General features: G+C 42.8%; 1 protein-coding gene and 1 pseudogene across 1 annotated transcript; both read left to right on the top strand.

Moving 5' to 3' along the window:
• Positions 1-26,398: 26,398 nt before the first annotated feature.
• LOC120029689 lies at positions 26,399-45,251 on the top strand (annotated as a pseudogene).
• A 3,710-nt stretch (positions 45,252-48,961) lies between these two features.
• Positions 48,962-129,297, top strand: LOC120029304 (ras-related protein Rab-26-like). Its single transcript, XM_038974524.1, has 9 exons — positions 48,962-49,147; positions 53,897-54,007; positions 79,393-79,434; positions 91,533-91,599; positions 101,628-101,680; positions 127,427-127,492; positions 128,441-128,497; positions 128,941-129,017; positions 129,195-129,297. The coding sequence occupies exons 1-9, from the start codon at positions 48,962-48,964 to the stop codon at positions 129,295-129,297; spliced, it is 762 nt and encodes a 253-aa protein (XP_038830452.1).
• Positions 129,298-144,179: the final 14,882 nt, after the last annotated feature.

Raw genomic sequence — 144,179 nt, 5'->3', positions numbered from 1 at the left:
TGTCTGGCGGAAGGCTCTAGCGGCTCCTGTCTGGCGGACGGCTCTGAAGGCTCATGGCAGACGGGCGGCTTTGCAGGCTCAGTACAGACGGGCGGCTTTGAATACTCAGTACAGACGGGCAGTTCATGCGGCGCTTGGCAGACGGACAGTTCAGACGGCGTTGGGCAGACAGGCAGTTCAGGCGCCGTTGGGCAGACGGGCAGTTCAGGCGCCGTTGGGCAGACGGGCAGTTCAAGCGCCGTTGGGCAGACGGGCAGTTCAAGCGCCGTTGGGCAGACTGGCAGTTCAGGCGCTGTTGGGCAGACGGCAGACTCTGGCCGGCTGAGACGCACTGTAGGCCTGGTGCGTGGTGCCGGAACTGGAGGTACCGGGCTGAGGACACGCATCTCAGGGCTAGTGCGGGGAGAAGGAACAGGGCATGCTGGACCCTGGGGACGCACATTAGGCCTAGTGCGTGGTGCCGGAACTGGTGGTACCGGGCTGAGGACACGCATCTCAGGGCTAGTGCGGGGAGCAGCAACAGGACGCACAGGACTCTGGGGACACACAGGAGGCTTGGTGCGTGGTGTAGGCACTGGTGGTAAAGGGCTGGAGACACGCACCATAGAGCTAGTGCGTGGAGGAGGCACAGGGCTCTGAAGACGCACAGGAAGCCTGGTGCGTGGTGTAGGCACTGGTGGTACTGGGCTGGAGCGGGAAGGTGGCGCCGGAAATACCGGACCGTGCAGGCGTACTGGCTCCCTTGAGCACTGAGCCTGTCCAACCTTACCTGGTTGTATGCTCCCCGTCGCCCGACCAGTGCGGGGAGGTGGAATAACCCGCACCGGGCTATGTAGGCGAACCGGGGACACCATGCGTAAGGCTGGTGCCATGTAAGCCGGCCCGAGGAGACGCACTGGTGGCCAGATGCGTTGGACCGGCTTCATGACATCCGGCTCAACGCTCAATCTAGCCCGGCCGATACGTGGAGCTGGAATGTACCGAACCGGGCTATGCACGCGTACAGGAGACACCATGCGCTCTACTGCGTAACACGGTGTCTGCCCGTACTCTCGCTCTCCACGGTAAGTACAGGGAGTAGGCGCAGGTCTCCTACCTGACTTCGCCACACTCCCTTTAAGGCCCCCCCCCAAGAAATTTTTGGGTTGTACTCACGGGCTTCCAGCCTTGCTTCCGTGCTGCCTCCTCATATCGCCTCCTCTCGGCTTTAGCTGCCTCCAGCTCTTCACGAGGGAGGCGATATTCTCCCGGTTGTGCCCAAGGTCCCTTACCATCCAGTATCTCCTCCCATGTCCATGAATCCTGTGTAGGTGGGTCCTGTTGCCGCTTGACACGCCGCTTGGTCCTAGGTTGGTGGGTAATTCTGTCACGATCGTCTTCTGGATAGACAGTGGACCAAGGCGCAGCGTGTGCAAAATACATCTTCTTTATTTAAAGAAGAGAGAAAACAAACAAGAAACGAACAACTATACACGAACTAACAAAATAACAAAACTGACGACCGTGAAGCTATAAATACAGATAGTGCTGACACAAACACTACACATAGACAATTACCCACAAACAGCTAAAGCCTATGGCTGCCTTAAATATGGCTCCCAATCAGAGACAACAATAACCAGCTGTCTCTGATTGAGAACCAATTCAGGCAACCATAGACTTTCCTAGACACCTATACTAAACACTAACCCATCTACTCTATATAACCCCCTAAACCATACAACACCCTAGACAATACAAAAACACACAAAGACAACACACCCCAACTCACGCCCTGACCAACTAAATAAATAAAAGAAAAAGGAACAATAGGTCAGGAACGTGACAGAATATCTACATAGGCGTAAAGAGGCCCATTATCAGCAACCATCCTGTGTTCCAATGGCACGTTGTGTTAGCTAATCCAAGGTTATCATTTTTAAAGGCTAATTGATCATTAGAAAGCCCTTTTGCAATTATGTTAGCACAACTGAAAACTGCAAAACACCAGTCTCAACGTCAACAGTGAAGAGGCGACTTCGGGATTCTGGCCTTCTAGGCAGAGTTGCAAAGAAAAAGCCATATCTCTGTCCAGTGTCTGTGTTCTTTTGCCCATCTATTCTTTTTATTGGCCAGTCTGAGATATGGCTTTTTCTTTGCAACTCTGCCAAGAAGGCCAGCATCCCGGGGGTCACCTCTTCACTGTTGACTTTGAGACTGGTGTTTTGCGGGTACTATTTAATGAAGCTGCCAGTTGAGGACTTGTGGGGCATCTGTTTCTCAAACTAGACACTCTAAGGTACTTGTCCTCTTGCTCAGTTGTGCACCGGGGCCTCCCACTCCTCTTTCTATTCTGGTTAGAGCCAGTTTACACTGTTCTGTGAAGGGAGTAGTACACTGCGTTGTACGAGATCTTCAGTTTCTTGGCAATTTCTCGCATGGAATAGACTTGATTTCTCAGAACAAGAATAGACTGACGAGATTCAAAAGAAAGGACTTTGTTTCCGGCCATTTTGAGCCTGTAATCAAACCCACAAATGCTGATGCTCCAGATACTCAACTAGTCTAAAGAATTTTATTCAGCTTTCAATTGTATTCATACTATAAAATAATGCCACGGAATTTTAAGCAAATCTTGTCTGGCAAATCTTTTCTGCTAAATGAACTAGCGTAGCCCACAGCCATTTGGATAGCCAGATCAGGGCCTAACATTAGACAACTCGGAGTATGCTATTCTGTTCTTCTGAAAGACTACATTGTTTTTAGACCTGTCTAAAATAAATAATGGATTTATTGTGAAGGTGTAGCATATATTACATGGATTTATTAGACTTTTTAAAATGTAGATGTTCCAAAGGTCTGCATCAGTGGCTTGTAGGCTGTGTGGAAGCCAGGAGATGCTAAATGTGTTTGTCAATTAATGTCAATTACCGTGAGATGACAGTTATTTGCTTGACAATCTCCGGCTGACAACATTTTGTGACTGTCACAGCCCTATATATGATATACATTTTACATGCGTTTGGTGATGGGCTTACATAGTTTTACGTGGCTCAGTGCAGCTACTGCGACAATTTCAGGAATGTAACAGGCTGTTACTCTAATTTCTGGTAAACTCAATATAACGAGTCTCAAACACAATGTCTAAGGAAAATGTAAAGAATTTCAGCTGTTTCAAAAACATTTCTCTGCTATTACCATTTATACTGTAGGAGTGTTGGCTCACGAGACAATTCTGTTTACACTGACGTAGCAAGGACGCAAGTTTACGTGTGTTACTGAAGGTATTTCTACAAAAAGTGTAGTAAGTGTGAAGAGGCTCTTAGTTAGGAGGGGTGAACAGGCTGGATTTAGCTGAAGGGAGAAGGTAAACCTTCCACTAGAGCACTCTGTTGCTTTCACATCAGGCCAGTCTGTGGAATTAGACTTTTATACATGTGTGCATCCTCACACACACGCTGTCACATGTGCACCAGTCATATACACTATATATACAAACGTATGTGGACACCCCATCAAATTAGTGGATTCGGTTATTTCAGCCACACCTGTTGCTGATAGGTGTATAAAATCGAGCACACAGCCATGCAATCTCCATAGACAAACATTGGCAGTAGAATGGCCTTACTGAAGAGCTCAATGACTTTCAACGTGGCACCGTCATAGAATGCCACCTTTTCAACAATTCAGTTCGTAAAATCTCTGCCCTGCTAGAGCTGCCCCGTCACCTCTAAGTGCTGTTATTGTGAAGTGGAAATGTCTAGGAGCAACAACGGCTCAGCCGCGAAGTGGTAGGCCACACAGGCTCACAGAACGGGACCGCCGAATGCTGAAGCATAGCGCATAAAAATCATCTGTCCTCAGGTGCAACCCTCACTACAGAGTTCCAAACTGCCTCTGGAAGCAATGTCAGCACAAGAACTGTTTGTCGGGAGCTTCTTGAAATGGGTTTCCATGGCCGATCAGCCTCACACAAGCCTAAGATCAACATGTGCAATGCCAAGGGTCGGCTGGAGTGGTGTAAAGCCCGCCGCCATTGGACTCTGGAGCAGGGGAAACTCGTTCTCTGGATTGATGAATCACTCTCACCATTGGCAGTCTGACGGACGAATCTGGGTTGGGCGGATGCCAGGAGATCGCTACCTGCCCCAATGCATAGAGCCAACTGTTAAGTTTGGAGTAGGAATAATGGTCTGGGGCTGTTTTTCATGGTTCGGTCTAGTCCCCGTAGATCCAGTGAAGGGAAATCTTAACGCTACAGCATACAATGGCATTCTAGACGATTCTGCGCTTCCAACTTTTGGGCAAACGTCTGGAAGGCCTCTTCCTGTTTCAGCATGACAATGCCGCGGGGGGAAAACGAGGTCCATACAGAAATGGTTTGAGATCGGTGTGGAAGAATTTTACTGGCCTGCACAGAGCTCTGACGTCAACCCCATCTAACAACTTTGGGATGAATTGGAACGCTGACTTGTGGCTGAATGGAAGCAAGTCCCGCAGCAATGTTCCAACATCTAGTGGAAAGCCTTCCCAGAAGAGTGGAGGCTGTTATAGCAGCAATGTTCCAACATCTAGTGGAAAGCCTTCCCAGAAGAGTGGAGGCTGTTATAGCAGCAAAGGGGGGACCAACTCCATATCAATGCCCATGATTTTGGAATGAGATTTTCGAGCAGGTGTCCACATACTTTTGGTCATGTGTGTGTGTGTGTGTGTGTGTGTGTGTGTGTGTGTGTGTGTGTGTGTTTTTTTGAGGGTTTTAGGCTGGGTTTTTGTATAGCACTTTGAGATATCAGCTGATGTCAGAAGGGCTTTAAAAATACATTTGATTTGATTTGATTTTGATTTGATGTTACAATACGAGAGTGCATCCAGTTCCCTATGAAATGATTCCCTGTAAACAAGCAAAACAGATCAGCGCCGCTAAAGGCATTTTTATTGATTAACATTCGGGATCATACGTCATGTGTAGCCAAGTCTGTACCCTCTGGTGTGGACAAATTGCGTATCTGCTTTCACTGGACATCTTCATTGGTTTTAAACTATCAGAAAGAAAAAGCACAGTGCGGAAGTGTTAGTTATCACTTAGCAGTGGCTGTGGAGGGGAACAGCGCTCTCGGGAACTTTCAGACATATCGCATTGGCCCAACTCTCTATGTACACTAAGTGTACAAAACATTAGGAACACCTGCTCTTTCCATGACATAGATTGACCTGGTTAAAACTATGATCCCTTATTGAAGTGCCTTTGAACGGGGTGTGGTAGTAGGTGCCAGGCGCACCGGTTTGAGTGTGTCAAGAACTGCAACGCTGCTGGGTTTTTCACACTCTACAGTTTCCCGTGGGTATCAAGAATGGTCCACCAGCCAAAGGACATCCAGCCAACTTGGCCCAACTGTGGGTAGCGTTGGAGTCAACATGGGCTAGCATACCTTTGGAACGCTTTTGTCACCTTGTAGAGTCCATGCCCCAACAAATTGAGGCTGTTCTGAAGGCAAAAGGGGGTACAACTCAATATTAGGAATGTATTCCTCATGTTTTGTACATTCTCTGATATGCACTACCTCTGAACCTTTTCACTTGACATTTATGAACAAGCCTGCTGTGTATGCCACTCAAGACATATATATACACACACACATACTTATACACATAGCCAGAGGAGGTTCTGGGTTCATCACTGCAGAATTAAGCAATAAGGCCCGAGGGGGATGTGGTATTATATGGCCTATATATCACAAACTCCCGAGGTGCTTTATTGCTATTATAAACTGGTTACGAAGGTAAAAGTAAAACTAATTGTTTTGTCATACCTGTGTTATACGGTCTGAAAAACCAGGGCTTTCAGCATTCGGGGCTCGAACCACCCAGTTTATAATGACTGATAGAGATCGTTCCAGAACAGTGATTTTTGCATATACAGCAGGTTAACTGACCCTATGTCACTTCTCCCAGTACAGCTGGCCATATTTGGTTATTTAAAGCATCCCCGCCTGCTCTCATTGCTTTAACTGTGAACAAAGTTCAGAACCGTGAGGTCAGCTCAGATGCTGTTGCTGTTGTTTTTTTATGCAAAAGGGAATTAGCATTTTTTGTTGCCCCCTTTTTAACTCTCCCCTTTATAGCTACTTCGTCACAGATGTCGTAACTGAGTAACTTCCCGAACGTATCAACGCCTTATTTCACTTGCTGAGAAATGTGTTCACTTTTTACCTTTGTCACACTTGTCCTTTAGCAATACCATCTGTCCTTTTCTCTCATATCCCATTTCTTCATCTCTCATGCCCCTTAGTCATCTCATCCCATATCTTGGTCAATCTCATTCTCCTTCCTTACACACACATGCACTGCCACACTATATTCCCCCCAACATCTGCTTGACCACTAGTCATTCCCCTGTCCTTTTTCTGTAATCCCTCTCTCCTGAACTCTCTTCCTGTTGTACTTACTCTGACTGTTCTCTCTCTTCTCTCTCTCCCTCTCTGTCTCTTCGCCTTCCCCCCCAGGTTGGGAGAGTCAGTTGTTGGAGACAGGCTTCCTGGGGATATTCCTGTGTGGTGTCTGCCCCTGCCCCCTCGCTCATCTCCATCTGGACCTTCCGCTGGCGCATCGTCCACATAATTCTGGGCGCTGGGATTGATAAACACACACACACACACACACACACACACACACACACACACACACACACACACACACACACACACACACACACACACACACACACACACACACACACACACACACACACACACACACACACACACACACAGGCAAACAGGAAGACTCACACAGGCACAGACTCATACGCACACATGTACACATCTATTACACTGACACACATATATTGCCAGTCCTTCACATTTGTAAGGGCAAAGTGGGGCAAATGGACACTCACCTGAATTCACCTCATAGTCTGTGGAAAAACACAGAATTTCTAGTGATTTGTCATTCACTGTGTTTATATTAAAAGTGTACTCGGCTTAGACACTTCCCTTTGGAAAAAAACACCACCTCTTAGAAAAACTGTAAATGCAAATATGGAACCAGTCAGGCAACTTTTCTGACTCTTATGGTTTCCATAGTGGAGAGATGGAACACCAAAGCCAGACTAACCCAGCACAGTTGTCTGTCAGAACTTGGGGGTTGAAACTTGCCACAATGCTCAGTGTTTTTTCAATTAGACCCATAAAGAGGACAGAGCAACGGGGGGACTATATGTTCATTCAGCTAACCTCAGTTTCAAGAGTATGATTGACTTAAAATGCTTACTTTAAGTCATTTCCCCTAGACACAAAGTTATTACAACACATTTATTAAAAACAAAGCACTTTAGGTCCCCTTAGACACAGCTGAGGCCTAACCAATAAACAGCCTATTCATTGTGGGATAATACTTTTTATTGTGGTTGGGGAAGGATACAAATGTTTTTTTTTTATATAATTGAAAGCATATAGTTTTGATCTTTAGATGACATGAGGTTAAAGCTTAAACCTTTTTGGAAATGATAGACAAAGTCTGAAGTTCATTAGATTGACACTGGCAGTGTAAATACAGTGTCGTACAGTTCAAAGCCCATGCTACAGTCACTCAGTGTTGGTTCTGTAAGTGTTGGTTAGACTAGGTCAGGGTAATCTATCCCTTGGTCTGTGTTGACCTCTGTTAGACTGCTGTTGAGAACCCCTAAGTGAAGGGGGTGTAACCAGTAAACTTCAAAGGAACCCTAAGTAAGAAACTCGATCCAGAGCGGTTTCATGTTTGGATTTCGAACGCATCAGATCATAACCCAGTTCATATATTTTGATTTGTCTTATTTCTCAATGTCTAATATCTCTCAGTTTTATCCAAACTGCTCCGTATGCTGTCAAGTGATTTAGAATTTAATAATTGCGCTATTGAGGACATAACAAAAATATATTTGATCATTTCCTTCAGCAGATTCATCTAAACAGATTCTATATTTTTAATGACTTTAGACATAAGGCCCTCCCTCACATGCTTAAAATATCCTTCCTGACAACACACTACTTTCTCTTCCCCTGTTCCTTAATGGTTCCACTTTTGCTTTCACGTCCTTAGCTAAGTTTGTGCGTGCGTGTAAACCAAAACAACATACGCACGTGCGTGTATGTGCGTAAGCATCTCCTTCAATTTGCTATCCAGGCAGTTAGCTAAGTGGTGTTGATGGGATCTGATGCACAGGGCAGTGTCTGTTTAAGCTGTGAAATATAATCCTAGTAATCAGGGTTCCAGTGGGCCGGTGTGATGCCCAATGACTGGGTGTGATATAGTTTGGACCTGGCCAGCTAACTAGCTGTCTCACAGCCACACCATGACGTGTCACATCTCACACTCTTGCAGGAGGAATGTTAGGAAGAGTGCACCAGGCAATGATGGAGAGCATTTGCACATAAATGATCTCCAGCCAACAGAAAACAGCTTACATTCTTCCTCTCTGTAGCTTGTTTCTACATTATATTGTGCATCTCCCCTCAGGCTCATGTTGATTTGAAGAAGTCCAGTAAAGTGCATGTCTGGTTGGACCGTGCCATTCTACTTAGGGGTGATCACTTTGCAAAGAAGTGTCTCCTGCAGGCTGTTTGTTGGTTTGGTCCATATCTATGCGTCCATGTTGTAGATGTAGTTGGCCTCTGCGCTGTTTATTGTTTTAGACTGTTGATAGGAATTGTTGGTAGGGAGAGCTAGGTATAAAACAATTATTGGTTCCCAGTATTGGGAATTACAGATGTTGTATAGGTCAAAATAGCATAACGTTGACATGGAATAAAAGGCTCACAGTAATGTAGTTGATTGCATCCTGCGGAGAAACGTATCGTTCCTGTTTGAGGGTTTCTGGGAGTGTTTAATGTCTTGTTTAGGTGGTTGGCAGGGGTATCGAGGCATACCTTAAGTCAGTTGGCAGGGGTGTTCAGGTGTACCTTTAGGATGTCCCTTTGTCTCTCTTATTTACCGAAGCATGTCAGAACGAACCCAGGCGCCAAATGAAAGATGTATCTTTTTTGGAGGAGAGAAGACTATGCTACGTAAATGTATTATAGGCTTTTTTCCTTTGTAGGGAAACGGATGCTGGCTTGATCCAGAGTACAGCTGCCAATGGGAGAGCGCAGGGTCATTGGCTGTTGGTCATTGGGTGTTGAAGATTGGTTATTACCGAGTGAATTCCGTGTTTAGGAAGTATCAGCACTGTAGGAAGCATAGGAAAAATATATATTTAAAGTGGCAATATTTAACTTTTTGGGTGACCCCACCAAATTCACATAGAAATGTGAGTTATAGATCTATCATTCTATTTGAAAGCAAGCGTTATCTATTCTGTGTGCTATTTCTATGCTTCCCATTCTTAAGTTTTGTTTTTGCGTCTTTTACTTTCTGTTTTGCACCACCAGCTGAAACAATATTTGGGGTTATGGAAAATATATTTCACAGTGTTTTAGATGGTACAATAATTATCTGCACTATACTAACTTATTTTGTCACATAAACTGAAATTAGGCGAGCTATTAGTTTTAGCAATTAGGAAATGGCGGAGTGATTTCTGCATAGTGCAACTTCAAAACATATTCTTAGATATTTTTATTAGGACACAGTGCCTTCAAAGTATTCACACCCCTTGACCTTTTTTCACATTTTGTTGGTATCCTTTAAAATTCCCACCTAAAATGACACCCTCACTAACTGCCTGTAGCTCAGGACCTGAAGCAAGGATACGCATATTCTTGATACCATTTGGAAGGATACACTTTGAAGTTTGTTGAAATGTGAAATTAATGTAGGATAATTTAATCTGGTAAAAGATAATACAAACAACAATATGTTTTTTTTTTTAGTCTTTGAAATGCTAGAAAGGCTATACGTTCAGATAGGAGTCTAGGAGTAATTTCGATTTTGGTCACCAGATGGCAGCAGTGTATGGTGCAACGTTTCAGACTGATCCAGTGATGAATTACCTTACTGCACAATATTTTGTATCAAGTCTGTCAGGAGTTTGCACAAATGTTCCGAATTGGTCAATTGATACATTTTCAAGTACACACAAAAATGCTATGGTAAAAACAAATGTAAGTTTACACACTCCCAGGAATGTCATACATGATGGATCATTAGCTTATACACTAACTTTCACACGTCTAGATGGCTGGGCGGGGTGGGTGTGGGGCCAGAGACAGCAGTGGGGTCAAACTGTGGACCCCAGTTCCTACCTTTGAACATAAAAATGGATTTTATTAAACAAAACTATGCTACATTTTATCTCTCGGGCCCTCAGGATGACAAATCAGAGCAAGATTACTGAATGTAAGTACATTATTTACCTTGAGGTGAATGTATCAAACCAGTTGCCGTGATAAAAGTTTTTTGTTAATGTGCACTCTCCTCAAGCAATAGCATGGTATTCTTTTCACTGTAATTAATTGGACACTGCAGTTAGATTAACAAGAATTTAAGCCGTCTACCCATAGAAGACATGTCTATGTCCCAGAAAGTTGGCTGTTGTATACAGTCATTCTAGTCACATTAGCGCAAGTTAGCAACAACCATCCCAGTTTCGGGACACCCATCCCATAGAGGTTAAACTCTTTGGCCTGGAGGAAACCTGGCACCATCCCTACGGTGAAGCATGGTGGTGGCAGCATCATGCTGTGGGGATGTTGTTCAGCGGCAGGGACTGGGAGACTAGTCAGGATCGAGGGAAAGATGGATGGAGCAAAGTACAGAGAGGTCCTTGATGAAAAAGAGCACTCAGGACCTCAGACTGGGGCGAAGGTTCACCTTCCAACAAGACAACGACCCTAAGCACACAGCCAAGACAACGCATGAGTGACTTCAGGACAAGTCTCTGAATATCCTTGAGTGGCCCAGCCAGAGCCCAGACTTGAACCCGATCGAACATCTGTGAAGAGACCTGAAAATAGCTGTACAGCGATGCTCCCCATCCAACCTGACAGACTTTTATTTACAAAGCCATTTTGGGTTTACTCCCTTTTAATTTGGGCATTTTTATTGTTCAGAAATGTGGTGGGTACTCTCTTCGTTCGCTGGACTTTACTCTGCTAACTGTTCCAAATGTCCGAACTGGCTTTTATGTACGCTGCACCATCGTCTTGGAACGCCTTACAAAATACTTTTAAACTGGAAGAACTTGTCCCGATTGGTATTTTTAAATCACTGATGAATGATCTTGAGACTAATTCCCTGACCTGTCAATGTTTTTAATTTGCTGTTTTTGATTTTGTTAAACTCTTGTGAATTCTATGGTTTTTACTAGATTACTTGTAGTTTTTCATGTTGTTTGTCTGTAATTTTTGTAATGACTTGGTGCTGCCTATCTTGGCCAGGACGCTTTTGAAAAATAGATTTTAAATCTCAATGAGCCCTTCCTGGTTAAATAAAGGTTAAATAAATCAAATAAATAAATTGTTTTAATTTATCCATTTTAGAATAAGGCTTTAACGTAACAAAAAAAAGTCAAGGGGTCTGAATACTTTACAAATGCACTGTATATTGTGATATACATTTAACGTACATTACGCAATATACGTTGGAATGTATTTAAATTGTATTCAATACATTTGGCCAATTCAATATTTCACATGTACAGTGCAGTGAGAAAGTATTCACAACCTTGACATTTCAAAATGTTTTGTGTTACAGCTTGAATTTAAAATGGATTAAATTGAGATTGTGTCACTGATCTAAACACAATACCCCATAATGTCAAAGTGGAATTATGTTTTTAGAAATGTTTACAAATTAATAAAAATGGAAAGCCTAAATAACTTAATCTTGGTTTCATCAAATCAAATTTTATTTGTCACATGCGCCGAATACAACAGGTGTAGACCTTACTGTGAAATGCTTATTTACAAGCCATTAACCAACAATGCAGTTCAAGAAATAGAGTTAAGAAAATATTTACAAAATAATCGAAAGTAAAAAATAAAATAAAAAGTAACACAATAAAATAACAATAACGAGGCTATATTAAGGAGGTTGACCACGTCAATGTGCGGGGTATGGGTTAGTTGAGGTAATTTGTACATGTAGGTAGGGGTAAAGTCACTATGCATAGATAATAAACAGCAAGTTGGGGGGGTCAATATAAATATAAATGAGGAGCCATTTGATTAATTGTTCAGCAGTCGTATTGCTTGGGGGTAGTGTAACGTCCTGACCAGAGTTCTTATGTGTTTTGCTTGTTTAGTGTTGGTCAGGACGTGAGTTGGGTGGGAATTCTATGTTGTGTGTCTAGTTCGTCTGTTTCTGTGTCCAGCCTAATATGGTTCTCAATCAGAGGCAGCTGTCAATCGTTGTCCCTGATTGAGAATCATATATAGGTGGCTTGTTTTGTGTTGGGGATTGTGAGTGGTTGTTTCCTGTCTCTGTGTTTGTGTTCTGCACCAGATAGGACTGTCTCGGTTTTCACGTTTGTTGTTTTGTATTGTTGTAAGTGTTCACAGTTCGTTATATTAAACATGTTGAACACTAACTGCGCTGCATTTTGGTCCTCTCCTTCATCCCAGGAAGAAAGCCGTTACAGGTAGAAGCTGTTAAGGAGCCTTTTGGACCTAGACTTGGCACTCCGGTACTGCTTGCCATGCGGTAGCAGAGAACAGTCTATGACTTGGGTGACTGGAGTCCTTGACAATTGTTTGGGGGCCTCCTTCTGACACCACCTAGTACTGTATATAGGTCCTAGATGGCAGGAAGCTTGGCCCCTGTGGTGTACTGGTCCGTACGCACTATCCTCTGTAGCGCCTTACGGTCAGATACCGAGCAGTTGCTGTACCAGGTGGTGATACAACCGGCCAGGATGCTCTCGATGGTGCAGCCGTAGAACTTTTTGAGGATCTGGGGACCCATGCCAAATCTTTTCAGTCTCCTGAGGGGGAAAAGGGGTTGTCGTGCCCTGTTCACGACTGTCTTAGTGTGTTTGGACCGTGATAGTTTGTTGGTGACGTGCACACCAAAGAACTTGAAACTCTCAACCCACTCCACTACAGCCTTCTCGATGTTAATGGGGACCTGTTCGGCTCTCCTTTTCAGATAGTCCTCGATCAGCTCCTTTGTCTTGCACACATTAAGGGAGAGGTTGTTGTCCTGGCACCACACTCATCTCATCAATGTCAGTGATTAGGCCTACCACTGTTGTGTCGTCAGCAAACTTAATGATTGGCGTTGGAGTTGTGGGTGAACACGTAGTACAGGAGGGGACAAAGCACGCCCCTCTGAGGGGCCCCCGTCTTGAGGATCAGCGTGGTGGATGTGTTGTTGCCTACCCTTACAACCTGTGGGTGGTCCGTCAGGAAGTCCAGGATTCAGTTGCAGAGGGAGGTGTTTAGTCCCAGGGTCATTAGCTTAGTGATGAGCTTTGTGGGCACTATGGTGTTGAACACTGAGCTGTAGTCAATGAACAGCATTCTCACATAGGGGTTCCTTTTGTCCAGGTGGGAAAGGGCGGTGTGGAGTGCGATGGAGATTGTGTCATCTGTTGGGGCGGTATGTGAATTGGAGTGGGTCAAGGGTTTGCTGGATGATGGCATTGATGTGAGCCATGATAGCCTTTCAAAGCACTTCATGGCTACCGACATGAGCGCTACAAGGCGGTAGTCATTTAGGCAGGTTACCTTTGCACTTTTAGTCTGCTTGAAACATGTAGGTATTACAGACTGGGTCAGGGACAGGTTAAAAATGTCAGTTAAGACAATTGCTTGTTGGTCCACGCGTGCTCTTAGTACAAGTCCTGGTAATCCGTCTGGCCCCGCGGCCTTGTGAATGTTTACCCGTTTAAAGGTCTTGCTCACATCAGCTACGGAGAGCGTGATCACACAGACATCCGGAACAGCTGGTGCTCTCATTGCATGCTTCAGTGTTGCTTGCCTCAGAGCATAAAAAGCATTTAGCTTGTCTGGTAGGCTCATGTTACTCGGCAGCTCGCGGCTGGGTTTCCCTTTTGTTGTTAGACCAGAGAATCTTGTTTATCATTGTCCGAGTCCTTTCAGTGCCATTTGGCCACTCTACCACAAAGGCCTGATTGGTGGAGTGCTGCAGAGATGGTTGTCCTTCTGGAAGGTTATCCCATCTCCACAGAGGAACTCTGGAGGTCTGTCAGTGACCATCAGGTTTTCAATATGCTATCATGAGAATGATTATTGAAAGACCTCTTAATAACTAAATATCTTCACTGTTAATAAATGTAACCATACTTTATAAGTCACATATCATCAACAATACTATTTAGGCCTGTATAGCATTTGCAAAGTCGTCAACAGCAATTGTTTCAATTCAACCTGGGATTCAACTAAAAATACACAATAAATATAGGCATTTGGTTTCAAGCTTTGTTTGATTTTTAATATGCAATATTTATGTTGGAATCACATCTCCATCTCAACCAAAAATCTAAGTTTAAGAATAGGACTAAATCAAACTTTATTTGAAGTGCATTTACAGTTTTGATTGTATTCGATTTAGTGCTATTCATTAACTTTGAATTTTGGTTTAGATGGAGACGTGAATCCAACATATAAATTATTAATTTGTAGACAAACTGGAATTTGTTGACAATTCAATACCACTTTTAATACAATAAATGGACTATTAACTTGTTGACAAGTTAACAAATAATGTTGGATTCACGTCGCCAACTAAATCAAAAATAAAAGTTAAAGAATAGGATTTAGCTAGTGGCTCGGATAAAACTATCCAAGCATTAGATATTCTTTATATGGTGATATTTGGTTGTGTTGTCAACCAAACACAATTCAGTAATATTTTGGTAATACAGCAAATGCGTAAAATTAAGGCTCTTACAAACTAATATAACAGTATTTATTCAACCTTAAAACGATCCGGACCTTTTTTTCAAATTTTTGCCTGAAATTACATACCCAAATCTAACTTCCTGTAGCTCAGGCCCTGAAGCAAGGATATGCATATTCTTGGTAACATTTGAAAGGACACACTTTGAAGTTTGTGGAAATGTGAAATGAATGTAGGAGAATATAACACAATAGATCTGGTAAAAGATAATACAAAGAAAAAATCTACAATTCTTTTGTATTTTTTTGTACCATCATCTTTGAAATGCAAGAGAAAGGCCATAATGTATTATTCCAGCCCAGGTGCAATATACATTTTGGCCACTAGATGGCAGCAGTTCATGTGCAAAGCTTTAGACTGATCCAAGAACCATTACATTTCTGTAAACATTTTTTAATAAGACTGCCCAAATATAACTAATTTGTTTATTAATAACTTTTTAAGTTCAAAATTGTGCACTCTCCTCAAACAATAGCATGGTATTATTTCACTGTAATAGACACTGTAAATTGGACAGTGCAGTTAGATTAACAAGAATTTAAGCTATGTCCTGGGAAATTTTCTTGTTACTTACAACCTCATGCTAATCACATTAGCCTACGTTAGCTCAACCGTCCCATGGAAGGGACACCGATCCCGAAGAAGTTTTAAATGGTAACACATCCATGGAAATGTTTTGAGGTTAGCCTACTGTGACTATAAATGTATTATGTAATCATAAAGTATGCATGTTCAAGATAGCATGCAAAGGTCTCAGGGTTGTAAAGCTCTTCACAATTGCTGTAATCTGCTGGAGTCTAGAACAGCATTGATCACTTACTCTATGTACTTTGAATGTAATCTCAAATGCAATCCAGGTCATTTAGTTGTGCTATTAGACGAAGCACAGTGCTAACACTAAGTTGTTTAAATGAAAAATATCTGACATTGTATTCCCGTTTGACCTTTGTTGTGCTTTTAAATGGTTGAAAGTGCTGGGATAACACATTGGGAATTCAACAAACTTCTGTCTGTCTTTCTGAGTTGGTGAATAAAGGTTGAAATCTCATTGGTCAATGTCTCAACCAAATGTTACCTGCATTTCCACATTGAAATGACGGGTTGTGCCCTGTGGGAAGTTACTAAGTCTTTGACCACACTGTTCTTACTTTGGTGAGTAAAGACTCATGTTTCCTGACCTTTCAAATATTGGCCAAATCATATTGGAAAGAAATGTGGATTGTCTTAACAATGTAACTCTTTGGCATCACATGCACTTATGTCAGTCTCATTAATACTGCAGAACTGGCAGTGTACAAGCTTAACCTATAATCACAGAACAAACCATAACATTAACTGGCATGACAATATGTGTTATGTGAGCCAAATAAGCACTATTACAAAGCCACAACCTCAACAAGCCATGCCTCCAAGTTTTCTAATAGTCTGCCGCTGCTACAGTATATATATTTTTTCAAATGCATTTTTATTGTACTTGACACATAACAAAAGCACACTAAAAACCCTAACATGCATTAAAATGACTGTAAATGTCTTTCATGTGTGTATGACAAATAAACAGACAAATTTGATGAGAGCATTAGAAGAAATGTCCAACGGACAGAACTTGTACTAGGTAGTTTCACGAAATGAACGCTTTTTGCACCCCATTATTTTACCCTTTGTGTGTGTACTTTACTGTATGTATACTTTGGATATTGCTTTTCAACAGTAAAAGTTAAACAATTGCTGGTGGACGTCTTTAAGTGGAAATGATGCACCAATATTGCATTTTAAAATCCTGTTTGAAGTGCCCTTTATACACTGCTCAAAAAAATAAAGGGAACACTTAAACAACACAATGTAACTCCAAGTCAATCACACTTCTGTGAAATCAAACTGTCCACTTAGGAAGCAACACTGATTGACAATAAATTTCACATGCTGTTGTGCAAATGGAATAGACAAAAGGTGGAAATTATAGGCAATTAGCAAGACACCCCCAATAAAGGAGTGGTTCTGCAGGTGGTGACCACAGACCACTTCTCAGTTCCTATGCTTCCTGGCTGATGTTTTGGTCACTTTTGAATGCTGGCGGTGCTTTCACTCTAGTGGTAGCATGAGACGGAGTCTACAACCCACACAAGTGGCTCAGGTAGTGCAGCTCATCCAGGATGGCACATCAATGCGAGCTGTGGCAAGAAGGTTTGCTGTGTCTGTCAGCGTAGTGTCCAGAGCATGGAGGCGCTACCAGGAGACAGGCCAGTACATCAGGAGACGTGGAGGAGGCCGTAGGAGGGCAACAACCCAGCAGCAGGACCGCTACCTCCGCCTTTGTGCAAGGAGGAGCACTGCCAGGGCCCTGCAAAATGACCTCCAGCAGGCCACAAATGTGCATTTGCACATTTAGTATTTTTAATGACCACAGTCAGGACAACCGTTTTAACGTCCCATCTGAAAGACAGAACCCTATGCAGGGCAATGTCCCCTTCACTGCCCTGGGGATCTCCTTAGACCAGAGGGAAGAGGGCCCTCTACTGGCCCTCTAACACCACTTCCAGCAGCATCTGGTCTTCCATCCAGGGACCAACCCTGCTTAGCGTCAGAGGCAAGCCAGCAGTGGGATGCAGAGTGGTATGCTGCTGGCAAAAGAAACAATGTCCCTTCGTGCACCCGGAAGATTTTAACCCACTAACCCCCCAAAATACTCCCACGTTTTCACCATCCTTGTAAAGCCCTAGTTATTTTGTTGCTTTGACAAAGTTATTTCTGAAGATCATTATTTAATGCGATTCATTTACGAATGTCCCTCATTTTAAGGTCAACCCTGTTACTTGAACTGAACTCTTGTTTTAATATTGTGAAACTATTCCTTTTAAAATATTTATTTCTAAAGAAAGATTGAACGTCTAATAGTCAAATCATAGTTTAAAAGTAGGTGAGCTGGTTCTACATTTTTTGGCAATTTTCTGGTGTTTTGTGGTGTAACGCCTCAACCCTGTTACTCATAGATAGACAGGCTAGGAATGTTTTTGAATCTTTTGTGAATTCATTCAATTTACCTTCCCTGTTGCACACAAGCTTCCATCGCCCCTGTCACAAGCGGATTCATGGCTGATTTTAACTAGTAATTACCAGTTGGAGGTCTGTTCAAGTGGATTTTTCCCAGATGTGGTAAATTCCCGCTTTCCACATGGTTATGAACACACCATAATTCCGCTAACCATCCACGGTAGAGCCGTATAATACCACTCATTGGAAGCACAAGACCTAGACCTACACTTTTACATATTGTGGAGCGTTGTACGATGTAAAGTTTCTGTTTTAAATCGATAAAAATACATATAAAAACCGCCTGGTGCCTGATATCGGGCACTATTTTCCCCCCGTTATTTATTTAAGCCGAAGAGGCACTTATATAGCCAAAACTGAGAGTGATTTAAATTTCCAATGTGATGGTGAGTAAAAAAAAATACATATACATATTTATGTTTTTTTTTACTCACCATCACATTGGAAATTTAAATCACTCTCAGTTTTGGCTTGGTGGCCCCAAAAAATGTCTCCATTGATGGTCTCCAATGTCTCCTTTGGCCACCCTGTAGACTACACACTTTCCCCCCTAATAAATAATAAATAAATCATTTTTTGAAGGTTCAATAAAGAACCATGCTCATGAGGTTCTTAATGGAACCTCTACGGTGCATAAGGTTCTATAAAGAACATTTAAAGGTTCTATATAGCACCAAAAAAGGGTTCCACTATGGTTCCAACCCTGGCTACAAGGCTATGTAGAACCCTTGTTTATGGTTCTTTATAGAAACTTCGTGGAGAATGGTTCTTTATACAACTGACTAGGTATCTCCCTTTATAGATCTTTGTTTTTGTTCTGGTCAGCCGTATTATATTGTTAAAATTCCATAGGTATGACTGGAATACGTGAGTCTTTCACAAGACACTGCCACTGGCCATTGTCATAATATGTGACGGCATAACACTACACACCCAAACAGAAAATGGAGGGACTTGCTCGCTGTCGTTTGCGCATTTGTGAAGGGCTCCAACCAATGTACACCCGGAGGGCAAGCGTTCTGTTGTTCGGTGTGGATGGATGGAGCCCAGCACTGTGGAATAAAACACTCCAAAAGGTGTTTTATTGCTTCGACTCAATTTGTCATGACCGGGATATTTTTTTATGGTGACATATTCGTGGGATAATGGCTGCGGCACCCGCTCTCTCTTTTATGCCTGTTCAAGAAGTATAACTGTTCTCATATTCTCACTTGTGGTGTTAACAACGCAAAGCAGTGCCACAGCGACAACCCCATCATATAAAAGAAGGAAACGTTTGATGGCTTCAAATCGTTTTGTAATGCTCAATATTTTATAAACCTGTTTACACTTCAATCTTCAGAATTCTAATATCATTAAAGGCCATTCCATTAAACAGTTTTTCAAAAATAACGTTGCAGTAGAGCCTCCAAGGTTCTCTGGGGAACTGTTTATCTCCATGTTTAGAGTATGGCAATTGATAATACTCAGATCCTCACAACTGAATTGGATGTTGGGCATGTCAACAGTCAACACCCAATGAGTTATGAACAAAATCCAATGTCCTGATAATTCCAATTTGGCCTAACGAAATTCAACTGAGTTATTGCGCAATCCGTGCCCCATGACAGGCAGATGTGTCAATGTTGACAATCGCATCACTGCTTATTTGGAAAAAAATTACATTTTTTGAAGGACAGAAGTTTGCTTGTATCCCTGCTGCTTCCAGAGTTTTCTGGAGTCTCAGTACCTTTCATTGACTGCCCACTGGGCCCACCGAAAGTACATGGCGCAACTGATCAATGTCGTTTGAGATTCTGCACAGATTATTACAGCAATTGTGAAGATCTCCACAGACCTGCAATGACCTATGCTTGCAGTCTTGAACATGCATGCTTCATATGATTACTTATTAAGAAGACATTTTTTTTTTTTTTTACAGGAACCTCAAAGTGGCCATGGATGTGTTACTCATTTTAAGGTTTGTTACATTAGTTTGTAGTTGAAGAATAGGACTAAATCAAATCATACTTTAAATGCACTTCAAATAAAGTTTGATTTGATTTGGTCCTATTCTTTAACATAGATTTTTGGTTGAGATGGAGTGAATCTATTTAGTTTTAAAGTAGAGATCTCTCAACAGTCATTCTCACGACAGCACATTGGTAATAGTCTGAAAGGACAAATATATAGTAATGCTGGGCTTGGTTAAAACCCTGGATGGAAGTCCAAATAGTAGCTGTAGATCAATTCTCCAGCAGCAGGTGCTGCCTAGAAGTTTTTTTTTTATGATAGTGGATATCACGTTAAAGATCTGATGTTGTTTCAAAGGAACAAATTCAACATTTTATACAAGGTTTTTCTATGTTGAAATTTGGTTACCATGATGACCTAATCCTGTGCTTGAAATTTCACCCGCAAAACAATGCACTTTCCTTGTAGATTCCTGAGACAATACGTTGACAAATGACGTTGAAACAATGTTGATTCAACCAGTTCGTGCCCAGTGGGTGTAGTCGTCTCGGTCGAAATAAGACTTTTAAGCGCTTGACCTCCAAGGGCTGTCGGCAGTTGTAGTCGACTATGCATTGCCAAGACAGACTAGTGCTTCAAACAGTCGTATGGTATACATTTTGATCCTGGGGTTTTCCCTCTACAACTGTGCCATATGAAGTTTATTTCACATGCTCTTTCATTTCATAGGGACATTTTTGATATAATTTCCTGCAGATATCATAATGTCTTATATCAAACACTGCGGTTTGCCATTCCAAGGCCGTCTTTCAGTCAGTGCCATTCAACCCCTCACTTTGACTAGGACTGCTCTCTCTTCAGGCTTTATTCTGGGGCTTAAATTGCAGTTGTTGCACAACAGTGAGTTATTACCCCATAAGAACTGTTGTTTAGATTTGTCATGGTCCTCCAAGCCTTTCATTCATCTTCTCTTTTGGCTTTGTGTGTCGGAGCAGAACACAATAGAACAACACTATTATTGAAGTACACCATAGCACATTGTTAGCACGGGTCACATCTGCTAACGTTTAAATAGAACAGTCATGATGGCCCTCTGTTGCTGTAGCTAGAAAACAATCCTGTTTAAAATGGCATTAGGACAGCAGGCAGATGGCAGAAGCAGACAACTAAATGTGTCCTCGTTAGGTTTATAGCCCAGCTGAGAGGTGGAGGGGACTAGAAGAGGGGGTGACAGTCATTTTCAAATGAGTGGAATCACATTTTTTCCCTGAGAGAAAATACATTGCCGGCTCCTTTATTCAATTATCTGTAATGTCATAGATGCAAGAATGCTCGCTGATGAATAGCAAAGGTAACCCATGAATTAGGCCCCCACCGTCAGTGAGGGGCCGCATCTACCCTGCTAACCCTCTATCCCTGCTCCCCCCAGGGGTATATCAGCTTGCAATATGCAGCCTGATTACACTAATCAGCCTCTATTGCATTAGTGGAGAGGGAGAGGGATGCATTTGGGACTGGTCTGTGGTGCATGAGACCATTTGAGGAGAATGTTACTGTGGGGGAGCTAACCTTTGCATGAGCTCTGACTGAGCCATGTGTGTGGCTGAAAGCACTGGTGGTTCATAGGTTTCTGCAAAGAGGAGATTGAGTTGTGCCTTTTTGAGTTCTCTGAGGAGGAAACACAAGTCAGACAACAAGTAAAGACTACTTTATCCCCCTTTACTTTCTTCTGAGTCAGTCGTAAATGCTCTGGTCTTTTGATGGACCACCGAAGTGAACTAGAACTAACTTTTTTATTTTATTTCCATGTATTTCTTTTCCCTTGCTGTCTCTTTTAGTGCTGTTTTTTATGTCCTATAATTGGAGATTAAATCAGAGCCAAATAGCTTAAAGGTTGCACGATGTACACTAAACATACAAAACATTAAGAACACCTGCTCTTTCCATTACAGACTGACCAGGTGAATCCAGGTGAAAGCTATGATCCCTTATTGACGTCACTTGTTAAATCCACTTCAGTGTAAATTAAGGGGAGGAGACAGGTTAAAGAAGGATTTTTTGAGACATGGATTGTGTATGTGTGCCATTCAGAGGGTGAATGTGCAAGGCAAAAGATTGAAGTGCGTTTGAATGGGATATGGTAGTAGAGCCAGGTGCACCAGTTTGTCAAGATCTGCAACGCTCCTGGGTTTTTCCACGCTCAACAGTTTCCCGTGTCTATCGAGAATGTTCAACCACCCAATGGACATCCAGCCAACAACTCTGGGAAACATTGGAGTCAACATCGGCCAGCATCCCTGTGGAACGCTTTCGACACCTTTAGAGTCTATGACCTGACGAATTCAGGCTGTTTTGATGGCGGGGGGGGGGGGGGGGGGGGGGGGGGGGGGGGGGGGGTTGCATGTTATGTTGCCAGTAGACAACAAAGATCTAAGTGCACCGATCCATGCAAAACGAACTGGCACACTCAGATCTAGCATGGTGTGGGGATGGAATAAGCTACAACCCCTCCATTAACACTAAGTGATAATATTTTATATAATATTTTTCGCTGAGACAGAATAAAAAAATCACAGGATATGGTCAGATAATAAATTACCTTCATTCAGAGTGACACATATTTTTTAGGTCTCTATATGATGTTGGTCTTTACTGTCTTTTGTGGACAGTGGATTCACTCCTGCTGTGTGTAACTCACGCGTGCGTTCATCTCTTGACGTCACATTTCCGAACTTCGATCAAATTCGGAAAAAATATACATTTCTCCCAAAATGCAAATGTAAAGTGATACAGTATGTCGTATTGGGACTTTTAGTTGGGAGGATGACACCAATCAGAATGTTTAACAGCAACCTAATTTTGCAATCTTCCCGTTAATCACACAAGTCAGCTCTTTTTGCTCATTTACCTCACTTGTCCTTCCTTGTCTTTCCTGTTAATTTAATTTGTTGATTTATTTAATGTGATTATGCACATTAAATCCAGCTTCATATCTATCAATGCATAGGCAGAAATCCCCCTCTCTCTCGGCTCATTAAACTGCTTTAGTAATTGAGAGGATGGCTTTAGGACTCAAAATTGTCTGCGCACTCTCTGGACATGCAGTTTGACAGCTTGTCTCAGGTCTTCCTATCTAAAAGTCCCTTGTTTTGTTAGTGTATATTGTAATATATTGTAACATATATTATTCATTTTGATTGATATGCAGGGCCAACTACAGGGTGTGCCTTAATACCAGTCTTAGATCTAAGCAAAGCATATTATTAACAACTAGATACCAACAAAGTTTGAAATTAAGGACTTGGTGGACTGTATATTCTTAGGTTTGGTATTGCTTAATGTTCGCTCCCAGGTGCTGATCCGAACACAGATGAGACAGGTAAATTACAGTTGAGGTGGGTTTAATGAAGACGAGGATTCACACATTATAGGGCACGATGGCATAGGCACAGGACCGTGTAGGATGTAGGCACTTCAATGATAGGGCTTGATTGACGACTTGTATTAACCAACTTGTTTGAGTGTAGTTCTGAACGTAAAGGGTACAATAGTGAATGACAAATATAAGCTACAGTGCCTTCAGAAAGTATTCACACCTAGGGCTGTTGTGGTGACCGTATTACCGCCACACCGCCGGTCACGAGTCATGAAGGCAGTCAAATTCCACATGACCGTTTAGTCATGGTAATTAGACTTCTCCAAGCTGTTGCGCAACAATTCTTTAGGCTATGCAATTGCGTGAGGAAAACAGTGATAGCCTCTATTAGAAAGAGAAGGGTCCCATCAGCTTTCTATAGGTTAGGCCTACAATATTTATTTCTCAACTTTCCTAATATTAAGCACATTGGTTATCTTTACAACAGGAGTATTGCCTACCTGGCTGGCATGAAAAGGAACCACGGGAAAAGTGTCCTCCATTCGTTATTTAAGTGCAAAGATGTGTATATATATATAGTGGCGTACAGCAGGTCAGCCACCAGGGGGAGACTCGTTGAGGCCTGGTGACAGACGGAGTCCACATCACGGGGCGATGGCTCCCTCTGCTGGACGTGCCAGGTCTAGACAGGCTCTCCGGCCAGTACTAATTGGGGCTGATTGTGGTTGGTGAGTAATCAAGGGGCTGATTGCTCACCAGCTGGACGAGGCCCATAAAACTGCCAGAAGGGCAGCTCACGGGAGATGGGACTGGGGGAAGAGAGGTTACTCCCATACAGTCGTGCTCAGTCCCAGGGATAATGGAGAGAGCTTAGTTTTGTTCCCCACAGGATACAGCAAGATCCGGAGCCCAGAAGACGGTATCCCAGAGAAGGTTTCCTGGTGGAGACCTATTTTTAAAAATTTTTGTTTGTTATTTAAATAAACACCCTTGAAACCGAGCTAATCCAACTCTGTCCGTGTCTGATCTATGTGAACGTCTTGACCAAACCCCCTGGTCTGCCACAAGTGGTGGAGAATGCGGTAAATCTGATAACGTGGTCGGATCAGGGTTGACGTTTACGCAGCATCAGCATGGATGAGTTGATACTGTAGCTCAGTTTGTCCATGCCCAACAAGCACAACTGGCGGTTCAGGAACGAACGCTGGAGGAACAGCGGCTACAAAATGTCCACCTCGTTGAGGAAATCAGGAAGCTACAAGGAGGAGCGCCTACTGAATCGCATCCAAACCAGTTTTTAATCAAGCTAATGGAAGACGACCACATCAAAACATACCTCTACACATTTGAACGGACACCACTACGGGAAGGATGGCCAAGGCCAAAGTGGGCAAGTCTGCTGGCCCCGTTCCTCTACGGGAACACCCAAAAGGCGTATTGGGACCTTAACGACGAACAGGCGGCTAACTACGACGGACTCAAACTGGAGATACTCAGCCGCTATGGGTACAGCCTGGCCCATCGGGCCCAACTGTTCCACAACTGGAGGTTTGTGGCCGACGCATCCCCCCCGAGCCCAGATGAGCATTCTACTGTGCGTCACCAGGTCATGGCTCCTAACCAACGTATCCACCCTCTCCATTCTAGACAAAGTGGTCCTGGATAGCTTCTTATGGGTGCTACCCCACGACATGAAGAGCGCAGCGAGTCTATGCACGCCCCAGACATTGGAAGGCCTCCTGGGAGCAGTGGAGACGCATCAGAACACTGAGGCCCTGCTGAGAGAGAGCCGGGCCGAGTCGGGGATCCGTCCAAGGGGACGGAAGGAGAGCCCCACTGCTGTGTACCCCGAAACGACAGTCGGCAGGGCCAGAGTGCTGCAGACCCATGGACAGATGGCTGGGGGAGAGGCGACCAGCCAACGACGACCCCAGGTTGATGGAGACCAAAGGAGGTGTTTCGAGTGTGGCGCCCGGGGGAACCTTGCCTGGATTAGCCCGGCTTGAGAGGAGTTGATGCCATTAGCAAGCCCCGGAGGCAAGGTGGGCCACGCAGTGAACTACGTCGCCTCCTGTTAGGCGCAACATGAACCAATGGCACCCATGGTCCTGGTGAAGGTTGACAGACACGACACAGAAGCTCTATTAGACTCCGGAAGTATAGTTACGCTCGTAACCACGAGCTACCTGAACTAGGGGATTTCCTGTGTCCACGGTGACACAAAGCAGTATCCAACCGTACGGGCTAATATCGTGATGCCACAAGGATTTGCCGGTACCCCTCTTCGTGGGATGAGATTGTCCGCTGTTTGCGGCACTGTGGAGGCACGAGCTGAGGAAAAAGGTACGAGCTGTCCGAAGACGAGAGCGAGGACGACCCGTCGCCTGTGCGGCCCGGAAGAAAGCGGTTGACAAACCCGTATATATGGGTCCGGAGTCGGAGGGGGGTGTCAGAACCCGACCCCCAGGTGAACTACTGGAGGAGGAGCCCATCCCCCCCCTCGATTTCAAGGGACCAGTAGAGACACCCACTGGGGGCCAACTGAGGGGACAATTTGGGACTGCCCAGTGAGAGGATCCGAACTTCAAAGCCGCCACAGCCCAAGTGATAGCTGTGGACGGACAGCTTCTTCCAGGGGTGAGTGACTGGCGATACCCCCATTTCCAAATCAAGAATAACCTTTTGTATCAGGTTTCGTGCCAACAGGGGGAACTTTGAGAGGTACTGTTGCTGCCCCAACGGTACGTGGGAACCATTCTTCAGCTGGCCCACACCCACCTGTTGGGGGTGCACCTGGGAATGGAGAAGATCCGGGAACGGATCGCCGCCCGGTTCCACTGGCCCAGAATGAGGAGGGCCGTGGAAGGCTATTGTCGCAGCTGCCCAGAGTGCCAAATCACTGCCCCAAAAGCACACTTCCGAAACCCTGCTGGTCCCCCAACCGATCATCGGGATGCCCTTTGAACGCATCGCCATGGACATAGTGGGACCCCTGGTAAAAACAGCACGAGGACACCGGTACATCCTGGCAACGGGCCGTTCGGGGTGATAGAGAAGCTGGGACCGTCAATTACCGAGTATGGCAGCAGGGGATTTGGAAACCCCAACAGATTTACCACGTGAACCTGTTGAAGAAGTGACACGGGAGGACAGCCTTGGCTGTGTTATGGTCAGGACCCAGGACGCCAATGGTGGTCCCGAGCAATGAGGACCTCAACCCGGCCCAGAAGCAAGCGCTCAGGGAGCTCGTTGATCGGAACACGGCGCCTGTTCTCCGAGAAGCCGGGCCTCACAACCCTCATTGAACACCACGTCTGCACCCGGTCTGGGGAAACAGTACGAAAGAGGCCACATTGGATTCCAGAGGCGCGAAGGTAGGCCGTAAAGCAAGAAGTGGAGGCTATGCTGAGGATGGTAGTCGTCGAAGATTCCTACAGCGCATGGTGCAGCCCCATCGTGTTGGTGCCCAAACAGGACGGTAGCCTACGCTTCTGTAATGATTTCCAGGGTGTGGACGACATCAGCTTATTCGACGCCTACCCCCATGCTGAGGGTGAACGAGCTCATCGACCGATTGGGAAAGGCCAGGTACATCAGCACCCTCGACTTGACCAAAGGATATTGGCAGATACCTTTGGCAGCCTCCTCCCGGGAGAAGACAGCATTTTCGACACTGGATGGATTATATTAGTACCGGATGGTCAGTAACAGTCAAACGTTTGGACACCTACTCATTCCAGGGTTTCTTTATCTTAACTTTTTTTCTACATTGGAGAATAATATAAGCCATCAAAACTATGAAATAACACATATGGAATCATGTCGTAACCAAAAAAGTGTTAAACAAATCAAAATATATTTAATATTTGAGATTTTTCAAAATAGCCACCCTTTGCCTTGATGACAGCTTTGCACACTCTTGGCATTCTCTCAACCAGCTTCATGAGGTAGTCACCAGGAATACATTTAAATTAACAGGTGTGCCTTGTTAAAAGTTAATTTGTGCAATTTTTTTCCTTCTTAGTGCGTTTGAGCCAATTATTTGTTGTGAGGAGGTAGGGGTGGAATAACGAAGATAGCCCTATTTATTAAAAGACCAAGTCCAGTTCGATTCCCGGGACCATCATTACATAAAATGTCAGCTACATTAAATATTATTATCACCTTATCAAGTCATTCACAGTGCTTTATTAAAAAGTGGAATAGATTGCTGAGATGGTATTAAATAAATAAGTTGTTTCATCTTTTCCTATTGTGATTCAAAATATTGTAATGTTCAACCTAATCCAGCTATTTTCATGCATTTTGGATCCACAAAATTTGGCTCTAGAATTTTCAGATTTTTTTTGTTCAATAGAGATGAATCTGCCTGAATCTTTATGTGCTCTAATATCATAGGCTAATTTATTTGGGGCTAATTCACCACCTGATTAAGTGGAAACTCAAAACACATTAGCTAGATCGCTAGCACTAAATATAATACCCACTGCTAGTAGCCACGTATTAACCTAACGCTAAATGCAATTTCCCAAAATATGTTGCAGCCTACCGCCCAAAGAGGGCCTATGCACTCACAATGGCCAATGTGCATTTTGCATGCTCCATATCTCAAAGCCATATCAAATATCTTGTTTGTAAAATAGTTGCTATTGAACTCAAATTGAGAGTTTAGAAATAAAAAAGTATACCTACAGAAAGCTGAGAACCTCCTCCCTCCAACTGTGATAACAGCATAGCTGTATTTTCCCCAATTGGATTTTAAAATGTTATAAAATCCAAATAAATATTTGCCCCTGGGAAAGTAGATCATTAGTGGCTTACTTGACACAGCAGCAGTCCCCAGCAAAGCAGGCACAGGAGTGGCAGGCAGACACTTTCATGAGGATAATGTACTTTACTGTTTGACCAAATCATGGTTTTAGCCTCCTAAAAAATACATTTTGAGGTAACCATGTAGAATGCGACCAATACATTTGTAAAAAAGGTCGCAAAAGGTTGCAAAATGCGACTAAATGGTCGGATTCAGGAGCCCTGTGATGAACTTCTACTTAATGACATGATAACTACTATTTCTTCACTGCCTTTCATACAAAGTTGCTACTAGCTGCTGTTCAAGTTGATTAGACACAGCACAACAGTTTTCATTCTCAGTATGGTTACCATAGATGGACTGAACTCATTTCTATAGCCCTGCGTTTTCATCTAGCCAGCCACACACACACACACACACACACACACACACACTGTGATGGTGTGGTGTGATCTGTGATGTAAAGTGTTGTTGTACCTCAACAGATGGATAGCGGGATAAAAATGAGAGGGAGTGGGAATTACATTTGTGCAGGATAATCTTGCTTTCCTCTCATCTTTTCAATCCAATAAACCTTCTCTTCAAGTACACAGACAATACTGCCATTTATAAAAGGCTTGGAAAGAGACTGTATATTCAAACATGGCAAATGGTTTTTTGTCAGAGCTGTATACAGATGTTTATTCTGCCAGAAATGACGAGCAGAAATAACCTTTATGGAACAGGTTGTTTTCCATATCACTGTTCTTCTGACATTGTTTTGAGGGCTTCTGTGTGAGTAGCCATGCGCTGACTATTAGCGCTCCAGAGTTAGCTGCTTGCTAGCTGCTAGTGATGGCTAGTTACCAGCACAAGTAAGCTGCAGCTTTGGCCAGCATGAGGGAGATTGGTTGAATATGAAGTCCCTCTTGTCTAATAAACACAAACTATAATGCCAGCCCATTGACGTATATCTTGCAATCGTTCAGAACTGTTTCCATGTTAAATTGATTTGGTTGTGATTGACAGCACACCCTTCTGCTGGCATGGGTTCCTATTGAATGATCACTGAAAACACTAGGCTTGATTATATAGTTTATTGACATGCTACTAGGCCTGAAGTTCTGGTTTCATGGTAATTTATAGGATGATAAATTACACTGACCAAAAATATAAATGTAAATTCTTGGTCTCGTGTTTCATGAGCTGAAATAATAGATCCCAGAAATGTTCCATATGCACAAAAATGTGACCTGTCAATCATTGAGTTCAACTCAAGTTGACATTTTAAAGGTGCAGAAAAAAACAGTACTTAAAATGGGACCCTGCATCTTTATCTGGCCGGTGGTTCTGTCCAGGTGTGTTAGTTTGATGTGTTAGTTAGCATATCATTGGGACATACTGAGCATTTCACCTTTGCCAAGATAATCCATCCACCTTACAGGTGTGGCATATCCAGAAGCTGATTAATCAGCATGATCATTAAACAGGTGCATCTTGTGCTGGGAACAATAAAAGGCCATTCTAAAATGTGCAGTTTTGTCACAACACAATGACACAGATGTCTCAAGTTTTGAGGGAGCATGTAATTGGCATGCTGACTGCAGGAATGTTCACCAAAGCTGTTGCCAGATAATTGAATGTTAATTATTTCTCTACCATAAGTCTCATCCAATGTCGCTTTGGAGAATTTGTCAGTACGTCCAACCGGCATCACAACCGCAAACCATGTGCATGGCGATGTGTGGATGAGTGGTTTGCTGATGTCAACGTTGTGAACAGAGTGCCCAGTGGTGTCTTTGGAGTTATGGCATAGGCAGGCATAAGCTACGGACAATAATAGCAATTTGAATGCCCCAAAATAATGCAACGAGATCCTGAGGCCCATTGTGAGGCCCATATTTTTTTAAAGGTATATGTGACCAACAAATACATATCTGTATTCCCAGTCATGTGAAATCCATAGATTAGGACCTAATGAATGTACTTCAATTGATTGATTTCTTTATGACCTGTAACTCAGTCAAATCTTTGAAATTGTTGCATGTTGCGTTTTTATAGTTCTGTTCAGTGTAGATAAAGACCGATCCAATACAGAAAATCTACGGATTCTTTACAGACTCTAGATCAATTGGAGCAGGAAATGTTATTACAGTATGTCCCAATGATATGCTACCCACAAACTAACACACCTGGACAGAACCATCGGCCAGGTAAAGATGGTGTCCCATTTTAAGTACTGTTTTTTTCTGCACCTTTAAAATGTCACCTCGAGTTGAGCTCAATAGTTGACAGGTCTTCCTCTTCTCTGCAGGGGATAATCAAGATGCTGGAGGGACCTGACGTGCATGGACTACCACTACGAGGTGTGTGCTTGGGGTTCTTGAGTCTGTATGCGTGTGTTTGTGTGGGCTCAGTGCAATACAGTTACCGCAATGCTTGTGGGCAGTGCTTGTCCTTGGCGTCCTGTCGTCAGGGCTTTCCCATGGCCTGTCCTGTGCTGGGTCGTCCTGAGAGATCAGGCCAAGGCTGATGACCTTTATCAATCGCCTGCCATCCTTAACTGGATTAAACAAATTACTTTATTATCTATCTTCCCTTACCTCCTGTGCCACGCCATTGGATCGACTGCTCCTGTCTGGCTGGCTGTGGACAGACCAGTGCTTCCTTAAGCTAGATATTCTCCTTAGACGGGGCGCCCCAGGACAAACAATAAGCTACACACACCTAAACGTTCAATTGAAACCAATTGAGGTCATGGTTTAAGACGTAGTCCTGGCTAAGAAATATTGCTTCTGTTAACTTAGTGGGTGCCAAGACATTTCTTAAAGCATATGATGGGACACAGCTCTGAAAATCGTACTGTATTGGGAACCACAGTCTGCCTCGATGTTTGAATAAATCATCCCTATAGGAGAGGACACCACAATACTGTGTCATCTCTAGACTAACCCACACAGCTTGGAGTATCTCGTCTAATGACAGAGACCAGGAATACACAATGTCTCTCTGGAGACTGAATGGTCTGGCTGACTGTGGCTTTTTATTGCCTTGGAAAAAGTCCCTGAACGGTCGGTCTGTAGTTGGGCTTAACAAACTCTACTGATGCGTGCATACTTACTTGACTGACATGCTCTTGGTAGAACTTACCCCCATACACAGATCAAGGATCAGCTTCCCCTCACCAAATACTAACCTTAACCATCAAGGGGAGGACACAGTAAGCTGACATTGGATCAGTGTCTAGGGGCTACTTCCTCGTACACCACTCTAACAAACGACAAAGAATTTTCCGAGACTAAATATTGAAACTAGGAACCTCACTACCTTGGACAGTAGTACAGTAGTACAGTACAGTAGGTTCACTTCACTGCACTATACAGGTTTTGGCATATGACAAACCCATTCTCCATCTGTTAGCCCTGGCCTTCAGTACTCTGCTTTGGGCTGTTCGCCTGCTGGGTGGATTACCCATGAAATGGGAAACATGTTTATTTTCTTTGGTCAACATGACTTTTAAGACGCTGCTGTAGCAAGTTATAGGCCATAGAGTCATGATATAAGACACAGACCAGCTGAACTGCTACAGTTGATTTGAGTTAACTTTGTTTTTTTAAGTGGATAAGTGTGTCCATGTACATTTGTGTTACTGCTCTACCCTATCAGTATTGTCATAATAGTCCATGACCCAGACCCCCAAACTTGGGCCGTCGGGCTCACCTGGAAGGTCTATGTCCCTAGAGTTGGAAAATATGTGATAGCAGTGCTTCATTTGAAGATTCCTCTGGTTATCAGAGGCCTGGCACCTCACAATACCCCCTTACCAGCCCCCTGTCTATGCCCTATTAACTCAAAGGAACCTCTGTCTGTGGACCCTCACACCTATCTGAAAGAGTCTGATGTCGGGGACAAACAGGGGTCTATTTCAGGCCCATTGAGCCCCTGGGGCAAGCCCCCGTTATAGATTCACCAGCCTACATTATGTAAACTTTGTCAGGGCTTCACTTGGAGGCTAATGGGTTTCTGGTAATAGGGGTCAGCCAAGTGAACCTGTATGGATCAGAGACCGTAAATGAACGCCTTTTACAAAAAGTGTTCAAAAAAGAAAGGAAATATTCCAATAGTATTTGTGTTTAAACTGGATTTCCATGTTTAACATGGGTTTATGGAAAATCATATATGGGAGCCTGAGGACTCCATGCAGGCAGTCAGACTCATATCCCCATCTAAACATTGACCTGCCAGCTCCAAACTTGTCAACACCCCCAGGGGTAAAGCAGATGTACATTTCAACCCCCTCCACCCCCTCCTACCGGACTCTGATACACTGCTCCCTTTCAGCCTCCAAACTCATGGCAGGGCCACCCAGCGCAATGCATCCTGGATAGGAAGACTGCGGAGGCTAGAGGCTGGCTGAGTGGGTTGGTGGGTGGTGTGTTTGTTTTTGTTGGTTTGTTTGCTGTGTACACGCTGGGGTATGTTTGGTTATCTGAGGTTGCAGGCCAGGTACACTAGGCTGTCTGGGGGTGTGCTGGAACACACACACACACACACACACACACACACACACACACACACACACACACACACACACACACACACACACACAGACAGACACTCCAGTCTGACCCTGCACTGAAACAGCCCTCTCAGGACATTTCTAAAAGAGGCACCAAATTGACTTAGCCCAGGAAACCACCCTGAAGGTGTGGTATTATAATAACATACCATGTTGTTTCCATTCTGTCCCATGGTTTTATGCCAAACAACTTTTGAGCTATTTTGCATTTATGCTCAGATACATTTTATGTTTGTCACGCAGGTTGGCATTTATTGTCATGAGGTCTGCAGAGTGGTCACTAGCTGGCCACAAAGTCATACAATCAGATTTGAATCTTAACCCTAACCTTAACCACACTGCTAACCCTAATGCCTAACCCTAACTTTAAATTAAGACCAAAAATATAATTTAGGTTTTTATAAATGTTTACATATACAGTGGTTCCTCCTTTCAAAGTTGTGAGCTTACACCACGGGACTTAGAGGTATCCAGCGTCATGGCGTCATTGCTCCAGACCACCACAAGGGGGAGTTAGAGCATTCATTATGCATTTCGGTCCCCAGGTTTTTATATGACCAATCATATCGAGTGGTTCCAATGACGAATACACTACCGTCACTGGTGACTTTCTTCAGTAAAGATGACTGACAAAACATTACGGTGGAAGCAAATGTAAGTAGTTATAACGTCATAACGAGTCAAGCAAAAAATGTACAATTGAGAGGAATATGTTAGTTAATGTAGAGACAAACGATTGTGCATATTTTTTTGTCATAAAGTTAATTTAACTTCTCTAGGATAGGGGGCAGCATTCGGAATTTTGGATGAAAAGCATGCCCAAATTAAACTACTCATGCCCAGAAGCTAAGATATGCATATTATTAGTAGATTTTGATGGAAAACACTCTGAAGTTTCTAAAACAGTTTGAATCATGTCTGTGACTATAACAGAACTTATTTGGCAGGCGAAATCCCGAGGACAAACCATTCAGATTATTTTTTTTGAGGTCACTCTCTTTTCAATGAGGTTTCATTGGGAATCCAGATTTCTAAGGGACCTTCTTGCAGTTTCTATCGCTTCCACTGGATGTCAACAATCTTTAGAAATTGGTTGAGGTTTTTCCTTTGAAAAAAGCATTTTTAGATCTACCGGTATGCATACCGAAGGTGTTGTAGGTCTTTACATAAAGGTCTACTTACTCTGCTGGCATCTTGACCCAGTTTATGCCCTCATTTGCAATGCAAACCCGAGCGTCAGTTCTGATAATAAAAAAATAAATATATACAGTGGGGAGAACAAGTATTTGATACACTGCCGATTTTGCACATTGTATGATTTTTAAGTAATTAATTTGCATTTTATTGCATGACATAAGTATTTGATACATCAGAAAAGCAGAACTTGGTTCATATTTGGTACAGAAACCTTTGTTTGCAATTACAGAGATCATACTGTAGTTCTTGACCAGGTTTGCACACACTGCAGCAGGGATTTTGGCCCACTCCTCCATACAGACCTTCTCCAGATCCTTCAGGTTTCGGGGCTGTCGCTGGGCAATACGGACTTTCAGCTCCCTCCAAAGATTTTCTATTGGGTTCAGGTCTGGAGACTGGCTAGGCCACTCCAGGACCTTGAGATGCTTCTCACGGAGCCACTCCTTAGTTGCCCTGGCTGTGTGTTTCGGGTTGTTGTCATGCTGGAAGACCCAGCCACGACCCATCTTCAATGCTCTTACTGAGGGAAGGAGGTTGTTGGCCAAGATCGTGCGATACATGGCCCCATCCATCCTCCCCTCAATACGGTGCAGTCGTCCTGTCCCCTTTGCAGAAAAGCATCCCCAAAGAATGATGTTTCCACCTCCATGCTTCACGGTTGGGATGGTGTTCTTGGGGTTGTACTCATGCTTCTTCTTCCTCCAAACACAGCGAGTGGAGTTTAGACCAAAAAGCTTTATTTTTGTCTCATCAGACCACATGACCTTCTCCCATTCCTCCTCTGGATCATCCAGATGGTCATTGGCAAACTTCAGACGGGCCTGGACATGCGCTGGCTTGAGCAGGGGGACCTTGCGTGCGCTGCAGGATTTTAATCCATGACGGCGTAGTGTGTTACTAATGGTTTTCTTTGAGACTGTGGTCCCAGCTCTCTTCAGGTCATTGACCAGGTCCTGCCGTGTAGTTCTAGGCTGATCCCTCACCTTCCTCATGATTATTGATGCCCCTCGAGGTGAGATCTTGCATGGAGCCCCAGACCGAGGGTGATTGACCGTCATCTTGAACTTCTTCCATTTTCTAATAATTGCGCCAACAGTTCTTTCCTTCTCACCAAGCTGCTTTCCTATTGTCCTGTAACTCATCCCAGCCTTGTGCAGGTCTACAATTTTATCCCTGATGTCCTTACACAGCTCTCTGGTCTTGGCCATTGTGGAGAGTATGGAGTCTGTTTGATTGAGTGTGTGGACAGGTGTCTTTTATACAGGTAACGAGTTCAAACAGGTGCAGTTAATACAGGTAATGAGTGGAGAACAGGAGGGCTTCTTAAAGAAAAACCAACATTTCTTACCGAGCATTTCCATAAGTCCACTCAAGTTTCTTCAACTGTCTTCTGACTGCATTTAGAGCGATGTTGTCGTGCCATGATGCCAGCAGATTACAGATTGCCTTTGCCAATCACTCATCATCTTCATGAATATAAGCAAGTAATGTGTGCTAAATAATCAATTTAGGTTTCTCCAGAAATAAATAATTCTAAATAACAAACGGCCTTTATTTACAAATAAGTGAGAATGTCTCACCCCATGTTCAAGAATTGCCTTTATCTCGCTCACTCTAGGTTAACTTGTTATGGATAGGGGGCAGCATTTTCACGTTTGGATGAAAAGCATGCCCAGAGTAAACTGCCTGCTACAGTCCCAGTTGCTAATATATGCATATTATTAGTAGAGTTGGATAGAAAACACTCTGAAGTTTCTAAAACTGTTTGAATGATGTCTGTCAGTATAAAAGAACTCATATGGCAGGCGAAAACCTGAGAAAAATCCAACCAGGAAGTGGGAAATCTGAGGTTTGTAGGTTTTCAACTCTTGGCCTATCGAATACACAGTGTCTATGGGGTCATTTTGCACTTCCTAAGGCTTTGTTTGATGCTTCTACTGTTATGTCGGGTCGAATGAGAGGGGAGAATGCCAGGAGCTCGTGACGCTCGTTCACGTGAGAGCGAGCTCTGTTACATTGCTTTTCTGAAGACAAAGAAATTCTCCGGTTGGAACATTATTGAAGATTTATGTTAAAAACATCCTAAAGATTGATTCTATACTTCGTTTTATAAAAAATTAAAAAATTATAAAAAAGCCACTTAGATATTCTCACAGATCCTAACGGAAAATTCTCACAGATCCTAACGGAATATTAATTTAGAGTTCTCCAATTCTCTAAATGTAATTATTGGCGGAGAGTCACGTCATTGGATTTTTTGATGTTGTTGATATACTGTAGGCCTATCATAGGCGAAATGAGTCTCACTAGTTTTGAGTAATGTGCTGTTAAAAATGGTGTAGTCTTATTTATTTAAAGAGCATATTGAAGTTAGATGCTAAAGCCTGCAACTATTTTTCCACCGTTTCGCGCTGCTCTGAGGCAAGCATGGGGGACTGGTCTTGATAAGTCAATGATATTTTTAGTTTCACTTAATCTCCGTTTGGGTATTGGTTAGACAAGAATGAGAAAATTAGGGTGCAGAAATGTTATGCTCTTAGTCTAACCATTATTTAACTAGGCAAGTCAGTTAAAAACAAATTCTTATTTACAAGGATAGCCTACTCCTTCCTCGTGCCCTGCGGAGAATCTTTAGTTAAACAGCCCAGTACTGTACTGCCGACCGTCACGTTGTACAGCGCCATATTTTCCATTCCATCCTTATGAAAACCCAGAGGGTTTTTCATTTTTCTTGGAATAGAAAAAACATATTAATCAAATTAATTAAGCAAGTACCAGTCAAAGTTTGGACAAACCTACTCATTCCAGGTTTTTTCATTATTTGTACTATTTTCTACATTGTAGAATAATAGTGAAGACATCACAACTATGAAATAACACCAGTGTCCCGCGTGCAACGCATTCTGTAGTACAGACATGGCCTGCTCTCCCTTATGTAAGGAATTAGGCACTTTCCCATGTTTACTACAGTATGTATTGTAGACTGCACAGTAGCCTACTAAACAAACAAACACATTTTGTTAATAAATGATATAAAATACTCTTTCAAAATGCATATCAAATTACTAAGGGCATAAATATCACTTATTTATAGAAATATTGGAACAAAGTTGTCTAAATGTCAGTAACATCACTCCAATGGGAGTCAATTGTTTGGTCCCCACAAGGAAAGTAAAACAAACATATAAGTGATAGGGGACACCCTTTACCTTGTGCTCCTCTTCTACCCTGCTGGCTGCCCCGAAACAGCTCTAAACTGGTGCTGTATGGTAATCTCTTTCGTTTGCCTCTTTCCATCCCTCTGTCATTGCTCATATTTGAGTATCGATATGGAGGCAAATGTCTTTTTCCTTGAGCTGGATGTACTCATGTTTGAAACCTCTGTGAACCCTGCGGTTGTGCACTCCCTGGGGTGTCAATCTGTGGTCCTCTTTGGCTCGTCCCAGTTCTGTGGTTGAGACTGGAAGGATGTGGTGGGTTACATAGCCCCTCTCTTCAGGCCCCAAAATGAGGAGTGATGTTACTGACTCCCCACTCCCCTCTCTGTCATCTCTAGAGATGTTCTGGAGAGTACTGTCTCTAACCACACAGTGCCATTCTGTGGTGTGTGTGTGTGTGGGGGGGGGGATCTTTCTGATTCTCTTTCTCCCTCCCTCCCTCCCTCCAAACTCAGCCGGTGCCAAACTCCATGTCGTACTATATTCACCAATTTCCATGGTGGTTCCATCTCTTTGAGGTTCTGTCCAATCACTTTGTTGAGCTCATCGTCCTTCTCTTCGCCTTCCTGGGGCGACCTATGGTCAACGGAACGCTGCAGATAGTGTTCCAGGTGAGTTGACAGTAAAACTGATATCACTTTTGTTTTTCCCTATCGTGGTTGAGACTAGGATTTTGAAAGGGTAATTTATCCTAGATCTGTGCCCAAGAATGTCTACCTCGAGTGGCTCTGACATCACATTGCCACCTAGTGGATCCATTGGGGCTCTACAGTGGTTTTATGGCAACTGTCGTCTTCAGTTTAATTAATCAGTCATCAGTTAAATACAGGAAATCAGGACTTTCCCTGCTGTTATGACCTCATTTTTTACAAAGCAGATAATCCTCATCAATCATCATGCTATTTTGTCTGCCAGTACCTGGAGGAATCTTATCACTCCCGCTTGTCCTTTCTCCCCATCGACCCTCTGTGTCTCCTCCTCGACCCTCTGTCTTAACTCATCTACCCTCTCCTCTAGGTGACTCTGATAGTGAGTGGGAACCTAAGCTTTCTCAACTGGCTGACAATAGTTCCCAGTCAGTTTTGACGATGGATCTCTGGGGTTCCTGTTCGAGGGGCCAAGCAAGCCGTACCGGACCTGCAGGCTTCGGAGGCTGCAGGACAGACCCCCAAACCCACCAGAGGTACCCCCTCAACAGCCATGAAATCTCCTAAATGAGCCTAACCTCTTGCCCACACCGTAGAAATATAATTATCTCTTCTATTTATCTAATTCCCTCACAACCCATACCTCTGCCTCAGCCCAGACACATCTTTGCAAAGAAAGAAATCGATACAGACAGGGTTAAGGTATTTTGGGGATTATCCTGGAATTCTGGGTATTTATTTTCAGACAGTAAGGATAGCCAGGGCTGCTGTAACACTGTCTGGGTGTTTTATGATTGGGACTAATGATGACAGTCAGAGAGAGGGAGAGGAGGTATTAGACCAGCCTTCCACCTGGCTCCACTGAGTTGGCCTGACTGATGTCTCTACCAGACGTGCTGTGTGTGTCTGCGTGCGTGCATGTTTGTGTGTGTATGGACTCCCCCTCCCCACATGCCTGGCTAAGCTGTGTGTTTGAGTTTACAACCCCTAAGAGTGAGCAATGAGTGGGTCCACATGGGCCTCTCCACTCCCGATCTCCAACACCTACACCTGGCTGTATGCACATCTGGAGCAGGCTAGCAGGCTATTGGGCCTTGACAGATGGTAGACACTCAGCACCAGACATTACCAATGTGCCTGACAGTTGGCCCAGAAACATAAAGGAAGAAGTTAACGATTTGGACATGATGGGAGGAGTATGGATTAGTGCTGGGACAGCTGAGGAGAGGGAGGAGGGAATGGAATGAAAGAGCGAGAGAGAGACAGATTGAGATGGCGTGGAAGATAGTGATGAATGTACATGTACAGGTAACTGCCAAAATAAAGGAAACGCCAACATAAAGTGTCTTAAAATGGCATTGGGCCACCACGAGCCACCGGAACAGCTTCAATGGCATGCTGTACATTCTACAAGTGTCTGGATCTCTATTGGAGGGATGGGACATCATTCATCCACATTTATACATGACCCTAACACTTCAGCTCCACCATAACGTTGAGTAGCTTTGCCATCAGCGTCGTGTCAATGTGACGTTCTACCTGCTACACAGAGCTTGTTTTGAGAGCAGCACAGGGGAGGAGCATCTTTATTCTATTTTCTCCAAATGTACTGGTTCATATTCATAGATTATGCATAAGTATAATAGCTTTGGTCCAGTTTTTCACAAGTACTCATTCAATTGTTGCTAGCGGCTGTACCAAATGATCCTCAAACTACACAAGTTGCTTTTGTTTACGTTGTGAAGATAGTCAAAGCCAGCTACCTAGAGTTTCGGCTAGCTAGTAGCTTCTTGACTTCATACATCTTAGTACAATAACCAGTGGTGTATAGTTGAGGCCATATGCAACCAATATCAACTTTAATTCAATTCACAAGATAGAATGAACGTGTGCGTCAGCCATCGAGAATTGAACCTCTGCGATTCTCGAGCTTGCACCTTGCCATTGGACGTGATGCAACACGAGCACAACACGAGCAGTATAGCAGCTTTCATTGATTTCAAAGGAAGCATTTCCTCAATGGCTGATGGCTGATTGCAATACATTGTATCCCTCATTTACTCAAGTGTTTCCTTTATTTTGGCAGTTACATGTATATATTTTTTTACATCGAAGTGCAGTGAATGCCCGTGTTGTGTATAAAAACAGGAATAGGCTCCAGCTAATTGGTCTCCCAAGACTCGAATGGCTTTAGTTCTATGTTGGGTAATATGTCATTTAAGTGGGCCTAACATTCTGTACTACCTCCACTAGGGCTGTTTTTTATCAATTTTTAGGTATAAAAGTACATTCTTTAAGTCAAACAACAGGTATGGTTCTGATGCATGGTTTTAACATGGATGGGTTGACGGGTTGCCATCTCAATCCGAGACAGGTAGTGGGGATTTGAGCTGTCTACTACTCCAGTTGTCTGTGACTAAATGCCCCATGACCACATTGGCAGTAGCCAGAGAAAGGGGCTTAGCCTAAGGGATCTTGTGTTCCTAGATACAAACGCACGCACGCACGCACGCACACACGCACGCGCACACACACACACACACACACACACACACACACACACACACACACACACACACACACACACACACACACACACACACACACACACACACACACACACACACACACACACACACACACATATATATATAAACTCAGCAGAAACAGAAAAGTCCTCAATGTCAACTGCGTTTATTTTCAGCAAAATTAACATTTGTAAATATTTGTATGAACATAACAAGATTCAACAACTGAGACATAAACTGAACAAGTTCCACAGACATGTGACAAGCAGAAATTGAATAATGTGTCCCTGAACAAAGTCAAAATCAAAAGTAACAGTCAGTATCTGGTGTGGCCACCAACTGCATTAAGTACTGCAGTGCATCTCCTCCTCATGGACTGCACCAGATTTGCCAGTTCTTGCTGTGAGATATTACCCCACTCTTCCACCAAGGAACCTGCAATTTCCCGAACATTTCTGGGGGGAATGGCCCTAGCCCTCACCCTCCGATCCAACAGGTCCTAGATGTGCTCAATGGGCTCAACGGGCTCTTCGCTGGCCATGGCAGAGAACTGACTTTCCTGTCTTGCAGGAAATCCCGCACAGAACGAGCTGTATGGCTGGTGGCATTGTCATGCTGAAGGGTCATGTCAGGATGAGCCTGCAGGAAGGGCACCACATGAGGGAGTAGGATGTCTTCCCTGTAACGCACAGCGTTGAGATTGCCTGCAATGACAACAAGCTCAGTCTGATGATGCTGTGACACACCGCCCCAGACCATGATGGACCCTGCACCTCCAAATCGATCCCGCTCCAGAGTACAGTCCTCGGTGTAACGCTCATTCCTTCGACAATAAACGCGAATCCGACCATCACCCTCGGTGAGACAAAACTGCACCTCGTCAGTGAAGAGCACTTTTTGCCAGTCCTGTCTGGTCCAGCGACGTGGGTTTATGCCCATAGGCAACGTTGTTGCCGGTGATGTCTGGTGAGGACCTGCCTTACAACAGGCCTACAAGCCTTCAGTATAGCCTCTCTCAGCCTATTGCGGACAGTCTGAGCACTGATGGAGGGATTGTGCATTCCTGGTGTAACTCGGGCAGTTGTTGTTGCCACCCTGTACCTGTTCCGCAGGTGTGATGTTCGGATGTACTGATCCTGTGCAGGTGTTGTTACACGTGGTCTGATACTGTGAGCACGATCAGCTGTCCGTCCTGTCTCCCTGTAGCGCTGTCTTAGGCGTCTCACAGTACGGACATTGCAATTTATTGCCCTGGCTACATCTGCAGTCCTCATGCCTCCTTGCAGCATGCCTAAGGCACATTCACACAGATGAGCAGAGACCCTGGTCATCTTTCTTTTGGTGTTTTTCAGAGTCAGTAGAAAGGCCTCTTTAGTGTCCTAAGTTGTCATAACTGTGACCTTAATTGCCTACCGTCTGTAAGCTGTTAGTGTCTTAACGACCGTTCCACAGGTGATTCTGCAAGGTACTTTGAGCACGGACCAGAAGGACCCAGAGGCTTTGTGGGAGGACTACCAGTTCCTGTGTAAGCCAGGGGACCTGATCCAACGGCCCTGCTTTATCTTCCCCATACGGGCTCCACTGGCGCATGTGGCTCGCCACCTTCCAGGTGCAGTCAGTCTGGCACTTGGCAGACCTTTGGACTACACAGCTCTAACTTGACATGCAAGAATCAGGAATTTTGTTTATTTTATTTATTGTTAGTTAGTTTTGGATTTGTTAGCCTTGGATTTGTTTCCCCATCCCTGTCCAAAATTCCACCACCCCACTTACAATTATCACAATGGAGAATGTCCATAACCATGGCAGAATTCAGATACAGTATGATGTCATTGTTCTAGCACTGAGTTTGTCAACTACGGCACGCAACATGGACCCAGACCTACCTGCCCTGATTTATTTCTTCTGTCAGGGCTAGCAGCCCACACGATTCTCAACTTCCGCTGTTCAACCTGCTTTCTACTAGCAGCTATGTCAGGTGAAGTTCTTCCCGGAGACTTGATTGTGTGGCACCCTGTTTTTAATGCTCCCTTCTCAAGGCATAGGGTTTCCTGCTGGTTTACCCCCAATCCTAGAACCAAGAAAATCCCAGTCAGACATTTTGGCAAGAGGGGGGAAGGTTGATGTCACACATTGGCTAAATATTCGCATAATAGTTTGGTGGAGAAGACTGCTTTGGATTGAGATATTTGTTTGAAGTGACAGTTGATCTTTCACTCACCTTTTCCACCCCTTTTCCTCAAAAATGTCCTCCCTCTTTCTCTATCTGTCCCTCTGTTCTCCCTCCCCCCCTCACTTTCTCTCAACCAAACCTACAGTATGTGCAGAGTCAGTGGGAAGACTGTTGGCCAACGACATATCTTTTCTCTCCCTGATGGAACACAACCTCTTCCAGGGCAGAGACAGTCCCAGTTACACTAACACTGGGCAGTGGAGGGGAGAACCTCTGCCGTTATCCACAACAGAGTTGTCCATGATAAAGAGAAGAGGGTGAAAAGCAGTTTGATACGACGCGTGTTTCTGTAGTATGCACATTTCATTTAAAAATGGCCAGCTGTTGCCGTTGGCGACAGCTGCGTTGAAGGCCTAACTGATCTCAGCTGTGTGTGTGCGTGTACGAGTGTGTGTGTGTGTGACTGTTATACAGTCTTTTTCTGAATGCTTAAACACAAACAGTGATTCTTGAAGCACTTTCTCTGAAACCATTAACACTTGCAGCCAATGCATTTACCAAGTGTGCCAAACTGAATGCACGTGCTCTGCTTTACGCTCAGTTTGTAATTTTATGACACACTTATTGCAAAACTGTAAACACAACTCACTGCTTTACACTCAGGTTGCAATTTAATAACACACTTCTAGCAAAACTGTAAACATTGGTCTCTACATTGCTACACAATTTCACCAATTGCCTTTCCACATTGACACATGTGAAAACACTTTTAGATAATGAGTTCACTTACAAATCAGAGCTTGAGCACTATAAATAGGCCACGGGTAAACATTTGGTTTGGACAACATTGGAGGCCAATAGGACGGGGTTGAAGGAGAGGACGGGGAAGAGGAAGGGGAGTCAGGAACACAATAACGGATGAAATCAGAACGACTGTGGTTGACCATGTTGTCAACCATGGGATGAGCATGAGGAAGGCTGGGCAACGGGTTCAACCAAATCTGAGCCGCTATACTGTTGCAGGTATCATCCGGATATTTCGAAATGAGAACCGGTAAGTAACTATAAGTGCTGTAGTCTTACTGGTACAGTAATATGTACTGTACGTTCATAATGAGAAGGATCAGTCACTAAAACCATTCAAATGTTTTTACACAACTGCAAGAAAACTGGTGGAAGAGATTGACTGTTCACCCCAGAGCAGGAGACCCACATTGTAAATATGGTCATTGCAATTAACTGCATCAGACTCAGAGAACTGCAGGACCACATAATGGCAGATAACACCATATTACAAAATGTCAACAGAGTGAGTCTCTGCACTGTCTCGTCTACTGAAATGCAATAGAATTAGGACAAAGCAGCTGTACAGAGTCCCTTTCGAAAGAAACTCAGACCGTGTAAAACAACTGAGATATGAATACTGGAAGTGTATGGTGCTACATCATATTGACTGATCCCTGTCTTTTCCTACTGTGCTACATTGTTTGTCTTGTCTCTTTCAGAGAGTCATGGAGCTAGAAGCAGATGCAGTGCATCATGAGCTAATATATGTGGACGAGGGAGGTTTCAACCTTGCAAAAACAAGGGGCCGCTGCAGAAATATCACTGGACACCGTGCCATCATCAACGTCCCGGGACAATGTGGTGGCAACATAACAATGTGTGCGGCTATTAGTCAAAACGGCGTCCTTCACCATCATGCAATCCTAGGCCCATACAACACTGCACACATTATCACATTTCTGGACACCCTCCATAACAGACTAATCCCTGATGACCAGGGGCCAGAGCAGCCCAGGTACGTTATCATCTGGGACAATGTTAGTTTCCACCGGGGCTGCTGTGGTCCGCAATTGGTTCACAGGTCACCCACTTTTCATCGCACTCAATCTCCCCCCATACTCTCCGTTCTTGAATCCTATTGAATAATTCTTCTCTGCATGGTGTTGGAAGGTGTATGATCGCCAGTCCCACCAACGCGTAGACCTTCTACAGGCAATGGTGGAGGCTTGTGGAGACACTCCAGGCCATACTTTCCACGCTGCCTAGCTCAAGACAACATCGCATGTGATGTGGGTGAAGTCTTATGGCCAGACCCACAAAGAAGGCGAGATGTAGCCTCATTTTTTCAGTTATTTTTCTTCTAGCAATTTTTTTTGTTGTTTTCTCTTACTGCGCTTTTGTTGTTTGAGGAGTGTTAGAACATTTAGAGATTTTTTTAAACTTTTCCCCCTTATTTGTATTGATAGTGTGTTATGTTCGGAATCCACATCCATACTTTACACATTTGGATACCTGTGTGTATGTGTTTACTACATGTATGACAACTTTACTGCAAACTGCTATGCCCTGCACACAGAAAAGCAAAAGCCACAAGTGTTTTTAATTTATACTATCAGTGCGTAGTTGGTGCTTCATGTGCATATTCAAATGATGGTTTGTGTGTACTGTATTGACGCAAAAACACAATTTAAAAAAAAAAGAGTTTGAAGAGTTTTGCAAGAATTGTTTGCTTTTGCAAGAGATGTATAATGTTTTGGTGTAAGGTTTTGTGGTTAGTGTGTAGAGTTTTGCAAAAATAGCCTATAGTTGCAAAGATAGTACCTAAGCAATCAGAAAAAACTGTAATAATTGCAAGACTCACATTCTCTTTGCAGAAACTCAAATGCCTTGTCCTCTAGCCCCCTCTAGTGGAATGTTTCCTCTAGATATAAAACGTGTCCTTGTATTCTCTCGACCAGTTACACTAACCATTCCGGTCCCTCCTTTTATCCGTCTCCCTGCTTCCCCAGGTGGGTCCGAGGAGAACACAAGTTCATCCCTCCTGGCAGTGAAACGTATCGAAGCGTTCTTCCCCGCTGTGGACCTGGCCACTCTCGGGGGTTACTTTAAGTCCCGGAACTGGCCCCATCCTGACCTTTGACCTACTGTATGACTAATCACACTGACGTATTCAATGAGCGATGGGTGCACGAGACACTGAGGTATTGCTCCTTGCTTATAATTCTGGATCAAATACACTATGAAAACAAACATGTTGACATAATGTGGTCACCCTGATATTGGGGAATTCGTGACACCCTGTAAAAATGACCTTTAATTGTATTAATCTGTTTTGCTTGTCAACAGCATGCACTGTTGCCATCTACTGTATGCAATAAATAATGACCAATCCTTCCCATGATTAGGGATATGTCACTGTGCTAAAGATGTTTTGTTACAATAGGAGAGTTGAGGGGATGACACACCGTACTTTGTTGGGCTCACATGGCAAGACAGTTAAACTGTACCACCATTGTGTGTCTTTTGATAATAAAAGGTACATTTTAGGACAAAAATAGACATTCCATGTATTATTGCAATTCATTTCGTACGCCTAGCAAGTTGTCCATCAACTAACCTAGTGGTTTAAATCATCCAACGTGAGATGTCCTTCCCATTAAATCATCTTACTAGAGTGACATTGCAGTGTTGTACTACATACACATTCCCCTAATTGTTGTGTGTCTTTGTGTTACAGGGATCTGATAGGATCCAATGCATAAAAAAGGAGAGCTAATCAGTGGAAGAGGTATCTTTCTTCTTGCAGTTGGGTGTGTGAACCGCTTACAGAGTTGTGATAACAGTAACGGACGAGAACCCTGAGGGGACAATGCTCCCTCCTGTCCTTACATCCCACAATGCATATTTCTCCCAGCATGGCCAATTTTAATTGTGTTCACCTCATCACAAATACCTGAGCCACCTGCACTGTTTGTACAGGTACACTAAATATGATGGAAAACAGAATTGATGCCTACCTACAGTCAATTTATCTGATTCAATCTGCTGATTTTGCTATTTGTAGGTCAAAACAACATTTGGTGGCAGCGGGAGGATGTGACTGCACCTGTGTGCCAGAAGATGCACTGACCATTTATGACCACTTCTGTGATAAGTTACCACTTTGAACAACTTGATAAGTCGCCACTGTGAAAAATGCCCTTGTTTTTCTACGTAGTTGTGGAGGTGAGTGAGTGTGTTGTCTGTCTGTACAGGTAGAAGGTAGAGCCATCCAGATGGATGTAACGCTACATAGAAGTGTGAAGGTCCAGACTGTGGGCATCTGCTGCCTCTAATGAGGACTAATAGCCATGCCAGCGGGACCGGACAGCCTCATGTCCCTCACAGTCCAAATAAGAAACACAAGGAAGTTACAAAACATTTTATACTGTCTCAGCACAAGACTATATTAGAACATGATTGTGCCAATGGGCAATTTTCATATAAGAGATTCAAATACAATTTTAATTGTCACATGCTTGGTAAACAACTGGTGTAGACTAACAGTGAAATGCTTACTTACGGGCCCTTCCCAACAATGCATAAACCAATAGAAAATGATTAGAATAATAGAAAAACAATTGTAACACAAGGAAGAAACACATTCACAATGAGCAATGATAGCTTGGCTATATACATGGGGTACCAGTGCCGAGTCGATGTGCAGGGGTACAAAGTAATTGAGGTAGATATGTACATATAGGTAGGGGTAAAGTGACTAGGCAACAGGATAGGTAATAGACAGTAGCAGCAGCATATGTGGTGAGTGTGGAGGTGTTTAAGTGTGTGTGTGTGTGATGAATGTGTGTGTGTGTGTGTGTGTGTGTGTGTGTGTGTGTGTGTGTGTGTGTGTGTGTGTGTGTGTGTGTGTGTGTGTGTGTGTGTGTGTGTGTGTGTGTGTGTTGGAGTGTCAGTATAAGTATGTGTGAGTGTGTGGATAGAGTCCAGTGTGTGTGTGTGTGTGTGTGTGTGTGTGTGTGTGTGTGTGTGTGTGTGTGTGTGTGTGTGTGTGTGTGTGTGTGTGTGTGTGTGTGTGTGTGTGTGTTGGAGTGTCAGTATAATTATGTGTGAGTGTGTGGATAGAGTCCAGTGTGTGCATAGAGTCAAAAAAGAATTAGTGCACATGGACTCACTAGTCACATACAAATGAACAGGACAGGTGAATAGTCTATATGAAAACTCACAGTGTTGTGACCATAATCCCGTAATGTTTCACAGGCATTACGCCATTCATATGACGTTGACATGTTGTCATAACCATAGTAGCCTTTGTTGTTATGGTAGATTGTGTCCCATCTTACCCAAACCTCCAGGACAAGCAATGCCTTTCTACTGGTATTATTGGAATAGAACCTTAAGCTATAGCAGGTTTAAATGAAAAGATGACTGTGGAATAAATTATTATCTGTCGGTCTCTGTGAATCACTCATGAGGTGGATAGGCCACTTGCGGTTATATAAAGTACTTGATATTCATCACTAGAAATAAACGGTAAGGACAGAACATTATACTCTAAATGTAATGTCCACTTGAAATAAAGGGGACCCAGTGAATCATGTTTGACTTTACTGTAAACTGGCGTGGGTTGTGTGCGATTTAAACTACTTCATTTCAACTAGTCTGACACAGTAAAGTGTGAGTTCAAGTAGGCAACTGGCTGGGAAATGCAACCATCCAGTTTTTCTTCACCTTTACATAACTGTCTATAGAAGATGTAGATATACACTTAGTATACAACACATTAAGAACACCTGCACTTGCCATGACATCGACTGACTAAGTGAATCCAGGTGAAAGCTATGATCCCTTATTGATGTCACTTGTTAAATCCATTTCAGTCAGTGTAGATGAACGGGAGGAGACAGGTTAAAGAAGGATTTTTAAGCCTTGAGACAATTGATTGTGTATGTATGCCACTGAGAGGGTGAATGGACAAAACAAAATACTCAAGTGCCTTTGAACAGGGTAAGTGCCAGGCGCCCTAGTTTGTGTCGAGAACTGCAATACTGCTGGGGTTTTTCCACGCTCAACAGTTTCCCAATGTGTGGTCGAGAATGGTCCAACACCCCAAACATCCAGCCAACGTGACACAACTGTGGAAAGCATTGGAGTAAACATGGGCCAGCATCCCTGTGGAACGCTTTGAACACCTTGTAGTTGTAGATGCCACATGCCCAGACGAATTGAGGCTGTTCTGAGGGCAAAATGGTGGGGTGCAACTCAATATTCGGAAGGTATTCCCAATGTTTGATATACTCAGTGTTTGTGGTCACCAAACATGTGCATTTTTGCATATGTGAATACTTTTTGCATCACTGACTACTGTACACCACAAAAACAACCCGCTGTACCTTAAACGCACAAACGCTCTCAACCAGTAGTAGCGATGCTTCCCTGCTCTGCAAGATGCGCGCACTAAACACCATATTGTGCTTACCTTCCGTTATTGGTGTGAACTGTGCGCCATATAGGGGAGGGTAGAGAGAGCGGGCGAGCGAGCGATAGAGAGAGAGCTGTCAAATCTGTTTAGATTACTGCATAAACACTGTTTGAACTGGCAGGAGATGTATTCACCAATGGTAATTGCGCTCAGCGGACAAGGAAAGCTATACACTTGCATGTGCACTTAAAACGACGCGGATATGTCTACAGTCATGATTTTTACGCACCGGTGAAACGTATTTTTTTTTCATATCATAGATTATTCAAAGGAACAAAGGATATTGTCAGATCAGTGAACACCATATTTATAGTCTAGTTATTGCACAAATAATTATATACAACAGGCGGGAATTCCGTTAAAAGTGAAACATGTCCAGGAAAAAGACAGTGAAAGGCAAGGGGACCTCCAAAAGCCCGACTGCATCCCCGAACAAGAGCAAAGACAGCGGGAAAAGTGGTAAAGGGATCGGAGCCGGGGCTCCATCCAACGGATTGGTCTATCCGAGCCGCCCCTCACTCAGCAACAGTAGGGAGTTTTATGATATCACTTTTAAGGTAAGACTTTTTACGCACACATATTGTCAATATTCTCCAATCTCCAGTTGGCCATATCAGTCACTCAAATAGGCTACTTCAATGTTGATGTGCCCCTCAGGGTATAGTGACAGACAGTGTGACTCGAGCCTTTTGGCGTCCCTAAGCGACATTTGGTTCTGTCCAGTGTAGATAGCTAGGCCTTTAACTATGAAAGACACATGAGATACATTTATTTCCTTATTTTATTTTATTATTTCCATCATTGACCGGCTGGTGTTTCAGCCCTAAATCTTTGATAGCAAATATTTTGTTTTAACATCCCACAAACCAGCTTGTAAAAAATGTAATGAAAGAAACTTAAACACAACAACACAGTCAAAAAGTGGCATGATGTAATTTGGAGTTCCATTCTGATGCATGCTCCAAAACATATATAAAAGCGCGGCATCGCCGATTGTCTTCATAGCGTTGAATTCGGAAGTTTACATACACTTAGGTTGGAGTCATTAATTAAAACTTGTTTTTCAACCACTCCACAGATTTCTTGATAACAAACTATCGATTTGGCAAGTCGGTTAGGACATCTACTTTGTGCATGACACAAGTAATGTTTCCAACAATTGTTTACAGACAGATTATTTCACTTATAATTCACTGTATCACAATTCCAGTGGGTCAGAAGTTTACATACACTAAGTTGACTGTGCCTTTAAACAGCTTGGAAAATTACATTAAATTATGTTATGGCTTTAGAAGCTTCTGATAGGCTAATTGACATCATTTGAGTCAATTGGAGGTGTACCTGTGGATGTATTTCAAGACCTCAGAAAAAAAATTGTAGACCTCCACAAGTCTGGTTCATCCTTGGGAGCAATTTCCAAACGCCTGAAGGTACCACGTTCATCTGTACAAACAATAATACTCAAGTATAAACACCATTGGACCACACAGCCGTCATACCGCTCAGGAAGGAGACGCGTTCTGTCTCCTAGAGATGAACGTACTTTGTTGCGAAAAGTGCAAATCAATCCCAGAACAACAGCAACCATGTGAAGATGCTTGAGGAAACGGGTACAAAAGTATCTATATCCACAGTAAAACGAGTCCTATATCGACATAACCTGAAAGGCCGCTCAGCAAGGAAGAAGCCACTGCTCCAAAACCGCCATAAAAAAGCCGCTACGGTTTGCAACTGCACATGGGGACAAAAATCTTACTTTTTGGAGAAAACTGCTACAGTTGAAGTCAGAAGTTTACATTTTCATTTTTTAATTTAACTAGCCAAGTCAGTTAAGATCAAATTCTTATTTACAATGACGGCCTACAAACAGTGGGTTAACTACCTAGTTCAGGGGTAGAACAACAGATTTTTACTTTGTCAGCTCGGGGATTCGAACTAGAAACCTTTCAGTTACTGGCCCAATGCTCGAACCACTAGGCTACCTGCCGCCTACATACATGTTAGCCAAATACATTTAAACTCAGTTTTTCACAATTTCTGACATTTAATCCGAGTAAAAATTCCCTCTCTTAGGTCCGTTAGGATCACCACTTTATTTGAAGAATGTGAAATGTCAGAATAATAGTTGAGAGAATGATTTATTTCAGCTTTTATTTCTTTCATCACATTCCCAGTGGGTCAGAAGTTTACATACACTCAATTAGTATTCGGTAGCATTGCCTTTAAATTGTTTAACTTGGGTCAAACATTTCGGGTAGCCTTCAACAAGCTTCCCACAATAAGTTGGGTGAATTTTGGCCCATTCCTCCTGACAGAGCTGGTGTAACTGAGTCAGGTTTGTAGGCCTCCTTGCTCGCACACGCTTTTTCCTTTCTGCCCACAAATTTTCTATAGCATTGAGGTCAGGGCTTTGTGATGGCCACTCCAATACCTTGACTTTGTTGTCCTTAAGCCATTATGCCACAAGTTTGGAAGTATGCTTGTGGTCATTGTTCATTTGGAAGACCCATTTGCGACCAACCTTTAACTTCCTGATGTCTTGAGATGTTGCTTCAATATATCCACATAATTTTCATTTCTCATGATGCCATATATTTTGTGAAGTGCACCAGACCCTCCTGCAGCAAAGCACCCCCACAACATGATGCTGCCACCCCCGTGCTTCACGGTTGGGATGGTGTTCTTCGGCTTGCAAGCCTCCCCCTTTTTCCTCCAAACATAACGATGGTCATTATGGCCAAACAGTTCAATTTTTGTTTCATCAGACCAGATTTTTGGCCCCATGTGCAGTTGCAAACCGTAGTCTGTCTTTTTTATGGCGGTTTTGGAGCAGTGGCTTCTTCCTTGCTGAGCGGCCTTTCAGGTTATGTCGATATAGGACTTGTTTTACTGTGGATATATGCTGGAGGAAACAGGTACAAAAGTATCTATTGTTTGTACAGATGAATGTGGTACCTTCAGGCATTTGGAAATTTCTCCCAAGAATGAACCAGACTTGTGGAGGCCTATAATTTTTTTCTGAGGTCTTGGCTGATTTCTTTTGATTTTCCCATGATGTCAAGCAAAGGGGCACTGAGTTTGAAGGTAGGCCTTGAAATACATCCATAGGTACACCTCCAATTGACTCAAATGATGTCAATTAGCCGATCAGAAGCTTCTAAGGCCATGACATCATTTTATGTAATTTTCCAAGCTGTTTAAAGGCACAGTCAACTTAGTGTATGTAAACTTCTGACCCACTGGAATTGTGATACAGTAAATTATAAGTGAAATAATCTGTCTGTAAACGATTGTTGGAAACATTACTTGTGTCGTGCACAAATTAGATGTCCCAACTGACTTGCCAAAACTATAGTTTGTTAACAAGAAATCTGTGGAGTGGTTGAAAAATTAGTTTTAATGACTCCAACCTAAGTGTGTGTAAACTTCTGACTTCAACTGTATATAAGGTTGTTTTGGTGTTATCTGAATATAAAAGCAAACATTCTGACCAGCATCAATATCATCAAAAGGTTAAAGTAAATCAAGACATTTTAGAACCAAGGCACATGACATTTGCCTAATGATTGTTATGGATGTTTGGTTACATTACACTGCATAATGAACCGACATTAACGACTGTATTGTCAACTCCTGGGCCACAGCTGTGTCAACAAGGATATGGGAGACAAGCGTGTGCCACTGCCAAAGCAGCACTCAAACATGCACAATGGGACAAGAACAAACACTGACATGCTACGCAGGGCACCACACCACAGTACAGTACAAAAGGGATTCTGAGCCTGGCATCGGAAAGTGTGTACGAGTCATCAATCATTTATACATTCAGATTACTGTAGTAGCTGAATGTGAGTTGTAGTTGCCTAGTTGTATCATGCCATCTGGTTGTGTGTGTGTGTGTGTGTGTGTGTGTGGGGGGGGGGGGGTGTTGTATGTGGAAAAGTGTCATTTCCAACGATGCATAGGATCTAGTGTGCATATCCAGGTCAAACCTTTATTTCTTATTATAAACTGGGTGGTTCGAGCAATGAATGCCAATTGGCTGACAGCCATGATATATCAGTATGCCATGGGTATACGGTCTGATATATTATTTTTACTGCTCTAATTACGTTGGTAACCAGTTTTTAATTGCAATAAGGTAGCTCTGGGATTTGTGGTATATGACCAGTATACCATGGCTAAGGGCTGTGTACAGGCACACCGCGTTGCGTTGTGCATAAGAACAGCCCTTAGCTGTGGTATATTGGCCATATACCACACCTCCTCGGGCCTTATTGCTTAAACCTAAACTTACTCTAAAATCCATTCTCAAGTCAAGTTCTATAGCCTCCACAGCTAAACTGCCCTGCGATACTGCGATACTACAATGACCAACTTGAGAACACTGGAAAATTAGCCTAGTTTTGCCCCATGCCCCCTCTTCAGTTCCGGTGCCCCCTGTTCTTTCCACCTCTTTTCCAGATCGCTCCCATAGGATGTAGTCTTCAGTCTTTCTCTTTGATGTGAGAGTGAGTGCTTCGCTTAGATGCCAGCTTGTTTACTCTGTAGCTGTGTATTTTTATGTGAACTGAACTCCTGTGTTTTTGAAGATGTGAATTCATTTGTCCCTCCGAGCTATTTGAGCACAGTCTGAGCTACACTTCCCACGCATATGCAAACAAGCAGGCAGGCAGGCAGGCAGGCGCGCACACACACACACACCCCTCTGAGTCTCCCTTTTATCGTTGATCCACCTATTCTGGTCTCCCTTGGCCTTGACTTACAGTTTAATAGAGTGAGTTTGCCACACTAAGAGGGAAAGAAGTCTGAGGTAGACAGTGATTCGTGTCAGAGATGGAGATCTGGAGGCAGGTTAGGTGATTTCTCAGACAGACACAGACTCATTACCCAGACTTAGACAAATCACCTCACTGTGTGTAGTAGAGCTATATGGTGTGGTGAACATTGACCTTCACTACATAGCACAATACCATTGGGATTCAGAGGAGATGGAGGTGCTCAGCAGATGGAGATGTATCTGCCGTTTTTTTGGTCTGTCTTTCTCTTTGTCTCTTTGTCTCTCCCTGTCTGTTTCTGTCTCTCTCGTTGTCTCTGTCTCTGTCCGTCTCTCTGTATCTCTCTCTCTCGCTCACGCGCTCTCTCTCTCTCTCTCACTCTCTCACTCTCTCACTCTCTCACTCTCACTCTCTCACTCTCTCACTCTCTCACTCTGGGTGTATAGGCTGTGTATAAGCCCGACAATGTGGATAATCTTCCAAGGGACCATGAGAACATAAAATTAAGTAATTTGTGTCTCTCTACAGGTGATGCTGGTGGGAGACTCAGGTGTAGGGAAGACTTGCCTGCTGGTTCGCTTTAAGGATGGAGCTTTCCTGGCCGGTAGCTTTATTTCTACTGTGGGCATTGACTTCAGGGTGAGTAGACACCACACTCACACTCGCACTCGCACACGCACACACGCACACACCACACCACACCACACATACACATGATTGATCATTTGAAGAATGCGGATATGTCCATTAAGAAATCCTGCAGGAACCAAGTAAAGTGCAAAGACTTCAAATGTATAAAAGGATATTTTGGAATTGAAAAGTGGGTTAGCCTTTTTAAGATTTCACGAGATCCAATAGAATTTCAGATATTGATTCAAGGCTTCAATATTCTTTAAGTTCAGCCCTCCATTGTCATACATATTATAGATATATTTCCTTTTGACCTTTTCTGGTTTACCATTCCATTTAAACTAAAATATCTTGGCTTGAAACTGCTTAAAGATGGAAGTGATCGATCAACTGAGAGACAATGAAGGTGTTAATCATTGTCACTCTGCCATATGAAGACACAGTTTTACCTTTCCACGGCAATAGTATTTCGTCAATTTTGGCTAGATTCAAATCAAAGTTGGCCTTTACATGATCCTTCATTATTTCTAGAATGTGGATGCCAAGCATGTCCACTGGGAAGAAGATGTTAGTCAAGTTCTGATAACGGGGTTAGCGGTTCCTCAAAAGAAAAAAATCATACTAAAATATTGTACTTGCTCCTGTAATGTCTGGTTGGGTGATAATAAATTAAGCCCTTCAAAGGAATGCAGTTTGATGACACTTTTCTTACGATGATTCCTTTGGTTCAACCTAAGAAAAAAACATTGTACACTTTTCCCATTTTCCCATCCAAGCTGCCCTTGATCTGTAAATAATACCTTTAATCCTTTCTGCATAAAGGCTCTCAAGCTCATGTTGTCTACTCGGAAGGTCTACTACTGCATATACATTTGTTTATTCAAGTCATTTATCTTTCATTTAATACATTTTCCCTCCTAAGATGTTTTTTTTTTCTTCCATGATGACCACTTGGGGCTGTAACTACGTATGAGGACACTGAGATCCAGACCTCGGTAATGTTGTAATAAAAAAATTAAACATATATAGATTTTGTACACAATAAAGAAACTAAATTATGGGTCAACATCTACATATCGCTCCCAGCGTTGATCAAAGATCAGAATGCTTATATTCTTGATCTGACAGAGCTCCAATCGCACCTGCCTCTTTGCGAATGAGTGGAATTATGAACAGTGGTTTGTTCGTTATGTTCACCTGCGTCCTCAGGATTTTTAGCAGCACATTCACCACTCTCTCAAACGGCAAACTCCGCCCTCTCACGGCACGTGACACAAACTACCCCAGCTCGGAGTCGACTCAAAGTAGGCAACTAGAGACGATGCTGACAGTGTGTTTGCGAGATGCCGGACAAAAGGCAAATTTAAAACTGCCCCGCGACTCCTGCCATGTCTACAGACATCCCCCACACAAACAAAAACGACTCTCGAAGAATGAGTGCACAATTGGTAAATAGTCGCTTATAGATATATCAGTCAGTCAGGTGGCTAGCTGCCGCCAGAGACTTCTATAGCAGTAACCTTGAAGGGCTCTGGTTAGTATTACTTAGCCAGCTAGAAGGATGAAGTAAGAAGCTAACGTTAATAGGGATAGGCATCCCGCAAGCGGAGGGAGCGCGATTCAAATAAATAATCATAAAAATGATGGATATTAAGCATTTAGGTACATATAAGTGTCTGATATCAGCTGAAAGCTTAAATTCTTGTTAATCTAACTGCATTGTCCAATTTACAGTAGCTATTACAGCGAAAACATGCCATGCGATTGTTTGAGGACGGCACCCCACATCAAAATATTTTTCAACCGGCACAGGTTTCATAAATTCACAAATAACGATTAAATATTCACTTACTTTTTGAAAATCTTCCTCTGATCTGTCATCCAAAGAGTCTCAGCTACAACATGTAGTGTCTTTTTCTTAGATAAAATCCTTCTTTATATCCCAAAAAGTCAGTTTAGTTGGCACGAGTAATTCACTCGTTCAACAAGGAGAGACGAATCCAAAAATCTACCCCTAAACTTTGTTTCAACAAATCAAAATACGTTTCTACTTACTCCTCAGATACCCTAAAATGTAATCAAACTATAATATTTCTTACGGAAAGAAGTATGTTCAATAGTTAACCGATTTTAGCAGGTGCGTACTGTCTTCATGGCGCGCGCAAACACGAATTTCCAAGACTGTGTCCCTGTACTAAAACTGATATTTCTTATTCGTTTTTGAAGTTACAAACCTGAAACCTTGAACATAGACTGCTGACACCCTGTGGAAGCCATAGGAATTGCATCCAGGGAGCTAATTTTCAATATGACCAGTGGGTTTTTCTTTGGAGTTTCTCCTACCTTATCTATTGTGTTATATTCTCCTACATTATTTTAACATTTCTACAAACTTTAAAGTGTTTTCTTTCCAATGGTACCAATTATATGCATATCCTGGCTTCAGGGCCTGGACATCACTCAGGTGGAAATTGAGAAAAAAGGGGCCTAGCCATGTAGTCTACCTCAGGAGGAGCTAAAACTAGACTACTAAATTCTCATAATAACTTTGCTTTACAGAGACCAGGCTACCCAGACAGACAGTGATGTGGCGCTCAGTGGTGAAGCATAGGAGACAGAGAGATAGAGGAAGCAAGCAAAGAGAGAGGTTAATACAGTGGTTCCCAAACATGGGGTCGGGGCCCCATGTGGGGTCCCCTGAGAAAATCTGTACTACTAATCTAATGAAACAAGTTAGGAACTTAAAAAAAAGAAGATATGTTTCAATATGAACATCTCCACATGGCCTATCTTCCCAATAGGCCTACATTAAAATGCAATCAAAATGCAAACCGTTTTAAGAAATATCATACTTTTTCGATTTATATCGGTGGTTGTTCGTCTTATCTCGATCACCCAATGGAGTTTCTAGTTTACCCATTAGCCATCTTCTTTTACCACTGCACCACTGATATAATACAGAATAATATAATAATAATTCATGTGAATTTGATAATACGATCATGTAACGGCAGTCTAAATCGTCCTCCTCCTCAGACGAGGAGAGGCGAGAAGGATCTGAGGACCAATGTGCAGCGTGGTAATTTTCCATGATTTAATTAACACAAAACAAGACACTATACAAAATGACAAAACAAACTAACCGTCACAGTCCTAGCTGGTGCAGACAAAACACAAAGACAGGAAACAACCACCCACAATCCCCAACACAAAACAAGCCACCTATATATGATTCTCAATCAGGGACAACGATTGACAGCTGTCTCTGATTGAGAACCATATTAGGCTGAACACAGAAACAGACGAACTAGACACACAACATAGAATTCCCACCCAGCTCACGTCCTGACCAACACTAAACAAGCAAAACACATAAGAACTCTGGTCAGGACGTTACAGATCATCTGTGTGCTCCGTTGATGTCTGTTTGTGCAGATCTTGATTAGTAATGCCTAGGAATTCAAATTTGAACACTATGTAATTTGAGAAAAGAGATAACTATATCAAGAGTTGAGGATTTTATGCAATTCATCATTACAACTGACTGAACAGCTGATGCTACGTGTCAGTGTGAATCATTTCTCATATTTCCCCCCTTTCAGGGGTATAACATTACAATTGTATAGCTAATAAGCTATGTGTTTGTAGATCGACTGAGATGAAGGAACCGACAGCAGCCAAGGTGATAATGGCTGGAGTAATCTTCGAGTGTCTTTGCTGTTCTCCAAATAGCATTTTAAATGTTTGTAATTGTATAGAAATGCAGTAAATGAGCTTCAACTTTCAAAAAATGTCCTGAGGGAGGGAGACTTACCCCTTACGGACCTCACTAAAATTCAAAACCTGGTTACGGCCCTGGTGACCATTGCTTATGGACACCAATACCCTTTTCCATCCAAACTGTATCTCCATTTCCACCCCTGGGGTTTGTACGTTTTCCCATTTTGCTGAAACTACACTGAACAAAAATATAAACACAAAATGCAACCCTTTCAAAGATTTGACTAAATTACACTTACTACAAGGAAATCAGTCAATTGAAATAAATTCATGAAGCCCTAATCAATGGATTTCACATGACTGGGAATATAAATATATATCTGTTGGTCACAGATACCTTAAAAAAAAGGTAGGGGCGTGGCTCAGAAAACCAGTCAGTGTCTGGTGTGACCACCATTTGCCTCATGCAGCGTGACACATCTCCTTCGCATAGAGTTGATCAGGCTGTTGATTGTGGCCTGTGGAATGTTGTCCCACTCATCTTCAATGGCTATGCGAAGTTGCTGGATATTGGTGGGAACTGGAACACGCTGCCATACACGTCGATCCAGAGCATCCCAAACATGCTCAATGGGTGACATGTCTGGTGAGTATGCAGGTCATGGAAGAACTGGGACACTTTCAGCTTTCAGGAATTGTGTAAAGATCCTTGCGACATCGGGCTGTGTATTATCATGCTGAAACATGAGGTGAATGGCACAACAATGGGCCTCAGGATCTCGTCACGGTATTGCTGTGCATTGAAATTGCCATCGATAAAATGCAATTGTGTTTGTTGGTCCGTAGCTTATGCCTGTTCATACCATAACTCCACCGCCACCATGGGACACTCTGTTCACAACGTTAACATCAGCAAACCACTCGCCCACACGGCGCCATACACGCTGTCTGTCATCTGCCTGGTACAGTTGAAACCGGGATTCATCCATGAAGAACACACTTCTCCAGCGTGCCAGTGGCCATCAAAGATGAGCATTTGCCCACTGAAGTCAATTACGACGTCGAACTACAGTCAGGTCAAGACCCTGGTATGGGATGACAAGCACGCAGATGAGCTTCCATGAGACGGTTGCTGACAGTTTGTGCATAAATTCTTTGGTTGTGCAAACCCACAGTTTCATCAGCTGTCCGGGTCTTTGGTCTCAGATGATTCCGCAGGTGTAGAAGCCGGATGTGGATGTCCTGGACTGGCTTGGTCTGAGGTTGAGAGGCCGGTTGGACGTACTGCCAAATTCTCTAAAACAATATTGGAGGCTTATGGTCGAGAAATTAACATTCAATAGCTCTGGTGGACATTCCTGCAGTCAGCATGCCAATTGCCCACTCCCTCAAAACTTGAGACATCTGTGGCATTGAGTTGTGTGACAAAACGGCACATTTTAGAGTGGCCTTTTATTGTCCTCAGCACAAGGTGCACCTGTGTAATGAACATAATCCGCTTCTTGATAAGCCACACCTGTCGGGTGGATCAATTATCTTGGCAAAGGAGAAATGCTCACTAACAGGGATGTAAACAAATTTGTGCACAAAACTGGAGAGAAATAAGCTTTCTGTGCGCATGGAAAATATCTGCAACCTTTAATTTCAGCTCATGAAACATGAGACCAACACTTTACATGTTGCGTTTATATTTTTGTTCAGTATAGTTTAGACATCCTACCATACTTAAGCCAACTCGTACAGAGGCAGCACCGAACTGAACCTGTTTAAAGTCCGGAAAGTTCAGTTCTTATTACAAGTGGAAAAGAGGTCAAAGTTAGACAGAAGCACAAAGGAGCAGTGGTGGAAAAAGTACTCAAATATCATACTTGAGTAAAAGTAAAGATAGTAGAAAATGACTCAAAGTGAAAGTCACCCAGTAAAATACTACTTGAGTAAAAGTCTAAAAGTTTTTGGTTTTAAATATACTTTCGTATCAAAAGTAAATGTAATTGCAAAAATATACTTAAGTATACAAAAGTAAAAGTAAAAATCATTTAAAATTCCTTATATTAAGCAAACCAGACGGCACTATTTTCTTGTTTTCATTTTATTTACGGATAGCCAGGGGCACACTCCAACACAGACACTAATTTATAAACAAAGCATTTTGGTTTACTGGGTCCGCCAGATCAGAGTCAGTAGGGATTACCAGGGATGTTCTCTTGACAAGCGTGTGAATTGGACCATTTTCCTGTCAAAATGTAATGAGAACCTTTGGGTGTCAGGGAAAATGTATGGAGTAAAAAGTACATTATTTTCTTTAGGAATGTAGTGAAGTAAAAGTAAAAGTAGTCAAAAAGATAAATAGTAAAGTACAGATACCCCCAAAAAACTACTAAGTCTCTTTACTTAAGTACTTTACACCACTGCAAATGATACACACACACAGTGTCAAAGAGAACAAAAACACTCAATCTCATGCTATTCTCCTCAATATATCTGTTTAACTTTCTCTCCTCCTCTTCCTCCTTCATTTGTTTGGCTTCTTGATGAAACATAATGAGTAAAGTGAATGACTCACAGACAGTTTCAAGTGCGGATGCCCATGATAACACTCATACACTATATTTATTCTGTGTTTGCGCAGCGAGCACACTGATGCCATTAGGATATGAGGAAGGCGGCATGGGCGGCTGGTTGATTTGATTTATCTTTCCCTTCATTGGCAGAGGGAGTCCTGGGTTTATTTTTCACATCAGTCGTCGGCGGTATGTCTCAGGAGTGTGCTTGCTCATGTGTGGGAGCTATTAAACTGGAGTTTACCATTCAGTTTCCTTCCTTCTCCTCTGAGGGATGGAGAGGGAGAGGGAGAGATCGATGTGTGTTTGTGTTGGGGGCTGAAATGCGTTTCAAACAGTATGTTAGCGAGTGAAGAGAAAGAGGGAATGGGAGAAAGAGGGTGAGATAATGAAAGATTGGTAGTAAAATGATTTGACAAAGGGCTAAAAGGCAAAACAATGCACTATATTAGGAGGTAGAGAGGGAGAGTGAGAGAGGCCAATGTAGCTCAGATGTGGGGTTTGGAGTTAATCATTAAATCATTAAAGGAGCGGTGCGGCCAGCGAGGAGGCCAGCGGAGCCACAACACCTCTTCCGTGTGTTGTGTAGCATGACAGGACTCACTGACCAGTGACCACACAGGGACATGGGTAATTGCAATGTGGCAATCTGAGGTGATGTGTGCACAATTAGACCAAGCTCTTAACTTGGGAAAAGGATTGAAAAGAAATTGCTCATTTTAAAGTTTGTTCTTTTCTCTGAAGAACAGGGTGCTGTTGAATCATCGCAGTCTCAATAAATACGAAATCACACTCCTAATGATACCGTAGAACAGAAAGATTTATTCAAAGATGCATTTAATGATTTATTCATGGTTTTAACATTAAACTCTCCTAGCCTGGAGGTTGGAATGATACATGGAGAGGTTTTTTTAAGGAAAAATGTGACTTTTATTGAGGCCATAACAGTTCCTCAAACATGTCCTGTCAGCAAAGACTTCAACATATAGGCTGTTATCTACAGAAGAGGATGGTGGTTATTGGTAGTTCAAGGCTGTTGTTTATTTTGTGTTTGCTATTTTCTAACGAAGCCTGTGCTATAATTAAGCAATAAGGCATGAGGAGGTGTGGTATATGGTCAATATACCACAGCCAAGGGCTGTTCTTAGCACGACGCAACGCGCAGTGCCTGGTATATTAGCCGTGGTATATCGACCATATACTGGTTACCAATGTAATTCGAGTAGTAAAAATACATGTTTTGTATACGGTCTGATATACCACGGCTTTCAGCCAATCAGCATTCAGAGCTCGAACAACCTAGTTTATAAATGGGTTTAATACATATTGTAAAAGTGCAGCACATTCATACAAGTCTCAGGACATACAAATGTCAGCCGAGAAAATACATGGCTGTAATAAACAGGATATAATACTAATAAGGTAGTTGATGCTGTGTTTGCGTGTTGGCATATTCGTGCTTGCCTTTCCCACACATGCACGTCCAAGCGTACAACCTAGCCTAGTGCATCTAGTTCAGAAGGTGGAAATTGTACATACACTATACATGACAAAGTATGTGGACACCCCTTCAAATTAGTGGATTCGGCTATTTCAGCCACACCCGCTACTGACAAGTGTATGAAATCGAGCATACAGCCATGCAATCTCGATAGACAAACATTGGCATTAGAATGGCCTTACTGAAGAGGTCAGTGACTTTCAACAACAGCTCAGCCATGTAGTGGTAGGCCACACAAGCTCACAGAATGGGACCGCTGAGTGCTGAAGCGCCTAGCGCGTAAAAAAACGTCTGTCCTCGTTTGCGACACCCACTACCGAGTTCCAAACTGCCTCTGAAAGCAACATTAGCACAATAACTGTTTGTCGGGAGCTTCATGAAATGGGTTTCAAGGGACGAGCAGCCGCACACAAACCTAAGATCACCATACGCAATGCCAAGCTTTGGCTGGAGTGGTCTAAAGCTCACTGCCATTGGGCTCCTGAGTGGCGCAGCAGTCTAAGGCACTGCATCTCAGTGCTAGAGGTGTCACTACAGACCGTGGTTCGATTCCAGGCTGTATCACAACCGGCCGTGATTGGGAGTCCCATAGGGCGGCGCACAATTGACCCAGCGTCGTCCATGTTAGGGTTTGGCCGGGGTAGGCTGTCACTGTAAATAACAATTTGCTCTTAACTGACTTGCCTAGTTAAATAAATAAAGGTCAAATAAAAAAAAAAAATGGACTCTGGAGTAGTGCGTTCTCTGGAGTGATGAGTCACGCTTCATAATCTGGCAGTCCCACGGATGAATCTGGGTTTGGAGGATGCTAGGAGAACGCTACCTGCCCGAATGTATAGTGGCAACTGTAGAGTTTGGTGGAGGAGGAATAATTGTCTGGGGCTGTTTTTCATGGTTCGGGCTAGGCCCCTTATTTCCAGGAAAGGGAATTCTTAATGCTACAGTATACAATGACATTCTAGATGATTCTGTGCTTCCAATTGTCGTTCTGCCCCTGAACAAGGCAGTTAACCCACGGTTCCTAGGCCGTCATTGAAAATAAGAATTTGTTCTTAACTGACTTGCCTAGTTAAGTAAAGGTAAAAAAATTTTTTTTTATTGAATGTCTATGTCTGGTCGTCACAAAAAGATATGCAAATGATCTGTAACCAATTCTCTAAAACGTGCCCAAAGGTGGAGATTTAATCTCACACTCTTAAAAAATTTTGATTTCTGTAATCAGTTCAGATCCTCCTCAACAAAGAGTCTGTGAATTATAATAGATTCCTGTGGGATGCCATTAAAGGGTTCATTAGAAACAATCAGTGGCAACCCGTCATTCAGGGAAGGTGGGGCAGAGCCCCATATTTCGCCTGTTTTGCATGTTATTATGGCATTAATACGTGTCACATATCAGTTTGCAAACAATGTAAAACTATTTTTTTTAAATCATTGAGTTAATAAAGCCGCATACAAACATGGTCTTCTTTTTCTTTCTTGAGTAAGGCAGCTCCAAAATGCAAGTGTTTCAGCCTAGCTCAGTGCTTTCTGTGGTGGTGGGGCAGCCAGCAGAAAATACAGAGTCTAAGGATTGGGTAATGTTCTCTAGTTGCGCCGTGATTGGCTAGGTGTTCTGTCACTCATGGGGACACTACGGCATCGCCAAATCTAATGGTAGAGCTCAAAAATTCAAGTCCCTTGGGTGATAAAGTTTGATGACAAAATTTGCCCACGAAGGACAGCCGCACCACCTTCCTGTTCAAGTGAGCATAGCACAACAAGGTGAGTCCAGAAATGTCTTGCATTCTGCTGCCTAAATGATGTAATATGCCAGAGAGATATGTATACTGTAGCTAAGAAAGTAATAGTTAGTGAATGTTGTGTAGTAAGCTGTTAGTAGCCCATGTGCCTCACCCTAATAATTTGGTCTATTTCCCCCTCTTAATTTTGCCTACTGTTCTGACTTGGTGGTGCACATGTAGCCTATAGCCTGTTTTAGAGAAATGTAATCATCGAATATTGTAAGCGCTTTCATTGTCTGCTTATATGCCCCCTTTATTTATCCTATGGTTCTGACTTGGTGTAGAGGGAGAACACTGTAAAAACGGCCCATGTTCTGAATTATGTTGCTGTACATTTCAAAAGTGCTGAACAAATAGTTTTATTGACTACGTCCTAGCTCGCTCATGAATGTCTTAATCGAAATTACGGATTGCATCTTATCCGCTTGATGTCCCCTTATTCCATAGTTTGTACATCCCAATTGTCAGTAGAAACCACATTTGTTTAAGCAAGTCAGCCATATCAGCTACACTACCGGTCAAAAGTTTTTGAACACCTACTCATTCAACGGTTTTTATTTATTTGGACTATTTTCTACATTGTAGAATAATAGTGAAGACATCAAAACTATGAAATAACACATATGGGATCATGTAGAAGCCAAAAAAGTGTTAAACAAATTATGACATCCCACGGGAGTTCGATTTCTCTGTTACATAAAAAAGGAAAAGACCCAACTGTCTGTTCAAGTCATTGGCCTCTCTACCTCATTAACAGTGACATGGTTCTAGCCAAACGTCTTGAAAACATTTTACCCAAAGTTCATTTTACTAGTTCATCCTGATCAAACAGGTTTTGTCAAACATAGATTGGCGTCGGACAATCGGAGACGTCTCCTACATATCCTACACATTACACCCATGTTGACGCCGATGCTTCCCACAGTTGTGTCAAGTTGGCTGGATGACCTTTGGGTGGTGGACCATTCTTTATACACACAGGAAACTGTTGAGCGTGAAACACCCAACAGCGTTGACGTTCTTGACGCATTCAAACTGGTGCTCCTGGCACCTACTAGCATAAACCGTTCAAAGGCACATACATATTTTGTCTTGCCCATTCATCCTCCGAATGGTACACATACACAATCCATGTCTCAATTTTCTCAAGGCTTAAAAGGTATTCTTCAACCTGTCTCCTCTCCTTCATCTACACTGATTGAAGTGGATTTAACAAGTGACACGAATAAGGAATCATAACTTTCACCTGGATTCACCTGGTCAGTCTTTGTCATGGAAAGAGCAGATGTTCCTAATGTTTTGTACACTCAGTGCAGTTGTCCTTGTCACTTTGGTTTTTGCTTGGTTTTTGCTTGGTCAATATCTCCCTTTGAATCTAATATGAGACCAAATGTCCCTAGTTCATGTTGCATATGCCCTTTTCTCTTGACACACTATTGAATTGTTCCTTCCCTGGTGGTGCAGCATGTGTCAAGCTTAGCCTTGTGTTAATGCTAACGCCAAACCAGCGTGGCCTTTTCTCTTATCGGCCAGACAAACAGAGAGTACACAGTTAAAGATCCAGGAACACAGGAGCGACCGTCCGTCCGTCCGTCCGTCCGTCCGTCTGTCTGTCCGTCTGTCTGTCTGTCTGAGTTACCTCAGTGTGAAGACGGATAAACTGTTCATTCTGCAGATGCATTGTTGCGTAGCCTGGTCTCAGATCTGTGTGTGTTGTCTTGCCAACTCTTTTGAGAGAGTTGAGTGCTGCAAACAGTATAATTGCAGACACATAGCTACAGACTCGACTTGATTATGCATTCTCAAACTATTCTCAAGGCTACTCATTTTCTACACACTGAGGGTTTGTCAATGTTCATTTCACATAAAAATAGTTGAGTTCCCCACATGTGGGGAAGCTTTGGAAGCCTGAGATGTGTGAGTAAAACACATTCCCAGATCACAATAGGGAAAACGCCAGAACCTGCAGATTATCAAGACCAAGGTTTCACTATGTTTGCATAAGCATTCATTACTATTCAACTTCCCCCCTTTCCATATTTATTCTTCTTCTGATCTGCTCTGCTCCTGTTCTGGGGTGTGCTAATGTATTCCTGTAGCACACCCAGAACCGAGTTTGGGAAACCCTGCTACAGAACCACTTTGCCTGTACATTACAGGTGCTACTAAGTTAATTATATAAAGGAATAGTTTAACAAACCCTGTTATATAGGACTATAGGACAGGCCTGGGAGAGGTGACTCAATGGGCTGTGATGACACACACACCTGAAGCCGCGGAGACTGTTGTTAGGGCTGCGTTACCTTGACAACGGCTCTACTTGTCCTAGCTGTTATGTACTGTATGCACGTGAGGTGTACCACCATAGAAATAGAATCCATTTATATGTGTACTACACTTTGTTGCTTGGCTAGCTGGCTGGTCCTTCTGTGTGGTGAGATGTCAATTGTTATCTATGATTGGAGCTACATTCGCCTGCATAAGAAGCCTTTTCTTTTCCTCGTGTTTGCCCCAAGATGCTTGCAGCTTATGTTTCGGTGCAGCAGCTTGTGCTCTGTCAGAGCAAGGGAGAGATAACGATCGTCGAATCCAATTCCAGTCCAAATCTCTTAAAATACCAGGTAAATACCAGACTGCAAGAGGGCTGTCATTTTAAGCCTTACCAATCTCTGTTAGGCAGGATGAGCCATCCTAAGGGGATAATAGTTTCGGGGAGACATCTGGATGAGAAGCCTGGCGTTTAAAGCTTAGATCTATGGGGTGAGGTGCGTCGCCCCTCCCTAGGGTCCAGGAATGCTCCGGTCGGGGTCTTTGTGGGGTGGTTAGTATGCAGGTTGGCATGGTAGGAAGACATCGCCACCTGGCACAATGCTCTGTTCAAAGGAAAGCTTTCGAAAAGCACATGTCAGGTCACAGGCCACTTCTCGCCATAAGGCAGGTGATGTGTCTCTGGGAGTACAATGTCCCCGGCGGAGGATGGTTGAACCGGAGGAGGAAGGACATGTTTAAGAAGTTTGTTTTACCCATTTTGTTGCCAAAACTTGTTTTAGAAGTTTATATACTTGTCATAATTGGCGTCAACAAGTGAGTGAGTGAGTCAGTAAGTGAGTCCCAGTGACTCAAAGTGATCAGCCTAGTGTGTGGGTGAGGCAACATAACAGTTAAGAGTGTGTCAAGTCCTCCTCCCCACATGAAAATGTTGACTCAGACACAGCCTGCCTGGCACAGCCTGGCATCAGGTCCCTGACACTTCCGGGAGAAGTGGCATTTCTATACCCCCATGTTGTTGCCCTGAAGTCATACAGCGTGTGTATGTTTGCCACCTCCTGCCCCGATGTGTCACACACTCAACGGTCTCAAACAAGCCCCCTTGCCACCTGAGGATGCGTTTGCACACCAGCAGGTTGCCATACGCACTAAAAACAACAACGTACCCACTGAGCCTGTCTGTTTGTCTCGCCCCCAGTTACACAGATACACACACACTCCCCTCTTATCTGACTGGACACTTTGTTTATGAACCCCCTCCATCTCTCATCTCTGTTTGTAGAGTCAGGTGAGTGTGTTGTCCTGGGTGGATATGATAAGCTGAGGCTAAACACTGGCCATGTCCGAATATCCATACTTGTGTCTTGAATATTAGGCCATTTGAGTATGCGAAAATATAATGTTTTATAGTATGTGAATTTTCTCAAATCTAGTATGCTTTAAATGCCAGGATGTTATACTCATTTTTGTTCTTCATCTAGTAGAATTCGATGCGCACTTTCCCACAATGCATTGGAAGAGGTGGGATGTGAGTGATAGGCCCTAGTTCTCTTCAAGTATCCAAACAACAAAACAAGGCTAATTATTTGGGAAGTTTTTTTAAAATTTATTTTTACCCAAAGTGGATTTCTGTTTTCTCATTGAAAAGTGTTTCTTGTTCTCTTGGCCTTCGTCAGAGCTTTTAAGCTAAACACTAAGCCATCTTTGGATTTCTGAATGTGTCTGTCCTGGGGACTCAGGATGTGGCTGCGTTATTGATGTCATGTTAATCAGGCCTTTTGATATGAAGATATGGATTTATTTTTTATTTTTGTAGGCTAGGCTACCTATTTCTTGATTTAATTTATGGATCAAGCCTTAACAGTCAATCTTATCTCGTTCCCAATGATCAGGGCTTTAGTTTATTATGTTGCTGTCCAGCGGTTCTGAATTTGTTACGCAACCGACGGTCCACGTTTTTCTGTTCAATAGCATTTTGATTTGAATATTTGAAAAGTTTTGGTGTGTGTACTAGGCAATTTTCTAAAATGTATATATGTCACAGCACTTTGGTTACACTAATAACTATGTTGAAATGGAACCAAATGATCTGTTTGTCCTTTTTAAATAGGATAGATGGGCTATATGGTCTTCTACGGTATAGGTCCAATGTGATAGTCTGCCTATAACCAGCCTGAGTAGTCCTATAACTCCATTCCTATTCTATTCAGAGTTTAGAGAAATTAATCGAATTGGAAATGAGCTATTATCAGGCTGGTTGATGTGATGCATGTCTGTTGAATGTGGAAATATCCACCTGGACTCGGCTCCGCCCCACCTACTATTTACCAAACAGTACGTGCTAAATAGTATGTGACGATGCTGAGTACATAGTATGCATGTTTAAGTATATAGTACGCTGGTATGGATATTCGGACACGGCCCGCTGTGAATGCACATGAGACTTCATTAGGCCTTTATTACCAATAAAGAGGACTCAGGGGTAGGGACTGGCTGCCTCAGACAGGTGTACGAACTACATAGAGGAAGAAGGTGTAAGAATTGTCCAAGAGTTGCTAAATCGGTCTGAACATCTGGTCTGAAATTCATGTTCATCTGAATGTGGCTAGGTCGAAATGACGAGGACAGCTCAGGCTGCCGTGGCCTGTGATGATTGGTTGATATTATAACGTGCTCATGGCTGATTAATCGTGCCTTGGAGGAGGGGAGAGAGAGGGGTCGCTGCATCTTTTTCTCTGCGTTAATCGATCGCCTAACAAATCTTACCTGCCAACTTCACACCGAGGAAATTGAGTAGAGCAAGTGTCACGGATCTACTACAGCACACGTAAGGTTCACACACACACACACACACACACACACACACACACACACACACACACACACACACACACACACACACACACACACACACACACACACACACACACACACTCCTTTTTTTCACACTTCTGATCTACTTTGGAAAACTGAATACATTCAACCGAAAGGTTCACTGTGGAGAATTTCTCACTGAAAATCAGCGATTCGGTCTCAGACTAGACTAATAGCATCGTAAAAGTCACATCAATCAAGGTTAGTGGTAATTGACACCAAAATCCAGCAAGTTGAATAGCCTACAGGACAGATGAGTCTCTTCTGTGTTTCCTAATCTGGAATTACATTTCTAACTGTAAACAGCTTGGATGGAGCTCTCTCTTGTGTTACTATAACTGTAGTGATGTTTGTTTTAGGAAGCCTTTTGCCTTTTGGTAGGCCATCATTGTAAATAAGAATTCGTTTTTTTAACTGACTTGTCTAGTTAAATAAAGGTTAAATACAATAAAATAAATAAATACAATCTGGATGATGGACTGTAAAGTCATTGAAATGGTTCATCTGGTAACTAAACCACCATTTTATTACGTTTCAATATTCCGATGCCTTTTTCTCTCTCCCTTCAATATCTGCAATCTCCCCCATCACTTTCACCTTTTCTTTTATGTGTCCTTTATTTATACAGGTGGTCTCATTGATATAAAATCTATTCGGCAAGAGAGACCAGTTCTTCCAATCTCTTTAATTTTGATGAAGGTCCAAAGGGACAGTGACCCTTCTTGGTCATAAACAGTAATAGGTCTGCATATAATCACTCAGCCAGTGACCACTATCGTCACCCCAGCACAGCCCCACTGACATTTAACCTCTGACTTTTGTCACTTCCTGGTTTTATTATAATCCTGTGAGGTTCGGCCTTAGGCCCCTTTCTGATTAATGCATGAAGCAGGTGAAGAGGAAGAATGAGGGAAAGGATTTTCTGCTCTGGAGGGGCCCATCTATTACAGTATATATTGGTGGGTGGGCCTGGAGACTGGGGGAGCTATTGATCGGTGGTGGAACACTGTAATGTTGGAGTAATATTTTCAAGGTTTTGTACTGGACAATGGTTATTATGGGCTGTCTATCTTCTTGTGATTATGGATGGTAATCTTGTGATGGCATGGATGCAGGTAGAACATGTTGCATTTTTCAAATGTGTGTAATTGTGTCTGCACATTTGTAGTACTCCCTCACATCCATTCCTTCTCTCCTCTCATTCCCTCCTCTCCTTCTCTCCTCTCCCTCACATCCATTCCTTCTCTCCTCTCATTCCCTCCTCTCCTTCTCTTCTCTCCTTCTCTCCTCTCCCTCACATCCATTCCTTCTATCCTCTCCTTCTCTCCTCTCCCTCACATCCATTCCTTCTCTCCTCTCATTCCCTCCTCTCCTTCTCTTCTCTCCCTCACATCCATTCCTTCTCTCCTCTCATTCCCTCCTCTCCTTCTCTCCTCTCCCTCACATCCATTCCTTCTCTCCTCTCATTCTCTCCTCTCCTTCTCTCCTCTCCTTCTCTCCTCTCCCTCACATCCATTCCTTCTCTCCTCTCATTCTCTCCTCTCCTTCTCTCCTCTCCCTCACATCCATTCCTTCTCTCCTCTCATTCTCTCATTCTCTCCTTCTCTCCTCTCCCTCACATCCATTCCTTCTCTCCTCTCCTTCTCTCATCTCCCTCACATCCATTCCTTCTCTCCTCTCATTCCCTCCTCTCCTTCTCTTCTCGACTTATTCTCTCCAGTGCAGTCCACTTCCAGATGGCTTTTGTCGCTGGCCTGTTGGCCCTCCTTGTCCTGGGCTAACCTGGGCCTGGTCTGGTTCATCATGATCCTGTTGTTATGCTCCACAGCACACAGTAGTACTTGGTGATTGTGCTTGAGTTTGATTTAGGATGTTGCTCTCGAGTCAGAGGTTAAATATGTGTTTATGCATTCATCTAAGGGTTGTTAATGGAGCATGCAGCATCTGGGGCTGAGCGGCACTAAGAGAGAACGTCAGTACTGCTGCCATGCTCCTTAATTTAACTCACCACTACGGCGAGAGCTGTCAGAGGCCAACTGCCGCTACTGCATCCAGCTCACACATATACGGCGAGACAGAGAGAGCAATAGAAAGAAAGAGAGAAAGGGCAGGAGCAGATTAAAAGACAGAAAAGACAGATGGAGCGTCACAGATAAAAGGGGCGGTCAGACCAGTGTGAAGCGAGCGAAGAAGAAGAGGAAGAAGAACCTTTTAGAGGAAGAAGAGAGGCACAGAGGGAGACAAAGCCAGGATAAGTCGGGTCTTTACTGGGCTCAGGGCTTATGGACCGTGTCCATAGAGGTGCAGGATGCATAGGAGAGATTTCAGATAGATATACTGTGCAGTTGCTGCATGGTGGATTAAACTTTATAGGATAAAAATAGTGTTTGTGTGTATACTGTAGATGAGATGTCAGGAGTGTTCTCAATCTTCTACGACTTCATTTTCTCTCCCAGCTCAGCAACATTGAGTGCTAATACAATCAGCCCTGTCTGGCCAGTGGTAATTACCCAAAGTGTTCGTTATTTAATTATGTCTGGCTAATGCCTGCTTGAAGGCAATCTAGGTGATTTATGCAAATGACTGCACCCTATAATAGAGTTTTACAGTGTTGTAATTTCAGTGTCAGAACATTAGAGTTTTACTTGAACCTCACAGCATGGGGGTTGCTTCCATGGAAAAATAATACTTAGAATTGGAAAAGCACCTTAGATCACAGCAATTTAACTACACCCTCGTGGTTACACTAAATATTGTCTGCCGTCCACACAGACCCATTGACTTGAATAGGGATGTCCGTTCTAGTGATTCTATTTCTATGGTTTCATATCTGTTGTTCTCCTATGTACACCCGGTATTTTTCTTTATCTAAGGCAACCAGCTGCAATAGGAGAATGAGTTGCACAAAACACTCTTTATGAAAGTACATTACATACGGTACTGTGTATCATAAGGCCTTTATTTGAGGGCCTAGTTGCACCCTAACACAGTGGTCTGAAACTCCTGGTTTACAGGCCACATCAAGCCTGCAAGTCACATTATGCTGGCTTCAAATTGATGTGTAATTATTTTTGGGCTGCCAGGGCAGTGATGTAGTCGATTAAGGCAGCCCCCCGCACCTCTCTGATTCAGAGGGGTTGGGTTAAATGTGGAAGACACATTTCGGTTGAATGTATTCAGTTGTGCAAATGACTAGGTAACCCATTTCCCTTTTCCCAACCACCTGCAATAGGATTGTGAGTTTGCTCAACATTTGGGTATATAACTGGACCAGCATACAGCGTTGCCTTCCAAAGGCAAACATGCATTTGTAATTCGACTCAACACATTTTTATACATTCAGCTCACTGTGAGCAAAGTTTGTTGAGTGAACAAACGTTCACACTTTAGCTAAAGTTCTTGTCCTTCTGAAGTCCACCCAACTCACAGAATAACGCTGATTATGCTACAGTGGAAATGCTGGTATTCATCTATACCTCACATCATCCAAATCTGTAAGTATTCAATTGGTGAGGAGTTCTGGCGAAAGGTACTCCTCGGGGGTTCGTACATATTCATAGGAGTGTTGGTCTGGAGTGTGTATGGAATTTGATTGACAGCTGGCTCTATGTAGCTGGATGTGTATGAAGAGCCTCACGATGAATATTAATTAGAACCCACCTGGCACTGTGTTGAGGGTTTGGTAGTTTATGCCAGTGCTTTGATGTTGTATGTATGTATGTATGTATGTGTGTGTGTGTGTGTGTGTTTGCATGTAATGATCAATTCACAGGCATCAATAACCACCTCTAGTCCAAAAAACGTTTGTGCCACAAACGTTTTAGCATTTGTGGCACAAACCCACAAAGTCATGGGACCAATACTTACATTTTTCCCGCATCATGTCCAAATCTTCCGGAAGTATCTAAAATTGATTGTAAAAGCTCAACAAATACACTTATAGATGTTTTGAACATTATATGCGAAAGATTGTAATATCGATGCCATGACTTAAATGGGTTTTGTGCCACAAATGCTAAAACGTTAGCATGTGAAAACAGTGCCAGGGAAATTAAACCAAAGCATGGATTGCTGTCATACCTTGTCCATAGACTGCTTACAGAGTAAGGAAACCAATATGTCATTTTGTAATTTGGTTGAACTATCTCTTTAATGGTGTTGTATTGTACTGGAACAAATGACAACAAACTATAATTTAATGGGTTAATAAAAAAATAACGCTATAAAAATCCTACAAAACCAACAGTGCATTCGGGAATGTATTCAGACCTCCCCTGATAAGGTATTTCAGTTTTGAATTTTTAATAAATGTGCCAAAAATTCTAAAAACCTGTTTTTGCTTTGTCATAATGGGGTATTGCGTGTAGATTGATAATGAAAAAAAAATATTTAATCAATTTTGAATCAGGCTGTAACTTAACAAAATGTGGAAAAAGTCAACATTCCGAATGCACTGTATAGGCTCCAATATGATTACTTTTGAAAAAAGTAGTCCAAAAGGATTCCAATAGGATTCTGATACATTTTACACCAAATCCTATAGGATTGCGAGAATCCTATAGGATCCAATAGAATTACTTTTGATTTCCAATAGGAAAAAAAGTAGTCCAATAGCATTCCGATTGGAATCTGACAGAGGTGGAAAAAAATCCTATAGGATTCTATTGGAAAAATTAGTAATCCTATCAGATATCTTGACTAGGGACAACAGGTGCTCTCACACACAACTGAGGAATGCAGAGGCATCTGACTGTCAGGATACACATGCATTGTGGGATGCTGCCAGGGACAGAAGTCTCACTGAATTTGAGACAAATAACAGCGCCACAATCTTCATTTCTAATACTAATGACAGCATGGAGAGAGAAAAAGAGGAGCGCGATAGAATGAGAGTGAGAGAATAAGTGATGAGAGAGAGAATGGCAGAGGGAGAGCAAGAAAGAGTGGGAACGACCCAGCGCGAAAAGATTAAAGAAGATAGGTCCTGGCCTCCACATTACATCAAAATGAGAAAGAATGAGAAAGAGAGAGAGAGCGAGAGAGAGAGCGAGATCAAGGAGAGAGAATGCATGAGGAACGAGAGGAGTCTTGGTTCAGGTTTAATAATAAGAGCTTCTTCCTCCTCACAAGGAAGGAAAGAAATTGGTCTTCCACTTCTTAGAAGCTGTTCCTTAATTTCCTTCAGTTTGTGAGGGATGCCACCTGCTTTCTTAATGTCACCAGGCTGATAAATATCCATTGGGTGGAAGAGGATGAATATGTAACAGGGTTGGGGAAAGGAGAGCCCCCCAATCAGTGTCTCAACTTCCTAGAAGGCCATGTGTAACTAGGCTGGGTGTGACAGGTAGATTTTAGACCACACATGCATGCACACACACACACACACACGTGCACCCGCCCACTCTAAAAACACACATGCCACACACACACACATTATTTTCTATCCCGCTGTAGTCTCGAAGGACTATTGATTATCTGTGAATATACAGCGTGCTGTACGGCTTTATTAATATGGGACCCATGTTCAGTCCAGTGTGTGTGTGTGTGTGTGTGTGTGTGTGAGAATCACCAGTATGACACACACCTTCCCACTCACACACTCTGTCTAAAGCCCTCTGTTACCCTCTGATGGTCTGAATCCACGGCACAGTCATCAGGCTTCAAGTCGGCGTTGCTAGGACTACTCTAATCTAGGGTAGTCATGTGCAATAACCAATATTATTGTGACACGTCGATATAAAGCGTGTAACATGAACTACACCGTCACGAGTGGCGTTTTCTGTCACGTCCTCCACGAACCAAACCTAAAAAGCCACGGTCTGTTACTGAAGAGGTCACTGCTACCTTCCGTGCTCTCCACAGCGTCAGAGGGGCAGCGTTAGTGCAGTCGTCATTCTGGTCTAGCTTCTTTGAAGCGTATAAAAAAAGATGTGCATTTCATTTCACTCGCAGATAGTGCGGAGCTTGGTCTCCTGGGCGTGCCTATTGCGTCATCCCTGTCACGATCGTCTGTAGAATAAACGAACCAAGGCGCAGCGTGCTCTGAGTTCCACATCTTTTATTTTGTGAAACTTAAAAAAAAAAGAAAAAAAGAAACCAACAACGACGTGCAGTACTGAGGTGCCACATGCACTGACTCAAAACAAGATCCCACAAAAAAAACTGTGGGGAAATGGCTGCTATATGATCCCCAATCAGAGACAACGATAAACAGCTGCCTCTGATTGGGAACCATACCAGGCCAACATAGACATAAAACAACCTAGATAACCCACCCTAGTCACACCCTGACCTAACCAACATAGAGAATAAAAGGCTCTCTATGGTCAGGGCGTGACAATCCCTGGGGAAAAAAGCGGGAGCTTATGTTAATTGTTCTCTATTTATACGGAGCAAATGCACATTGCATATGGCAAGTCTACTGCGTCAAAGCACCCTGTTCCATGCAATATGTATGAAATGCATTGGCAATGAGGAGTGGTAGTTTTGGCAGGCTTTATGTATCTAATTGCGTGTGTTTGTAATGGCAAGAAGAGGGAGTGTGATTGTGGTTTGACTTTAGAATGTTATGCTGACTTAGCTATCTGCCGTCTCTGCTGGTCTCTCTCTCTAATGATGCTTCGGTATAGTTCTCTGCTCGGCCAGCTCGCCACAGCCAAGGCTTTCGTTTTTTGACAGAGGCTGCAAAGGCCTTGTGTCAAAACCGAAGGGGGAAAAAAAGAGCCAAGGACAGCAATAGGGCGACAACAAGCAAGACAACAACACATCACACCTCAACAAGTAGCAGCATCTTGCACCGGCACCGACAAAGTCACAACCTTGTCTTAACTTTTCACATCTTTTTGTTTCGGCTTGTCCTTAGAAAATAATCTACTCTACAGTATATTTTACAGTTTGGACTGTAAAGTTCAGACAGTTCTTGTTAGTTGACCAGATGTTACTCCTCTTCGTGTTCTTCAACACTGTACTTGACCACAGAAGGGACCCAAGGTCACCCAGGAGAACTGGGAATTGGTACTGGGAATACTTGGGAACAGATTTCCCAAATTAAAATAACTTTGAGCGGATTTCCTGGTGTTTTTACAGTCTTTTATGTAACCCCCCACCATAGGGGAACCGTTGTAGGGTCACTGAAGGAACATAAATGGGATGGTTCTTTGAAGAGCCGTACAAAAATCTAAAACCAGAAATGTTTTGGCCCTCCAGGACCGGAATTAAATAGCCCTAATTTGCATATTTCCCAGTGCCTTTCGAGTATCAATAACACCCATGACTGTGCTTACTAGTGACAGAGAGATGGTTGTTAGATTCATTTTCAGTCCCGTGGTCTTCATCAAGTGAGAGCATATGTGAATATGTTGTCATTAAAATGTTATTCTTTAAGATAATACCTATTTCATAAAGCCTTCTTTTGAGGGACTAGTTTTACCCTAATACAGTGGCCTGAAACACATAGTTTACAGGCCACATCAGACCTGCAAATCACATGATCTAACATTTAGAATGTTTTATTCACCCACATTCACAATGACTGCCAGGGTTGGGAAGATTAAGATATGTGACTACCTTAAATATCTAAAAGTGGAACAACCATTTCAGTAATGGGTGCAATAAGTCCAAGTAAGAGATTGGAATAGTTTAGAAAAATGTATGTTATTTATACTGAACAAAAATATAAATGCAACATGTAAAGGGTTGGTCCTGTTTTTCATGAGCTGAAATAAAATATCAGAGAAATCTTCCATACGTACAAAAAAAGCTTCTTTCTCTAAAATGTTGTACACAAATTTGTTTACATCCCTGTTAGTGAGCAGTTCTCCTTTGCCAAGATAATCCATCCACCTAATAGGTGTGGCATATCAAGACGCTGATTAAAGAGCATGATCATTACACAGGTGCACCTTGTGCTGGGGACAATATAAAAGTCCACTCTAAAATAGGCAGTTTTGTCACACAACACAATGACACAGATGTCTCAAGTTGAGGGTGAGCTTTTGCCAGAGAATGAAAAGTTAATTTTCTCTACCGTAAGCCGCCTCCAGCGTCATTTTAGAGAATTTGGCAGTACATCCAACCAGCTTCACAAACGCAGACCACGTGTAACCAAGCCAGCCTAGGACCCCCACATCTGGCTTCTTCACCTGCGGAATGGTCTGAGACCAGCCACCCGGACAGCTGTTGAAACTGTGGGTTTTCGAAAGCAAAGAATTTCTGCACAAATTGTCACGAACCATCTCAGGGAAGCTCATCTGATTGCTCGTCATCCTCACCGGGGTCTTGACATTACTGGGGGTTCAGCATCGTAATTGACTTAAGTGGGAAAATGCTCACCTTTGATGGTCACAGGCATGCTGGAGAAGTGTGCTTTCACGGTTGAATCCCGGTTTGAGCTGTACTTGTCAGATGGCAGACAGCATGTATGGCGTCGTGTGTTTATGCGGATTGCTGATGTCAGAGTGCACCATGGTGGCGGTGGGGTTATGGTATGGGCAGGCATAAGCTATGGACAACAAACACAATTGCATTTTATCGATGGCAATTTGAATGCACAGAGATACTGTGACAAGATGCCCATTGTTGTGCCATTTACCTGCTGCCATTACTTCATGTTTCAGCATGATAATGTACAGCCCCATGTCGTAAGTATCTGTACACAATTCCTGGAAGCTGAAAATGTCCCAGTTCTTCCATGGCCTGCATACTCACCAGACATGTCACCCATTGAGCACGTTTGGGATGCTCTGGATCGACGTGTACGACAGCGTGTTCAAGTTCCCGCCAATATCCAGCAACTTCACACAGCCATTGAAGAGGACTGGGACAACATTCCACAGGCCACAATAAACAGCCTGTTCAACTCTATCCGTAGATGTGTCACGCTGCATGAGGCAAATGGTGGCCACAACAGATACTGACTGGTTTTCTGATCCATTTCTGATCCATCCCAAAAAATGTTTAAGTATCTGTGACAAACAGATGCGTATCTGTATTCCCAGTCATGTGAAATCTATAGATTAGTGTTACGCTCGTTGTCGGATGATAAATGACCGGACCAAGGTGCAGCGTGGTAGGCGTACATTCTCTCTTTATTGGAAAACGTAACACCAGGAAAAAAACAATGAACACAAACCGAACGTAAAGCTAGTCGTGCAGAAAGCAACAAACAAAGACAAGATCCCACAAAACCCAAAAGGAAACTGACACAACTTATATCTGATTCCCAATCAGAGACAACGATAGACAGCTGCCTCCGATTGGGAATCAAACACACCAACATAGAAACAGAAAACCTAGAATGCCCACCCTAATCACACCCTGACCTAACCAAATAGAGAAATAAAAAGGCTCTCTAAGGTCAGGTCGTGACAATTAGGGCCTATTGAATTTATTTAAATTGAATGATTTCCTTATATGACCTGGAACTCAGTTGCGTGTTGCAATTATATTTTTGTTCAGTGTATATTTGAGTAGCATAAGATTAATTAATAGTTGGTGCAACGTTAGACAGTCTCGTGTTCCAACTTTGTTTTACTAGCATGACTCGTTCCTGTTCACACCGATTTGAAGAGCGCAATACAGTCATTGAAGGAATGAATCTGAGCCTAACGCTTATCAGCTGTGGAATGCGGGGCTTCCAGCGAGGACACGGATTCCATTGGCCTTGTGTAGGGTGATTGTAGATCCTTCAACCAAAGTCGCGAGATTGCGACTCCCCATAGTATGTTGAACTGAAGTTGACTGACTGAAAGGGAACCTGTATTTTTATCCAGAGTATTGGACACTGTAACCTGCCCCATGCTGGGCTAACCAAGTTCTAAAGACACAATGTGTTTGATAGTCTGGTAGCCTTGACTTTGACCCTCAATGCCCTTGCATGCATATACATGTGTACGCGCCCTTGCATGCATATGCTTGCAATTTAAATTTGAGTCATTTAGCAGGCACTCTTATCCAGAGCGACTTACAGGAGCAATTAGGGTTAAGTGCATTGCTCAAGGGCATATCAACAGATTTTTCACCTAGTCAGCTCGGAGATTCAAACCTTTCAGTTACTGGGCCAACTTCTTAACCGCTAGGCTACCTGCCGCATGCTGATGTGTGTGTGTGTGTGAGTTTTAGCAGCTGTGTTGGCTGAAACTGGGGGGCGGCAGCTAGCCTAGGGGGGCGGCAGCATAGCCTAGTGGTTAGACCGTTGGACTAGTAACCGTAAAGGTTGCAAGATCGAATCCCCGAGCTGACAAGGTACAAATCTGTTGTTCCTAGGCCATCATTGAAAAAAGAATTTGTTCTTAACTGACTTGCCTAGTGAAATAAAGGAAATTAAAAAAATGCTTGGGTGAGAGCTAAGATGATGAAACACTGTGTAACAACCAGGCAGAAATGAGACGTAATTACCCAGCCAGTACAGTTATACAGTACTGATAGCAGCAATCACAGTCAACCTAGTGGGGACACACTTTAGAAACCCTGAACATGTAAATCACACTACATCAAGTGTACAGATTCTTCACTTCATAATGTATTGTCTCCAAGCAACCATCTTCATACTGTGCTATTAGAACATCACTTTTGTTAAACAATGATTCAAATGTCTTCCTTCTTTGTCATGTTTTGCCAATAGAACCACCAAAAAATCCAAAGACATTCTTTTCTGTTTTTCAAATTATTTTTCTGTCCTTTGTCTTTCAGAATAAAGTGTTGAACATTGACGCGCTGAAGGTCAAGCTGCAGGTAAAGACAAATTGCTTTTGGGATTTTATAGCTTTTTTATTGATTTTCATTTTAATGTAATTATCGAATAGTGCGTGTGTCTTTCTCCGTCTTTCTGTTTGTTTGTGTGTGTGTGCATACGTGCGTACGTACATGCATATGTTTGCCTGTCTGTCCGCACTGTAACGGAAAACTGTGGTTTATATGGTAATTTTGGTTATTATCAAGAGTAAAATACTCTGAAATGTTTTACTGCGTATGCTGTAAATTATGGTGCATTGTGGGAAACTGTTGAGGGTGGGGAAAGAAGAATTTATGTATTTTGAATGGTACTGTAAATCAACCCCACAGAATACAGTACCGTACTGTATCTTTGGAGCGCCAAAAACCTTTTGACCAATAGTGGGTTTGTTTCTGGCTCATTTGAGGCGTACCTTGTAAGAGGCTATATTTATGGTACCCGTAAGTGAGAATGCTGTACCAATTTAACTTGTTTGTGTTTATTGTGCCCCATCAATTTAAATGTGTAGGGGTCAGATTGGAGTAACAGCAAGTCTTAAACATTAAATGGTTGAGCATTTAGTCTTGTTTTTCCCTGTAGTTGCTGCCAGTTTGGAAGCCTTTGTTAAGGCCTCTAGAAGTGCAAGTGATATAAAATACCAAATATTCATTAATATGCTGTAATTTGTAGACACTTGCGGCAATTTGTAGACACAGCCAACCTGCTTCCACCAATTCCTTGTAAATACAGTAAAGTACAGTGGAATACACACCCCTCCGCATTCATCCAATCATTCAGATAACATTAGCAATTACTTTTTTTATGGTATAAATCAGCCAATTTTACGGTATTGTACTGTGTCATTGCACAGTACTTGCTTTGATACCATATTTATAGTACAGTAGGTGCACTGTAATATGAAATACAACATTTTTCTTGCAACTGAGCTGACTGTATGTTGATGTCATATTCACAGCAACCCCTTTTTATTTTGTATTTATTTTACTGTTATTTTACCAGGTAAGTTGACTGAGAACACGTTCTCATTTACATCAACGACCTGGGGAATAGTTACAGGGGAGAGGAGGGGGAATGAATGAGCCAATTGTAAACCGTCTGTATGTCTGTATCTGTTTGGGTGTGTGTCTCTCTCTGTGCTTGTGTGTGTGTATGCCAGATATATGTCAGAGATAGCCAATACTCCGTTGTCCTAGCGTTGACCTCACTCCTCTCTATGTAAACACTCTGCAGATGTCTCTATCCCCAGACAGTCAGAGATAGGATGACATCAGCTCAAATGAGGCTTTAATGAAGTCCATTGTTTATCTCTATCAGTTGATTTGCCTCGCTGTGGCACCCTATTCCCTATTTAGTGCACTACTTTTATGGCCTATAGGGTTTTGGTCAAAAGTAGTGCACTATAAAGGAAATTGGGTGCCATCTGGCGATACAGTACTACACTGTCTATTTTCATTATTTAAGCAATAAGGCACGGGGGGGGGGGTATATGGCCAATATTTATATGCACGATATTTTTGCACGGTAGAATTCTTAGATGTTCTATGTTTGAGTCGCTTTTGAAGCAAAAGTCCAATTGAAAACATTACTGGCATTGTTGAATTCGATTTCCATAACAGCAAGCTAATAGCCAGCTGGTTAGCTAAACTAGCAAGTCTGTTTGTTTGGTTACCAAGGCAACTACCCAGTCAACACGGTGGGTTCGGGCCTATTCTGTTTGAGACTCGAAGGGGCTTCATACGGGCCGAGCTGTGACCGCGGAGCATAGCCTATATCTTCCATTTGATATAGGCCTATATCTTCCATTTGATAATCTGCTACCTATGCTGAAGGAGTGATGCAGCCTACAACCATGCATGTTGAATTATTGCAATAGCCTATTAAACTGTTACAAATGTAGTCTATATCCTATTAAAATAGCTAAATAAATAACGACCATGACATTCAATGGAAAAAATAATGGCGCTCGAAACGTCATGATTGTGGGTTCAATTCAGGGGACCACGACCTGAAAATGAATGCATGCATACTGTCGGTTTGGATAAAAGCGTCTGCTTAATGTCATATTTATTATTTTTGCACACCTCATATTTTTGAGACATTGAACATTTTCCTGCATGGAAGTTTTGACTCTAGCTATGGGCTGTCTGCGCTTCTGAGAAGACAGAAGAACATAAAACAGCGTATCTAAAACGGGTAAGTTATGATTTTTGCTAAACCTGAACATAGACGAAGTTTAATTAAAAATCTCACATCACCAAGTCAACAATAGGCTACTATTTCCTGTCTTTTTTTAAATTTATTTTTTACAAATCTCTGATTGGAATTTTCAACATAGCATATAGCAGCATGTATCATCAATTGCCATCATCAATGCTTCCTGAATTATCCTTAATAGGGAGCTAGCATTACCTCTAAAGGAACCCAAAACACACGATTCCGCAGTGGTGGCCTCTGCTGCTCGAGCTGTCTGCCCTGCAGCTTGAGCCGGCCTTGGCCCCTGACTTTCCAACGGTTGTTGTGAGAGTCAGTCAGTTGGTTAGCAGTCGAGGCCAGCCGGAGAAGATACCAAAAAGTTCAAAATAGGTAATTGTAGCTATTGTATTTGTAGTACTGTATTGCGTCGCAGTCTCTAATTAGTTTGTGACATTGTAGCTAGCTTAATTTCTGGACTGGTCATGGTTGTTGTCAACGTTTCTGCAATAAAGTCAGCTAACGTTAATGTTAGCTAGCTATCTTAGTTAACTGTTAGAGCAGAGGTAGCTAGCTAAGTCAATACATTTAGGGTCTGGCCTATGTGACATTAGGTAGCTAGCTAATAGCCAATTGAGGCAGCTAGTGATTTTGTTTGTAAAACATTGGTAGTCTAGCTAAGACTAGGCAGAAAGCACCCGGTTAACATAGCTAGTTAGCTAAGAGTCACAGTTAGCTAGCTAGCTATGTCCAGTGAGTCACAAAGTTCTAGCTAGTGGTCGAACACGAAACATTAATAGTTGACAGTTGACAGTCAATAGGTCAATCAGCTGCTGTCTTCTTTCATTGGAAAGCAAATCTATAAAAAAAATAAGAAAATAAACTATAAGTAAAATGGAAAACAACATTCTATAGGTTGAATGATTTGTTTCCAGCTGACCCCATTCCTCACTTGAACCCCATGCGCCAAATACTCAAAATGTGAATCTGAAGGCTGGCACCCTAAGCCTGAGCTGGTGTGGCTGGATAGTAAAGGAGTCAATCTCAAATGTGAAAACTGTTCAAAGGTGTGTAGACTTTCACTAGGCACTGTATACCCATTGATTCTTGAAGAAAATAAGTTCTACATTCATAGTTGAACTTTTCTTCCCTATCAGAACCAAACACAGGCCTGTTTAACCTCAGGATTGGTGGGACGGTTGAGCTAACGTAAGCTAATGCGATTTGCATGAGGTTGTAAGTAAAAAGAACATTTCCCAGGACATAGACATATCTGATATTGGCAAAAAGCTTACATTCTTGTTCATCTAAATGCACTGTCCAATTTACAGTAGCTATTACAGTGAAAGAATACCATGTTATTAATAAACCAATTAGCCACATTTGGGCAGTCTTGATACACAATTTTGAACAGAAATGCAATGGTTCATCTGAAACATTGCACATACACTGCTGCCATCTGGTGGCTAACATATAAATTGCGCCTGGGCTGGAATAATACATTGTGGCCTTTCTCTTGCATTTCAAAGATGATGGTACAAAAAAATACAAAAAAAACGCATGTTTTTTTCTTTGTATTTTCTTTTACCAGATCTAATGTTTTATATTCTCCTACATTCCTTTTACATTTCCACAAACTTCAAAGTGTTTCCTTTCAAATTATATCAAGAATATACATATCCTTGCTTCAGGTCCTGAGCTACAGGCAGTAAGATTTGGGTATGTCATTTTAGGCGAAAATTGAAAAAAAGGGTCTGATCCCTTAAAACAAACACGCTATAGCCTCAAAACATGTTTAAAACTATACTTTTTATATAATGGATGGCCAGTCCTTGCATCCATAGCTCCAAATGTTTTTGGTCAATGCTATCCGGGACCCTTGGGCCATCCCTACCCTAAACCATAACCCTAACCTTGACCATTACTCTAACCTTACACATAACCAAATCCCTTACCTAATTTTACCTTAAATGGGGTAGGGACATCCAAAGGATGCTGAATAGCAAGGACCATATGTTTATCATTTGAGCTGTAACCATGAATACTGGGCAGGGGACACAAGTTAAGAGAGACTGGTGTGAGAGACAGACAGTGGCCTTACCATAGAATTAGGAATTAGAATACTATTATGACATAGATCACAGAAAATAGTTATTTTCCCAAGGGAAATTGATCCGAGGCCTTTGCGGCCCGTGGCCCGCCAATTGCCCATCCCTGACCTAGAGTCCTGAAATTCTGTGCATTGGTCCCTCTTCTCACAAGGAGTAAATTTGCCTCAAGGACCCACAAGTTCTGCCAAGATGGATTTTCCGCCATTTTGCATTTTTGAAAAGCCCTTAAATTACATCTCCTCCGGAAGCACAGGGCCGATTTTGGATGAAAGTTGATATATGGCATCTATGGACTAAGGTCTTTCAACGCAATATTTTCCAGACTAGTATGTCCAATCAACATTTATGTGGGTGTGGTCTGGCACATAAATGCATATAAATCAAGACACGGATATTTGTATTGTAACCAAACTTGGTACACATGTTCCAAACCATGTCAAGCACATTCAGATAGACCACATGGTGGGCGCTACAACAGGCACATATTTATATCTATTGATCTATTTGAAAACCTCTGTGGTTATTGCGTTGTGTTGATGTGCTTCGCGTTTGAGGTCTGGATTGTGAATCCTAGGATTTTCTTGTGGTGTCAAAATCAGACTAATTGTTGTAACTATTTATTTTGCTGTTTTTTTTTCGTTATTCAAATGTGCTGTTGGGAGAAACACTTTCTCTTCCATGGCTACAGATGGAGAGATGGAGAAATTCGTCATGAGCTGGCTGCAGCTTGCAAAGGAGAGGACCGAACACAGCAAGGAAAGGGTGGATAGACCCAGAGAGACATAGAAACATTTACATACACTCATACATAAACGTTGTAAGTGATAAACACTGACGCTTTGTACATTATCTGGAAATAATGGACGATTTGGTTCTGCCCGAGTTTATTAGTTCCAGATAATTTGGAGAGTGGACGCGTTTATCCCGCTTATACCACGGTTGCCAAAGAAAACAAGCACACATTTACTGGTAAAAATTACATGTTTTCAAGTCTTACACTAAACCAGGTTTTTAGTTCTATCGGTTAGGTTGCTAGAGAAGCGGACTTGTTGTTCATTCTATTTGTTTGATTGCTGTGCAGGCAGGCAATGTTCTTATCCCTTGCTTGCTAGCTAGAAAACTATGGCTAACACAGTCGCGTCAACGCTGCAGATAGAATAACATCAAAGTACCTGCATTTGCATTTGTTTAAGCTGTTTTCTAGTGACATTTATTTGGATACATCCATGATACTGTACATACGTAGTGCCTGTTGAGGGATGACACGCACACAAAGTAAATTTCATCTATTTAAATAAAAGTTTTAAAATCAGAAAATGTCATATTTTTTTTCATGTTTATGTTGTTCGTAGTTTGGTTGATAGCTGCAATATTGCTAGCGACATTTAATATAATATTACTACCTACATTTAATATAAATACATTTTTAGTGGTGGTGGGGGAGGGGGGGTGGAATCGAGTGGATCTTGCCCTAAAATGGCAGCTTTGGTTTAGTTCAGGCTGACAGATCTGGGCCGAATGACTCTGGCCTGGTCTGCACCGTCATTCATTTCGGACTCGGGCCGGATTCGGCTGCCAGACCCGGGCCAGCAGTTTTTGATCTGTTATGCCGGAATCAGGCCAGATGTGGGCCAGACGTTTGTGCTACCTGGGTACTGTCATATCTAGTAAACTTGTTAGCTACTTCAGTGGATGTTGAACACATTTCTAGCGGTAAATTATAGCCAAGGTATAAAATGGATAATCAACTCTCTGGAAAATAATGCAACTCTGTGGAAGGTGAGTTCCGCTCCGCTACCACGTCGTGGAACACATCTCCCACGTTGTTCATTGTTTTCCAGAGAACGCATAGCCTCTCGTTGATTATCCCTTACCTGTTTGTCAGCCAAAGATTGATATCAGTATTGTGTAATCTGTGATCATAATGCGGCTATAGGAACTGATAGTGTCCATTACTGAGTTCAGACAACAATCACACTTGAATTACTTCTATTCAGAGTGTTTGCGTAATTCTTTGAAAGTAGAAAAAGTAATCATGATGGACTGGACATGACAGCAATTGCTCAATACTTTATGTGTTGGATGTGTTGGCTGTCTTTTATGTAACACGTTGTCTATATGAAAATTGTCAGAACCTTTGGCACAGCTTTCAGAGGAGACAGGGAAGGGTATCTATCTGTTATGTGTGTATGCGTGCGTGTATGTGTGCGCGCTTGTGTGTTCACTCGTGTGTGTGTGTGTGTGCATTTGCATGTGTGTGTTCACTCCATAGGAGGTAGGTGGCACTTACAAATTGGGGAGGATGGGCTCGTGGTAATGGCTGGAGTGGAATGGTATCAATACATCAAACATACCATTCCATTCGCTCCGTTCAATACATTATTATGAGCCGTCCTCCCCTCAGCAGCCTCCACTGGTTCACTGTGTGTATATACTTGTGTGTGTGTATATACTTGCGTGTTTGCATAGCTGTGTTTGTGTGTGCATGTGTGTGTCCACGCTATCTACTGTACACTACATGACCAAAAGCATGTGGACACCCGCTCGTCGAACATCTCATTCCAAAATCACGAGCATTAATATGGAGTTGGTCCCCCCTTTGCTGCTATAACAGCCGCCACTCTTCTGGGAAGGCTTTCCACTAGATGTTGGAACATTGCTGCTTCCATTCAGCCACGAGAGCATTAGTGAGGTCGGGTACTGATGTTGGGCGATTAGGCCTGGCTCGCAGTCGGAGTTCCAATTCATCCCAAAGGTGTTCGATGGGGTTGAGGTCAGGGCTCTGTGCAGGCCAGTCATGTTCTTCCACACCGATCTTGACAAACCATTTCTGAATGGACCTCGCTTTGTGCACGAGGGCATTGTCATGCTGAAACAGGAAAGGGACTTCCCGAAACCATTTCCACAAAGTTGGAAGCACAGAATTGTCTAGAATGTCATTGTATACTGTAGCATTAAGATTTCCCTTCACTGGAACTAAGGGGCCTAGCCTGAACCATGAAAAATAGCCCTGGACCATTATTCCTCCTCCACCAAACTTTACAGTTGGCACTATGCATTGCGGCAGTTAGCATTCTCCTGGCATCCGTCAAACTCAGATTCGTCCGTTGGAATGCCAGATGGTGAAGTTTGATTCATCACTCCAGATAACGTATTTACTCTGCTCCAAATCCAATCGGGTTGAGCTTCACACCACTCCAGCTGAAGCTTGACATTGTGCATGGTGATCTTAGGCTTGTGTGCTGCTGCTCAGCCATGGAAACCCATTTCATGAAGCTCCCGACGAACAGTTATTTTGCTGACGTTGCTTCCAGAGGCAGTTTGGAACTCAGTAGTGAGTGTTGCAACCGAGGACAGACAATTTTTACGCGGTGCGCGCTTCAGCACTCAGCGGTCCCGTTCTGTGAGCTTGTGTGGCCTACCTCTTCGCGGCTGAGCCGTTGTTGCTTCTAGACGTTTCCACTTCACAATAACAGCACATACAGTTGACTGGGGCAGCTGTAGCGGGGCAGAAATTTGCCAAACTGACTTGATGGAAAGGTGGCATCCTATGACAGTGCCACGTTTAAAGTCACTGAGCTCTTCAGTAAGGCCATTCTACTGCTGTCACGATCGTCTTCTTGATAGATAGTAGACCAAGGCGCAGCGTGTGGAAAATACATCTTCTTTTATTGAGAAGAGAGAGAAAACACAAAACGAATACTATACACAAACTAACAAAACAACAAACGACCGTGAAGCTAAATAACGTAAGTGCACTGACAAGCAACAAACGTTCAACATAGACAATTACCCACAAATACCTAAAGCCTATGGCTGCCCTAAATATGGCTCCCAATCAGAGACAACCATAAACAGCTGTCTCTGATTGAGAACCAAATCAGGCAACCATAGACTTTCCTAAACACCTACACTGAACACTACCCCATACATACAAAAAAAAACTTAAACAAACACACACCCTAAACTAGACAAAACACACAAACACACACCCTAAACTAGACAAAACACACAAAGACAACCCACCCCAACTCACGCCCTGACCAACTAAATAAATAAAAGAAAAAGGAACAATAGGTCAGGAACGTGACATAACCCCCCCCTTAAGGTGCGAACTCCGGGCGCACCAGCATAAAGTCTAGGGGAGGGTCTGGGTGGGCGTCTGTCCACGGTGGCGGCTCTGGCACTGGTCGTGGTCCCCACCCCACCATAGTCACTACCCGCTTTCGTAGCCTCCTCCAAATGGCCACCCTCCACATTAACCCCACTGGATTAAGGGGCAGCACCGGACTAAGGGGCAGCACCGGACTAAGGGGCAGCACCGGACTAAGGGGCAGCACCGGATTAAGGGGCAGCACCGGACTAAGGGGCAGCACCAGGATAAGGGGCAGCACCAGGATAAGGGGCAGCTCCGGACTGAGGGACGGCAGCTCCGGACTGAGGGACGGATCCTGGCTGGATGGCGGATCCTGGCTGGCTGGCTCTGGCGGATCCTGGCTGGCTGGCGGATCCTGGCTGGCTGGCTCTGGCGGATCCTGGCTGGATGACGGCTCTGGCGGATCCTGGCTGGATGACGGCTCTGGCGGATCCTGGCTGGATGACGGCTCATGGCTGGCTGACGGATCTGGCTGCTCATGGCTGGCTGACGGATCTGGCTGCTCATGGCTGGCTGACGGATCTGGCTGCTCATGGCTGGCTGACGGATCTGGCTGCTCATGGCTGGCTGACGGATCTGGCTGCTCCTGGCTGGCTGACGGATCTGGCTGCTCCTGGCTGGCTGACGGATCTGGCTGCTCCTGGCTGGCTGACGGATCTGGCTGCTCATGGCTGGCTGACGGATCTGGCTGCTCATGGCTGGCTGACGGATCTGGCTGGTCATGGCTGGATGACGGCTCTGGCTGGTCATGGCTGGCGGAAGGCTCTGGCTGGTCATGGCTGGCGGAAGGCTCTGGCTGATCCTGTCTGGCGGAAGGCTCTGGCTGATCCTGTCTGGCGGAAGGCTCTGGCTGATCCTGTCTGGCGGAAGGCTCTGGCTGATCCTGTCTGGCGGAAGGCTCTGGCTGATCCTGTCTGGCGGAAGGCTCTAGCGGCTCCTGTCTGGCGGAAGGCTCTAGCGGCTCCTGTCTGGCGGAAGGCTCTAGCGGCTCCTGTCTGGCGGACGGCTCTGAAGGCTCATGGCAGACGGGCGGCTTTGCAGGCTCATAGCAGACGGGCGGCTTTGAAGGCTCAGTACAGACGGGCAGTTCATGCGGCGCTTGGCAGACGGACAGTTCAGACGGCGTTGGGCAGACGGGCAGTTCAGGCGCCGTTGGGCAGATGGGCAGTTCAGGCGCCGTTGGGCAGACGGGCAGTTCAGGCGCCGTTGGGCAGACGGGCAGTTCAGGCGCCGCTGGGCAGACGGCAGCCTCTGGCCGGCTGAGACGCACTGTAGGCCTGGTGCGTGGTACCGGAACTGGAGGTACCGGGCTAAAGACACGCACCTTCAGGCTAGTGCGGGGAGCAGGAACAGGGCACACTGAGTTCTCGAAGCGCACTATAGGACTGGTGCGTGGTACCGGGACTGGTGGTACCGGGCTGAGGGCACGCACCTCAGGGCGAGTGCGGGGAGAAGGATCAGTGCGTACAGGGCTCTGGAGACGCACATGAGGCTTGATGCGTGGTGCCGGAACTGGTGGTACCGGGCTGGGGACACACACCTGAAGGCTAGTGCGGGGAGAAGGAACAGGGCATACTGGACCCTGGAGACGCACATTAGGCCTAGTGCGTGGTGCCGGCACTGGTGGTACCGGGCTGGAGACACGCATCTCAGGACTAGTGCGGGGAGCAGCAACAGGGCACACTGGACTCTCAAGGCGTACTATAGGCCTGGTGCGTGGTACCGGCACTGGTGGTACCGGGCTGAGGGCACGCACATCAGGGCGAGTACGGGGAGAAGGAACAGTGCGTACAGGGCTCTGGAGACGCACAGGAGGCTTGATGCGTGGTGCCGGAACTGGAGGCACTGGACTGGAGACACGCACCACAGGGAGAGTACGTGGAGGAGGAACAGGGCTCTGGAGACGCACAGGAGGCTTAGTGCGTGGTGTCAGCACTGGTGGTACTGGGCTGGGGACACGCACCACAGGGCTAGTGCGAGGAGCAGTAACAGGACGCACAGGACTCTGGAGACGCACAGGAGGCTTTGTGCGTGCTGTAGGCACTGTCTTAACCAGACTGCTAGCACGCACCTCAGGACGAGTATGGAGAGCTGTTCCCGATGACATTAAGTCACCAACACGTTCATTCGGACGGATGCCGTGCCTCATGCACCAAACCAATACATCCCTCATAACTCTCTCCTCCAATTTCTCCATTAACTCCTTTACTGTCTCTGCGTCACTCTCCTCCAAATCCGCCCTCACCGGCTCCTTACGGTAAACAGGAGGAGTTGGCTCACGTCTCCCGACTGACCCAACTAAACTACCCGAGAGCCCCCCCCAAGAAATTTTTGGGTTTGACTTACGGGCTTCCAGCCTTGTTTCCGTGCTGCCTCCTCATATCGCCGCCTCTCTGCTTTCGCTGCCTCCAGCTCAGCTTTGGGACGGCGATATTCTCCTGGTTGAGCCCAGGGTCCTTTTCCGTCCAATATTTCCTCCCATGTCCACGAGTCCTGGTTTCTTTGTTGCGCTCTCCCACACGCTTGGTCTTTGGTTGGTGGGTAATTCTGTCACGATCGTCTTCTTGATAGATAGTAGACCAAGGCGCAGCGTGTGGAAAATACATCTTCTTTTATTGAGAAGAGAGAGAAAACACAAAACGAACACTATACACAAACTAACAAAACAACAAACGACCGTGAAGCTAAATAACGTAAGTGCACTGACAAGCAACAAACGTTCAACATAGACAATTACCCACAAATACCTAAAGCCTATGGCTGCCCTAAATATGGCTCCCAATCAGAGACAACCATAAACAGCTGTCTCTGATTGAGAACCAAATCAGGCAACCATAGACTTTCCTAAACACCTACACTGAACACTACCCCATACATACAAAAAAAAACTTAAACAAACACACACCCTAAACTAGACAAAACACACAAAGACAACCCACCCCAACTCACGCCCTGACCAACTAAATAAATAAAAGAAAAAGGAACAATAGGTCAGGAACGTGACAACTGCCAATGTTTGTCTATGGAGATTGCATGGCTGTGTGCTCGATTTTATACACCTGTCAGCAACGGGTGTGAAATAGCCAAATCCACTAATTTGAAGGGGTGTTCACATACTTTAGTATATATAGTGTATATGTGTTTGTCAGCTCCCTTGCCTCTCTTCCTCTTTACATTCCTTGTTACAGCTTGTCTCTCATCAGTCAGATAGATAGATGGATGATAGAGTGATGGTGTGTGAGAGAAAGAGCATGCCAAGGAAGGGGCAGAGGTTAACCCTGATGAGGCCTGGGCCAGATAGGAGGAAGGAGGGTTAGGACACCAGCTCTACATCCATTGTCTGTCAACCATCTCTCCATTTCTCACTCTACTGTAACTCAACCAGACAGGCAGAAGCCCTTTTCATGATGGGTAGAGTGCGTGGTGTTGCCATTGACTACAATCCAAAGTGGATTATAGTCATTGTGACTATGAATAGACTACATAAACATTTTCACAGAGAGGAAAATACATTTAATTCACATGATTCATATCCTCAGTTTTGACCAGTTCATTAATTGAGCTGCTGTAGGCCCATTGATGAGTAAGAACAGTCTTTATAGAGTGTGATAATGATGATGTCATATGTCCTCCTCTTCAGATCTGGGACACTGCTGGGCAAGAAAGGTTCCGCAGCGTCACACACGCCTACTACCGTGACGCTCATGGTAAGCTGTGTGTGTGTGTGTATTTAAAAAGCACCATACAATGTCCTGGCTGCCATTCATCTCCTCCTCCGTTGGTAGACATTGCCTGATGGTTGTTCATCAAGCTGTGTGTGTGTGACTCATATTTAAGTGTGTGTGTGTGTGTATGAGGATTTGTATTGCTCTGGTTCTCCTCTGCGTGTGTCCTGGGCACCGCAGGATAGACGCTAACCTTTGGGTGGGCTGATTAGCCTGCCTCTCACACAGCGGGAGACAGAACACTAGTTGTCTGTGTGTCTGTGTGTGCATGCAGGCGTGCTATTTCGGGAGCAGGTCCGTCAGGCCCAGACAGATGTGATGCTGTAGGCCATCCTGATCAGGTGTGGGAGAATGCACACAAACAGGCAGATGCACAGTGATAGAGGAAATCACAGTTAATCAAGCCACACCGGGCTTACACAGACAGACAGACACACATACATAAATAAACTACTAATCTATAAGCAGATTGCTGACAGTTTCTCCTCTGCCTGCTGTGAGGCCTGTTGATGTGGAGGTGGCGAGCTGGGCTCCACTCTGTTACATCACTGTAATGAGACTCACAGACAAGCCTTGTTTTCAGCTGGAGGGGAGAAGAGCTCAGTTTGGGAAATTGGTGCACTCATTAGTCATGTCAAGGATCAATGAAGTAGACATGCTACTACTTGAGAAGAGGCTTGATTGTTGTGTCTATACAGTTGAGCTGCGTTGTATTGGTAGTCAAGTGTACTGCAGATGTAGAGAAGAAGTAGATTGTAAAAAGTGTGTAGGTGTGTGTGTGTCAGTGATTCCCCTATATTCAGTTAGTAGCGGTGTGCCACTACTCCCCCCAAAATATAATGGAATTGCTTTCTTTGTACTGTATATATTTCTTCCGAGACATGCATTTAAATGGATAGAGTGAGATGTTGACAATTAAGCTCTTTTTTCTTCTTATTCATAGTCAGATGAACTCATGGGTGCCATTTGTATGTCTCCGCATGCAGTTTGAAGGAAGTTGCTGACTGGTGTTAGTGCATTTGGGCCTACAGCAGCTCAATTAATGAACTGGTCAAAACTGAGGATATGAATCATGTGAATTAAATGTATTTTCCTCTCTGTGAAAATGTTTATGTAGTCTATTTATAGTCACAATGACTGGAAGTCTATAGGAATGCTAGTTTGCTCGCAAAACTACGTTCAACTTCATTCAAACTGCACGCAAAGACATAAGCATGGAATCAGAAATGACCCTGTACTTGTTAGCCTATGGGGGGGAGGTCTTCCAACCAAGTGGCTTTACCATTGAAATTAAAAGATTATTTTAAATGTGTTGATTTGGAATTCACCCCTTTTACCAATATGGAAGTTATTATAGGCGTATTCTGTCTAGACCTGATGGTCAGTTAATCAGCAACTCCAAGATTCTTTATGGACATCATAGACACATATTGGCATGTTTAATTTAACAGTACATTTTGTCTTGGCCCCTTAAGTTAGTAACAGCTCTTTAAAAAACAGGTAGACAGCCTCTAAATACTTTTCTGTTTGTGATTTGAAAATTCTGACACGTGAGCAATGTTAAATATAAATATTTATGAAAAGTCAGGGAAGGAGCTGGACGTGACAATTTATTTTGGCAGTTTCATTTGCCATGCCTACTAGGAGACCTGCTGTTAGTCTCTCTGTTTGTCAGTGCTTGCTGAGGAATATAACTTTTATCATTGTACTCCAGAGTGGCACTGGAGGAATAGAGTGGTCTGTGAGCAAGGTGTGAATTACGGCTTGCAGATACCTGCTTGTGTCACTAATGTCAGCCAAACTGTGGCAGTGGGGCTTGATGTGGGGCTTGATGGAAGGCTTGATGGAAGGCTTGGCACACACAGGGATAGAGAAAAAAAAGTAATAGGAAGAGAGGATTGTCATGGAGCAAGAAAAACAGTTTAGCATTGTTGTTCATTTTATTCAGCCCACCATTAGAGTTGTTTTTCTTCTCAAACGAATGAGTGATGTTTTCAATAAAATACAAATTAAGAATAAAGAACAAATGAGTGAGTGATTGATAGAGATAAAGAGATAAAATGGAATGGGCTGATTTGGAGTATCACAGTTTGGACTGCTCTCAGCACTGTTGGTGCAGTTTTCAGCACTCTCAGCACTGTCTGTGCCCTCCTCACCTCCTCTGGCTTGTTTTCTCATTCTCTCCATCATCTTTAGTTGCTCCACTCCTCTCCTCCCTAATGGCTGCCCATGCATCCTGCTCAACAGCAGCCCCGGGATAAATATCTCATATCTCAGGGGGACAGTGTGCAAGGGAGGAGGAGAGAGAGGCAGATTGAGGAGAGGGAAACAGGGGAAGCAGAGAGAAATGGAGTTGAGAGATGGAAGAAGGAGAGAGAAACAGAGGGAGGAGAAGGAAATAGAGGGGGGAGGAGTTGAGAGATGGAGGAGAGAGGAACAGCAGGAGGAGAGAGAAATTGAAGGGGGAATAGATAAAAACAGGAAGGACAGGGAAATACATGGAGGGAAAAGAGGAACGAGATTGAGATGGAGAGAGAAATTGAGGAAAATAAAAACCAAGCATTAAGGGAAATACTTAGTGGGTTACAGGTGGAACATTGAGAGTGTAATCCATCAAACTCATCTCTACAGGCTGCATATTAATTAAGAGTCGCACCCGTGCGTCAATCTAAGTAACATAATAAAAAAATCCCCATAAAAATCCGCCAGTTTAAGCTAGAGAGATCAGCATCTGCGGTGGAAGTCGGCTGAGCTACAGCGATGTTTGTCAGACCATGCGACGTCCCAAAAATCGGTCTTCTCACGAATCTCCGTAGCGTCCTTCAAACTAATATGACCACTCTATGGAAAGATGAGACTCTCATGAACACGATGCTCTATGACCCCCACAAGTGTCACGGGATTCATCTGAAGTTGGTACAGCTGATGTGCCAACTTCTGTCTGTAGCGTCCGAACCGTTTGGGTTACGCACTAATATAGACCCCACTTTGGAACAGTGGCGGTTCTAGACCATTTCAACTGGAGGGGCCAAGCTGGGGCCAGTTGTACTGTGAGAGGGGCCAGTTACTATAGACGTTATTGTTGTCATATCGTTTTCTTCACTGCATTGCAGGCATTAGCAGGCAAAAGACCATGTTCATAATCATCATCGTTGCCACTGTCTAATAACGGATGTAAAAAAAAAAATACGATAGCAAAAATTAGTTATGTAAAAATTATTTCATACTCCAGATTTAGGGGGGCCACAAGGGGGTCCAAAATTGTTGTCACAGGGGCACTGGCCCCCCCTGCCCCCCCCAGAACCGCCACAGCTTTGGAAAGGAGAGACTCTCACGAACATGATGGTGTTTTGCTCTACGACCCCCACAAGTGTCACAGACTCATCTGATTGTAAACTCATACAAATGAATGGAAGTATGGAGGTAGTTTTGAGCCAACAAAAATAAGGGACTAAATATGTGTTCATAAAAACAAAAATATTTCCCGAGCTAGATATAGGACAGACACTTCAAAACGTTATTCCTTATGATTTTTTGGGTGACTGTTCGTTGTTTTTGCCATTTATGAGTGTGTTATTCAATTTGTTTCTATGGGCTATAGTAGTTAAAGGCCAAATTCAATATTTGATCAAATCATTTTTAAATATATATTTTGATCCCTAAAGGGGTCCTAAAATTCAAAATCAAATAGCTAAATGATTCATGGTATGACCATCTTAAAACAATTCCATATCTAAGCTTAGTAGAAGCCCCCCCCCCCCAAAAAAAATGCTTAGACTTTTAGAGTTTAACCAGGATGTTCAGTTCGCTGGGTGAAGGAGCAGGGCTTTACTCTATTGGAAATATGTGGAGGAGGTTTTCTCACATTTCTCAACCCTGTAGCAGAGTATCCTCATCGACTACCCTTCCTCTCACTTTCTCCATGACCCTTGTTTATTTCCTCCCCCCCTTCATTTTCACTCAGTTTCTCGCTCTCTCTTTTTCTCTCTCTCACTGTCTTTCTTACATTCGCTCTCACTTTCTCTCTCTCTCTCCAATTGAGAATTTTTGTCACTAGCCTACAAACAATACCCCATAATATCAACGTGGAATTATGTTTGAAAAGCTGAAATGTCTGGAGTCAATAAGTATTCAACCCCTTTGTTAAGTCAAGCCTAAATAACTTCAGGAGTAAAAATGTGCTTAACAAGTCTCATAATAAGTTACTCTGTGTGCAATAATAGTGTTTAACATGATTTTTGAATGGCTACCTCATCTCTGTACCCCACGCATACAATTATCTGTAAGGTCCCTCAGTCGAGCAGTGAATTTCAAACAGATTCAACCACAAAGACAAGGGAGGTTTTCCAATGCCTCACAAAGAAGGGCACCTATTGGTAGATAAAAAAGCAGACATTGAATATCCATTTGTGCATGGTGAAGTTGTTAATTACACATTGGATGGTTTATCAATACATCCAGTCACTACAAAGATACAGGAGTCCTTCCTAACTCAATTGCCGGGGAAGAAGGAAACCGCTCAGGGATTTTACCATGAGGCCAATGGTGACTTTAAAACAGGAGAAAATTGAGGATGGATCAACAACATTGTAGTTACTCCACAATACTAACCTAATTGACAGAGTGAAAAGAAGGTAACCTGTACAGAATAAAACTATGTTTGCAACAAGGCACTAAAGTAATATTGACAAAAATGTGGCAAAGCAATTAACTTTTTGTCCTGAATACAAAGTGTTATGTTTGGGGCAAATCCAATACAACACATTACTGAGTACCACTCTCCATATTTTCAAGCATGGTGGTGGCTGCATCATGTTATGGCTATGCTTGTAATTGTTAAGGACTTGGGAGTTTTTCAGAATATTTTTTTTACGGAATGGAGCTAAGCACAGGTAAAATTCTAGAGGAAAACCTGGTTCGTCTGCTTTCCACCAGACACTGTGAGATAAAATCACCTTTCAGATGGAAAATAACCTAAAACACAAGGCCAAATATACACTGGAGTTGCTTACCGAGAAGACAGTGAATAATCCTGAGTGGCTGAGTTAGATTTTCCAGTAGATTCAAGTCGAAAATGTATGTCAAGACCTGAAAATAGTTGTCTAGCAATGATCAACAACCAATGACAGAGCTTGAAGAATTTAGAAAATAATACATGGGAAAATGTTGCACAATCCAAGTGTGGAAAGCTCAGAAATTTACCCAGAAAGACTCACAGCTGTAATTACTTCCAAAGGTACTTCTATAAAGTATTGACTCGGGGGTTGAATACTTATGTAAATTATATATTTCTGTGTTTTGTTTTCAATAAATATGAAAACAATTCTAAAAACATATTTTCACCTTGTCATTATGAGGTATTGTGTGTAGATGGGTGAGAAAGATAATCTATTAAATCCATTTTTAATTCAGGCTGTAACACAACAAACATTTTATGGAATAAGTCAAGTGGTGTGAATACTTTCTGAAGGCACTGTACATATTGAAGTGATGGGATATCCCATGTATTTTAAGGTGCACATTTCTAATGCACATTATACTTTCTATGTAATTTCTTAGTCTGATTTGATTAATAATCCAAAAGAACTGGTAACAGTTATCAGAATGGGGGGGGGGAAAGTATTGTTATCTGATCAAAGGAGGATGTTTCCATTGTGAAATGATGATGATGAGGATTAACTGTTGATATACTGTACATGTGGGTGGTTGTGACTTAGCACTTTTCAGATATAGATCCAGACAGACAGACAGACAGACAGACAGGCAGGCAGGCAGGCAGGCAGGCAGGCAGGCAGGCAGGCAAACACAAACGCTCAACACACACATGCACACAAACACAGATACACAAATACACAGACAGTCAGAAGGCAGCATTCTCTGCCTGTTTCACTGTCTGTTTTCTGGATCCTGGCATCCCCTCACACACCCTTTATCACTGTCACCTAGCCCTAGTCCCCCCTTAAGCAACAGACAAATGGGCAAACAGCTGTCACTGTCAAGCGCATAGCATACGTCTGTTCTCAATGGCTGGCAGCTGACAGGTGTTTTACACTGGGTTGATGCATTGGGCTACAGGATGTTTGTCTGATGTTTTTTTCCTTGGACGTTTCAATGGTTATAAGGTGTTGGTATGTGGGTATTTTAGATTAGCTGTGTGTGTTGTACAAAGGATAACTATTTAAACACCACATGCCATTGTTGGCCATTTCCTTAATGCATCTTGAGTCACTCCCTTATAAAAATGACCATTATTTAAATATATTGAGTTCCATATCTCAGATGTCGGTGACTGGGAACCCCTGGGAGCAACAATTTAACTCAATCGCCACCAGGACCTTCATCTCTCACTGTTACAGGAGAGATCATTTGTGAGGCTGTTCTGTTCAAGGCTGTATATCACAGCTGCTGTACTCCAGTAGACAGAATCTCTCTCTCTCTCTCTCTCTCTCTCTCGCTCTCTCTCTATGTTACGGATGGACCAAGGTCAGAGTGGCCTGTGCCCTCGAATCTGAAGCAGCTACTGCGTTTCCTGGTGTTTGCCAGTTTTTACACACGTTTCATCCGTGACTACAGCTGTTGGCCAGCCCCTCTCACTTCCACTCCGTTCTACTGGTCCCCTGAGGCAGCGTTCCGGGAACTCAAGCACCGCTTCACTTCCGCTCCGATCCTCACCCAGCCAGACCCAGAACTCCAGTTTGTCGTCGAGGTGGACGCCTCTGACACCGGGGTAGGTGCTGTTCTGTCTCAACGTTCCCCCTCTGATCAGAAGCACCACCCATGTGCTTTCTTGTCCCACAAGCTCTCACCTGCAGAAAGGAATTTCGACACAGGTAAGCGGGAACTTCTGGCTGTGAAGCTGGCTCTTGAGGAGTGGCGTCACTGGTTGGAGGGCTTGGTTCTCCCCTTCATTGTGTGGACGGACCACAAAAACCTGTCCTACATCCAGACCGCCAAACGTCTGAACTCCCGGCAGGCCAGGTGGGCATTGTTCTTTGGAAGATTCAACTTCACACTCACTTATCGCCCCGGATCTAAGAATACCAAGCCTGACGCCCTCTCCCGTCAGTTCGCCACAGACAACACAGGTTCCGAGCCAGAAACCATTATGCCATCCACCTGCATCGTTGCCGCTGTCCTGGGAGATCAAGTCCCGTATTCGCCAGGCTCAGCAGAACCAGCCTGACCCAGGTAATGGTCCTAGAAAGGCTCTGTTTGTCCCAGATTCAGTTCGCTCTGAAGTTCTTCAGTGGGCCCATTCTACTCACCTCACCTGTCACCCTGGCATGAACCAGACAGTCGCATTCCTGCGTCAGCGCTTTTGGTGGCCCACCATGGAGAGAGACTTCCTAGAGTTCGTCTCAGCCTGCTCGGTCTGTGCCCGGAACAAAACCTCCACCAAACCCACTTCCAGACTGCTTCGCCCTCTTCTCATACCCAGTCGCCCCTGGTCACACATAGCTCTGGACTTTGTCATTGGCCTTACCCCATCTAACGGTAACTCAGTCATCCTCACCATTATCGTGAGGATAAACAGATTTTCCAAAGCGGCTCATTTCATTCCCCTCTCCAAGCTTCCATTCTCCAGGGAGACTGCGGACCTGCTGGTATCCCATGTGTTTTGGCTGCATGGCATTCCCACTGACATCGTTTCCGACAGGGGACTCCAGTTTACATCCCAGGTATGGAGATCCTTCTGTTCAGCACTTCGTATTAACGTTAGTCTTTCATCTGGATATCACCCCCAGACCAATGGCCAGACCGAACGGGCCAACCCGGAGCTGGAGACTGTCCTGCGCTGTGTGACTTAGGCTAACCCTTCCTCCTGAAGTGCTCAGCTACCCTGGGTGGAATATGCCCACAACACCCTCATCAACGCATGGTTAGATATGTCAGCCTTTGAGTGTGCTCTGGGCTATCAACCCCCATTGTTCCCTGCCCAAGAGGTCGAGGTAGCAGTGCCCTCAGTCCATGACCACATGCGCCGTTGTCATCGCACCTGGAGGAGGCTGTCCTTCACCGTGCCTTCGCCAGGACGCAATCCCAAGCTAACCGTCATCGTGCCTCAGCTCCAGTCTACACTCCAGGCCAAAGGGTATGGCTCTCGTCGAAGGACTTGCCCTTGAAAGTGGCTTCCAGGAAACTTGCCCCCTGATTCATTGGTCCCTTTGAGATTGATTGTGTCATTAACCTCTCTGTTGTGCACCTGAAACTCTCTTAAGATCCACCCAACCTTCCATGTGTCCATGATTTTAAACCTGTCTGCTCCAGTCCCCTGTATCCTCCTGCAGCAACTCCTCCACCCCCTCGGCTCATCAATGACCTTCCTGCCTATACCGTCCGGTGGCTTTTGGATGTGGGCGGGGTACTGTCACATCTGCTCCTGCCATGCCCTCTAGTGCTCATCCGGTGTTGCCTTGACCTGCCGCCACTCCCCAGTACTCGCTCCCTCTCCCTGTATGTGTGGGCGGAGACAGGTGTGCTGGAGTCAGAGCAGATCCCCACCAGCTGCAACCTGTTCCATAATCAAGACCTCTACAAATACTCAGTCCTGCCACTTCCACACTGCCAGATCATAATCTCTGCTCAGTCAGTCTTCTAGCCGTATGTTCATGTTGTGCCTGTTTTCCCTTGCCTGACGCTGTTTTCCGCTACAGTTCTGCACGCTCTGACTCTGGTCCCTGTCTCCAGTCAGACTTCTCGTCAGTCCTGCTATTCTGTCCTGGATTCTACGCTCCCTTGGATTCCCATCCGGACCTGCTTACCCTGTCCCCACACCTCTCGCTCCAGCCTCAGCCTCCACACCTGGTTTCCAGCAACCCGCTCGAGCTTCACCTGGCCTGCACTTAATCATCCCCCCGTGTTTCAATAAATACCTTGGTTACCTCGTCTGAGTCTGCTCTTGGGCTCTTGGGTTCCGCTTCGCGTGACACAAAGACATATAGTTTCGCATTGTTTATTTTATTCAGCCCTCCATTAGAGGTGTCCTTCTTCTCAGACAAATTAGGGATGTTTTGAATAAAATACAAATGAAGAATAAACACAAATGAAGTGAGTGATAGTTTACCTCAGTCGCCACTGGGACCTCCACCTCTACAGTACCTTACTGTTACAGGAGAGGTCAGAGAGGGTGAAGGAGAGGAGGTGTGTTTTTTCTCCTCTCACTCGTCTGTTAGAGGCCGATAAAGACGGCTGCATTCAGACCTGTTCTGTTCTGTTCAAGGCTGTATACACAAGTAGACAGAACATATCTCTCTCTTTCTCTCCTGTCTACCGGTGGTGTGTAAATAATCCTTGCTGTGTTATCAGTGAGAGAGAGAGAGCAGGCTACAGCTCCATTCTACCCAGCCATGCGGTAATTACAGCATATTATACACCCTTCAGAGACCCCCCCCCCCCCCCCCCCCCACCCCAAAAAAGTGTGAAATGACAAAGGGAAGTGCGGAGCGTCAGGTTGGAGAAGGGGTTTGGATCAAAAAGCTCAGTCCACAGTCCCTGTGGAATGATTTCCGTACACCCTTATGTGAGGTATACTTTCTGGCACCAAATGTTAGGTACAACCTGTCATGTCACTGTTACATGAGCTAAGAGGACAATATTTTTTTTCTAAATTTGTAGGTACTGTATTGACCTCAAAAAGGTGGAAATGTCATGATTGTTATGTATTGATTAATATTTTTATATCACTGTGGTACAAGCCATCTGGGCTGTGAATATAGCAAGCTCACCGTGGTCTAAGCATGATCATTCTGTCTCGGCTGATTATGTGATTATATTCATAATTTCCAACCTCAGATGGAAGTTCTACACTATTCTATTTCCTGTTTTCATTTCATGACATCACACCAAATATTAAAGGTCAATTTTAAAAGGTTTTAAAGTCCACAAATACACGTTTCCATTTGAGTTTTTTTCTCTCTTTACTTTCTCTCAAGTCTCATCATAGTGATTCCAGTGGAAGCCATCCATAGATAGCCTGTTGATAATGCTCTATGTCTGTGTCCTCTCCGCAGCTCTCCTCTTGCTCTACGACGTCACTAACAAGGCCTCCTTTGACAACATCAAGGTAAGACTCAGTCCCGTGTCAGTCCTGTCTGCGGAGCTCATCAACTTTTAACACTACATAAAGGCTTTTCTTTCCATCTCCTTCCTCCCACCTCTATATATCTGGCATAGTCGAACCACTGGCACCCCGCCATTCTATTCACTTCCTTCATTTCTCTTTCATTGACATCTATGTCCACTTTCTCCCTCCGTTTCCCCATTACCGTCTAACCTACTCCATCCTTTCCTCCTCCCTCCATTTCTGCCTCATCTAACCGCCACTCTGTGTCTTTCTTTCCATTTGTTTTATTTGAGGTGACTTGATAAGCTGTTCCAGTAAGTTGTGTAGAATAACATTACAACAGCTCTGTCTTGTTTTGTAATATACCATTTTGAAATAGAGCTCATGGTGAGGTCAGAGATGGTTCTGATGATGAGGATGATTATAATGGTGATGGTGATGATGGTGGGAGTGTGTAGGTGTAAATCCCAGGTAGTTATATCTCTCTGATTTTACAGGCTGCTCTCCAACGAGACTGTGAATTTGAGGCCATTGCGACTCCATTTGATGTAACCTCATCTTTTCATCCCTTCAGTCTTCTCCACAGACGTAGTACAGTCTTTTGATTAACATTAAAGGACAAGAAGTCTTGTCGACAGGGGGTTTAAACATGGCCAATTAAATGGCGTGTAGTCATCAAAGGGAGAGGCTATGTCGCGTAGCTGCAGACCCACCTGTTCCCACTGCTGTAACTGCAGCTGGTTCTCCTGTCATTAATACATGGGAAAACAGGAGGTACATACTGTAGAGGTCCCTAGGGAAGCAGAGACAGTGTGGATACTCTCACTTACTTTCACTTATTCTGATCAACAGAAAATGACTGGGGGGGTTCAAAATAGGGGAGGGTGGTGTAACTTCGTTTTTTGCTTTGGGGAGGGTTGTGTGGAGTTTTATTGGGCACAGGGGAGCGTAGTGCATCGTTCCCTGGTTTACATGAGCTATTTTGCAGGTTTTCCTATATACAGTATACTGAACAAAAATATAAATGCAAAGTGTTCCATTTTCTATGTGCCTCCCATATCAAGGGGTTTTGATACTTTCTTTAAACACTAGACTATGCCACAGCACCCACATGGGTTGCCGCCGTCGGCTCCGGGATCATATTCGTCACACTTGCACCTTTGATGTTCCCTCTCCAAAGACCATGAAACAACATGTTTCGTTGCCTATGATGAGGCTTTTTATCAGCTATTGACCTCACAATAAGCCAGATTCGAGTCATTTCCATGACAGCTTTGTGGTGCTGAAATGTGACGTGTCAGCCGCGGCACAATCAATCGGGAGGTGGACAGCGCATGGTGTTGAAGTTAGGCTAATTCGAGTAATTCATTTCAACAGTCTTCATTTTAATTTAAAATGAACTAATAACAAGAAGGCTTTGTGTTGTGGCAAATCTCTTCCTATCACCTCCTTCCAAAGATGGCGCCGACAGACATGGCAGCTCTGCTTCTTGCTCCTAAGCAACTTTGCAGTATTTTTTTGTGTGTGTGTGTTATTTCTAACATGATTAGCCCACAATGTAAAACAATTTGGAATACTAGTCACTTTAATGTTTACATACCGTTTTACTCATCTCATATGACCAGTACCAGTCAAACACCTACTCATTCAAGGGCTTATCTTTACTATTTTCTACATTGTAGAATAATAGTGAAGACATCAATACTAAGAAATAAGTTGTCAGAACACAACTGATTGGCTCAAACGCATGAAGAAGGAAAGAAATTCCACAAATGTTCTTTTAACAAGGCACACCTGTTAATTGAAATGCATTCCAGTTGACTACCTTATGAAGGTGGTTGAGAGAATGCCAAGAGTGTGCAAAGCTTTCAATGCAAAGGGTGGCTACTTTGAATAATCGAAAATATATTTAGATTTGTTTAACACCTTTTTGTTTACTACAGGATTCCATGTGTTATTTCATAGTTTTGATGCCTTCACTATTATTCTCCAATGTAGAAAATAGTACAAATAAAGAAAAACCCTTGAATGAGTAGGTGTCCAAACCTTTGACTGGTACTGTATATTTTTTTATCTTTTCACTGTAAACTCCTTCCTCTTTCTCATTCATATACCGTATCTCAGTACCATATTTATGTTTATTACCTATGTGTTCGTGCAGATTACAGTATGATAAATCAACTATTCCCATTTGAGTTTGATGGATCCCTGCCTGCTTATGTTTCCCATGCATAATGCACGCATGACAGCCCGTCTACATCCACAACATAGAGTTTCACCCTCATACTGGAGCATAGTGCATGACAGCATTAGCATTTTAAACAGGTGCTGTTTAGCTCTTCAGAGGCAGGTGCATTGAGAGAGACAAGGGATGGGAGCAGGGGCGGACTAATTGATTTTAGGGCCCCAAGCAGATGCCAGTCTGTGTACTTGTGTATGGCCAAGTGTGTGGGAGTAAGAGAGGAACCAGTAGAGATCCCATTGTGTCACATGCAAGGTGAAAACATTGCAGAGAGCACCACCGAATGCACTTAGTGAGGAACAAACCATGTCGTTTATCACACTATAATTCTATTGCTTAAATTACCTTACATCTGTAGGGGAACTATGACCAGGGCGATCACCGACCTGTTTTGAAGTCAACCTGGACTATTCAAATTAGTTTTCGCTTTGGACTTTAAACATTTTGTTCATCATGATTGTGGATTATGAATACAATTGAACTAAAACTATAAACTATTGGGGCTCTATTTTAACAAACCTAATGCATTGGTAAATATAGGTTTGGGGTTGTGTCGGGAATATTTGTGCTATTTTCAAAACCGGAAATATGGGCTCAGTAGCTGGCGGTGGCGCGAAAGGTCTGGGTCATAGGTGTGTCGAGGCTTGACCACTCACTGGCCAATTAGAACGTGCTCCATGGCTAAATATGTGGTTACTTCAAGTTGTGCATTTATAGTATTTTATGTATTGCGTTGTCATCACCTCCAATTTGAATGTTAGTCCGTTATAGCCCAGTTTGTTAAATCGCTTACAGAAACCAAATATATGTAGGCCTATCCCATCTTTGCTAAATATGTTGAACATGTTTGCAGTCCACATTGTAAGAAGCTCAATGGCATGTCTTCAATAGCCTTCGCACTGATATAGCGGGTAGGCCTGTAAATTGCATTATGTCTGCCATGTCTGAGTCATGGACATGCCAAGCGTTGTCTGTAAGCAAGATTAAATTCACTACTGATAACCTCTAAAAGTCTAATTCTTGAATTTTGGGACCTCTTTAGGTTTATCAAAATAACATTGAATTTGGCCTTTACTTCTATAGCCCATAGATATATAAGAAAGCTCAAGACATTTTTTGTTTTTTTAGACACCTATTTAACCCCATATTTTTGTTGGCACAAAACTACCTCCATACTTCCATTCGTTTGTATGGGTTACCTTCAGACGAGTCCCACTCTTGTGGGGGTTGTAGAGCAAAACGGAGAACACCATTGTGTTTTCCATAGAGTGGTCGTAATAGTTTGGACGCTACAGATGTTTTAGTAAGAAGACAACATTTCGGGATGTCTCATGGTCTGACAAACACCGCTGTAGCTCGGCCACCTTCCACTACAGATGCTGAAGGCCGACATAGGCGGATGGGGTAGATAGAACAGATTTTCTTTATTATGTTAGATTGATGCATGGGTGCGTCAATAGACTCTTAAGGTTAAGGCTTAAAAAAGAGTGAATAATTCCAATCAAATTTGAATAAAAACAAAACTTGTTTTAAATAGCCTTTGCCTAAATACAGTTACAGACACCATAATTGCTCTCCGTGGGCATATAATATTTAGGCAACTTAGACTATGGAGGTTTTTGCGTAAATCCAAACTTTTGACTGGAGCTGGGTATGTCCACTCACCATGAATACGGCTCCCTAATATAATGTTTTATAAATTGTATTGCATGCAAGCCATGGATGGACAATCTCACCATAAAGCCAAGGACGATGAACCATTCTAATAAGTTTGGTTTTTAATCATATTAAACAGAACACAAGCAATTGTTACAAGGGAAATCATTTAAATGTTTCTAAATACGAGGGTTATCTCTTGTTGAGCATATGGACACATGGATGGGGGTTTCACGCACGTCCAAAATAATAACGGGAGCTGGCTAAAATAAGGATACAAAGGGGATGTTCTGTTCTTGCTGCTTCCAAACTTGATCATATAATAAAGCTTTGGTGATTAATATTTATTTCAAAGCAGTCTCACGAGCCAGACCCTTCATTGATATTTCAACACATTTGACAAGGCAAGTCAGTTAAGAACAAATTGATTGGACAAATCATGTCCAATCAATTGAATTTACCACAGGGGGACTCCAAGTTGTAGAAACATCCCAAGGATGATCAATGAAAACAGGATGTACCTGAGCTCAATTTCGAGTCTCATAGCAAAGGGACTGAATACTTACGTAAATAAGGTATGTCTGTTTATCATTTTTAATACATTTTCCAAAATATATAAAAAACTGTTTTCGCTTGGTCATTATGGGGTATTTTGTGTAGTTTGCAGATAAAAAAATGTTGTATACATTTTTGAAAAGGGCTGTAACATAACACAATGTGGAAAAAGTCAAGGGATATTAATTCTTCCCGAAGGGACTGTATACAATATAGTCTGGTGAGTGTGCATAGAGTCAGTGCAAGATAGGGTCAGTGCATTAATGAACTAATTAACAGTCTTATGGCTTGGGGGTACAAGCTGTCTTGAACCTTGTCGGTCCGAGAGTTGATGCTCCGGCACAATTTTCCGTACTGTAGCAGAGTGAACAGTCTATGGCTTGGATGGCTGGAGTCTTTGGCAATTTTTCAGGCCTTCCTCTGACACCGCCTGATATAGAGGTCATGGATGGCAGGGAGTTTGGCCCCAGTACTGGACTGTCCGTACCACCCTCTGTAGCGCTTTGTGGTGCATTTGCTGTACCAAGTGGTGATGCAGCCAGTCAAGATGCTCTCGATGGTGCAGCTGTGGAAATGCTTGAGGATCCGTGGGCCCATGCCAAATCTTGTCAGCCTCCTGAGGGGGAAGAGGCGCTGTTTTGCCCTCTTCACATCTGTGCGGGTGTGTGTGGACCAAGTTAAGTCCTTAGTGATGTGGACACCAAGGAACGACCCACTCCATTACAGCCCTTTCGATGTGGATGGGAGCGTGCTCTCCCTTCTTTGTACTGTAGTCCACGATCAGCTCTTTGGTACAAGTCTCTGACCTCCTCCCTGTAGGCCGTTGGTGATCAGGCCTACCACCGTTGTGTCGTCAGCAAACTTGATTATGGGTGTGTTGGTGTCGTGCGCGGCAACGCAGTCGTGAGTAAACAGGGAGTACAGGAGGGGGACTAAGCACACACCCTTGAGGGGCCCCCGTGTTGAGGGTCTGCATGGTGGAGGTGTTGCCTACCCTCACCACCTGGGGACGTCCCGTCAGGAAGTCCAGGATCTAGTTAGAGAGGGAGGTGTTCAATCCCAGGGTCCCCAGCTTGGTGATGAGCTTGGAGGGGACAGAATTCTCACACATGGATTGGGTCCAGGGTGTCTGGCCCAATGGCCTATTAAGAAACTTTATGTTGGTGTTTCCTTTATTTTGGCAGTTACCTGAACATGCTGCATGCATGCTTCTTTGTGTTTGACCCTATTCACAACATTATATCCTTGCGGTGATGGTCAAGCTTAGGTGGTTTGTTCGACAGCATCCATTCTGTTTTTCTTTTCAAGCACTCCACTCTGCAAGACCATCCCTCCATTCTTCCATCCCTCTCTCATTCTCTCTATCTCTGTTTTCCGTAGAGATGTGGACGGCCTTGAGTGCTCTGTTAGTTTGAATGGAGAGATTTGAAGAGTAACCTTGGAGAGATTGTCGGGAGATTGTAGACTAGCTTGAACTGGTTCCCACCCATGCATTTTCATGATAGGTTTAATAGAGCTACAGATCGGTTCAATAGAGATGCAAATATTATTTTACACTCAAAATGAAGAGGGGAAAGGAGAAAGACAGGGGTATAAGGAAGAGGAATAGAGAGAGAAAATGACAGAGAGAAACAAACAGACTACTGAAGACAGATTTAGAATTAGGTGTAAATCATTTCTGAGTTCATAGTTATTTTTCAGATGTTGATGTGATACCTGTGCCATGTGGTGTGTCTAGTCTGAGACGGAGACGGAGACTGAGGGAAATAGTGTGGAATCCTAGCCCAACAGACTGATTTGAGACCAATTCCCAGCTGAGCTTGTTATTGGCTGCTGGGTAATTTGTTGCCTCTGCTCCCTCTCTTTCAGGCTGATTGACGATTGTAACAGTGCACACACGCACTTGCACACACACAAATTAAACACACACACACATTAAACACACACACACACCAGCTTGCTCATATTCCAATCAAGGTTTATGTATTTATTTCTGTCTAGCTACATTAGTAGGCAGAAATGGTCCACAGAGCAGCAGGATGAAACGTTTATTGTTAAAATTTGATCATAACTGACTGCACAGGAGTCATCCTGACAAAGGTACAAATGTCATTAATCTCATAAAATACATAATTTATTTTCACCTAATATTTTTCAATCTCCAGTCTGGCTGCTCTCTCCCTCAGTACAAATACCACAGATACAGTATACCAGTCTGATATCAACCGTCTCCCCTTTTGGACTTTTATGTAGTTCAGAGCTGAGGTTCAATCTTCTCCACTGGATCTCACCATTTTTCTCTCGCTCTCTCTCTCCATTTTATTCTCTCTCAATCATTCTTTGCTTTTCTCTCCCTTCCACTCTCTCCACCCTATCTTTGTTTAAACCGTCTTCTGCCCATCCCTTTTCTACAACACATATCAAGGTATGGCCAGAGTTAGAGCACCATGGCACTGTGTTGCAGTTCTGAGTTCAGATAGTTCAGATATCTCTATGTGGTGACCTTTGTGCCGGCTTACAGACTGTGCTGCATCGAACAAACGGTGCCTCACTCATAAACTGTGAATAACTATACACAGCGATCTATTATTCATTTGAAATTAATACAGACATGAAAGTACTAACATTACATGCTCACCCGTTACATAGTCACCGTTCTCAGTTGAAAGCAATGTTAAACCAATGACACAGAGGTTGTAATGTTGAGCGTGACACCTTTATAACTTTACTGTCTTGCCTCATATCATCAGCCCTGCAGCTGCTGCTCACTGTGCTGTGATCCACACACACACACAGACGCACACACACACACGCACACACACTCACACACTGCTTACCAGGGTTGGTGAGTAACAGACTACATGTAACTGACTACAAAAGAACTGTAACTGTAATCCGTTATGTTACCAGCAAAAATATTGTAATCAGATTACAGATACTTCTGAAAAACTAGATGATTACTTCTGGGATTATTTTTGAATTCAGAAAGGATGTATGTGATTTTTAGATATTTTTTTTTACACCTTTCTGTTTTCTCAATGACATTCAATTCAGCATTGAAAAAATGTTCACGCTTAAGTTTGTTCAGCCTGAGCGAGTCTGACCACAAGTCAGAGACCACTATGATGACACACCAAATGCGTTTGATGGATCGCGGGGAAAGAGCAGGAATAGACTTTTGTAGGTTACAGTCCAAGCTATGTCTTCCAATGGTGCGACTGCTGTCGTCATCCAAAGATTATCCAATTTGAATAAACGCTTGGAGGTGAGGACGACAGCAGTGGTAATAAGGATATCACCTACATATCGTGTTGATGTGAATCACACTGCTGCTCTCTCATTTAGCTATTTGCACCTTACAGGTAAAACAATTATGCTAATCTATATTTCCAAGTCATTTTCTTAAAGATCAAGGGGGTATTAAATTAATTGGAATGACTGTAAATGTGACAGACTTCAGTTTTTAATGTAAAGATATAGCCTAAACATCCCATAAAGTAAAATGCAACATCTATATATGGCCAGCTATGTAAACTCTAACATTGATTATTCTACAATAGATGTCTTTCAATTGGTAATACTCATTTTTGTCTCCTTGTAATGCCTCTTAAGGGGAAAGTAATCTAAAGGTAACTGAAAGTAATTAGACTACGTTCCTGAGTTTGGGTAATCCAAAAGTTATGTTACTGATTACAATTTTGGACTGGTAACTAGTAACTGTAACCCTGCTGCATGCACATCATCATCATCATCATCACCATCATCATTCACATAGTTCTTATTAAAATGGAAGGCTGAGCCAGGCACTGAAACCAAAGCAACACAACAGTGGCTCATAACAAGCTGGGTATCAAGGTGGCTTACCTGCTCTTAGACAGCGTGAGTAATGGAGAGACCCAGGGTCCCAAAGGCATAGATAGGCTACCACACTAAAGCCTATGTGGGATCATAGGTAGTGCTTCGTGTGGTATACACATGCTGTAAGGCTCTGTAAGGATATCTTTTACTTTACATTAGAAAATTGAAAAAGACAACAGCAACTCATGATGCCTAAAGTACCCTAAGTAGTAGGAAATGTTTTAGGTGATAAGCTATACAGTCTCAGCATACATGTAGACTATGGCGAAATCTCAAACCGAACACTTGGCCCCTAAACCCTTTATTGAGTGGACACTTGCTGATGTCTGCAAGTGTTTTGACCAAAATGAGCATTAAGACGATGCCCTCTCGACAGTTTGTTGTAGACTGCCTGCTGCTTCCCTGACAAACACGGGGATGGAATTTAAGCTAGCTAAGGATTTGGGGCACTGCACTGATAAACAGAGTTTAGCTTGTCACTTATTTATAATAGTTTGACAGCTGCTGATGAAGTTGTAGACGTTCTCCAGCAGTCCGTCCGTAGGCTAATTCTGCATGTTTCAAAAGCACCAATCGCTACATTGTACCATTGTGGTACATCTGAGCACACAGCACAGCAGCAGCTGACTCAATACTGCACTGACTCAGTGCAGAACATGCAGTTGCTACTTCATTAAAACTTGTTCATTGATATATTTACTGTTACTACAGTAGCTAAGCTAACTAACGTTAGCTAGCTAGCTTATTGAAGGAACATTGCATTTGGTGTTCCACTAACTGGTTAGCTGCTCTTTTGTTTCATATGAAGTGGCTGAGACGTAATAGCCCGGCGTCCCATTGTGACATAGCCACTAGCTTCCGCGTAAAAACAAAATAGCAAAACCATCCGCAGGGGAAGAACAGCCCGAACGCGCACCTCACCAGAATTCCCAAACAACGCGGCTCCGGTACATGTCCTCTATTCATTTGAATGTGTTGATAGTTGGAGAAATTGCTTGAGCTATGCTGAGAATTCGAAAAGTATGAAAGCCAATGGTCCAATATTCTAGAACACTGCTACACATAGACATTGTTATGATAGACGCTTTAGAGCTAGCTAGCAAGCTAATGTAATGGACATGTTTTTGTGTACATTATCAAACGTCAGAAATACCGCTCCTTCAAGCACTAAACTCCTTCGCTAGAGGTATAATTGTGCGACTAAGTCCTCCTCTGCAAAACTTACACAATAATTACAAATTTCTTGATTTATGTTGACTTATTCAGAAACGTTTTTGAGAGCGAAGTGTTGTTGTTGGTACATTAGGTAACATGCTGAGATTCATGGGAAGAAGCTGCCAAGGCCACCGAGTTGGCACAGGATGCCCACTCAATAAAGAGGCTTTCGAAGGACACAGTGGAGCCCTCAATGTCTTGACAACTAGCGTTTGAGATTGACTCGATTGACTCATGAAGGCGCATATCAAGTAATCCAGTGCACAAAGTGCTCAAAGTACTCAAAGTGCTCGGTTTGAGATCTACTACTTTGCATACCAATACACAAAGAACATAATGGGAGATATTCATGTAGCTAAAGCAGAAGAGACAGAAAGAAGACAAGAACAAATGGAGCTCTCCTGGGATCATTGTTCTCTTTTCATTTCTTAAGTAGTCTGAGCATTGGTTATTGATACCGCTGTCATATAAGCTGTCATATTTAAACCAGTGTAAATTATCACAGAATGAGGGCGTTATTTATCAAGTACTGCTGTTGAGTCCAGTGCTGGTGTGTGTGTGTGTGTGTGTGTGTGTGTGTGTGTGTGTGTGTGTGTGTGTGTGTGTGTGTGTGTGTGTGTGTGTGTGTGTGTGTGTGTGTGTGTGTGTGTGTGTGTTAGGCTCAGTGCAGCACAGCTCTGCACAGGTTGTGGTGTTGGTTGTTGATTGACAGACAGAGGTGGGGATTATATGCTCTCTATAGCCCTTTACAGAGGGAGGCTGGGAATAAACCATTCGCGACCACTACACAGCACTCCTGACACTCTTCACTTTCCACTTTCTCTTTCTCTCCACTCTCACTTTTTTACATAACCTTCTTACATAACCTTCTCTCTATGTTGTCACTTTGCCCCTTTCACATTCTCTCTCTCCCTCTCTTTCCTCCCTGCCTCCATCTCATTAACTGTCTAATTTGTTCGACCGATCCTATCCTATCAAGGCCACATTTAAAACCTAGGCTTTGGTTTTTCTCTTTTGGACAAGGCTAACATCATCATTGCTGTTTGTCTGCAATTAGATATATACATTTTATTTTCCAGTCTTCTCCTGATCAAAAAGCATTAGGAAGGCAGCTTGAAAAGGCCAGAATATGTCACTTTAATATGGATAAGACGAGAGCTAGGAGACTAAGGAACAGTAATTAGTTATTTAGGGTTTTTGTATTGACATCGGCACACACACACCCACAACACACGCGAATACACACAAGCATGTGTACACACACGTGGACTAACGTAATTTTTTTGCAGGCTAACTTTCAGCACCTTCAAACCCAACCTAATCAGAGACAGAGGGTGTTATAACTTCTCCCTCTCTGCTCATCCTTCTCTGCCTCTAGTTTCATCATTCTATCTACAAGATGAAACGCATCTTCCTCTGGAGGGAGTGGAGAGAGGCTGATGATCACTTAATTTCCCACATTTCCTGGCTTGATTTTATTCTCTGTATCAGGCACAGACTGAAATGTTTGATCTAACTTTGACTAAGAATCCTGAAAAGTAATTGGAAGGTATAAGTCTCCTTGGACGGTCCCCTTGAGTTTGGCAGGTGGATTAAAGCAGAGGTTCCAAATCTTCTCTGTGTTGTTGCCCACTTAAAGCCATCTCAATCTTTTTGTGAGCTACCAAATAGACAAAAAGCATGTGTCTCGCCCAGCAAACCGAAATTGGTTCTGTGAAAGTTCGCGGAACATTCGCTAGGTCTCAGCAAATGTTCTCATAACACAAAAACTGTCCAGTCGTGCTGATGATTATATCATGTTTGTATAAAGCATTTGCCTGATCTTGCAAGAATGTTCCTTGATCCGATTTAAACTGTTCTGTAAAGATTCCCAGAATGTTTCATTAGGTTGTGGGAACAGTCTGGTGTGAACATTGTGTGGACATCACAAAAGATATGCTCCCAAAACACAAAAACTGTCCATTTGTGCGGATGATTCTACAATGTTTCTTTGAGGGTTACAAGAATGTTCCCAGAACACATTTAGTCTGGTCTTTAACCCTTTGACACGTACGAGCACACGGTGTGATCATTCTAGAGTAGTCCTTGCAACGTACGCTCAAACCGGTGTGATTAATGATTAAAACACTTCATTAGAACGTCTTGTTGCGATTGACACAATAGTCAGCGTTTGAGTCTGGCCACGCTGTTTTTTTCACAGAAACATTTTTCACAAACACATTCTTTACAACTTTGTCCTCAATGTAAGCAGTAAACAGTTTATTTTTGGATGCAATGTTCAGACATTGACAGAAGTCTCATCCAAAATTGGAAAATGTAGGCTACATTAGTCCTAGTGCTAACTGAGGAAAGAGTGAGCTAACACAAGCGGACATATTTATCTCTCGGCTCACAGAATCCATAATATGAATTAGCTAATAGCAATTGTTATTTACAGTTCATCACATCACAGGTGTGCACACCAGTGATCTAAATAATTGAGTAAACACTTTCTAAAAGTGGGTAGAGTTTTTGTGCACTGCCATGTATGTTTTTCTGCATCAACCAAAGATAAGAAGAGGTGACAAGATGAGTTGGGTCTGTTTGCAGTATGTATGTTGAAGGGGGTGTGTACTTCCCATTATTCACTTCCTGAGGTTTACTTGAAAGACGAGTGAACCTCCCTTTCACCTTGTTTTGTTATAACACATTTGTTCTGACAGATGCCTAGAATGCATTGTATGATATCAACAAACATGGATCCACACATTGCTGGCAATTAGCTTAGCATTAGCTCATCATAATCAGTACAACCCCCAAAAATTGTATTTTACGCACATTATATGTGTCCATTACAATCTATGCAAGAATCGGAATGCATGATTTGTCACCAGTACTTGAAAACATGAATTAACTTCTTATGGCTGCATCCCGCTGCCGGGATCGATATGTCAGCAGCCAGTGAAAGTGCAGGGCGCCAAATTCAAACAACAGAAATCTCATAATTAAAATTCCTCAAACATACATGTGTCTTATATCATTTTAAAGGTAATCTTGTTGTTAATCCCACCAAAGTGTCTGATTTCAAATGTGCTTTTCAGCGAAAGCACTACAAACGATTATGTTAGGTCACCACCAAACCACAATAAGCACAGCCATTTTTCCAGCGAAAGATAGCTTTCACAAAAAGCAGAAATAGAGATAAAATTAATCACTAACTTTTGATTATCTTCATCAGATGACACTCATAGGACTTCATGTTACACAATACATGCATGTTTTGTTTGATAAAGTTTATATTTATAACAAAAATCAGAGTTTACATTGGCGCGTTACATTCACTAGTTCCAAAAACATCAAGTGATTTTGCATAGCCACATCGTTTCAACAGAAATACTCATCATAAATGTAGATGATAATACAAGTTATACACATGGAATTATAGATATACCTCTCCTTAATGCAACCGCTGTGTCAGATTTAAAAAAAACTTTACGGAAAAAGCAAATCATGCAATAATCTGAGACGGAGCTCAGAACAATAGCCAAATTAGCCGCCATGTTGGGGTCAACAGAAACCAGAAAATAAATGATAAATGTTTCCTTACCTTTGATGAACTTCATCACAATGCAGTCCTAGGAATCCCAGGTCCACAATAAATGCTTGATTTGTTCGTTAATGTCCGTTATTTATGTCCAATTTGCTACTTTGGTTAGCGCGTTAGCGGTAAACAATTCCAAAGTCACAAAGCGCATCCACTATAACGTGACGAAATGTCCAAAAGTTCCGTAACAGTCAGTAGAAACATGTCAAACGATGTACTGAATCAATCTTTAGAATGTTGTTAACATACATCTTGAATAACGTTCCAACCGGAGAATTAGATTGACTTCAGAAGAGCGGTGGAACGGAGGTCCTCCTCATGTGAAGGCGCATGTGAAAGCATGGTCAGCTCGTGGCAGTGATTACTCATTCCTGTCTCCTTCGGCCCCCCTTCACATTAGAGTCATCAGACAAAGTTCTGTTGACATCTAGTGGAAGCCGTAGGAAGTGAAAACTCATCAATATCTCGCTGTAATTTCAATGAGAGCTTGGTTGAAAATCTGCCACCTCAGAAACATTTCAAACAGGAAGTGGAACTCAGTTTTTTGCCTGCCATATGAGTTCTGTTATACTCACAGACATAATTCAAACAGTTTTAGAAACTTCAGAGTGTTTTCTATCCAATACGAATAATAATATGCATATATTAGCAACTGGGACTGAGGAGCAGGCAGTTTACTATGGGCACCTCTGTGCACCTTTCATCCAAGCTACTCAATACTGCCCCTGCAGCCATAAGAAGTGAAACAGTAAATAAATAAATTATTATCACACAAACCATTTTCTGATAGTGATTTATTGTGCCAGTGTTAGAATACTCATGATTTGTCACAACAGATGGTATGTTTACATTGCTACCGTTGTGGCTAGATGGAGCAGGCCTATAACAGCTCTCTCTAGTGGTCGTGTCAGGGACAACAGTTGTTGACAACTGTAGCATTGTAGCTAAGCCTAACCCTTACCCTTTTCATAACCTTAACCTCATTCTCCTAACCTGCTATGTAAATTAACCTAATCTGCTGTATTAGTTCTCCTAACCTGCCACGTTAATTCACCTAACCTGCCACGTTAATTATCCTAACCTGCCATGAGTCTTAGTATGAAAGTGAAGAATCAGATTCTGACAGTGACAGTGAGGAGCTGTCCCCCATCCATGTGGCCATTGCGAACCGTGAATCTGAGGACCCATTTCACCCCCTAGCCCTGCTGTTGGCTTTGATGCATGCCAGTCTGGACTGCAAAGCCCCTTGCTATCTCCATCTGAGGCAGAGTGCTTCAAGCTGTTTCTGACAAAGGAGCTGGTGAGAGACATAGTGGAGGAGACCAATCGCTATGCCTTGGAGCTACAGGAGAAGAGAGAGCCAAGAGTGAGGGGGAAGATACCACATTTAGCACAATTACTGAAATGTATACCTTCCTGGTGACAGTCTTTCTCATGGGAATAGTAAAGAAGAACCCCGTACGGGGGAGGCAGGTAGCCTAGCGGTTAAGAACATTGGGCCAGTAACCAAAAGATTGCTGGTTTAAATCCCAATTCAACTAGGTGAAAAGTCTGTCAATGTACCCTTGTGCAAGGCACTTAACCCTAATTGCACTTGTAAGTCACTCTGGATAAGAGTGTCTGCTAAATGACAAAAAACAAAATGGGATACTGGAGCACGGATCCTATGTTTGCAATTCTCTTCTTTGCCACGCGCATTTCCCAACGCCGCTTCCTAGTTCTGCTGTGATGTCTGCATTTCGTCAACAATGCTACTGCCATCCTAAATGACCCCTTACACAAAATAAGACAATTCTTACCAGCCTGACATCAGCATTCGGTCTGGTCTTTGTGCCATACAAGGACCTATGCATTGACGAGTCCCTGATTTTATGGAAGGGCAGGCTGGCGTTCCATCAATACATTCCCTCCAAAAGGCACAGGTTTGGGGTCAAGTTCTTTGTTATGTGCGACGTTAAGACAGGATTTGTCCAGTATATTATAGTCTACACAGGGTCCACCACTGACATCCAACATTATGAGGGGCTTGGGGTGTCCAGGTCCGGGGTGATGACCATGCAGGCTCCTCGTTTCAAGAAGGGTCACACTTTGTACAGTGGTTCCTCAATTAAACGTTTTGAGATTAGGCCGCGGGACATTGAAGTAATTTGTGGTTTAGCAACGTTACCCTGCGTGACTGCTTCATTGCTCCAGACCACCACAAGGGGGAGTTAGAGTGCTGATATCCTTTTGGGTACAGTGTAAAGTGTTGGTCCCAAGGCACTAATGTGTCTCTACCTGAATGAATGCTGTCAATGAATATGCGATATAAACCAAATAGAAACTGATAATTGTGCATGACTTCGCAATTTCAATTTGAATGAACTGAATGATGAGGATGAAGAAGAAGAGGGTGATTTAATTTAGAACAATAGTGTAAGAATTGCTATTCCCCTGTCCACACATGAAAAAATACACTTATTTTGTTGTTTCTACTTCGTCCGAAGAAGCTGTAACCTGACTGTAGTATATGACTTACTAAAACTGTTGTTACCAAGGTTTTTATTCTAAGTGAAACAAAATTGTTCATGGAATATACCATGATTTTCTTAAAATATATGATTTGACTGAATATAAGCAGCAAGTGATGTCTGCTAAATAAACAAGTTGATGGTGCAGTCATTTGGCCTCGACTACTAGGCACAGATAAAATATAATATTTCACATATTTTCAAGACCTAAGCTATTTAATTGATTTGTTTTATGTATTACATTTACTTGTGGAATGTTACCGAATAGATAACAACAACAGAAAGGAGTATCTGGTAGAGCATGGAGTGAAAGTGCGCTGTACTGTAAGTACTATGCAGCGGTACACAGTATGTTATCAAACCGTCATTTTCCTATAATTTCCAAAACGTTATTATTGCTCTGCAGACTACATGCACGTTGTACATTCAGATCCTGAGAACCAGACGCGCAGCTTGTGGCCGTTAGGAGGCTCCTGAGTACTGACAAACTTTACTCCACAGCAATGACTCAAAATGTGGCAACCGCAGTGACCGCAACCCCCTCCCCCTTAAACAACCAATGGACGATTTACAATGACATCTCAATAGGAAACCTCCCTAAAGGGGCCCCATGAAGAGAGGGGAAACTAAAAACAAACATTCTCTCAGCTCCAAAGTGACAAGACAGAAAGAAGCAAATTTGAAGAGCCACCGAATATGATTACGAGGGTTAGAAGACCGTAAACAAACAAAGTATAGTCTGCAAGCATTGTTTTGCCACTGTCGGCTACTCGAGTGGAAACACGTCTAACATGATGTGTCATTTACGTTGCCATCACCTGACCGTATCCCTTGCAGGTGGAGCTGGAGCAAGGAGAGTCCACTCGTTAGCGAAAACACAACAATCTCTCACTGCTGCCTTCCAACAACAATTTGCGACAAGTTCAGAAAAAACATAAAGAAATAACGAAAGCAGTGGGAGTATTCATAGCCAAAGATTTGCAGCCCTATTTGGTGGTTACTGACTCGGGATTTCGTCACCTGATGAAAATGTTTTAACCGCGTTACAATGACCCCGCCCGCACACATTTCAGGAGCAAAGTAATTCCCAAACTCTATGAAACATCACGGAGAGAAATTGAAAAAGAATTGACACAGACACCCTATCTAGCTCTCTCTACTGATAGTTGGACCTCCGGAGCAACGCAAAGCTACCTCACTATGACGGTTCACTATGTACTGGATTGGGAGATGAAGAGCTTCAGTTTGTCAAAGCTAAGAAGCACTTTTCATTTGAATGTTTTTCTCCCCTTGATGTCATACAGTAGAGACAGAAACCAGGCCTAGTCAGTCATGCTGCCATTTTTCTGAATGGAAAGTTTTGTCTATAGGCAAAATAAAGAGTTAATTGTTTAAATATAAAGATACCGAAACCGTACCATTACTGCCATACCATTACTGTGGCCCACAAACCGTGCTACATACCAAAACGTGGGCCCACTGTACCATTGCATCCCTAGTAAGTACGCTACAACGCTGTGGGCCAGGTGGAAATGGTTTAGCACCCTTTCTCCATATAAGGAGTAAGCCTATTATTTTGCTCAATTGCGTACATTATAGGCAACTCCAAGCGCCCGCAGAGGTTGTGAAATACAATATGAACACGAGACTCACATGTTGTGGTTCATTTATTGTTTCATTGTTCAAGGATCCCTTTGTTATTTTGTTTTCGTTTTATAAATAAAATGATTCAACGAATGAATGATATATATTGAACTGGGAATTGCAAGAACTCTTTGGAGATTATGGGGCAATTATCAGACCAAATGTGAGGACACAACAGTTTACCTGGTCCTCATCATAGCACTTGATGGTTTTTGCGACTGCACTTGAAAAAACTTTCAAAGTTCTTGAAATGTTCCGGATTGACTGACCTTCATGTCTTAGAGTAATGATGGACTGTCATTTCTTTGCTTATTTGAGTTGTTCTTGCCATAATATGGACCAAATAGGGCTATCTTCTGTATACCACCTCTACCTTGTCACAACACAACTGATTGGCTCAAACACATTAAGAAGGAAAGAAATTACACAAATGAACTTTTAACATGGCATACCTGTTAATACCTGAAATGCATTCCAGGTGACTACCTCATGAAGCTGGTTGAGAGAATGCCAAGCGTGTGCAAAGCTGTCATCAAGGCAAAGGGTGGCTACTTTGAAGAATCTCAAATATAAGATATGTATGTGTTCCCTATGTGCTATTTCATAGTCTTAATATCTTCACTATTATTTTACAATGTAGAAAATAAAGAAATTAGTAGGTGTGTTTATATTTTCGCTAATAAAAATAATGATACAAAAGACTCTTTCAAAATGCAGATGTTTATTTTAACTACATCTCAGCTACATTTTAGTTGCCCGTCCCCCTACCTCCACGACCACGGGTAAAACCTTGCTCAGATGGTCAATGTATTTGTTGCATTGTTGTATCGTCAGTTTCTCAAGCCAAAACCTCTTGATGGCCTACACCAGTTACGGATGAATGTTTTCTGTTGATGCCAAATAAGTTTGATCGGGTTTAAATCAGGAGACCTACATGTAGAGATGAAAAACATATTTTTAGATATACTTTAGGTCTACCGTAGGCAAGTTGAGTCTCACTAGTGTTGAGTAATGTGCTGTGAAGAAGTGTTGTAGCTCTACTTCCTATGCTGGTGTCTTGACCCAGTTTAAATATATATATATATATTTATATATTTCACCTTTATTTAACCAGGTAGGCAGGTTGATAACAAGTTCTCATTTACAACTGTGACCTGGCCAAGATAAAGCAAATCAGTGCTTTAGCAGTTTATGCCCTCATTAGCAATGCAAATCCAGGCGGCAGTGTGTTTTGGGTCATTGTCTGCATTTGAGCGAGATCGCTCATCATAGCTTCAGTATGTGCTATAACGTAGTCAAAGTGGGGACAGTGAGAGGTCTGCTGAATACTTATGGCCTATTGTAACATGGAGTCACACCTTTCCAGTACTCCTCAAACCACCCTAAACAATGCCCTTAACACAGTTACCATTCAAAAATGATCTGTTAATCTCCACATTTTTTCATTGAAATCAAAGAAAACAGACAGAATGGCCATAGTTGTCATCAAACTAGGTTCTTTCTATGGTGCTACCCATTCCAGAGATATGGGCAATACAGAGAGTCAAGCGGCATTGGCGGTGAGTCAGATGGAGAGTGACGCGTTGAAGAGGGTGAGGGACGAGATGATGGAGTCACAATCCATGCCAGGCACACCTGTTAGCTCTGGAACTCCACCTCCGACAGGCAGAGGCAACACTCGTGGCGGGTTCGTCAGGTCGTTGAGTCACTGTGACAGTTCTTTTCCTCTTCCTCTTCTGTCACCAGAACTTGACGAACTGCTCACCACGAGTGATACCACGCATGGACACAGAATACCAACTGGGATAGATCCCGAGGAAAATTTGGCTAAACAGTGAACCTCTGAGTGTTCGTTAATTCGTAGTTTTGATGTCTTCACTATTATTCTACAATGTAGAAAATAGTAAACATAAAGAAAAACCCTGGAATGAGTAGGTGTGTCCAAACTTTTGACTGATACTGTATATACAGTGCATCCTTCTTAACGCGTTTGAGACAATCAGTTGTGTTGTGACAAGGTGGGGGGGGGGGGCGATACAGAAGATAGCCCTATTTGGTAAAAGACCAAGTCCATTATGGCAAGAACAGCTCAAATAAGCAAAGAGAAACGAGAGTCCATCATTACTTTAAGTCATGAAGGTCAGTCAATACGGAAAATGTCAAGAACTTTGAAAGTTTATTCAAGTGCAGTTGCAAAAACCATCAAGCGCTATGAAACTGGCTCTCATGAGAACCGCCACAGGAAAGGAACACCCAGAGTTACCTCTGCTGCAGAGAATAAGTTCCTTAGATTTACCAGCCTCAGAAATTGCAGCCCAAATAAATGCTTCAAGTAACAGAAAAGTAAGTTCAAGTAACAGAAACATCTCAACATCAAATGTTCAGAGGAGACTGCATGAATCAGGCCTTCATAGTCTAATTGCTGCAAAGAAACCACTACTAAAGGACACCAAAAATAGTAAAACTAAAGTAAAACCCTTGAATGAGTATATGTTCTAAAACTTTTGACCAGTAGTGTATATATTTGGGGCGGCAGGGTAGCCTAGTGGTTAGAGCGTTGGGCTAGTAACCGAAAGGTTGCAAGTTCAAATCCCCGAGCTGACAAGGTACAAATCTGTCGTTCTGCCCCTGAACAAGGCAGTTAACCCACTGTTCCTAGGCCGTCATTGAAAAATAAGAGTTTGTTCTTAACTGACTTGCCTAGTTAAATAAAGGTTAAATGTAAGTCGCTCTGGATAAGAGCGTCTGCTAAATGACTTAAATGTAAATGTAAATATTTCTTATATATCTCAGACACAAACTTCCTTTAGATGTATTTTTTTATATCTGTTTTTCCATGTATAAATCTGTTATTTATGCATTTCTATGGGCTAATAGAAGTAAGGCCAAATTCAATGTTTCATCAAAGAATAATTATAATAATTTTTTATAACAAAAGGTTTCCTAAAATTCTAAATCAAATAGGTAAATAATCCTTGTTGTGACCATCTTAAAACAATTCTGTATGTTAGCTTAGTATGAAAAAAAATACAAAATTGTTACCAAAACATTATTTGAATCTTTTTAGGATTTTAATGTCTTAATGTTCGATAAAAACCCAAACAATAACTTAATAGGAATCTTAGCAAATGTTCTTGGTTTTCTGGGTTTTCTGGGTGGCCACAAACCAGTCCTAATCCTTGACAACTCAACAATGGACCCTGGCGAAACATTAGTTAACTGTAGTTTAAATAACCATGACTTGGTGGGCTTTTGCATGAGACAAAACATTTCAGAAATGTGTGTCTCTGGATCTAGTGCCTTAGGCCAGTTTGAAAAGAGGAAATAGACACTTGTAGAGGAGAGTGACTCACATAGAGGCCTCAAGCTTGGAGGATAGTGCTGTGTGTGTGTGTGTCTGTGGGTGTCTGTGTGGGTGTTTGTGTGTATTTCTTTCTTACCATATGTGACCCGATTCTGGAAACTAGGTGTATGTCGCAAGTCACGACTTCACAGGAGAGCCGTTTGAACGAAAAACATTTTTTTACATCAAAATGCATTTTTTGGGCAGAAATGCCTTCTCGAACATGTGAACTGTCATGTGCCTTAATAACAAACTTGTATGCCATCTGTAAATATGAATAAAATTGTTAAATTACGAGCCTTAAGCCACAGAAAATGTCAAGCAACACCTTCCCACTAGCCATGATTGACTGAGATAATGAGTGGGCTGGACATGCCGAGAGAGGAGTTCGGATTGGTCTGCCATATAGAAGGCTTCTGTCTATTTGAGCTCGTCAGTCTGTGTTGGTAATCCTGTCAAACGCAGCTTTAAAAATAAATAATGTATTGTGTAGTGGAGCTGCATAAGTGTTGCTCTCCACTTTCTGGAGGATCAAGTTTTGAAATCAGTGTAATTAGAGTATGATAGCTAAAGAGATGGAGGAAACACCTGTCTCCAGATTACATCTTCAAACTAAGGGCAACCGTGTATGGTCTTCCTGACAGGGAGACGCATCCATCATGCATGATGATGTATACAGGTAAGATAGTCTAGTGTTAGCTAGCTACATTTTCAGATATTACATGTTTCTAATTTTGACAAAAAGTGGTTTCAATTCAAGCTAAAGTGTACTGTTAGCTAGCTAGCTAATGTTAGCTGGCTGGCTCCCTAGCTGACGGTATTATTTGTTTTCCAGAGCCGTTTGATTTTCTAGTTAAAGCCTAATTTTAGCTAGCTAACATTGAACCTGGTTGGTTAGCTCCCAGCACTGTGGCACTGTGGCATAACGTTAGCTGGCTGGCTCGTTAGCTAACGTTACGTGACGTGTGTACAACACCCGTTGAATATGGCTGGTGTCAGTATATGTCTTCAAAAAAGCATAATGAAATTGTTGCCAGCAGAGCTGGTTAGGCTGTTTTCATGTTATCCAGGTTTAAACAAATCATCGGCCAGAGCGTCAAGTGTGCGCTCCGAGAGCGAAACGCGATGGGTGGGGCTAAAGCTTAAGAGGGTGTGAACGATGCTGAATGGGTGTAGACAAAGAAGAGCTCTTCACTAGATACCAAAACATTCAAAGGCCATTTTGTCAAAAGTGAGTTCACGATTTGATCAACTTTCAAAGCAGAATTACTTTCCCATTGTTCCTCAAATGCAGTGTATGATATACCATTTTGTAGCTCTGAGTCTCTACTTTTATCCAATGTAAAAAACACAATTTCAAATTTTGCTACATAAGACCGAATCCAGGTGGTGAGTCATGTATGTGTAGCATGTGTTAGAGGTACTGTGTGGCATAATCCCTCTACTCACCTGCCTACAGCACATATTCCAGCACCTGGTACATTCTCTCTCTCTAAAGCATCTTTGATCTATTAGTCTGGTTTGTCTGACACATCAGCATTCCTCTTCCTGGAGGAAGAAGCCTAGATTCAATTTTATTTTGCTTTTGGCAAATACGTTTTTTTTTTGTATCAGAATTGTACAGTACTCCTACCAAAAAAAATAACATTTGCATTTTAATTGTGTCTATGCTTATTCATACTTCTCTTCCATTATACTCTGCTCTCCTCAGAACTATGCTCTGCTATCCCCAGCTTTGAGCCTCTGCGTTCAGCTGGGCTTTTTGGAGAATCACCACCTCCATTCAGTTGATACAATGGGCCTGATTGCAGCTGCAGCCGCAGCCGGGTCCACTGGGCTGATGGAGAACCGGTCCTGACCGGAGAGAAAGAGAGAGAGGGAGAAAGGGGGAGAGATAGTTCGCCCCTACAGTATTCAACTTCACTGTGCTTTTTGGCTGATTGTCAAGATAATGTGCCTATACTGTATTTTTCTCTTTGTCGCTTTAGTAACCCTCTCTCTCTCTCTTTCTCTCTCTCGATGGTGCTCTCTATTACTGACACACCCAAGCGCACTCACACACAGTTGTTGCCCAGAACTATAGAACTATCTTTCACATTGTCTACAGTTGAATTACTGAAAAATGTATAGTCGAGATCACATTGATTCCTGGTGCCTTGCAGATTTCACCAGCATATCACAGCAGATGTTCTTTTTAATGCACTGTGCAAGGACATCAGTGCCACCAACCAAGAGCCCTCGTTCTCAGTGGACTAATCTCGGTTAACTCAGAACTAAAGTCTTGCGTAATTGGTCAGCTGCTCGATTATGTTCTGGGTCCATACGTGTTATGAGAAGGGATCAAGAGATGCTAGAACAAAGAGTGAAACCGGAACGAGGAGCTCTACCCTCTGTCTTTGCTGACCGAATTTCCCCTCCCCTTCAGAAATTCGAAAGATGCTAACACCTGCGAAATCGTAGTTTGTCCAAATAACCAGTGACGAAAAAACCTAAACACCGGAACTACTGTTGCTCGTTATCCCACATATCCCATTCCTTCCTGACAGATTTTACGGTACCAGTTATGTTTTCAAAGATCTGTTCACGAGAGCTTATCACTCTTCAGTCCATACCCCCATTGATTGAGCATTGAGGAGCTTTTAGTGCTTTCCAGTTTATTTACTACCCATAACATATTCATGCACTATACATAAAGTGTACAGTATATCAGTTGAATATGTGATGTCTCACACTTGTCCTCTCCCTTTAAACATTATTCCAGTCACCTTCCTCTCATTGAAATTCAGATCACAGTTTGGAGCTCTTGTGTTTTGTGTATTTTCTTCCCTGAAGACATCTTCAGGGAAATGTGCACTATTTATCATTGCTGATGAGTTTGTGAGTTTGCAAGAGCACGCTGCTATGTGTGCAGAAATTCTGCAGTTGCACATACACAGACTCTATCTATCCAAATGCCTCAGTTATCATCAATGAAAGCACACACACACACATACGTTCCATCACTCTTTAGCGATAAGTTAACTGCAGAAACGTAAGGCTTTACAGGTAGGACTCCTTTCTCATACAACATATACTATACACACAGTACAACAATAGCATCTTACCGGGATAGTTTAGCGAAATGATGTATTTGGATATTTGTTTCCTTACCTTGAAATCTTTCTATGGACAGGGAGAAACTACAATTTTAAACTTTGGTTTAGATAAACTGGCCACTAAATAAATCATATGGATATATCTAATGTCGGGGAACTATCCCTTTACGCTTTGGTGTGTCAGTTGTAATTGAAATTCGGCAGTCCTACTTTAACAGTATCCAGGTTATGGTTGGATGGCTGTTTTCAGGGCAGTACTGTATCAGAAGTGGGTCTAATTGAAGAGGGCTTTGGGCAGTAATATATGTGCAGCTTGTTTAATATCATTTAGTGGTACCAGAACAAAGTGAGAACCCAGGTGTTTAGAATAAGGAATTCAACTGTAACAGGGATAAGCATTTTCATATACAGTATGTGTGCGCGTGTATACGTTCGTGCTTGTTATAACATCTCTGCGTGCACATGTGTGACTCCTGCTGAGAGAGAGGAGGAGCTGGCCTTCTCCATCCATTCTTGGTCTCCTTATCACAGTGATAGGGCAGTGACTATCAAGGAGCACGATGGAAGTCAAACAGACTTTCAAATCGATTGTTTGTTACTTTCTGTTAATTAAAGCTGCACGCGCACATTTACGCACGCACACACACACACTTAGCTGACATACTACGATAGCTTTGGGCACAATCTCTAAACACACGCAGTCTAGCAACCCTCCCTCCCTGCACTGAGCACTCTGCCGCAGCTCTACAGTTAGGCCTAATGGACAGGAATTACCATACTGACAATATGTCTCATTCTTTTGTGGGTTAATGAAAAACACTAATGTAGGCCAGAACTCTGTCATTAAATAAGCAGAGACAGAGAGAAACTGCTATCATTAGCAGGAGTTTACACATGGAGCTCTGCTCTACCAGCCAGGGAAGGACACAGCACAGCAGGACAAATGGCTAGCTCATGTGTTCACTCTTTTCTCTCCTCTTCTTTTCTCTTCTCTTGTCATCTTATCTCCTCTCCTCTCCCTTTCCTCTCCTCTCCCTCTCCTAACTCTCATTAGGGTTCTATTCAGCCTCCTGCCATCAAAACCAATTACAGGAACAATGTGCCAGTACGTGTCCCATGAGCTTCTGCTTTCAGGTGTACCTGAGACTCCCAATCAGATTGTAGGAAGACCAGGAGTGTTTATTCCTGAGGAACAAGGGATGAGTGGAGCTGCTTAGAGGAGAGAGCAAGAGTAAATAGAGAGAAAGAGAGAGAGAGAAAGAGCGCAAGAGGGAGTAAATAGATATAGAGATAAAGAAAGCAAGAGAGAGGAGATGGAGTGGACCATCCTAATGCACAGATAATGAAATGATGGAGAGGGAGGGGTGTGAACAGAGGGACTCATAGAAAGAGTAATGACAGTGTGTTTGTCTGGATCCTTCATGAAATCTATCATGGTTCCCCAGAGACACTAACCTCTATTTAACCAGAAGAGCTAACAGGGAGGCCAGGGACCACTAACCTGTAATTAAAATAAGACAGATTGTGGGAGAGAACAAAGGAAGATGGAAGTAGTGCACTACTCAAACTGAGAACAGGGGTGACAACAAAGTGTTCTTTGTTTTGGGGTTCTGTGGATGTTGCATTGAAGCTCAGTACTGTTTGTCTGCTCATTAAAACTTTTTGGTCTTTTTTTCTCTTTCTTTGTGTTGTTGATTCCCCTGAGATTCCAGGTGATGAACACCATCTAACAATACAGTATGTTTCATTAGCATTGTCGGGAAGGGGTTGTACTCCACGCTCTTCTATCATTTCCGTCTGCCAACTTCTTGTGCTTCTTCGACTGATCGTTGTTCATCTTCCTTTTCAACGTATTGTCTTGCGTGGTTCCATAGATTCTCTTCCACCAGGTTCACTTTCCCATTCTCAGGTCCTAACCTTTTTATTTGTGTCCCTTTCTCCTCCCTCCCTCTCCCGCTCGTTCTCTCTCTCTCTTTCTTGCTCTCTCTGCACCCTCTCACTCTCTCTACCCCTCTCTCTCTCCATCTCTCCTTCCCTCTCTCCAGGCATGGCTGACAGAGATCCATGAGTATGCTCAGCAGGACGTGGTGCTAATGCTGCTGGGCAACAAGGTCAGCCCTCCCACTGGAAGTACAGATTTATGGATGGATAATCATTGCATTGCTATGAATTGAGAGAGAGAATGAAATAAAGAGGTAGATAGGGAAGGATGGATGGATGATGAGTGCATTACTATGAATTGAGAGAGAGAAAGAGGTAGATAGGTGTGGTGGCATTTTTCTGTATTACCAAATGAGGAGAGAGACAAACTTCACACACCAGTCAGAGTTATACTTAAACTACATCTTTAATGATAATTAAGCTTTGCAATAGCATTTGACTTTCAACAATTCACTATCTATAATGAACCATCGAGAGTGCCACCAGAAAAGTACAAAGATCTTTTATAGCCAAGATACACCCCTCTCAACTTACATGACGAACCACAGATCTTAGGAACAGTTCACAAAGGTTAAGATTTGTATGAAAGATATCTATAAAACATAGCAGACAGTTACTGCTGTGTCAACAGTTCTCATTGTAAAGACCAGTGTCTGGCCCCCTCCTACTCCAAACTGGAACCCGTCTCACCCTGGTACGGTATAGCATGAAAACATTACTTTTACTCCCTGGAATGCTCTTTAGGCTTTATTACCCAAAGACATCGTAAATCTCCTCTGTCAGTGCTATCTCATAGAGGCCCATCCTCAGTGGAACACACACACAATACTCTATTCTGTCGAATGTAACAACTATTATAATGTAATACAAGCATTATAACAATCTTACAAGCATTAAAACATAATCTTGCAATTTTCCAAAACATAGGGAAGGATGGATGGATGAATAGTGCATTACTATGAATTGAGAGAGGCAGAACGAAAGAAAGAGGCAGATATATTTGTGTCACTGCATGCAGAAACTAAAAGAGAGGACTGTGCTAGTGTAAGTAGATGATGAAAGAGAGAATAGATGAAAGAAGATTATGTTTTTCAGGAGCTTTTTGTGATCTCTTAAAGGCTGATGTGGCACACGAGAGAGTGGTGAAGAGAGAGGAGGGAGAGAAACTGGCCAAGGTGAGCTGTTATTTAACAAATAAATTCACAAACTCAAAATCACACACACAGTATTGACCCTTTCGATGTCCAGGTTTCCATCTATTTTAGTCCGCACAGACACATGAATCCCCACTAAAACAGGCCGGGTGTGTCTTGATCTCTCTCATTAGGTATTCATAGGAGCACCTTCTGCTATTATTGCTTGGAGTCTCCGAAGTGAGTTCGCTAACTCAATTTTCAACATCAGTCCGCTCTGATGAGTTCCCAGGCTTGAAACAGTAAATGACTGTACATGGTTGTAAGGGAGATGGACGTACGATGCCCTTGTTATTGTCAGCCTGTGTAATAATAACGATATACAAAATTCCTGACAAAACTCCTATATTTCTCTCACACACACACACGCACACCAGGTACCTTGTACACTAAAACTTAGAGGACTCTCGCTTTACACTGTGCAGGTGTTTGGGGTGCCCTTCATGGAGACCAGTGCTAAGTCTGGCCTGAATGTGGAGCTGGCATTCACTGCTGTGGCCAAGTGAGTAGGATGTTTACCAGTGCTGCGTTCCTTAGAGATGACATGTCAATCATTGCCTTTTTGTTTTGTCATGCATGCGATTATGAAGTAGAAACACAGAATCAAGATAGCCTATGCAGTAAATATGCTATGTGAGATTTAATCTTTCAATGTCTCCGGCCTCTGTCTTTCTCTCAGAGAGCTGAAGCACAGGTCGATGAAGGAGCCTGACGATCCAAAGTTTCAGCTTCAGGATTATGTCAACAAGGAGATGAAAAGTGCTGGCTGCTGCCACTCATAAACCTGTCTTCTGTGTGTGTGTGTGTGTGGGGGCGGGGGTATCTGGTGTGTGTTTGTGTGTGTGTGGGGGCGGGGGTATCTGGTGTGTGTGTGTGTGTGTGGGGGCGGGGGTATCTGGTGTGTGTGTGTGTGTGTGTGTGTGTGTATGTCTACCAGTATGTCTTCTGACTTGTGTTTCTGTGTCATTTTCCTCATGCATGTTGATGCAAGTGCACTGTATTTATGAATATGTGTGATACATTTAAGTTTTAACAGTGGTGGGCGTGTATGTATGTTGTATGAGTGGATTCATTTTTGCATGGTCTTCTGCCCCCTACTGTATGATAAAAGGGTGACGCAAGTTCAGTGCATAGATACAGTAAGAATCACAGTCTGTCTGTCAGTCAATCCTTTTTGTGAAACTCATTCAGTAAAGAGCACTAAGCAAAGTAGACATCAAACATCAACTTATCAAAGTACACCCACTATATTAAGGTTACCGGTCGAGTATTTCAAGTTAGAGTACCTTTGCATCATCTTCCACCTTCTCAGATTATTTCTCTTCCTGGTGATATTTTGTGTTCTCATCAGGGCCGAGGACACAATGTCGCTTATGCCTGGAGCCGGCCCTGGTCTTCATCCAAGTCATCCCCCACCCAACTGCAGCTCCCTCCTCACCCACCTCTTCTTGCACCTGTGAATGTATCCAAAATCCATTTGTAGCCTTCACTCTCTCCTCGTTTGGGATTCATCATTCAACATCCACTTGAGTCATTTTGTGCAATATTACTAAGAATGTATGTGGTGTATGTATATATTTTAAATGACATGTATAATCTGCAGCTTTATAGTTTGCATTACTTGTAAATGGTTGTCTTGTTGATGCCGAATTGAAAATGGAGTCAAGTGATGTAGAAAATCTAGAGATAGTAAAGTAGCAGAAATAGAAACCGTGGGCTGCTTATACAATTGAAATGTGCATTGAAGCACTATAATATCAACATGGACTTCCGTAACACTTAATGAAAGGGTTTGTTCAAATGTTTGAATGCTGTTGTATGTGTTTCTGTTGTACAGGTTGTCTAACATCGTGTGATATTGATATTCTCGAGGCAAAACCTCTGTCCTGTATTTTAATACAGTATTGTTCAGTATACCGACTTTATTTCAGAAATGCCATGATTTATCAATGTCTTTCTCGTCAGGACCGTTGTATTTTGAGAAGTTGCACTCTGCAAATCTGACCTTTGTATCAATTTACAGCACTTTTGAGTTCACTAGATTCATAATTCTGGGTGTATAAATAGAAATGTATGTAATTGCCTAACGTAAATGATATCGAGTTTCATACTGGTTTTTGTTCATATTTAACTGAAATACTATAATGCTTGACGAAAGAATATTGATGCAATATTGAATTAGGACGTACGGATTTGACAGCAAATCATGAAATGTTTTGACTATAGATAAGAGTGTAAACCTACTGTACTTCTGTAGTCCACTCAGATACAGTAAGTCATATTTTTTATGTAACTTCAATATTCACAATAAAGTTTAAGATGCACAGTAGTGAATGATACATTCTTGATTTCCTCAGACTCTAGATTCGAGTCCAATGGAAGCATGACTCCACAGTCTCACCATATGGTCATGTCAGGTCACTGCAAGTCAGTGTATGGCAGTTCTGCCCTTATCAAGCAAGAGTTAAAGATGCACACCAAAATGATTGACAAGGGGTATACTATATGGTACCGAGTCAATTTGTGGGGGTACAGGTTAGTTGAGGTAATTTAGGTCATATGTGAAGTGACTATGCATAGATAATGGATGATAAACAGCGAGTAGCAGCAGTGTAAAACAAGGGAGGTGGGGGGGGGTCAATGCAAATATTCCGGTTAGCCATTTGATTAGTTGTTCAGTATTCTTATGGCTTGGGGGTAGAAGCTGTTAAGAAGCCTTTTGGACCTAGACTTGGCGCTCCAGTACCGCTTGCTGTGCGGTAGCAGAGACAACAGTCTATGACTAGTGGCTGGAGTCTTTCGCAATTTTTAGGGCCTTCCTCTGACACCGCCTGGTATAGAGGTCCTGGATGGCAGGAAGCTTGGCCCCAGTGATGTACTGGGCTGTACGCACTACCCTCTGTAGCAGTTGAAATACCAGGTGGTGATGCAACCAGTCAGGATGCTCTCAATGGTGCAGATGTAGCACTTTTTGAGGATCTGAGGACCCATGCCAAATCTTTTCAGTCTCCCGAGGGGGCATAGGCATTGTCGTGCCCTCTTCACGACTGTCTTGGTCTGTTTGGACCATGATAGTTTGTTGGTGATGTGGACACCAATGAACTTGAAGCTCTCAACCTGCTGCACTACATCCCCGTCGATGAGAATGGGGGCGTGCTCAGCCCTCTTTTTCCTGTAGTCCATGATCATCTCCTTTGTCTTGATCATGTTGAGGTAGAGGTTGTTATCCTGCCATACTGAAATTATTAACAAGGGGCATACCATAAACTTGGAAAATGAATAGTGAAAGTTGTATACTATATATTACTCACAGAGTAATAGGGTGTGCAACTTTCATCAGACTTTCTTTTCACTACAAAACATCGCAACACGCCTCCTGTGGCGGTGGAATCCTTATGGAGTTGGATTATTGGGATACCTGGCTTATGACCCAATATAGCAGTGTTGTCCATATGGGATGTAACTACTGGTACTGTAAGGCAAAGTGTTACCCAACTATATATTTTGTTCTATGTATTTCTGTCAAAAAACAAACAACTGATTCACTGGAAAAACATAACCTCTGTTCATACCTCTTTCTTTGTTATCTATCAGCAGACATATTTTCAGTCAGCAAAGATAAGATTTAGAAGAAGTGAGAGTTGAGATGAACCTGAAATAAAACTTACTGTTGCATCCTTTTGTGTTGGGACAGTCAACGTCTAACCAGTTCTCCTTTGTGTGTGTGTGTGTGTGTGTGTGTTTGTGAGTGTTTGTGAGTGTGTGATCAACTCTGTTATCATTGGGTCTTTTGTATTTCCCCCAAAATGACCAACCTAACTGTATACATCAGATATTTGTAGTCCTCTGGAAGGATGAGCTCATCAGCGTCACTCAGTTTGGAATTTTGGCTTTTCGGATCATCTGGGTTTCTGGTTGGACGAGTGAGAAATGCGCGATGACTTACAGAGGAAGGTTGCCTCTATTTTTTACCAGATATTGTTATGGTGGTGACGTTACAGTAAGCAGCTTGGATGTCGACAATATGACACTTCACCTACGAGAGAAGACATGGTTCTGCGTCACAATGATTTCTCCAAATTCCACAAACTGGTTGAGTGCAGCATCTCAGCTCAACCGGCAAGAGATTCTTCCAGGTGCTTTCAGAGAGCTTTTAGAACTTCAGAAGTTGTACCTTTTTGCTCAAACGATTTTTACAATGTATCCATTCACTCCAATACATTCAATGATTTACATCATCTTAAACCGTAAAACACATTTTCCTGTTGGTTCTCTACAGTATCTCTAGATGTCGTTGATGGGATGAAACAACTGACCACTCTGATGATGCAGGGACAAAATTACTTGTCAGACATGACGAGCTTGTCGGAGGTTGTATGTAGAGTAATAAATCACACATCTTCACTGACATCATGAATTGATGTGATGTATTTTGGTGAGCGGACACCTGGGGTGATTGATTTGTGAGTTGCCCGGGTCCCTGATTGACCGATGAGTGGCAACCCTGATTAGAAGCACCCGCTGCTCATTTGTTGTTCTTTACAAATGCTGCTTTGAATTAAAGTAAATTGTACCTACCCACTGAAGAAGGCTGTAAAGCCGAAAAGTGTATGTACGCTATCCCTAATGCAGTAAAAAGGAAAATCAACATTGAATAATGGGGTAAGCATTATGCGGCATACATTACCAGTCAAAAGTTTGGACACACCTACTCATTCAAGGGTTTTTCTTTATTTTTACTATTTTCTACATTGTAGAATAACAGTGAAGACGTCAAAACTATGAAAAAACACATATGGAATCATGAAGTAACAAAAAAGTGTTAAACAAATCAAAATATATTTTAGATTTTTCGAAGTGGCCACCCTTTGCCTTGATGACAGCTTTGCACACTCTTGGCATTCTCTCAACCAGCTTCATGAGTTAGTCACCTGGAATACATTTCAATTAACAGGTGTGCCTTATTAAAAGTACATTTGTGGATTTTTTTTCCTTATTAATGCATTTGAGCCAATCATTTGTGTTGTGACAAGGTAGGGGTGGTATACAGAAGATACCCCTATTTGGTCGAATACCAAGTCCATATTATGGCAAGAACATCTCAAATAATCAAAGAGAAATGACAGTCCATCAAGCGCTATGATGACACTGGCTCTCATGAGGACCGCCACAGGAAAGGATGACCCAGAGTTACCTCTGCTGCAGACGATAAGATCATTAGAGTTACCAGCCTCAGAAATTGCAACCCAAATAAACAGATATCTCAACATCAACTGTTCAGAGGAGACTGCGTGAATCAGGCCTTCATGGTCAAATTGCTGCAAAGAAAGCACCACTAAAGGACACCAATAATAAGAAGAGACTTGCTTCTGACTAAAATCTTTAATGAGTCCGACGCAAAGGATATTCTGCTTTGTCAAGACAAGGCCCAAATCCCTGTCATCAGCGTGAAGAAAAGATGGAGGAAAAGTGGAAGGAGGGTGGGGTGCCTTGTAAGAATTCGCCAATTAGTAGGTAAACCACCCCTACCCTCCGTATTATTGGCCAACGTGCAATCAGTGGAAAACAAACTGGACGATCTACGGTTAAGACTATCCTACAAACTAGACATTAAAAACTGTAATATCTTATGTTTCACAGAGACGTGGCTGAACGACGACACTGATAATATAGAGCTGGCTGGCTTCTCCATGCATCGGCAGGACAGAGCAGCTACGTCTGGTAAGACGGGGGGGGGGTCTATTTGTCTCTAACTGCTGGTGTGCGATGTCCAATATTAAAGAAGTCTCGTGGTGTTAATCGCCTGAGGTAGAATACCTCATGATAAGCTGTAGACCACACATTCTACCAAGAGAGTTCTTGTCTATATTATTCGTAGCTGTCTATTTACCACCACAAACCGATGCTGGCACTAAGACTGCACTCAATGAGCATTATGAGGCCATGAGCAAACAAGAAAATGCTCATCCAGAAGGGGCATTGAGGAGTATACCACCTCAGTTACCATCTTCATCAATAAGTGCATCGACGACGTCGTCCCCACATTGCCAAGTGGAGTGGTTTCAAGTTACTTGTTCTCCACATCACCAGCAAACTATCATGGTCCAAACACACCAAGACAGTTGTGAAGAGGGCACGACAACACCTTTTCCCCCTCTGGAGACTGAAAAGATTTGGCATGTGTCCCCAGATCCTCAAAATGTTCTATAGCTGCACCATCGGGAACATCCTGACTGGTTGCATCACCACCTGGTATGGAAACTGCTCGCCATCTGACCGTAAGGCGCTACAGAGGGTAGTGCGTACGGCCCAGGACATCACTGGGGCTAAGCTTTCTGACATCCAGGACCTATATACTAGGCGATGTCAGAGGAAGGCCCACAAATTTCTCAAAGATTCCAGTCACCCAAGTCATAGACTGTTCTCTCTGTACCAAGTCTAGGACCAAAATGCTCATTTAACAGCTTCATCCAGTTTATTCTCCAATGATTGCACTTTGGCCAATAGGACGGATGGCATAGGCGAGTTACCCACTCGTTAACAAATTCTCACAAGGCACCTGGACCTGCGTCCCCTATATCGGCCTCTTCTCTTAATGAGAATGACGGGGTATGAGCCTGGTCAGGTATTTGGAGTAAATCCTTCGCGTTCGACTCGTTAAAGATAAAAAAAATCTTCATCCAGTTTGAGGTAAGTCATCGCTGTTGTGATATCCTAAATTCTTTTTCAGTCATAAGAGATGGTGGCAGAAACATTATGTACAAAATAAGTTACAAACAATGCGAAAAAACACATAAAATAGCACACTTGGTTAGGAGCCCGTAAAACGGCAGCCATCTCCTCCGGCGCCATTCGTAATGAATAGAGAAAGACCTGTCCTCTTTATATCTCGCAGTGATTTCTAAAAACATTGGTTCCGCAATAAATCACTGGGAGTAATATTTAAGGTGCAACTTTCTTTAGACTTTTTCTTATTAATACAAATCATCGCAATGCGTCTCCTGTGGCTGTTTGCTATACTGTGAAAGAAAACTGGGTGGAATTCTTGTGGAGGCTACCTGCCTTGTGACCCAATTTAGTCCTGTTGTAGGTACGGGATGCAACTATTGGTATTCTAAGGTAAAGTGTTACCCAACTATTTGTGTGGTGGCCTAGGGAAACCCTTCACATCGCCAAATTTCGACTTTTGAATAGTTATGTAAACTACAAACTGTCCCAAATACAGATATTTTTTTAATAGCTGAGATATCTTTATCAGAACCCAAGTTCTGAGCTATTAAAGTCGACTTCTGATGAAAAGTTAAAACTGAAAAAACGGATTTCAAAGATTCCATTACGTTTTTGAGAGAACAATACCAACAGTCAGTTTGATTATTTCAAAAGAGATTGTCACTATATATATATTTTTAAACGGCAACTGCCGGTATTGTTTGTGTTAAATATGACTCACCACCTGGATTCGGTCTTATGTAGCAAAACATGAAATGTTTTTTTTTATTGTTTTTTTTACATTGGATAAAAGTAGAGACTCAGAGCTATAAAATTATATATAATACACTGCATTTGAGGAACAATGGAAAAGTAATTCTGCTTTGAAAGTTGATCAACTTGTAAACTCACTTTTGAGAAATTCACCTTGTAATGTTTTGGTATCTAGTGCAAAGCTCTTCTTTGTCTATACCCATTCAGCATCGTTCACACCCTTTTAAGCTTTAGTCCCACCCATTTGATTTCGCTCTCGAAGCACACTTTGATTTGTTTACCTCTGGATAACATGAAAACAGCCTAACCATCTCTGCTGGCAACAATTTCATTATTCCTTACGTTTACTGACACCGGCCATATTCAACAGGTGTTGTACACACGTCACGTATCATTAGCTAACGAGCCAGCCAGCTAACATTAGCTAGTTAAACAACAATGAACAAAGTGCCAACAATGAACAAAGTGCCAACAATGTCTAACATTAGGCTCTAACTAGAAAAGCAAACAGCTCTGGGAAACGAATAATAACGTCCGCTAGGGAGCCAGCCATCTAATGTTAGCTAGTTAGCTAACAGTACACTTTAGCTTAAGACATATAGCTAGCTAGCTAGGTAAACAATGAACCTAGCTAGGTAAACAATGTTTAAGATCACACACGTCACGTAACGTTAGCTAACGAGCCAGCCAGCTAACGTTAGCTAGTTAAACAACAATGAACAAAGTGCCAACAATTCCACAGTGCGGGGAGCTAACCAACCAGGTCCAATGTTAGCTAGCTAATATCATTTCATGAACTTTCATGTGCTCATAATTTAACAATTTTATTCGTATTTACAGATGGCATACAAGTTTCTTATTAAAACCTCTTAAGGACAGGGGGTGCTGTTTTCACTTTTGGGGAAAATCGTATCCAATTTAAACGGCCTCGTACTCAATTCTTGCTCGTACAATATGCATATTATTATTAATATTGGATAGAAAACACTCTCTAGTTTCTAAAACCGTTCTAATTATTTCTCTAAGTGAAACAGAACTCTTTTTACAGCCCATTTCCTATCCGGAAGTGAGATTTCCAAAAGCGAGGTCTCTCTTCAAGAGCTTGTCTATAAAAGGGCATGTCACTTATGACTGTAGAAACACGTCATACACCTTCCCCTGGGTGTCATGCGGAAGTGAGAGCAGAAATGACTTGATTATCTCGTTCTGGGATTGAATACAACCTCTTGGAGTGAGAGGTCCGCCATTATTTTTTTTTGGAAGGCGCGAAGTTGGACCTGGAATCGCCTCCTGGAAAACCGTCGTTATAGGTGAATATGATCTCCGGCTTCGATTTTATTTGATACATGTCACAATATCATCCTAAAGTATGTTTTTTCAATATAGTTTAATTATATTATTGAAATTTATTCGGGACTTTAGACGTGATGCGTTGGAGGAATTTGTTCAAGAAGGAGAGGTTAGCGCCGCACGGCCAGTGTGCTTGCTAATTCAAGAGGGAAATAGTTCGTTCTGGATCCAAACAAAGACGGTTCTGAACAAAGGACCCCTTGTACAACATTCTGATGGAAGATCAACAAAGATAAGGACCCAATTTGGGATGCTATTTCATATATCTGTCGAACTGTGCTATCGCTACCGTTTGCCTTGAATCAATGCTGTTGTGTGATAGCTATTGTAGTAAGCTAATATAACGATATTGTGTTTTCGCTGTAAAACACTTCAAAAATCGGAAATATTGGCTGTATTCACAAGATCTTTGTCTTTCATTTGCTATCCACCATATATTTCTCTGAAATGTTTTATGATGAGTAATTAGGTAGTTGACGTTGGTGTCTGTATTTACTCTGGCTACTCCCGTGCTATTTCTGACTGTAGCTATGATGGTAGCAGTAATGTAAAACTGATTTATAGCTCAAATATGCACATTTTTTGAACAAAACATAGATTTATTGTGTAACATGTTATAGGACTGTCATCTGAGGGAGTTGTTTCTAGGTTAGTTAGGTTGGTTCTAGGTTAGTTAGGTTGGCTTTGTGCATGCTACCTGCATGCTACCGGTGCTGTGAAAAATGTCTGTCCTCTTTTGTATTTGGTGGTGAGCTAACATAAATATACGTGGTGTTTTTGCTGTAATACATTTAAAAAATCGGACATGTTGGCTGGATTCACAAGATGTTTATCTTTCAAATGCTGTATTGGACTTGTTAATGTGTGAAAGTTAAATATTTGCATTTTGATAAAAAATGTTTTTTACTTTCAAACGGCTCTCCTGTGAAGTCGTGACATGCGACATACGCCTAGTTTCCTGAATCAGGTCACAAATAATCATTACTATAAAATAATTGAGAAGTGGTGCGTGCATATGTATTCACCAGCTTTGCTATGAAGCCCCTAAATAAGATCTGGTGCAACCAATTACCTTCAGTAGTCACATAATTAGTTAGATTGCACACAGGTGGACTTTATTTAAGTGTCACATGATCTGTCACATGATCTCAGTATATATACACCTGTTCTGATAGGCCCCAGAGTATGCAACACCACTAAGCAAGGGGAATCACCAAGAAAGCGACACCATGAAGACCAAGGAGCTTTCCGGACCAGGCAAGGAGGGCATTAATCAGAAAGGCAACACAGAGACCAAAGATAAGCCTAAAGGAGCTGCAAAGCTCCTCAGTGGAGATTGGAGTATCTGTCCATAGGACCACTTTAGGCCGTACACTCCACAGAGCTGGGCTTACGGAAAAGTGGCCAGAAAAAAGCCATTGCTTAACTTCTCTGCGCTACGGATCCCTTTTACGGGATCACTTTCCTAAACAACCGCTAGAATTGCAGGGCGCCAAATGCAAAAATATTACAAAAAATATTTATAATCATGCAATCACAAGTGAAATATACCAAAACACAGCTTAGCTTGTTGTTAATCCACCTATCGTGTCAGATTTGGAAAATATATTTTACAGCCGAAAGAAATCCAAGCTTTTGTGAGTGTAGCTTTCAATGCTACAACAGCTAGCCCCAAATTACGAAATATTATCGATTATGTTTGTTAAAAACAACCTGAGGATTGATTATAAAAAACATTTGACATGTTTCTACGAACATTACGGATACTTTTTGGAATTTTCGTCGAACGGAACGAGGCTTTGGTTTTCTGAACATAACCCAAATGGCGTTTTTTTGTTATGAAAGTAATATTTATCGAACAAAAATAACATTTATTGTGTAACTGGGAGTCTCGTGAGTGCAAACATCTGAAGATTATCAAAGGTAAGCGATTAATTGTATTGCTTTTCTGACCAAGCTAACCAAGCTAATATAAGGCTAACTGTTCTAGCATTGATTGATACACTCACAAAGGTTGGATTGCTTTCGCTGCAAAGCATATTTTCAAAATCTGACATGATAGGTGGATTAACAACAAGCTAAGCTGTGTTTTGGTATATTTCACTTGTGATTGCATGATTATAAATATTTTTTGTAATATTTTTGAATCTGATACGTTTGGGAATTTTCTTCTGCCTTTCAGGACCGGAAAGAGGCTGTCGTTTTCTGAACATAATGCGCAACCCAAATGGCGTTTTTTTGTTATAAAAGTAATATTTATCGAACAAAAATAACATTTATTGTGTAACTGGGAGTCTCGTGAGTGCAAACATCTGAAGATTATCAAAGGTAAGCGATTAATTTTATTGCTTTTCTGACTTTCGTGACCATGCTAATTTGGGGCTAACTGTACTAGCATTGAATGATACTCACAAAAGCTTGGATTTCTTTCGCTGTAAAGCATATTTTCCAAATCTGTCACGATAGGTGGATTAACAACAAGTTAAGCTGTGTTATATTTCACTTGTGATTGCATGATTATAAATATTTTTAGTAATATTTTGCGCCCTGGAATTCAGCGGTTGTTTAGGAAAATGATCCCGCTAAAGGGATCCGTAGCGCAGAGAAGTTAAAGAAAAAATAAGCAAACACATTTGGTGTTCGCCAAAAGGCATGTGGGAGACTCCCCAAACATATGGAAGAAGGTACTCTGGTCAGATGAGACTAAAATGTATATTTTTGGCCATCAAGTAAGCGCTATGTCTGGCGCAAACCCAAAACCTCTCATCACACTGAGAACACCAAATCCACAGTGAAGCATGGTGGTGGCAGCATAATTTATTGTTTTTATTTACTTTTTGCTCTTTTGCACACCAGTATTTCTACTTGCACATCATTCTCTGCACATCTATCGCTAAATTGTAATTACTTCGCTATGGCCCATTTATTGCCTTACCTCCTTACGCCATTTGCACACACTGTATATAGACTTTTACTATTGTGTTGACTGTACATTTGTTTATTCCATGTGTAACTCTGTGTTGTTGTTTGTGTCGCACTGCTTTGCTTTATCTTGGTCAGGTCGCAGTTGAGAACAAGTTCTCATTTACAACTGGCCTACCTGGTTAAATAAAGGTGAAATGAAAAATAAAAATGCTTTGGAGAGGTTTTTCCATCGGCAGGGACTGCGAAACTGGTCAGTTGAAGGAATGATGGATGGCACTAAATACAGGGAAATTCTTGAGGGAAAGTGAGTGAGCTCGCCAGGCTCCCCTGCCTCAGCCGGTTCATTGGGCTTTCATGCCTCTGCTGGATCGCCAGGCTCCCCTGCCTCAACCGACCAATCAAGTTCCCGCGCCCCAGCTTACTCGACAGTTTCCCGTGCCTCAGCTGGCGTGACAGGTTCTCGCGCATCAGCAGGGGTGACCAGTCCGCTCCTGATCCCCGGGTTCGTCCCCTTTGACGGCGTCCTGCAGCTGGAGCCGCGCGTCGGGGAGGGAGTACTGTCACATATACTCCCTCTCCGGCCTCGAGGTCATCAGGCTGCTGATTATCCCGCACACCTGTCACCATCGTCTCACACACCTTGTTTCTGTTTGCAAGCACGCACGCACACAGAAATCAGCACCATGAACAGCCACATCATATTTAGTTTACGTTGATTGGACTAAATTGTTTTGGGTATCTTTTAGTTGTCACTGTATTAGACTAAATATAGGTGATGAGATGATGAAGTTGAAATGATACTGGATTAGTGGAGGTAGCGTCTGTTTTCTTTGGTTCTAAACCAATGTTTTAGCAGTCCGAAAATGTCGGAACCTTTAATTGGTTTGACCGTGCTCTAGGTCATGTAACTGTTTGTTACATGCAATATGTTTTTGTGGACTTCACAGGAGAGATGATGCTCTCTGGTTTTGTGATGAAGGAAAGGTGTGATTGAATTTATTCTGCCACTGTCTTCTTATTGTCTCGGCCTTACATGCTGACCAGACCGGACACGTCGTGTGCGCGAGCGTCGCAAAATAAATTTAGAAACCCATGTTATTCAATTATTGCACCCACACTGCTTGCGCGAGCCAACGAGCGTCTGCGACACCAAGGGCTAAAATAGATGTCGTTCCTATTTCTGACGCAGATCACGCTGCAAGTCCTGCCTCTCCCATCTCCTCATTGGTTATACCCACGTGGGTGATAGAAAGACGAAAACTGTTTTGCCGGTAATACATTGAAAGTTTAGATGCGATCACCATTTAATGTAAACGATGAAAAAGCCTGGAAGGAGGAGAGATGACTAGAAACGATTCGGTTGGCCGTTTTATATGTGAATTAATTGTCGGAGTAGAGATCCTTGTCCATTTCAGGTAAAATAACAACTCAATGTTTATATCCCAGGACAAATTAGCTAGCAACAGCAAGCTAGCTAAATAGGACAAATTAACATTAGCTAGCAAGTGCAAGTTAACTAGCTAAATTGCCATACATGTTTAATGCTTTTCGACCTGTCCCCAAATTAATGTCATTGGTTCAGAGTTTGTTTTGATATTTTAACCTGCGTGTCGTGATCGCGTTTGGTGTGGGGTGGCAAAATAAATGTATGCACGATAGCGCACGATGGCGCACTCACGCAGCCGGTTTGGGCAAGATGTTAGGCCTGTATATCACAGTATCAAGGCATATGAACTAACAGGTTATAGAGAAAACAATGAAAGTATCACAACACACACTGTAGGTTGTTAAAAAAAATCTGTCTTGGCTTCCCAGGTGATTTAACCCACACACCGCTATTGCCTTCCAACAAGCTTAGGACAGGATGTCGATTGCACTGCAATCTAAAATCAAAATAATTCTGAACTGAAATTACTTGAATCCTCTTGAATACAAACAGACACCTCACAAGTCCTCAACTGGCAGCTTCATTAAATAGTACCCGCAAAACAACAGTCTCAACGTCAACAGTGAAGAGGCAACTCCGGGATGCTGGCCTTCTAGGCAGAGTTGCAAAGAAAAAGCCATATCTGACTGGCCAATAAAAAGAAAAGATTAAGATGGGCAAAAGAACACAGACACTGGACAGAGGAACTTGTTTCTCAAACTAGACACTCTAATGTACTTGTCCTCTTGCTCAGTTGTGCACCGGGGCCTCCCACTCCTCTTTCTATTCTGGTTAGAGCCTGTTTGCTCTGTTCTGTGAAGGAAGTAGTACACAGCGTTGTAGGAGATATTCAGTTTCTTTGCAATTTCTCACATGGAATAGCCTTCAATTCTCAGAACAAGAATAGACTGACGAGTTTCAGAAGAAAGGTGTTTGTTTCTGGCCATTTTGAGCCTGTAATCGAACCCACAAATGCTGATGCTCCAGATACTCAACTAGTCTAAAGATGGACAGTTTAATTGCTTTTTTAATCAGAACAACTGTTTTCAGCTGTGCTAACATAATTGCAAAAGGGTTTTCTAATGATCAATTAGCCTTTATGCTAATACAACGTGTCATTGGAACACACTAATAATGGGCCTCTGTACGCCTATGTAGATATTCCATGAAAAAACAGCTACAATAGTCATTTACAACATTAACAATATCTCCACTGTATTTCTGATCAATTTTATGTTGTTTTAGTGGACAACAAATGTGCTTTAAAAAATAAAATAAAAGGACATTTCTAAGTGACCCCAAACTTTTGAATGGTAAAGTATTTCTGTCAAATTACATTCGGTTCACCTTTAAAAATAAACAGATTCACTTGAAAACCAAATGTTCATGCCTCTTTCTCAGTTATCTATCAGCAGTCACACGTTCACTTAGCAGAATACAATAAATAGAAGATTTAGAAGAAGTGAGAGTAGAGACGAATCTAAAATAAATCTTACTGTGGCATCCCTTTGTGTTTGTGCAGTCAAAGTCTAACCAGTTTTCCTGTGTGTCTGTGTGTGTGTGTGTTGGGGGGTGCAAGTGAGCGGTGAAGTTTCTAGTGAAGTGTCCTTCCTGTCAACATTGATATGGAGACATTTAAAGTCCGCGGAGAATATCTCAGCTGTCACACTGAGCTGCAACTCCCGTAGCAGTGTCTGTAGCGTCAGACAGTACAGAAACCAGTTCAACTATCATTGGATTTGTTGGACTTACCACACAATTAGCAGTCTAACTGTATACATCAGATATTTGTAGTTCTCTGTAAGGATGAGGCTCATCAGCGTCACTCAGTTTGGAGTTGCGGCTCTTTGGATCATCTGTGTCTCGAGTTGGACTAGTGAGAAATGCGTGATGACTGACGGTTTTACAGATGTGTGGAGAGGCAATGATTGTCACAATGGTAACCTTACAGTGAGCTGCATGGACGTCGACAATGTGTCACTTCACCTAGCCATTTTCCCCATTTCCATCCAGACCTTGTGTGTCCAGATGAGGAACAAATCCATTCTGCATCCCAACGATTTCTCCAGATTCGACAAACTGGTTGAGCTTGGCATCTCTGGTCAACCGGCAGAGATTCTTCCAGGTGCTTTCAGGGGGCTATTTGGACTTCAGACACTGAGTCTTACTTGCTCTTTAAACTTATCCATTCATTCAAATACATTCAAGGATTTACATAATCTTAAACAATTAAGAATCATTTCATGTTCGTTTTCTGTAATAGCACTAGATGCATTTGCTGGTATGAAACAATTGACCACTCTTATGATAATACAGCATGAAAATAATTTGTTGTCAGACATAAAGAGCTTGTCAGGGGTTTTATGTAGAATAGTTAATAAGACATCTTCACTGACATCGCTGGTCCTGTGGGCTGAAATTGCCACTCTGAGTAGCCCAAAGTGTATCGTGTCTAACGGGACTACTTATGAGACCCCAAGT

The sequence above is a fragment of the Salvelinus namaycush genome, chromosome 35 (assembly GCF_016432855.1).
Source record: "Salvelinus namaycush isolate Seneca chromosome 35, SaNama_1.0, whole genome shotgun sequence".
Taxonomy (NCBI): Eukaryota; Metazoa; Chordata; class Actinopteri; order Salmoniformes; family Salmonidae; genus Salvelinus; species Salvelinus namaycush.
The sequence above is the reverse complement of the archived record's forward strand: the minus strand, read 5'-3'. Positions and strand labels throughout refer to the sequence as shown.

What these genes read in the sequence shown, in the direction of transcription:
- LOC120029304 (XM_038974524.1), top strand. Translation starts at nt 48,962, where the DNA reads ATGTCCAGGAAAAAGACAGTGAAAGGCAAGGGGACCTCCAAAAGCCCG. An exon ending in CGCTGAAGGTCAAGCTGCAG is followed by an intron (nt 79,435 to 91,532) that starts GTAAAGACAAAT and finishes CCTCCTCTTCAG; the next exon opens with ATCTGGGACACTGCTGGGCA. An exon ending in CCTCCTTTGACAACATCAAG is followed by an intron (nt 101,681 to 127,426) that starts GTAAGACTCAGT and finishes CCCTCTCTCCAG; the next exon opens with GCATGGCTGACAGAGATCCA.